A 139,596-nucleotide genomic window follows, 5' to 3' on the forward strand; every position below is an offset into this window, starting at 1 on the left:
GGAAAAGACCAACACACCACCTATCGTGTGACTTCTTCAAAATATTGCTGGAGAAAATAACGGTCACAAAAAAATCCACAGAATCACTCTTGCCAACAGATGCTTCTTCGAATGGATGAGAATACTTCAGCTTTAAAGGTATTCATAATGGGATGAAATTGGGTAGTAACCACAAACACAAAGTAGAAAAAAAAAATGAAACAAAAATTGTATGAAACCTGAGATCTTTTCTAGACCTTCTATAGCAGTGATCTACTCTAGGTGTTTACGGATGACTTCCTACAAAATAAATTTAAATCTTAATAAAACAAGCCGCTGGGATGATATAACAGTTTAATCGGTCATTTTTTGCCGCTATTTTGCGATTTTTTATGACCGTTTTAGATTAAAATTTTTTTTTAGACTAGTATCATGTAGTTGATAGTTTTTCTTAGAAATAAAATTAGCAAAAAAATTAATGGAATAGTAGTAGCAAACAAAAAACTGATTGGCATGCCAAATACTAAGTCAATAGGCAAAAGCGAAAATTTAAAACAAAAAATAGAAAAAACGCTAACTTCGGTTGCACCGAAGCTAGAATACCCATCATAAAATATTAATTTTGTTGGTCAAGTTTATATGAGGGGGTAGTTTGTGTATATACAGACAGACGGACGGACGGACTAACGAATATGTCTAAATCGATACAGCGCGTCATACTTTATACGGTGTTCGAAGTTTCCTTCTGAGTATTAAAAATTTAATATACCCTGCTCAAGGTATATAAATCATCGCTTTATAAACAGCACAAAGTAAATTATAATGTGTGTAAGGAAGAAGTGGTAAATCGCTTAGAGAGTCGTCAAGGTACCTGCGCTGTTACGTACATAAGCATGAACATCAGACAAATCATTACTTTATCCATTTTATTTGGCAAACTTATTTAGATGACTTTGAGAAGTGCTGGAAACTAATTAGACTTCCTTTATTGATATTTTTGATAAATTCGATATATGCACATACCGTTACTGAGAAAGTTTTTCTTGTCAATTTGGTGGCGTTCAAACACAATTTAAGAGGGAAATAAACATCGTTTATTTATGTATAGTTTCGCTAATTTTGGACAATGACGAATCTCATTCTGTCTGGATTCAATTCAACTTAGTTGTCATTTCTGGCCAAAAAGAGTTGTAAATCAAGGTTTTTTTCTCATCAATTTTCTGCTTATATTGTGTTGATTTTGTGTGATTTACTATCTATTCGTATTCAGTTATCACTCAAAAAACGTATTTTCATTGATTGAAATTTTTGGAAAATTTGTTTTTGAATCATAAAAACAATACAAAACAGCTGATTTGGCATTAAAGATACAATTACTTTTGACAATTGTAGGTTTTTGGGTTATCAATTGCTAAACATCAACAATGTGCAGTCTCCATTGGCAATATAGATTTTCAGCAATTTTAAGTTGCCTGTCGAGATGCCCCGTTAAGATACAAAGTTATAAGCAAAATATATACATATGTATAAGCCATAAGCTATAAACAAAACATAAACAGCTGATTTCACCAAAACGCTGAGTGCACGCGAGAGTTATAAAACTAAAAAGAGAGAATGATAGCCACGAATTCTCTTTATAACGATATATGGTGGTTAAAAAAAGAGATTATCAAGCAGAAATTCATAAACATAAACTGCAGGCTGTGGCATAAACAAATCTTTATGAGCATTCCAACAAAGAATACACATATGTATTTATATCAAAATATGAAAATACTAATTGATAAAATAATAGTTGTAAATAAGTTATCTACAACTAACCTTTTTTAGTTGTTGCAAAATAAATATGCCCATTGGTGTCTACTTACCTATTTTAGAAATAAACAAATCTTGCATTATAGAGAGAAATATGGTATATATGAGATACGTTCTGTTATGGCTTTATAAGTATATTGGCCGGTACGAGCGGCGCTCTTAACAGTTTAATATTTTAATGCAACCGTTTCTTTCTTTTTTGCGTTAATCTCTTTACTAATTAAGTGCTCGCTGCGTTTACAGCTGATTTTGTTTTGCCACTTTGTTTTTATTTGTTGTTATTGGCGCTGCAATGCAGAAAAAAATGGTGGCAAACGTAAGCGAATACACAAGTAAAAAGAAAATTGCAATACATCGCTTTTTCACCGCCGATTTTAAAATACTTCGAGTAGCCACCACCACAAGTCGCACAATGAGCAAGGCCATTTCGATGCATCTCGTTGTAAGTTATTGTCCTGTTCTTATTGAGCACTTTTTACATTAATGCAATTAACACTGTAATTAACGCACATTTTGTCATTCTGCTGCGGCCGTAGTGCGTCAACAAAACCTTGACAATGTCCAAACTGAAGCCCTACCGCTCATGTTACACATAAGATTTTCCGTTTCACATAAAATTCAACTTAAATGTTTTATCGTTAATTTTATTTATACTCTACTAAATGGCAATTAACTTCACAAAACTTGATAAATTCCCGACCGATCAACCGACTAACGACGTTTGCAATTTTTATGCAAACAATTCTTTCCAATTCGATTTCAGCCGGCGAACTATGGTTTGCAAACAATAGTTCTCTACTAGCTGGCAATGCTGTTGATAAGAGTAGAGAGTGGTGAGAATCTTGAAATGTGTGTACATGCTGCCGTATTTCATTTCTACATTGAAAGGTTGTTTGCTGACAGGATTAAAGCAATGACCAACCTCAAGTCGATCCTTGGTTAAACAAAATATATTCATAATATGTACTTTATGTACACATTTCGCTAAACACTCATACATACTTACACATTTCGCTAAAATATTTGCCATTTTGAGCAGCAAGTGAATTAAAATATTAATATTTATAAATACTCTTATAGAAAACTGTAATTGTATTGCACCACTAACAGTGTAATGAAATCACCACTTCCGTTCAATAATTTCTGCAACTAGTTGTAGATATTTAAATTTTAGAAATCATTATCATTTTATTTCTGCATTTAACAATGCGAATTCGTTTAATCGATATAAAACGATAAATATTAGCTTTTCCCTCTGTGATTACTTGAAACATATTACAGACAGTTTGTAAGATTGCATTCAGTGCAATGGAAAAATGATTTTAGTGAACTACATACATACATATATAGTGACCAAAAGTGAAATTGTTTAAGTATTTGATAAGTAGTTACCTAAACAAGAAAATAAAACATTAATAATGGTTAGATATTACTAAAAAAGCAATTGCTATTATTACTAACAAAGCAAAATACAGGGGCTCCTTTATACTGAAGTTATGGGGCCGCCGGTCAATTGATTTTAGTAAAGCTTACGCAGTTTATATAAATTAGGTCTTATAAGCAGTGTTGCGAAGTTTGTAATTAAAAAATCTTTAAAATTATAACTGTTTGGGAGTATTTAAATGTTTTTATATTATTATTTAAGTATTTAAAATGATGCATCTGTGCGCCCTGCAAGTGAAAACGCTTTTCCTTTGTAGTTTCGTGTATTTTCTTTATTTATGCATTTAAAACCTTCGGTTGTATTTTTTTGTTGCAGCGAGGCTTATGTGGCTTTTGAGTAATACTCGTACAATTCGCACCGAATCGGTTCCAGCTTATAGCCTGCTTCTTTGCAAAACCGCTCAGCTCGCTTTCATTTCCGTTTGTATGCTTATTTCAGTTTTCATTACTTTTAATAATATTAATTTTCATATTTTAAGATATTATATATATATATATATTTATTTTATTGTTGTATATAAAAAGCTTGTGTAAATAATTTATTTTTATTATAATTTGTTGTCCTCTTTTTTTTTTTTAATTTTATATTTTAATTTTTTTTTTCACGTTTCCCGTAAATCTTTTTGGTTGTTTTTCTTTTAATATTTGTGTGTGTATTTGTTTCTTTATAATTCATTAATTTGTCCTATCGTGAATTTGGATTATTACGAATACCAAGAGAAGGAAATCAACAGTTCTTTGTGTTTTATTGTTTGCTTAAATATTTTTTCTTTTAAGTTTTTGTATTTTCTTTAAGTGGGCGTGTTTGCTTGGTGTACGAACGTGTTTAATTTCAAATATTTAATTTATTTCTTCTATTTTTTATTTGTTTACGAATACGGATAACTTAATTAATGCCGTTGACGCTTATTGCAAATCTAATATTCATGTTATCATATAGTATATATGTATGTATGTATGTATATATTATTATCGCTAATACCTTTTTTTACATATGCTTATACATATTTACGAATACGCATGTACTTTGCTTTAATACTTAATACACATTTATGAAACGTAAGTTGGGCTAAGAAGAAACGTTTAATTACAGTACTGTCTTCAAGTTACACTTCGCTCTACGTGTCCTCTTGCTTTTCTTTCACAATTGGCCTGTCGTTGATGCACTGCTTTGCGACTTTTCTTTCAGTGTTGCAAGTTATATTGCTTGTTTTTATTTGTAATATTTAATTAATTTACTCGTCTTGTTTATTTGCTCTTTCATAATTCTTCTGTTTCTATGTATGTTTTTGTTAAAATGTTGCATATTTGTGTTTTTGTATATGTTTTGCGATTTGTTGAGTTTTTGTATGTCTTCATTTGTTTCTTACTTGATTGCAAACTATGTATTTCGTTTTTGGTTGCAAAATTTCTTACAATGTATACTCTTTTTTTATTAATTTTTTTGTGTTCGAAAATTGTTGCATATATTTTTTCTAATAAATTATTTTAATTGTCAGAAAAATTGTCCTTTGCACTTTTTGAGTTGTTTCCAAAACGGTAACGGAAATCGTTTTTATACTTTATTGGTCGAATGGATCGGAGAATAAAACTACTTAAGCACAAAACAATTAAACAAAAATGAAAGTAAATAAAATATAAAAAAAATATAAAAAATAAAAAATTAAGAAAAAATAAAAAAAAATGGAAATCAATAAAAGTTGAATAAAAAATAATGAAATAGTATATATACATATATACATATGTACATATATATAAATAAAATTAAAAATAAAATAAAAACAAAAGCTAAAAAAATAAAAAGTACAATAAACAAAATAATAACAAGTAAATTAAGTACTATAGACATATGTAAATGCTTAAGTGACAAATGAAAATAAAAAATAATAATAAAAACAAATAAATATAATAATAATAATAAAGTAAAAACTATATTTTAAAATAAATTAATTAATTACAAATCAAAACAAAAAATAAAACAACTAAATAAACTTAATTAAATAGACCCAAATAATTACAAATAATGTAAATTTTAAAATTTTTTTCAAGCTAGATATTATTGATTTCTTAACGATAAAACCAAAATAAATTTTAATTCATTTAAATCAGTTTCTAAAGAGTTACAATAAACTAAAAAATAAAATAAAATTAAAATTATATAAAAAAATTAATAAAAAAATAATAATTTTTTTGAGACATAAAAACATTTTTTTATAAATTAAAGTAATATTTAGTATTTATAACTTATATAAATTTAATGAATTGTATTTATTTTTTTGTTTAAATATAATTGTAACTTTTTTTTCTTAAAATTGTATAATATTATATAATAGTAAATTGGATACAACAATTAATAATTCATAAAATATTGTCGAGTTAAACTTAATAATATATAATATACATAACTAATAGTAATAAAAAATTATTTTAAAAATTCAAACCTAAAATAAGTTTTCACAGCGGTTAAAAAGAAATCAAAAATTTTTGAAAAAAGGCAAATAGAAAATTATTGCAAAACAAAAATAAATAAAAAATTAAAGTAAAAAAAAAATAAAAAATTAATGAAAAGACAAAGTAAAAATTATTTATAAAATAAGCTGACTAACATAAAAAAAACAAATATTTCAAAATAAAATAAAAAAGTACAACAATATTTAAAATATGTAAATACTAATAATTATTATAATAATATTAAAATAAAGTAAATTAAAATATGTATCTTCTTATACATACCAAAACCGATATGGCAAAACAAAAATAGAAAATAAAGTGTTAAGGGGTTAGGGGTAATATCTTAAAAATATTCTCTGAGAATAATAACTTAGAATTTTCTTCCAAAAACTTTAAGTGTAAAATAAAAAAATAAATAAAAATATTGAAATGAAAATAAAAATAAATAGAAAAATTAAAATCAAAAAAATAATATATACTATATATGCAGTGTAACCTAAAAGGTATAAATTTGCATACATACATAAATAAATATAGTAAATAAGCCGCAGACGCCACCAGCTAGTGCTTTACATAAATTAAAAGTGCAGTGATTATTTATATGTAATTGTTACTCCTAAATACAAAAAAAGTAATAAATATATAACAAAATATACAAAATAAAATAATATATACTAAATAAAAACCTATACACCTATGCTGCTTGTACTTATGTATTACCCTTCTCTTCATATTTATTTGTATCGTTAATAGCTATATATGTATGTATGTATATAGTGTATATATAAGTTTGTATGTATTATAGGAAAATAGATGAACATTCTTGTTTGCAAACTCTTTGAAGTATCTACTGGTATGTGCTTATATGTACATGTCCTCATGCACTAAACGCAAATCATTACTGCAACTATTAAGATTTGTGAAATACCATTTTGTTGTTACTAACAGCTTAACGACACTTAACATATCAACACTAATTTCTGCGCTACACATTTGCTTATGCCATTGTAAGTATTTATCTATGTATGTATATAATTTAAATGTATATATTTTTGTTCATTTTTGCGTTAAATTTTGCATTTGTTTTGGGTTTTCGTTTTTGATGATTTAAAAAGTCTTCAAGAAAATATGGTATCTGCTGTACTCTTAGCAAAAATTGTGAGAACGGGATTTGGTTATACATACATAAATAACTGTTTCACTTTGCTTATTTTAGTTATTAATTTTGTCTTACAATAATGTTGATTTCTTTTCTATTGCCACAATTAAAAATGTTTACTTTTTGGTTTTGTATTTTTCGGTTAAAAATTTTGTTTGCTGACATTTAGTCAACAACAACAGCTATGCTTTGATCAAATGCACGGTGTGTATTTGAAAATAAAATGTCTCTACGCACTTAGGTATTATAAACCGTTATTTGTTGTCAAAATTTCATTGTTTCATACATAACTTGCTTTTTTGTGACTTTCCTTTGTACCGTTTTATTACATTTCCATGCAATATACATACATGCAGTTTAAACTGTTCTTTCTTTATTTGTTATTGCATATTATTTCAATCGTGTTGTTTTTGCTTTGCAATTTTCGTTTCGTTTTTGGTTATGGTTTGAAAACTAAAGTTGTGTGCCTCTTTATATTGTTGCTTTTTGCGTATTTATCCCAAAAACCTTCAGAACAATTCCTACAAGCTGTCGTTAAGCATTTTTTTTTACCGTTATGCGTATAATATGCAGTATTTACAGCCAGTTCCCAGTGCTGCTTTAAATTTGGTCATTTTCTTTTAACTTTTCGCTTCTTAACTTTACATTACCGTACTTTTAGTAATATCGCGTTTATGCTTTCATGATAATTTTGAAATTGTTACATATTCTTATAATTGTTTTTACACTTACATATATAGCTTTTATTTTATAACATCACAGACTAAATACAAAAAAGTGGCTGCTTTGCTTAAATATTTATTAATTTCATTTCCCGTTGCTTCTGCCAAGTACGCAGGGCGTGCATATGCTAGTTACATACATATTTACAATTGTTTTGCATTGAAACACCAAAATGTGGAAACTCTAAATAAGGAGAGAAAATAAGAAGAAATTATTTTTGGTTTTATGAAAGTCAATTTTAAACGGAAAAGAAATTAAAATATTAATAAAAATAAGTATAAACAAATATTTTGAAAAATTTAAAAATAAAATAGATTGAAAATAATATTTCAAGGTTAAATTAAATTATATGAATATTGTATAAAAATTCTTATCAGGAAAATAAAATTCATGAATAAATATAAAAATATAATAAATTGAATTAGAGTTAAAAAACATTTAATATAAATAGAGAAATAAAAAAACAAATAATTCAAAATAAAGTAAATTAACATATGCACATGTTTGATACAAAAATCAGTGCAGCAAATCCAAAAGAAAATTCATAAAAAAGATAAAAATATAATAAATAAAATTAGAGTTTAAAATAAATAAAAATTCGAAAACTAAAGCATTATTAAATAAAAAATATTAATTATTAACACATAAAAAATAATCAACCGCAAATATAAAACAAATAAAATGAATGGAAATGCAATGAAAAGTTTACCAAACATTTTTGCATAAATTGAAACACAGTTAAGTAAAATAGGGGAAAATGATAAAAACAAAACAAGAAAAAACCGCACCGATGCCATAATACCTTTAATAGGTTCAAGTTTACTTATAACAACTTTATTTTGATCGGCCAGTTTGTATGTGCGGATCGTAATCCATGTCAAATTTTCCGAAAATATCTCGTCAAACAAAAACGTTTTCTATACAAAGACTGGATTTTAATCGCTCAGCTTGTTTGGCAGCTTTATGCTAGAGTATAAAAATATTAAATAGCAAACAATATTGAATAAAAGACAAAAAAAAAAATAGAAGAAAATTATATCATTATAGAACTGAAAGAAAAAATTTACTAACGAAATGAAATAAATTAAATAATGAAATGCATATAAATAACGAAAGTAGTGTATAAAATAATAAAAAAAATCAAAAGGAGAAATGGAAAATTATATATACTGACCTTTGGTTCCCTCTGCACTTTCTAACCTCCAAATAATGATTTTTTGTAAATTGCACTTTCTTTACTTATAACTGTCTTAAGAAAAACGCAATAAAAATACAGATATACATACATATGTTTATGGTAGTTTTCAAAACAGAGGGTTCAACGTCAGAGTTGCAAATAATGCATTAAAAAAAATAATTAAATTAAATTTTTTTCTATTTTGTAATCCCACTTACTGGGTTAAAAAGGAAATAATATTGCATACGGGATTAGATATTAAAAAAAATTAATCCTACAAACGGGATTAAAAACATTTAATCATAAAAACCAGATTAAAAAATTATAAACAGACAACAACTTAACCACAAAAGCCGAATTAAAATCTAAAAAACCAAAAACAAAAAACAAAAATTATCATAAAAACCGGTTTAAAAACTAAAAACTACCGGATTGAAAACAAAAATTAATCTGAAGCATATAATTAAGAACACTTTTTAATTTTTAATTAAAACTTTAACACTAAAATCAAAAAAAATATTTTTAATTTTCAATTTTTAATCCCAAAATTTTAATTTGATTTTATTCCCAAATATCGGGATTAAAAAATAAAAACCTGATTTTAGTGCACAACTTTTTAATTGAAAAGTTCGTAACGCTGATGTACACTAATATAAACAAAATTAAAATTTACGAAGTTCAACTATAAACACTTTAAAATGAAAATAATTCCGTTCGAAGCAAACAAAACTAAAAAATAGATAAATAAATTTTTATTAATCAGCCTTCTTCATATTTTTGAATTGTTTTCCTTTTTTTCACCTCCCCAAATGCAGTTAACACTTATAGCAATTACAAATTTGCAAATTCAATGTTTTCTTTTCATTTAAAATTTCTTTTATTTCCTTTTTAGTATTGTATTCTGCATTTTGTTTACTTCGTAACTATATTTTAAACGTATAGTATATATGTATGTATGTATGTATATATTTCATAGTTTTCATACGCACTGCAATTAATTCAATTAATATTAATTAATTATAAGTATAATTTTAATTTTAAATAGTATCGTTTAATATTAATAATTTTGTTTACATTCTTTATTAATATTTATTAATATTACATAGTATTAGTTTAAAAATTTAAAAGCATTTATCACACATCTACTTACTTAAACATTAAGATTAGTTTGTTTTTTATTTGCAATTCTTTTTCATTTCATTTCATTTTTACTTTGCAATTATTGTATATTGTTTTTGTTTTATTGTTTAGCGCTATTTACGTTTGTTTTACTTTTCGCTACTTTTTATTACATATTTTATATTGTAAGTGTCCTTCCCAATTGATTTTCGCTTCTATTGTATTGTATTTGTTGTATTTTATATGCTTCCCCTTTTTGTGAGGGCCCTAGGTTTGTTGAGTTTTTCGCTTGTTACTTTCATAACTTTGTTAATTTCTTTTTTATAATTTTCTTTATATATCCTTTGCTGTGTATTGCGGTGTTTATTTCGAAGAAATATATTTCACACTTTTCAGAAGGCTTTTGTTGTTGCAAATTATATTTGAAGTGTTTGCTCTGGTTTTGTTCTTTTTGTTTAGATATTTATACAAATATTGAAAAACAATTATTAAGAACGTATTCTTTACATAAATTTATCACATAATTTCTTTCTAATAATCACTTTTCGTTGCTCGCCTGCCAATTGGTAAAATATAAATCTAATACATATATATGTATGTATGTATGTATGTATGTATGTAAGTAAATCTACAAATATGACATTTGACAAGAATTGTTATGCCTATGTTTATATGTAGAGGTGAGCGTGTAGTGCATAGATTTGGAGCAAAAATTATTGTTTTAAAAAAATTTTGGGCTGGCTTTAGTATACCATCCCACGATTTCAGGGTTAAAAGTAGTATGATTGGATAGAGCTGATGCTCCAGATTAAGAATATATATAACTATAGCCGCCGCAAACTTATAGTTTTCGAGATAATTGCATTTAAAATTGAAAATTTTGCAAATTTTATTTTGCAATTTCTCGATTTCTAGTAATTCTTTCTTTCATATTATGCACTTTTTATACACTTACACTTCACTACATTGTTTCTACATATTTATTTTGTATTAATTATTTAGATATTTGCTTAAAATAAGCATTTTATTTTTTATACAAATTTCATTAAATGCACAATAACAAAACTGTTACGTGTTGACAGATAATAAGTGTTGCCATAATTACACATTTATCAAACGAATAAAAATGAATAAAAAATAGGATTGTACCCCAAATACATAAATGCAGAAAGAAGTCGGACGTGAATGGACTAATGTTTATCCTGGTGCCTAGGGTTTATTTTTAAGCCCGGCCGAAGGCTGCCAATGAACAAAGGAAATCTTAAAGTTATGTTAAATAGGGTATCACCCTCTTAAAACCACATTTCCTATAACGGATATTGTTACAATTAAACAATGTACCGTTTCTTTTTAAATAAAATTAAAAATATATATAAATACATGCAGGTTGTTTTGGTTTTTATTAATTTGTTATTGCACTTTTATATTTTCTGTTGTTGTAATATAAATAAAATTGAAGTCTACTAAGCACCAAACAAATAAAAACAAAATTGTTGTTGTTATCTTTATTATTACTCTTGTTATGCATTATTAAGTACAAAAATATCATCTATGTACTCTCTAATGCTCCCCACTGTAAGTATTAAAAAATTAAAGTGTATTTAAAAAAATTATTGCAAATTCATCAGGTAAGTTAATATAAGTTTTTACGTAATTAATATATCTTTTCTTATTTTAGGGCGGAGAGTCGAAGGCCACTGGGTTCTTGGGAAAGTTGAGGATGGGAGTTATGAACTTAGGCTGGAGCTATGTCCCGGCAATGTGAGGTGTACTGAGGTGCTCATACTTTAGATAGAGAAGCATGTGGCAAAAAGTAGTGTTATATGTACCGATAGTTAGAAGGCGTACGAATGTCTGTCCAGTCACGGGGATGAGCACCGACGGGTTAATCACATCGACCCGGATAATCCGTTCGTCGCAGAGGACGGAACCCACACTCAACGCAACGAGTCCCAGTGGCGCGTAATTAAACGTTTTTTAACAAAGACAATTACAATAATTGTGAAGATTTTTCTAATTTAATATATGAGTATATTTGGAGAAAAATATAGCGAATAATCATTATGATCCCTTTGTGAAATTATTAGATGCAATAAAAAATACTTATAAGCCCTAAAAGCTTTTTTTTTATTGCAATGGCTAATTTATTTCAGATGGTATTTGTTTCCTGCGTTTAAGTTTTTTTTATTTATTTTTATTGTTTTCAATCGTTTGGATATGGTTACACTTATTGCCTGTCAACACAGAACACTTTTGTTATTGTGCATGTAATGATATAAAATGCCTATTTTAAGCAAATATCTAAATAACCAATATAAAATAAATACCTATGTAGAAACATTGTAGTGAAGTGTAAGTGTATAAAAAGTGCATAATATGAAAGAAAAAGTAACTATAAAACGAGAAATTGTAAAATAAAATGTGCGAAGCTATCAACTTTAAATGCAAATATCTAAATATAAATTAATTATATATTTTCCTAATATGGAGCATCAGCCCTATCCAACTATACCACTTTTAACCCTGAAATCGATGGGATGGTATACTAAAGTTTCCCCAAATTTTTCCGAATTAAAAATATTACACAATCATGTATATTAAGTATAAGCTTTAAAAATCCAATTAACCGTACTTGGAAAGTGCTGACTTTACTCATAATGAGCATACGAGTTGCATGATCGTTTGAGTTTCAAAAACGAAATTATTTAATATTAAATTACTTACAGGGTAACAGTGATTGTTTCTAGTTCTGCAAGCGCAGTAGAAATTGTGAAAAAGTTTGGACAAACGGCTCTAACAATGAATATTGGAAGAAAAAATTGCCAGAAAAAATTTTGCACTTTAAACAAAGAAAAAAAAACAAAAAACAATTTTAGTTAAAAAAATGTGAGTAACAAAAAGGAATTTTAATGAAAAAATATGATTAAAAACATTGTGGTTAAGAAAGCTTAAACGTGCGTATTAAAGAGAAAAATTAAATCAAGGAACAGACCTGAAAAATTTAAATTATGATTTAAATATTGAAATTATATATGGTAATTATTTTTTCATTGTGGTATTAGCGGTAGTCAGCATTTTCAAAAATAGATTTTTGCATTTTCTGAAAGTATGATGCTAAGGAATATGCTCAGAAAACTTGAAGTGAATCCGTCGGACGCTCTGGACCGTTTCAAAAAAGTACCACTATTGATCGAAAACGGCTCAATAGATTTCAATGAAATTCCTCCGGTTTTTTTGAAAACATTAAAAATTAGTGCTTGATCGAAAGATTCTCGATTTTTTATAAACATTTAATAGTTGGTTTTTTCAGAAAAACTGAAAAAAATACCTGAACCTTTTCCGTTTTTGTTAATAAAAAAAAGGTGCGATCAGACACTAGATTATTTGGTAATAACATTATTTTTTTGTCCGATTGATTTTAAATTATTTTATTAAGTTAATAATGGTCACTGCAGATAACTTTGGTAATAAATGGACTAATAAAATTCCTTTAATTTCAAAATTAGTATTTTTTTTAATTTCTGTCAAGTCGAAACCTAATTTTTAATGTTGCTATATTTTTACTTTAAAAAAATAAGAATCATTTACTGGCAAAAAAAAAAAATATAAAATTGCAATTTTTCACTTCGCTGACTACATCTAAAATCTTATAATAAAATTTACACATAAATCAATAATTTAAATAAAACTTGGAGATGTAACTGCATTAATATATCCGTTGGAACTATTTTACTTTCACTAAATTATTTCTCAATATTATAAAATTGCATGAATATTTACAAACTGACTGATTTAAATAAAAGAGCTTAGAAATGTAAACAAACAATTTTAAATTACAAACAGCTGTTGTCATTACAGTAAACCATTCACGATAGGATGAGCATTTGGTTAAACACCATAGAATATTTAGAAATATTAATGTTTTGCTATAATTTAGAGAATTGATTAGATTATTATAAACCATAATACTTTTTTAACTAATAGGAATTTAATTTTTTTGCAACCGTCAGAGGCCGTTAGGTAATTTTTGGGAGCATTAAGATTTTTTTAACTATTGTGAGTTACTCTAAAAAAGTTTTTGGAGCACTGATTTTTTTAACTATTGTGTTGTGAGTCACTCTAAAAAATTTGCAAAAGCTTAGATAAATTTTTAATACACCAAAAGGAATTATTATTTTCCGCTCACTAAAAAAAATATCCACAGATTCCATAGAAAGTTAATAATTTAATCATTCTTCTAATAAAGGATATGTTTCACAATTTCTGTTGGTTTATTAAATAAAATCGACCCGCTTTCTTAGACTATTTTATTTAAACTAGTTGTTTGTTCGTTGCGTTGTTCACCAAGTTTATCAAATCGGCTGCAAGAAATATAAAAATTAACTAGTAAAAGTCTAAATTTATGAAAATGATTAGCAGCGCAAATTTCTTAAACATTTAGTTAAATATTTTCGAGTAAATATCGAAATTTATAAGAACTTAACTATCTAGTAGCTTTGAAGACGAAGTTATATGCGTGAAATCTAAAACAAAACATTTTCTTGTTACAAATATTTCACATCAATTAAAGTCAGCACTTTTGTGTTTCCAATTAATTTAAGTTGAAAAGTTAAAATAAATTAATTAAAATGAAAATTTAATATGCCTCAACATGATCAGCAATAATTTATGAAATTATAAATAATATTTTAAAGAAAAAAAATTATTAAAAAAAAATCAAATTTATAAAAAAAAAGTATAAGATTCATACAGACATAGTTTTTTCAGCGTTAAACTAAATTTCCTAGCAGCAAACAAGTTGTGTTCTTCTACATATCTATGCGTCTGTCTCAAAAATGAGCGATTTTCAAACTGCTTCTATCCTAAATGTATGCAACGTCATACAATTTCTTAATGCAGTACAAAGCAATACATATGCATGTATGTACAGTTGCGGTCAAAATAATAGTAGTGCTACTACTGCACATAGTTAAAAAATTCATAAAAAATATTTATTTGTGTCCAAGATTTACAAAAAGGTAAGTAATGCATTTTTTGATGTATTTTCATAAATTTTTGTGATAATCTGATAAAGATCGTTCAGCTATGGGACGAGGAAAGCACTGCACCGCTGAACAGCGCAACCTTATCAAAAAACTAATTTCAAACGGGAAAACTTACAAAGAAGTTGAAGAAAATATCGGCTGTTCACCGACAATGATTTCAAACGAGTTAAAATATAAATCCCAACCTGAAACACGTGGACGGCCACCCGCAATGACCGCTAAATTAGTCAATCGTGTGGTTAGATACTCGAAAAGTAATCCTTTGGCACCTGCAATTGATATCAAGAGTGACTTGCAGCTGGAAGCAAGTGTGGAAACTATCCGTAGACGTATGCGGGAACAGGACTTAGCAGCTCATGGCCCAAGAAAAGTGCCGTTACTGACTAAGAAGCATGTAGCGCAAAGGCTTAAGCTTGCGAACGATCACTTGGAATGGCCCCTTAAGAAATGGAGAAATATTTTGTGGACAGATGAATCCAAAATCGTGCTGCATGGTGCAAGAGGATCTCGCCAATATATCAGACGACCCGCTAGTTCCGAATACAACCCGAAATATACAACTAAAACTATTAAACATGGAGGGTCAAGTATTATGATTTGGGCATGTTTTCATTATGGTGTTGGACCGATATACTGGATAAAAGAAATCATGGATCGTACTGTGTATATTCGAATTATGGAGGAAATCATGCTCCCTTTTGCCTGCGAAGAAATGCCACTACTTTGGGTCTTCCAGCAGGAATGGCCTGCACAGTCTCCAGACCTCAATCCAATAGAGAATTTGTGGTGCGATGTGAAAAAGGCAGTTTCTGTTGCTAATCCAACAAATAATAATCAGCTTTGGGAAACAGTGGAGCGGGCATGGAAATCGATACCAAAGGAACGATGTGAACATCTCGTTAATTCAATGCATCGCCGATGTGTAGCTGTAATATCGAACAAAGGATACGCAACTAAATACTAATTATTTTATAATTAATTTTCTTATTATTTTCAATTTAAATCAGTTGAAAAGAAGAACTAATTGAAATATATTTTTGTTAAATAAAATCACACTACTATTTTTTTGACCGTCCACATGCATAAGGTCGTATGAAATAATTTTTTTATAACGTTGTAATGAATTTTTTCCTAAGTTTTGTTTTATGATTTTATTGTTAAGAGTGGTTGTTCCTTAAAATAAAAGCAACGAAAGTATTTAAATGAAAACATTCTACTTGGGCACTACTATTATTTTGACCGCAGCTGTAGATGATGCTGCACCCGCTTAACTGCAAAGTGGCAAGCGTTTTTGACTTGCAGCGCAATGGGCGCAACGCCGTACAGCCGTACACAGGCATATGTGTGTATGTTTGCATGTACAACTGCATGTACTATAAGTGATTTTTAATTTGTTATTTACATATTTATGCTCCAAGATGAGGAGCGCCGTTAAAATTTATATATGTTTTCATATATTACTATATTATTTCCATATGTTTGTATGTATGTATGTGCATTTTCGCAACTTTCGTATGTATAAAAAATAAAATATTATCGTATGCATAGTATGTATGTATGTATGTACATATAAATGTGTGTGTGTATATATAAAATCTCGCTTTCGACTAAAACATGTAACAGAAAAATTAAAATTTACATTGAGGAACAACAACAAAAGACAAATTATAATTCTCAGTATGCATGTGCATGTGTATAATTACAGGCAAAATCGCATAAAATCACAAAACAATTTCCCCACATCACCAAACTCCAGCCGTATCTTCTATAACTTCTCATTACTGATTTCGCACGCTCTATATGTACAACTACATATTGCTTCTGCTCTAATACTCGAATTTTCGTCTGCACAAAAACATTGAAAAAATTGCTGTATGTATGTGTGTAAAATGGTAATTGCCAAGCGTTATACGCAAAAAAGCCTTTTAATTAATTTCATTAATTTTTCCTGGTTTTCGCTTGTCAACTTAAGTGCTTCCTAGAATTTCAATCAATTAAATACATATGTACATGTGTTTATTAAGATTTTTTTGGTTCGCTTTAAACGTTTAGTCTTGATTTTGTTTAATTTCGCTTTGTGCATTTTTTATTTTGATTTTAGAATTTCGTTAAAAAATCTTTTGTCACTTCTAATTTATGTAAATATGTATATACATACATATATGTATGTGTAGTGTGTGTGTATGTCGTGCCTTATCACTTCTTAAAATCAAATAATGTATATATTTGCAAGCCTTGCTTCGTTTTTTTCTAGTACATACTGTTTACAATTTTGTTTTTATTTCACATATACATATACATATATTTTAGCATTCGTTCTTTTGCCTTTTTTGTCTGCACAAAATATTGAAATTTGTCTGAGCTTAAGAATTTCTCTCACATTAGTAGTTATGTATTTACATACAATTTTCGTGCAATTTTGCTCGTGTTTGTTGTTATAGTATTATAATTGTTGTTGTTGTTGCCGTTTTCATACATATATGTACATGTTGTCATTTTGTTGTTTTTGGTTATTTTTCAAAAAACATAGTAAATCATCGAGAAGAGATACATGAGTGTTAGCGATGTCATAATGATCGTCAAAACAATTAGAAATGTACTAGTAAATATATACAAACATCAGTCAGTAGGGCCCTTGCACAAGAATTTCCTGGCGAAGCCGATGGCCGAATCTCAGAGAATCTCACAACAGCGACAATACCGTGGGCGATGTCCAGTGGTAACTGGTGGCGGTGTAACTGGTGCGAAATAGGCGTGTACCTTAATATTTGGTAGATGATTCTGTAAAAAATTACAACAACAATAATAATTAAAATTAATTGAATTAAATTAGTTTGATCACTCAGTTTAAACTAGTATGCTTAGAAAATTTCGCCTATTTTAAAAGTAAGATATATCGACAAATTGATAAATATTTCTTTTATGTTGGTGTGAAATTTGATCTCATTATCTCATGTCAATTATTGTGTATTCACCAGCTGACCCGAATGATTTGTCTGTCGATTTTTGTATATTGTGTCAATGGACTCATGGCACGTTCCCCAAAGCGTATTTTTAAGCTAAAACAGAAAAAGTAGCAGGGACCCAAATCAGACGAATGTGGTGGCTGGGCGAGGACTGCCATTTCGTGTTTAGCCAAAAACTCAGGCACCATCACACTTCAATGTGACAGTGCAAGATGAGCAAGTTAGGGATTTAGTCCAACGAGACTCAGCTGAGTTTCTTAAATGTCTAGAAGAGCCAAAGGCATATAAATTTACTCTTCATAGGGTCTAATTGTTCTGGCTAGTTCGTCGGCTTGACTGTTAACAGAAATATCACTATGACCTGGAACCTATTGCAGGTTTATCGTAAAATATTATCTAAAATCCACTAAGAGATGAAGGCATTTTTGCTTATTTTTTATGCAACCCTAATAGCCATGACGAACGGCAGCGTTAATACCGATTAAGTGCGCTCTTAGTCAGATCTAAATTTATATGTTGGTAACAGACAGCAGTAATGCGAGTTAGTGAACTGCTGACTGACATTTTAATCAATTTCAATCAGTTCCATTTCCTCGTGAAGTATGCGTTTGAACTCCTTTTTGTTATTCCATCTCATGTTAAAACAATGATAATAATTTTGATTTAACATAAATACGCTAAGTAGTAAAGTTACTTAATTTTTTTTCAATTCGTCTTTTGCTATTTACAATTTCAATTATTTTTGCAAAACAAGTGTCAGTATTGGCTATTTTTCATTCACAATAGAATACAGCAGCACATTTTTAGCAATATTGCCAACGAAATGCCACTAACTTCTTAAAATTTTGAGAGCTATGTTGGAAGTTAGCCCATCTGTTAAGGCCAAAAGACACTTTAGTAATTTCAAATCCACTTAAATTAAATTGCTGTGAGCACGCTCTTTGTCAGAACAAGAAGCATTTCTTTAATTGTATATTTAGTATTTTAATAACTTTTGATCCTGAGCAGTCCTATACCTGAATTTTTCATTCAGAATGCCGGATATTAGAATATTTAGTTAGTCCTCATGAAATCACCATCCCCAACACTTCATTAAATGTCCAAATCGGATTTTGTACATACCTTTAATTTTCGTATTGCTGCTCTCGATATCATTTGGCAGTCGAATAGCTCGATTCTTTGTAAATTGTGACAAGATACTAAATGCTCTAATGTACGATCGGTGATTAATGGACAATTATCCAATTCGAGGACGGATAAACTCTCAGCTGCACAACTACCAGCCGCCAGCTGACGTATTCCATCGTCAGTGATAAGCTCACAATGCGACAAAGTCTGTACGAATCCCAAAAAAAAAAAAAAGAACAGCAATATAAGACAATACATAGAAAATCTAATCTTCAGAAATGGCGCCTCTTGCAGCGCATGCCTACCAGTTTCTCTAAACTGGGACAACCGGTTGCCAAATGCGCCAACGTTAAATCGGTTATCTGATTGCACTCCTCCAAGTCCATACGTTCCAAGTATTTGCAATTCTTGCCCAAGGCCTGGAAACCGATATCGGTGAAATTACGACAGCCAGATGCTTCAAGCGTATTCAGCAATGGATTATTCTGTGAGAGAGCCATTAGCGAGAGATCGGAGAGTTCGACGCATTTCGAAACGCAAAGCTTTTGTAATTTAGGACAGTTGGCGGCGATCTGTCGTATCGAGGCATCGGTGACTGTCTGTGGAAAGAAAATAGGAATTTGCTGTAATTTCTGGCATTGTTGTTGTATTATATATTGTTATATACCTCACAGCTGTGTAAATTGAGCACCATTAGGTCGTGACAGAATTTAGCCAGGCAGGTGATGGCATTGTCATTGACTTGTTTACAACCTTTGCTGCAGAATTTGCGCAGCTTTTTGCAGCCGCGCGCCAAGGCCTCAACGCCATTCTCTGAGATTAAATGACACCATGAAATGTTGATTTCAAGTAAGTTCTGTAAAAGCGAGAAAATGAAGAGAATATTTGTCAATAAAGTGAATAATTACGGAGATGATGAGTATTGAGAGAATATTTAGATAGGTTAGGTTCAAAAATATCGGAGTAACAGTCCTTTTCTAGGCGATATTCCAAGTTAGCTTTTAATATTAAAAATATGTTGAGTATAATCAATATATTTCGAAAAAAAAAATTATAGTCAACTGCAAGGTTGGATTTTCGAAAAAGTCCACTTTGACAGTTTGTGTGCGGCGGAATTTTTAACCTTACAGTCTATTGGACAATGTCTAGTAAGAACTCATACGATTCCGACAAGATGAGCTTTGCTAATGGCACTACGTTCTACTCTAGGTCAGAAGGATCTCGCAGTCTTGCAGAGGCTGGTCGTCATCCTGCGCCTACCCTACCATAGGTCCAGTTCTAGAACGGAATATGACAATGGGAATGCAAGTCCCATTGCGACGTGAGCGGGAAGCCCATCGGTTAAGCAGTTTTCAGGCATTCTAGCATCTACCCATCCGAGAAGAAGCTCACTAAGCTCACTACGCCTCTTCTCCATCGAATTCTCCTTGTCCACATTTGTATCGACAAGAAGATAGATATGAGCATCGTTTTACACATTTTAGGTTAAAATTTTAAAGTAAATACTCAAGGACATACATATTGATTCCCTACGTAAAGCGACTTGACTCGGATTTTCATCGGACAGAGGCTGCTATTTCGGCGACATAACCCTATTTTAATCGATAAAAAAATAATATAAATCAATTTATTGTATTGTATTTTTAATGCATATTTTTGTTAGTAAAGTAACTCCTCCAAGTGGATCATATTCCTATGATTCTAGCCTCGACCGAACACGTATCATAATAGGAAAACCTAAGCTAAGAGGACATTCCGGGTTTCCTTTCGAAACGATAAAGTCAACATCACAAATATTTCCGAAGAACAACACAAACTAAACTGCTCATTGAGACACTACCAACGAAGACTCGAAGGCTTCAAATGACAATAGAAACGGTATAACCAAAGCAGAGCCGAACATAAATACGTACAAGGAGGTCGTTACTAAGAGTACACTATTCACTACTAGCGATAATAGATAAGGCTTTTCCGCGATAGTTTCCCAGTTCCCGCGAAGGTCAGGTTTACGTAAGCGGTACAAATCTGCTTTTTTATCCGATCGAAGAATCGGTCGACACGGCAGCATTCCTTAAAATTATTGCAGAAATATTCTCAGCCGCTACGGCAACAACATCAACAATTTCCTTTCCGTTTTCAGTAGTATATTGTTTTTGTTGTAGCTGCAGTAAAGTGTCCTGAACTAATTTCGAGGATTGGTGCCGACTTGACAGTCCTTAGTCGTATAAAAATCTGGGTCCGTTCCGGTTACTTAAAACCGACTTCTGTTGTTCTTGTAATGGTTATCTAGTCCCCGTTAGGGTGGTAAGCTTCAGATAAGTTGTCATCGACGTCAGAAAGCGCGCTGCTTCGACGGTGTCAGACTATAGGGAGTGGAGTGTCAGATATGTAGGGTTAGCTGGGCATGCAAAGAAGTGGTTAGAGTCATGCGGACATATGCATGCTGGACATATGTATATTTGATATGTCGGCGTCGATTTTGGATAAGTGGGAATTTAACCCGCTACAATATCTAGAACGATTCTGTGCAAGGGTTACTTTCAATTTTCGCGGCAACTCAAGTTCGTCGTCTGTAAAGGGAAATTCCCACGACAGCCGGCACTACTTTACCGGAATTAACCAGGTTTTTATTCGGGCAAGTACTTGAAATCGATTAAAATGCGATTTTACATCGATTTGTATCGATTTTCCGTTATGTTATGTAATATTAGCTTTAGTACCGGTATAGTAGTACTTTCCCTTCCCTCATCATATTTCTTTTTTTTTCTAAAATATTACACCCAAAAGTATACAATGACTCGGCTAAATAGCTCGAGCAAGCAACGAAACAGCATAACGGAAATCAGCTGTTTTCACACAGTCACAGTTTGCAGCAAGATAAACCAGAAAATGAATGACAGGGAAAGAGAGCGTGACAATTAAATGCAATATGAGGAAATTGCCGACCAGCGGCAACACAATCGCATATAAGTAAATGCAGTAAAGTCCATTATTGATCCCAACAAATGCATGTCTATTTCACTGCAAAGCAGGGTGTATTACAAGACACGCGCGGATATCGAAAAACCAATTGAGCTGGTCGCCAATAACGCTGCCAGCTATACCCTACCCCTCTACACCACGCCAACCACATTTTTGTTGTCACCATGAGTGGGAGCATTGGAATGCATTTGTTTAGTTGGTTGTTGGCTCGGCGCGAAGAGTGGTCGCTTAGCCTGTTGGCCTTGAACACTCCGCAGCCAACGAAGGGAAAGTAGGTGAAAGCGCCAGTGGACGAAGCGCAGAGGAAGATTGCCATGCAGCGGGATGACTATATACGTATATGTATACGTATGTATGCATTATAATAATAACAACAATAACAATAACAAAATATCCAAGAATAGCAACAACTGTTGATATGCAAGGCATTTATTCACAATAGAAAGCATTTACAAAAGAAAAAGTAGGCGGAAAATGATATAAAAGGAAGCACACAAAAAAGGAGGAAGGAAATACGTACTATCCATTCGCATGCAAGACCATACATATGTACATGTACATAGAAATGAATGCACACATTAATATTTATAAACGTTTGTAGGTACATATGTATGTATGCTGCCATGAAAGTGAAAATCTTTTCATAACCAAGAAGCACACACCGAAACATACACATATACCACATAAAGAGGCACATACACAAAAGTATACATATTCCATGAATGACACTTATGTATATAACGGGAATGGCTATGGCAAATGTGGGGCAACTATATATAAACCAATGGAAGCAGCCATTCATACATACTTATAGAGATATATACATAAATACATATGGACATACATACTGACATACAAACATATATATATATATTTCTGTACATATATGTGCTTATCTACACATTATGTGCCCAAGCAGCCTGCGCGAAGGACATTGAGATGGCGCTGTTCCGAAATGTTGGCTCCTCTTTGTGTGCGCGCCTTGTCTTATGACACAGCCTACTGCAATGCCAAGAACTACAGCGTGTAACCCCAGTTGATTGCATTATAAAGTGCATATATTCATTGATGGGTAGAGTCATGAGCATGTATGTAAGTATGCGAAAAAAAGAAACATAAAAGAAATAACAGCAAATATTTGTATTGTTGAAGAAGTTCGAAATGGAAGCGAGAAAAATTTTCATTGCCTACATTTAGGCGTTTGGCATAGCTGAATTGGTTGGTTGTGAGTCTAATAGCATGCCATATTATTAAAAATATGGTATACATATGTATGTAATCTCTTCTGACATTTTTCAGTGAAATGTTGATCACCATTTATAGGAAATTGAATGGTTGGTCAGAATTTTATTATTATTACACGGAGATCGAAATGAGTGTATATTGAATAATTTGAAATTTGAAAAAAAAAAATTAATTCTAATATGTACTATACTTTATATTGTCTATTATATAGGATACTTTCTAAAACTCTTTTCATTTTATTTATCTGTAATATTATATTAAAATAGTCTGTACATAAATATTATATATGTATATATATATTACAAATGCATATTTTTATATACATCTATATATAACATATATATGCTAATATAGATCTAAGTAAATTTTACTTTCTGATTACTTATTGCTGAACTACATACAAACATATAACCAACATACATACATACTATGTACATATGTATGCATCTACGCACTGAGCGCAAAAGTGGGCCAATGCAATGAGAACAGCATTATATATCACTTCTATACATATGTATAGATGTATGCATGAATGCATGCTCCACGTAATACACTTGAACTACATACAAACCGCTCTGGCCGTATGGTTTGCATGTGCAAGGCCATTTTGTAGAGCTTCAACCAAATATTGAGGCATATACCATGTATATACGTAAATTGTATATGTATATACGATTTCGCCAGATTATATGTATATATATCAACAATGCACAAATTTATTTAAATTCGCGCAACCAAAAAAAAAATCTGAAAGATACAAAATAAAATTCATAAGAAAAAGCCAGAATAACATATAATACTTTATAACCATCCGATTTCATACGATTTAGATCACATACAAGTATGTACTAACGGGTGATCCAGGTAAAGTTACATTTTTCAATAGCCTTTTTTTACAGATCAAGCTCGAATCGTATCAAGCTGTCATGTTATTTTTGTTTAGTATTGTCTGGCATTTCATCCTGGAAAGACTTACGCCTGAACAACGTTTACAAATCGTTCAACTTTATTACGAAAATTTACGTTCTGTAAAGAATGTGTTTCGGGCTTCGTGCAACTCAGACTGACGTATGGGTCGACTTGGCACCTTTTACGTGGAGACCTTAAATTGAAAGAGAATAAAATATATGTAGCTTGTTCAAGAACTGAAGGCGCTCGACCTTCTCAAGCGACATCGCTTCGCTCTATGGGCTTTTGAGATCCGACGTTGGGGCGAAGAACGACATGAAGAGATTTAAGAGCTGCCTTTTGATTTAGAAAAAACAACGGTTTGGGGTGGTTTGTGGGCTGGTGGAATCATCGGGCCATATTTCTTCAAAAATGATGTCGGTGAGAACGTAAGCATCAAAAGCGACCGTTATAGCGCCATGATAACTGAATATTTGATGCCTGAAATTGAAGCTCGTAATCTCGGCGACGTTTGGTTTCACCAAAAGGAGCCAATTCCCACACATCGCATCAATATAAAAATTTGAAACGACGATTTTTGGAGATGTTTAAGCGTAATAAAACTCGAGTTTTTGCTTCTTTATGTGACAATGGATGAAATATGGCCACATCATTTCACTTTGAAGTCCAATCCGCAGTCACCCGAGTGACTGCACCCGATGAACTGGCTCCAAAGCGTAGAAAAACGCAAGAATCGGCTGGGCAATGTTATGGTGTCTGTATCTTGGAATGCGCACAGAATCAATTTTATTGAATACCTTACAAAAGAAGATATCCAACAACGACTAAAAATTATTAAAATTTACTACCGAAATTCGAAGTCAGTGGCCTCAACTTTAAGAGTAAATCAGTGTATCATGATTAAAATGAATCTAAGAGAGTCATGTGAAAAATTGGATACATCTGGCCGTTATGGTGCAATTTTCCCCAACCACTCTGAAAGTAAATAAGGTGGCATATTTCACAAAGACACTATTAGTGCAAGGTTTAACAAGGTGTGTTCCAAAAGCAAACAGGAACAGCAAGTGTCGACTGGTGCGTTAGAATCTGCTATCTTTATCGATTGTCCAGTGAGACATTTTCATGACATTTCATAGATTGGAAGTGAAGTTATTGCGTTTTAAGTGTCAATATGTTTGTGTTATTGGTGCGAAAATGAGCTTCGAACAAAGAGCCAACATTAAATTTTGTTTTAAAATTGGTAAAACTTTTACCGAAACGTTTCAGTTGATGAAACAAGTTTATGGCGATGGTTGCCTATCCCGTAGCAGAGTGCACGAGTGGTTTCAATGTTTTCAAAGTGGTCGTGAGGACATAAATGACGATCAACATGTGGGCCAAGCAAAATCCGTTATCACCGGAAACTCCATCGAAACTGTGCGTGAATTCATCAAAAATGAGCCGAAATCATAATTCAACATTCGAAGGACATCATTAAAGAGGTTTATTTGACCAAAAATCACATTGTAACCATTAACCACTCCCCGTATTTACCTGATATGGCACCGTGCGTCTTAGTTCTTTTCGGAAAAATGCATTTGCCCATGAAAGGAAAGCGTTATGCAGACGTAGAGGCCATTCAAAAGGCTTGCACCGGCATACTGGCGGCCATACCTGCCAACGAGATAATACAATCGTTCGACATGCTTTTGGACTATCAGGACCATTTAATCACAATAATCAAATCAAGCCTTTAATAAAAGAAAATAATTAAAAAAATACTTTTCTATATATAGAAGACGACCAATCCAGAACTCATTCTACATATATTTTCGCTCATGTCACACGCACACATACGCAGAAGCTGACATAATTTAAGCTAATGGCAATCAACTTACTTTACCGCCTTACTAGAGACGACAGTAAGCCAAAAAAAAGTCCAACATTTTGAGAACAATTTAAAAACCCCACAAGTTACAACCACGCCAACAGCCAGCAAAATTTTAAAACATGAAACACCCATACAAATGCAAATATGTAAATATTTACACGTGTACATATGCATATGCATATATTCAAACACATGCCGCAACATGGCATGAACATGAACTCACTGCGTGAAAGGCGTAGGCAGAGAAGTACAACCAAAATAGCAACACACAACAACAAAAAAAACAAAGCACACGCTATACATACATGTGTAGGCAAAAAAGTTATGCTGCAGCAGCTGAGTGTGGGGTTGAAAAAATAAAAATAGCCAAAGCGCCTTAAAGTAGGCCAAAAATTTTATATGTATGCCTACGGTGGTATGCCAAAAGTCTGAGAATGCGAAATGCAGAGCCTATGTAGCAACATAGCTGAATATCATATACGTGTGTGTGTGTAAATGCATGTGTGCGAATTCTTGTGCGCTTTTTGGAGAAATGCCTACGAAGCCAGTGGCACTGCTGACAGTGTGAAATAACCAAATAAGTAACTATGTATGTGTATATATTTACATATTTGTATATATATATACAATGTATATGTATGTATGCTAAGCACTAATGTGTGGAGGTTAAAAGTGTCGAAAAAACTTTAAATGAATGAGCATTTGCTTTTATGCAAATGTGTGTGTTCGCATATATGTACATATTCACGGGTGTATATGGCTTAGTGCACTCTTCTTGGCCTAAATTTATTTGTTTATTACGAAACAGAATGGGCAAGGACATGCAAGCAAATTTGTACATAAACAGAGAGAACTGTGTGGAGCGCAGGTTTTGGCGAGAGAGAGAGCATTAGGAAAGAAGAGCACAGAGCTCGTTTTTCTGAGAGTAAAATTGTGAAAGGCGCAATATTTGACACAATAAAGTGAGTTTTTCGGATTAGTGTAGGCCTAACAGTGCGCGCTCTTTAGATATCCTTGTCAACAAGGGTGTAGAATTTCGCAGCGCTTGCAGAAATGCAGCTTTTTGTTGTTGTTGTAATATAAGCGACTTCACAACCAACTTTAGCAGTGCTTAGCCTTAGTTGAGGGAATCGTGGTTTGGTGTGGGAGCGTTTAAAGTGCTCATTGAATGAAAATACTAAAATTAGCAGGTTCTTGAAACGGTAAATTAAGCATTGGTAAAGAGAGAGCGCAACAAAACGCAGGGAGCATGGCTTAACTCTCACTCTTGGACCGCGAAATTTAATTGTTTAATCAATGAATGTCAGCAAATAAGAGACAAGGCGAAAATAAAATGCAAATTTATGTACATATGTAGTATATATGTGCATATTTATGCAGCTTATGAATGAAAAGTCGAAGAAATAAAATTTGTCAGAAGACGCAAATATAAGCTCTTTAGTATAAGCTTTTTAGAATTGATGAAATAAAATTGAAGTACTTGTTAAATTTAATTTTTATCTACAAGAAATATTTGATGAAGCATAACAACGGATATTAATAACGGGTGATCCAAGTAGGGGTACTTTTTTCAATATTCATTTATTTTATTTCAATTTTTTTGACACATCACGCATGAAAGGCCTTCCTTTACAACTTAAGCTTTAATACGAAAATTCACCTTCTGTAACGAATGTGTTTAGCGCGCTTCGCTCAACTAATGTCAACATAATCGGCCTAATGAGCATTCTATTCGCGACACCATCACCCATTTTGAGACCCAGCATGCATTATTGAATAATATTCAACCGAATAAACGACGTCCAGCACGCAGTGAAGAAAATATAGCAGCCGTAGTTGAAGTGTACACGAAGACCATGGAGAGTCGATTTGGCGCCGTTCGCAGCAACTCGGACTGACGTATGGACCGACTTGGCGCATTTTACATCGAGATCTTAAATTGGAAGCGTACAAAATACAGTTTTTGCAAGAACTGAAGCCGCCCGACCTACCCAAGCGACATCGCTTCGCTCTATGCTTTCTTGAAAAAGTCCCAAGAAGATCCAACGTTTTCGAGCCAAATTTTGTTCAGCGATGACACACATTTTTGGCTCAATGGGTATGTAAACAAACGAAATTGCCATCCAGAAAAAAAAAGGTTTGTGGGCCGGTGGAATCATGTCCATATTTCTTCAAAAAGTTCGTGAAGACCATTACCGGACTATGGTAACCGACTATTTGATGCCTTTGAAGCTCGTGATCTCGGGGACATCCCACACATCGTATCAATCAATTGATTTATTGAGAGAACACTTCGGTGAGCAGATAATTTCACGTTTGAGTCACCAAAATCGTATGATATCACACTGTTAGACGTTTTCCTGTGAGGATATGTAAAGTCTAAAGTCTATGCGGACAATCCCACTTTGATTCAGGCCTTGGAGCAAAACATAACGCACATCATTCGCCATTCGCCGTCATTCGGCAAACTTTTGAAAGAAATAATTTTCATAATTAAATTTGAATTTTCTGTGTTTTCTTTAAAAAAAAATAGGGAACCTTAAAAGGGATCATCTTTTAAATGCATATATTACGCACTTAACAAAATGGAACTTAATTTAGTCAGATACTTACCGGACAACCATCCGATATATATTTTAAACTATCATCGGTTATATTAGAGCACGATTGCAAATTGATTGCTGCTAATCGTACACAGTTTTTGCTTATTGACTGTGTCGATATATCGGTGATCTTCTTGCATTCGGATAAGTCCAAGTTTTCTATGTTGGGGCAGTGAAATGCTAATGTTCTGTAAAAGTATAATAGAAATGTATTAGAAAAAGTTTGTGGAAAATAATACAAAAAATATTTCTTCAATACCTTATTGATTTATCAACAACTGATTGACAGCCGCGCAATGACAGGAATTTCAAAAAGCCACCACATCGTTGGGATATATTTTCAATAACTGGACCCTGTGATAAAGAATTGAAATTGATTTAACTTATAGGTTAGAATTGAAGTTTCTACACGATATTTACTCACCTCGATGTCACGTTGAAAATCAAACAAATTGATTTTCTGCCAACTTGATCCATCCAAGGCCAACACATTCCAATATTTGCAGACCTGTAAATAAAATAAAAATAATTTAGTAAATTTTAAATATATTTAGCAACGAAAATGCCTAAATAATTATTACATAAAAAAATGTTAACTATGAATTCAAATAAATACGAAAAAACCAGTACCAAATCTTTATAGTATATGGTACTATATACATACTTGTATACTTTATAAGATCTCTGACGTTTCATGTTGCCTGCTATAAGAAACGTGGTGGACTCAATATACCAAGGGTATAAAAATCACCAGTTGAGGGTTAAGAAAGCTTAGAATTAAAAATAGTTTTTGGCAGAATTGGCATCAGTTAAAAACTAAATGTATCCAAACGATTTGAGAAATTATTACTTTGATAAGATTAGAAAATTTGAGACTTCAGCCAATGCGATGAGCAAACCAATCTTATCATTATGATCTTATCCGCCAAAAAATATATGAAAAAAATACTCAATACGATTATTACAAATCACACACATGCTCATGAAGTACATATTCAACAAAAAAGAATAAAAATAGTACTTTGTCTTTTCTGATAATACAAAAATCTCAATTCAGAACAATTTAGAAATTAATCTTTAATCTATTAATGGACGCAATGTCCAATCTAACTAAATAGTGTGAAAATACCACTGTTATTATTTTTTTGCTGATAATTTTTTGTTTGCTTGTCACAATTCCAAGTTCATTGTCAAGGACCAAATCTAGAACGAATTTTTTCGCTGCAGCTGAAATTCACACGCGCAAGAACACACGCACGCGACTGGGCAAACAAAGAAATGAACAACATGTATAGATTTGTATGTGTGTAGGCATGTGTACGAGCTATTCAACTTGAACTTGGAAATTGTGCTAGACGTTATCTACCAATTTCTAATATACGAATATACCTCCGTTTTATACAATATATATGTATATTAAATATATGTTTGTATGTCAGATTAATCTAGCCAATTTCGACGTCAATTGAATGTAGGGCAAACTGAAAATGTAGTTATTAATTAAAATTATACATATATTCGCGATAAGAGTATGTAGTGTGCGCTGAGTAAAACTTTAGATATCTGGATAAAACTTGGTACGGGTTCTTTGGACCTAAAAGAGAGTTAGTGATGAAAACAGATCGGACTCGTTTTTTTTATACAATAGTTTTAAGATAACTGTTTCACGACTATTTCATAACTTTGCCAAAAAAGGAGGCAAGCAAAGTTGTTTATAGATACAGTACTGGGTAGTTATTGGATAACATTTTTTAGAAGCTTATTAATGGTTAAAATTATTTTTATTATGCAGAGAATAGTACATCCAAATGATCCAAATGAAGTCGTAGATCGCTCTAAGGCGAATTCCGTGACGGCCGTCTAGAATCAAAAAATTTGTTCACGTTGGATCCCACACAATTTGTTGATCGCTCAAAAAAGGCTCGTGTCGATTGGTCGATAGATACATATGTATGTTAAAAAAATACGATCACGATGCTTTGAAACATGTCTATGACAACTTGACAGATGACGAATGACCCAATTATGGTATAAGAATGAGCCCGAAAGTATGTAGCAGTCGGCAGTTTCTAACAAAAGTTGTTCGCGCACGAAGCACTTTCAAGCAAATGGTCGCTGTTGTTTTCTGGAACAACTGGACATATCACAACAATATCACTGAAACAACGCAGAACAGTATGGTAAATTCTGAGTGGTACATAACCATTTGTTTGCCAGTTGTCTTTCAAGAAATCAAGCCGAAGACGGATTACTCTTCACCATGACAATGCGAGCTCTGATACCGCGTGTGAAACAACTGCATTTTTGAGCACTTAAAACATCGATTTGGTGAGTTATCCACCGTGTGGTCCTGATTTGGCACCGAGTGGCTTATTTTTATTTCAGTACGTAAAAAATGTACTAAAAGGTCAACATTTTTCGACAACTGAAGAACGGGTTGATGCATGTTTTGGAGATACCTCAATCGGAGCGGCAAAATGAGAATTGGTTCAAACTTGTAGAGCCTCAGTGTATAGATCTTAATGTAGATTTCGAAAAACAATTGTCGATGGTTAATGAATTGTTTTTTTTTTCTCTAATCATGAAATATACATACATATGTATCGAATAAGTACTACGTTCGGAACTTATCCATACACGGTAAATGGGGCCAACTATAAAAGTATATAAATTTAAGTAAAAAGCAAAAGGAATGAAGTGATCAATATTTGGTTTTGTTATGGAATTTATGAACATGGATTTTACGAAAATCAAATGACAATAACTAGGTAGCAGCTTGATAGGTTCAGTTCTTGATATCATCAACAACAGTCTCCACGATTTTAAGCATTGCTTGGACTTATGGTACGTCTGTATATAAAGATTTTCCACAGCTTAGAGAAATTAAATGCTAAAAATACCGGTTGACAGCTGGTATGAGAACTTTCCTTTTCTAAATTCTAGCCATCTTAAAAAACTGTGTATATATATTCGTCAAGATTTGTTTCGTTGTTAGGAATAATGGTGTGTCTGTGGTTCAAAAAAGTCGACTTTTACCACATTATATTATATAGAATATTTGGTGGCACAAACATTGTCCGAATTTTCTAATGGGACATATGTAGGTACATACATCTGCAAGTCTAATATGTATACCAAACAACCAATTTCTAAAGAATTCTTGTAAAAAATATTCAAGCAATTCTAAAATAACGATATTCTCCGTACTAAACTTGCCGATAGCGGGAATATATTTCTGTGGCAATATGACATCTTAAACCCACTTCCGTTTGTGAGGGCAACGTGAGTTACCAAGGCCAATTTATTCGAGTTTTAATGGTAATAAAGAACCCTACTTTATTCCACATAAACCACTTACCTTTCTTAACTAAAGAAGACTTATGCTGCTATCTGATATTTCTAATTACTCTTATATGTATAATCTATTATATTAATAATTTGTTTAAAAATAAATATTAGGTGATTACTAAAACCAAATATTATGAAATTATTTGATCAAAATAAAAATGTTTGCCTTACGTGCAGGCATGACCTTAGATTCAAGTGTGCGTCAGAGATATGAGAATTTACGTATTAGCGAAAGCACGTTTTAAGAAAGTGATTTCATTTGATAATCATAGAAGTGCATAAATTAACTTTTTAATGCATTTTTTTCTTAAATATTGAGAAAATACTAAACTGAAAAGCCAAGTCATAAATGTTTTATGATTAGATTTCAAGGGCAAAGGGAAAGTCAAAGAGCCGGCAACTATTTACAAGGTCCGTTCCAAAGTAAACAGAACTTAAAAAAAAACAGAACAAATGGTTTTTTCGGCAAAAATCAATTTATTTTATTCAAAATAGTCTCCTTCTGCTTCAATACAGCTTTTTTCACGGTCCAAAAGCATGTCGAACGAGTGCTTTAGCTCGTTGGCCGGTATGGCTGCCCGTATGCCGGTGCAAGCCTTTTGAATGATCTCTACGTTTGCATAACGCTTTCCTTTCATGGGCAAATGTATTTTTCCGAAAAGGAAGAAGTCGTATGGTGCCATATCAGGTGAATGCGGGGAGTGGTTAATGGTTAAAATGTGGTTTTTGGTCATATAATCGGTCACAAGCGTCGATCGATGAGTGCAATTTTTGGTCGTCAGTCAATTCGTGCGGTACAAACCGTGCACACACCTTTCGTAAGCCCAAATGTTCGGTCAAAATCCGATAAATCGATGTTTTAGAGATGTTCAATTCATTTCCATGAATTTCAATGATGATTTCGGCTGATTTTTGATGAATCTACACACAGTTTCGATGGAGTTTCCGGTGATCACGGATTTTGATTGGGTCACATGTTGGTCGTCATTTATGTCCCCAGGACCACTTTGAAAACGTTGAAACCACTCGTGCACTTTGCTACGGGATAGGCAATCATCGCCATAAACTTGTTTCATTAATTGAAACGTTTCGGTAAAAGTTTTACCAATTTTAAAACAAAATTTAATGTTGGCTCTTTGTTCGAAGCTCATTTTCGCACCGATAACACAAACATATTGACACTTAAAACGCAATAACTTCACTTCCAATAGATGAAATGTCATGAAATTCTCACTAGACAATCGATAAAGATTGCAGATTCTAACGCACTAGTCGAAATATAGATTGCCAGGGGGCGCTAGATTTAAAAAGTCCTGTTTACTTTGGAACACACCTTATATATTTAAAATTTTTGAATACTTTTTGCAAATATTTTATAGCACGAAATTGTTGCTAAAAAATACGGTGCATGCCAAAGCTGAAGGAAAGGAAAAAACGAATTATAAATAAAATTGTTCTTAGAACAGATTAATCTATAAAATAGATACATAAGTTGCCAACGGAACATGTACACCTTGTTTCGCACTCGAATGAAAATTCAAGTACAGAGAGTGGCGAAACGAACAAACTACTGGTATAACTCAAATATACTGTGAGCGTCAAAAATAAGTAAACAGCAGTTTTATCAATATTAAAGTGTTTATAACAACGCAGTCTTTAATACAACAATAAAAAGTTGTATTACAGAATTCAAGGCTTATATTATAAGAGTTTAACTTCGTATATATAATAAACAAAAACTAAACACAGCCAAAAATAGTTCACATAAACTAAAAATACTCTCGTTTTTTCGCGTCAAAAAAAGTAAACAGAGTTCTGTAAAGTTAAAATCTATGTACGTAAACTAAATTAATATTCATTCTAGTATTTTGTTTACTTTTCTTTAGACTTCTAGACATCACTTACTCTTCTGGGCATGTATTCTGCATTTTTTTTTTCTAAATTCTGGGGAGATTTTGCTCCATTCTTCAATCAAAGCCTTATTTAGATCGTCCTTGCTTGAAATGTCCTTCTGCCTGATTTTTCGGTCAAGGTGCTCCTACAGAAGCTCGATATTATTAATGCCTGGGGTCTGAGGAGGGTTATCCAGAGTTTTGGTATTTGATATAACAGCCACTCACTAACAAATTTGTACAGTTTCCTAATAGGCCTAATTTTTCAATGCTTTGAGCAACATTTTTTTTTTTAAATGTTGAAATAATCCAATGTGTTAATCGTGGGCTCAATAAAAACCAAATACGCAACATCAGATGCTGCCATACAGCCCCAGACCATAAGCGATCCTCCACCGTGCTTTACGGTGTGGGTAACACACTTATCAGTAAAGGCTTTATTTTTGGATCTCCAAATTTTGGGAGACTTTTTCGATTCAAATATTTCGAATTTGCTGTATAAAAATGTCTGCATAAAAAATGTTTTCCCAGAAATTTTCAGCCTGATTTATATACTTTTTTTGAAAATTTCAAGTTCATCTGTTATTCGTCTTTGATGTATAGGCCATTCGGCGTGGTACTCGTCAATGCAAACCGCTTTTGTGCAAAGTTCTCCTGATTGTACTGGCATTTACTGGTTTACCCGATGTCTCCGCTATATCTTTTGATATTTGAGCAGCGTTTGAAGCTGGATTTGTTTTTACTTCCCGTACTATTTATCGCGCTTCAGTGTCAGTAAGGCGCTTTGGTCGGCTCGGCCGTGTCAAATTTTCAACAGTCTGATGTGTACCATGTTTATCAACAATTTTTTTTATTGTGCAATTGTGTCTTTCAACTATTTCTCCGATTTCGCGCAAAGATTTATCTTTTTTATGCAAGTCTATAATGAGTTTTCAACCGTTTCAGTGGTCGTTCGCTTACCCATTACAAATATTGATATTTTAGCGACTTAACCTAAAAAAAAAAGACATAATGATATCAAAAATATGTTTTACTGCACTTAATCTCTTGAATAATAACTGTTTCCAAAGGATATTTGGCGCTTCCCCGAAATAAGTATTAAAACAAGCAACGGTAATTTCTATTGTTTACTTTTTTTGACGCGAAAAAACGAGAGTATTTTTTCTTTAAGCGAATTATTTTTGGCTGTGTTTAATTTTTGTTTATTATCTATACTAAGTCAAACTCTTATAATATGTATAAGCCTTGAATTCTGTAATACAACTTTTTATTGTTGCATTAAAGACTGCGTTGTTATAAGCACTTTAATATTGATAGAGCTGCTGTTTACTTATTTTTGACGCTCACAGTAAATAAAACCGAACTTTAAAAAATATCAGGGGATACTCTTAAATTGATTTCAAATGGATAATCTGGATGTTTCCAGCGAAAGAGTACGACTTTACGCTCAAACATAACGGGAAAAAGAAGTGCAACAGGTTACCTACTGATAACTGCTATATAGACCAAACCACCTTTGGCCTACCAATGAAACAACATAGAATATTTAAATAAAAATATGGCTTATACTGTTCGAAATAGTCTCCATCAATCAATGATTTTTTTATTACTGACCTCAAAGTTTTCGTTACCGCTAGGAGACTTTTAAAACAATGGTTTGTTTCTAACTCGACTTCCTTATTTGAGTAAAATCTTGCTCAGAGCGAAACAGTCGCTGGCGATTAGTTTGACAGATGCGGCGTTTGGCTAGTCTATAGCGTAATTTCCTCCAATTTATTGATCATATTCCGCAAAAGAACTCACTTCATACTTAAATAATTTCATAATTTTTATTTTTTCCAACATCATAACAATTAAAATGTTGAAATAATTGAAATTACCTAAAAATAACTTGAAATATAATTTATTTTCGAAAAATCTTTGCTTTGCAATTTTTCGCATTTTTCGCATGTTCTAGGATCAAAGGTGCCAGACAATAAAAGCGAGCAATAATGAATAATTACGATTAACGCAGTCAGCAACAAAGTGCGCTCGCCTCAGCTGCGCTATCACGATGTGGCGCTTCGTATAACGGTAAACCTCTGACCCAGCATTTAAACAAAATAGAAACGCTACAAATTGAGGGCAATCAACTGAGTTAAATAAAAGTGAAAATAAAAATAAACTACGGAGTAATGATTATTTTTGGTGAAATACAAATGAAAATAAAATCGTAAAAAGTATGCAGCAACGGAATGGAATTGTGGCGACAACAGATGCCCCTGTCGGAGTGCAATTACTAGGGAGACCAACAGCGCACACGATCGCCAGTGGTTGAAAATATTAAATAACACTCACTGCTGTATAGATGGATGGAGGTTAAGGTGGGCCAAAAATAGTTTTTATTTTTTTTTTCTTAGTTACCATGAAAATCTCATCCGAGATGACAAAAAACAAGTTCTGGTAAGACCTTAGCTCTTAATATTAATATTAAGAGGTGCCTCATCGATATTTTCGACTTTCCATTTAAATAACACAGGAATTTTTTTTTTTATTTTGTTTGGATTTTTAATGTACACAAACAAATAATTGGTAAGCGAAAATCAACACTTATTCTTATAGGAAATTTACCGATCTACAAAAATGGTCTAGAACATTTTTTGGCTGAGTCAACTCATTCAAAGTTATTCGAAGTTAAAGTCCAACAGAAAATTATAAAAAATGATTTCCAAAATTTTTCATCTTATATTACAAATTAATGGCTAATAAACATAACAAATCATATTTTTTCGATTTATCTCATTTTTATTTAATTAATTCATAAAAGAAATTCATGCAATCTTGTCATGCTGAACTTAATTGTTAATTTTCATTACTATTTTTGTATTTTACCGCTTAAGTCATTGTAATTATCGATCTTAGCGACATCTATATGGCAATATAAGTAAATATTATTCAAGGTTGCGCCAATCTCTCCAACTTTGTTTATGTATTTAGTAACAGTAAAGTGAAATGTTTTAATATTGCAAGTTTTTGCTGTTATCTAAAAATGAGCTGCAAACCTGTCAATACAGGTCAGTTATCAATGAGATATAAGCTAATTATTTCAATAATATATATTGTATGTTTGTTTTAATTTTTGGGAATTCATCATGGGACTTGTGCTGAATTAGAAAAAGCTTTGAATCAAGAGTTGATCCATTTACCTAGTCGCCGACACATCTTTGAGCTTGTTTTGAAAGGTGTGTTTGAGGTGTGTTGGCCAACCACTTCAGGCCCAAATGTTTAGTTCTTTTCTAGGTTTAAGAATAATTGGGATAATCTCAACAAATCCAATTTCAAGGTTGGAATGGACGATAGTACTGTTAATGAAGTATTATCAAATAGCAAATCAAGGTTACTTAATTGAAGAAAATTTACGGGTACGAATTCATAAATGAGACTTTATAAAAATTATAAACGCAATGTGTTCTTGATGAACATATCAGAGTTTCCTCACTCAACAAGACAATTTAAATTGAAATTTGTATGTCTACTTTACATGTTTGTCAACCAAGAGATGACTATTAAGAACTTCTGGAGATATCGCTGATTTTTTTGGGGGAAAAGCCAAAACCGAACTTTACGTTTAAATATCCAGGTCCAGTTCATCATGCTCGTTGGATGGCGAAAGCCATTTATTCGTTAAAAATTGAGCCAGGAAATTCAGACCAATTCTTATCAGTAGATCTGATTGACTCTATTGAGAAAAAGTCAATGACTATATTTCAAACATTCGATTTACCTACTGACTTCATTGACAAAAATGTGGAATCTTGGTCACAGGATGAAAGCTATCAAGAGAATCAGGAATTTTTTAAGCCTCTGAGCGTGGTCAATGATGTAGCAGAAAGAGGTGTTGCTTTAATAGAGGAGTACAACAAATGTCTTACTAAAAATGAAGAAGGATTGCAATATTTATTGCAAGTTGTTAAAAATCACCGACAAAAATTTCCCGATTGTAACAAAAAGACTTTAGTTTAATTTTGAAATAATCAATCGAAAAATTACTGAAAAATGGCTCTTATTAATTTACATTTCCCGAGAGTAAGTAGCAAATAGGACACATTATTTTTTCAGGCAACGTTAATGTTTCTAAGTCATCACTCACACAGAGGAGAGTTCAAAGTTTTTGTTTAAATTAAGTGCTTAAAAAATTGACTTATTAAACGATTATCGATATTTTGTGAAAATTCTATGGTTACATCGCTAAACACACGATAAGTTTTACGAAAAATATGATTTGTTATGTTTATTAGCCATTAATTTGTAATATAAGATGAAAAATTGTGGAAATCATTCTTTATAATTTTCTGTTGGACTTTAACTTCGAATAACTTTGAATGAGTTGACTCAGCCAAAAAATGTTGTGGACATTTTTTGTAGATCGGTAAATTTCCTATAAGAATAAGTGTTGATTCTCGCTTACCTCTTAATATTAATATTAAGAGCTCAGGTCTTACCAGAACTTGTTTTTTATCATGTCGGATGAGATTTTCATGGTAACTAAGAAAACAAAAATAAAAACTACTTTTGGCCCATATGTATGTACATATATATTTATTTATACACCAGCGTATATGGCAACCTATGTTAATACAGGGTGACTGTACGCCACCTGACCAATTTTCAGACAAACTTTGAAAGGATTTTAGTTCGAATTATAACAATATACGCATACCGTTAAACGAGTTTTAAAGATTTTTGCAAGATGTTTTCCAAAGGAGTTGCCACATATTTACTAATTTATTTCATATAAAATGAAAAATAATATTTCTATTTTTTTAATATACATACATAAAAGAAATTAAACCAAAAAAAGTTGATTTAAGTTTCACTTATTCCGTTATTTGTAGCATTTTAAGAGTGTTACCATCTGTTTCAAAATTCAAAGTAACTAAATCACATGAAAAAACATTTAAACAATATGGTCATTCAGCTGCAGCGCATTTTTTTGCGGGTGGTTGCCATATGTTTAAAAACTTAATCAATTAAATTTATAAATATAGTCGAATTGCAACACAAATTTAACAAGTAAGGAAAAGCTAGGTTCGAGAACATTTTATATTCTTGCAACTTGTAAAAACCGTTAAGGCGTTATTTCTGTAAAGTTTTACCGGTATCCGGTTCTCGATTTGTGTACTGGAAAGAGAAAGAATCAGATGAAATTAAAGACAGTGGTTTTTGACTGATTTCTCCTATTTTCGCAAAGTGATTTAGGACTGTCAGGATAATAGTATCCTACGAGTTTGATTAAAATTGGTCGAGTAGGTCCAGAGATATAGGTTTTTACCCAAATGGACGATGCCACGCCCTTCGTCTAAATTTGACACCGGCTTCTATAAATGTCTTCCATACCATTTCGAGTGTAGAATATGCATTTTTAAAAGTTTTTAACAAAACAGTTATATGAAGAGTGGGTGGGGTTATAATCCGAATTTAACCATTTACACACTGTCAGAGCCACGTCCATTTTTCAAATTTTTTTAGGCCACCGGTGCCGAGGATATTTTTTAGAAGAGTCACCGACTTTAAAAATTTAATTGAAAAAATTTGACAGAAATAAGTTGATTTGAGCCGACGAGTTTTAAGAAAAAAAGTCGAAAATTTTTTTAATAAGGCGGTTGCCACTTTTTTAAAATTTTAAATCATTAAAATTGATAAAACAAAGAAATTACTACAATTTAAATAGAAGATACATTCCGCTATATTTCTCTTGACAATATTGAAAGGAGTTGCCATCTATTATGCAAATTAAATAAAATAAGAAAATTAAACCACTTTCAAACAAAATTGTCTGCAGAGTATCTTTAAATAATTTTGAAATATTACATCTCACTTTAAACTTCGGCCAGCCCTGTTGAAACCCCCTTTTATAAACTTATAAGACCATTTACATATGTACATATATTGAGTAACCACCACACTTAAGAGTTCCAGTTTCTAGGAGTCCATTCTAAAACACAGCCAAAACAAGCTGAAGCTAAACTGGCAACAGCGACACAACAGCTGCGCCAACAAAAACGCGTCTATGAGTCAGAAGCGAGCGCCAGACTCGACGGGCAGTCAATGCAAATTTTTGCGTGCTGCGAGAAGTCACCAACCGCGGCAACATACCATACTTACATACATACATACATATCTATATATGTATATAATACATGTGTGTCGTAATGTATGTACAAATAATTTACTTTGAATATGCTTATTGCGCCTTCCGCATTCAATTTGCGAATTACGCCGCTTGCCTGTTGCCTTTCAAATTGAAACTGCATTATTCAGAAATAAATAAACAAAATCGTAAAAAAATAAATAAGCATAAAAACAGAAACAAATTTGTCCTTCAATGGCACAGCAATTTATTCTAAAGTTCGATAGCCTGTCGGCGTGCTCCACACATAGCAATTTAAACATTTTTTGTGCTGCTCCAAAGACAGGGAATCAATCAAACAAATAAACCACAAAATGGAGTTTATTAAGCGATGTATAAACCACAAAGCATCCTGATTCGGTGCTAAAGTTAAACAAGTTGGCAAAAAAATTGGCACAGTCGAGTTTCAAAAGCTTATCATGAGGGTTCATATTCCCTTGCAAGTCAGAAAAAATGCACAGTCGAGTTTCAAAAAGCTTATCATGAGGGTTCATATTCCCTTGCAAGTCAGAAAAAATACGTTACTTAGTTAGTTAGGATCTCCTTGATCCCGTAGCTGATGGGCAATAAGCAAGATTTTTCTGTATAAAAATTTAATTAAAAAATAATAATAATATTATTATAGTGTGGATGAATGTTATTATAATTTATCGAAGGACTGATCAGAATATTGATATTTGACAAAATAGCGACTTCGTTTTGTGTGAGGATTACTTCAGAGTGGCTTAAAAAATCGAAATTATTATTAATAACAGTTTCCTTTCATCATTACCTGACAAATATATCCAAAGCCTATAAGGCCAGCTGTTTTCCTTACCGACTCGTTTCAACACAAAACATTATCGACATCGGAGCCTTAATAGACAACATATAAAAGTTCTATTCATGACCAACAATTTGTATACCTTTGCAAAAAAATGCCGAAGAGTTTATTAGTTTCGTTCACTAAAAACTAAAAGTAATCGAAATAGTTATAGGGTTACATCTTTACGAGAAAGCACGTAAGATTAAGTTCAAAAAACTTATTCCAATACGCTCATATCTCCGTAACTATTGACGAATAATTTTGTAGTGAAAATTCGGCTCAAGGGATTAGAAAATCAAAAAATCGAAAAAAAAACATCAGGAAATTGTTATTAAATTCCCCGGGTAAATTCTTCTTCTTCTTTACTGGCGTAGACACCGCTTACGCAATTATAACCGCGCCAGTCGTTTCTTCTTTTCGCAAGGTGGCGCCAAATGGAGATTCCAAGCGATGTATAAAAAAGGTCCTTCTCAGTTAAACAACCTGGGTCTTTCCAACTCTTGAGGGTATTTAAGAGAAATGTATTTTTTTAATTTGGTAGGACTATCCTTAATTACTATGCCAAATATGAGCGCGATCTGTAAATCAGTTTGTTTACAGCAGTTGCATAAGTCGGTACACCTCTGCGATCGTTGCGATTTTTCCAATGGATAAAAACATCGAACAAAGAATTTGTCTTCAGCCTTGTATTTCTAACCGAATTTTATCAAAAACATAAGATGGTCGATAGATCGTTGCACACATGTCTCATTCTGGAGGACCTTCGACATTTTCAACTGATGAAACTATTATAAACCTGAAGGATATGGTGGTTGAAAATCGTCAGGCAAGTGCTAGAGAGCTCGACAACAATCGCGAGACCGTTCGAACTCGACTCGTCCCGACAAACCTGAATTTGATTGCTTGATCGTCCTACTTCCGACCTCACATTCATGGAGAGCATTATACCCGCCGGTGACACATGAGTTTATGAGTTTGACGTCATCGAAATGGAGGGGAAAAAACCAAACCAGAACCAAAAAAAAACCACACTAAACCGCTCTAAAATCAAGTTGATGCTCATTGCTTCTTTCAATTTTCGTAGTTTGGTGCACCTTGGACGACCTTCACAGAATTCGATTGAATTCGTTGTACCAGTTTTTCACAGTGCTATAGGATGGTCCTTCATAGCCATACAAAGATTTTAGTTCATCGATGCACTCTTGTCGTGATAATCCACGTAGAAAGTTGTGAAAAATGATCGCACGAAAATGTTCACGAGTTATTTCCATTTTTTGGCCGAGATGAATTTTTTAATTCCCTGTAAATAAAACAATTCACGATTAAATGACAAAACGTTCTGAGTGATGTTATGCTAAGAAATGTCAAACTTTCCAATGGAAATGTCCGATTGTACCTGGCAACACTTAGTGTTGCCCTAGGCCAGAATATACCTCATACAAATAATTATATGTGCATCATGTATTTTCTTGATTAAAAAAGTACAAAAGCTGATATCGAAATTTTGGGTATGTGGTTTTATTTACAGATAAAGTTTACAAAATAAAACATAAAGGGGTAACAAATTACAAATATATGTAATAAGGAAGTTAAATCAAAAATAGTCTTAGCAGTAAATATTTATATATGCATATTTGATTTTTATTTTTTTATAATTTTTAGTGATTATGTATATATGATATTAATAGCCAATATTATTACCATTATTCAGTATTACGGAATTAAGTCGGGATGGCATCTAATCCACCAAGAATTTAAGGTGGGCTGGATCAATATTAGTGTATTGCCCTTTTAAGGTCCTTGCTGTCTCAAACTGTATACCGTTCTTAAACACTTTGTCAGAGACGATACCCCAGAGGATCTCAATTGGATTTAGGGCCGGACTTAAGGCGGACAGTACAGGCATTTTTCGCCCCGTAAAGATGGATTTGGTGACCTAAACTGTGTGTACTGAAGCATTGTCCTACTGAAAAGTCCTGTCTTCGACTTATAAATTGCCACCAAATTCTATTAATTCACTCTACAGGAAACCCACATACATTTGAATATTCATTAGGGTAGAGATGTAGCACTTATATGGCTTTCCCCTATGGCAGAACGCAGCCCATACCATCCCACTGCCAAACCCTCGCTTAAAACAGGATCGCCGATCCTGGCGCATATCTCTCCTATATCTTTTGCAACTATCAGGGTCATCTAGATTGAACTTCTTTTCATTACTAATAATTACGTTATGCCACTCTTAACATCAAAAACGGTACTTATTTGCAAACTCCATGTGAGCCTTCAAGTGTCGCTGTGAAGGCTTGGGTTTAGGCACCATGGGGGTATGTTTCAGTAATGGATTTTTATGGATTCTTTGCACTATTCGACTGTCATTTATTTGGAGACCCATATGACCTTAAATTTTTTCGCTACTCATTAAATCAACCACAGCAAGTCCTTGTATTTGCCGTTTGCAACGCAAATCGATGTTGCTTTTCCGCCCACTTCGTCGAATTGTACCATGTCAACTTAAATTTTTTAGGTAATTAGAGATGCAGTTCCGGTGTCGGTTTATTTTTTTTGCGATATTGGTGATATTCGCACCGCTATCATGTATTCCTTTAATGATACCTTGTTCAGGGTCTGTCAAACTGGTTTCATGAGGCATTTTAACTAATCAATGTCGAAATATTTAAATTAATTCCACTATTTTGAACAATTACATACTTATAATAAATATCTCAAACTAATTTTTTATTATCAGAAGTTACGATCATTTCGCACTGATGTGCACATATAATTATTTACTACGCACTACCGAAAGCTCACGCACATTTTGAAAGCAACGGTACAACGAATGAAAGGAGAAAGCAAAAATTTTGGTCATTTCACAACAACAACATATCACCAAAGAAATGCTCAATTTCAGAAACAGGATAGTTTTTCATATATAGCGAAAAAACAGGAAACCTAGTTATGCACATATAATTATTTGTATGAGGTATATAGCAGCCCTCGTAGGAGACGAAGTTTCGCCGGAAATTGAGATAAATTGGTTTTAACTCTTACAAATTCAACCTCGCCTCAATTCATCCTCATCGCGACCTCAGAAATCAGATACATTATTTTTCCCATCATTTTTGTCAATTTATCATTCGTTTTCAATGCGTTTCATCGTACTATGATTTTGTTTTTTTGCTTTCGAAAATTATCTATTCTAGTCTACTAGGTTCTCAAGCAGCTTCTTTTATTATAGGCAATCAGTTATTTATCAACATTATTATCGACCGCAACTCATGTATCTATGGGTTTGTTTTGTTACAAATAATTTTAACGATTAGTCTTTTGGCACTCGCTTACCAAGAGAGCGGAACTTTCTTAAGGCTACAAATTGAATTGAATTTTGCCAAAAATCCGTTCAACTCAAACCGTTCTTAAATTAACTGAACTCGGTTATTTTTGTAGTTGCCTAGTATGTCTCTGACTTTCCTACCTAAGTATCTCGTGTTCTTATGTGAGTCGGCAACAAAGTATTGATGTAAATAGTACCGAATTTCATATTGATTATTCATAAATAACGTAAAAGAATGCGAGAAAAGTAGCCTAAATTTATCGCTACAATCCACTTCACTTCCGAAAACCATTTATTTACATACAGACATATACTTATAACAAGATTGAGTAAACGCTTCCCTTGCAAATTCTTTATAAACAATCAATCTTTCCTGCACAAGTTTTAAAATTCTAAATTTGATTCCAGTTATAGTATTTATAAACACATATTCACATTTATGTAGAACAAAACTTCCGTTAATTTCACCGACGTTTTCGTAATGGTTTGTTTACATTTATTTTCCGTAAATAACGCAGGCGATCGAGGCAAATGATCGAAGCTAAAAAGGTTAAACAGAGAAAATTCATAATTCAAAATACGATATGTGAACACATAAATTCGGTGAATATTTTTATCAAGCGCCTAAATGCATGGCAGGAAGTCATTCAACACAATCAAAAATAAGAAAATTTATTGACCATGATCGAAATGGTACAGGAGAGCTGAAATGGCGCGCATGCATGGCACTGCATTGAAATTCGGAAAAGCTGTGAGGGTGAAGGTAGGTTAATTTGGGTATAAAAATATATGAATAGATATCACAACAAGTATTTAAATCGCAAGGGGTTGATATTGTGTTCATAGATTTATGATTCGAAGAAATGTGTTTAATTTAATTATCTTTAATTGATCCTACCGAATTTTTATATTCTTGTGCATAAATACTACTTGTAATATATTTTTATGTCTCATCCAATCAAATTCTTATTGAGTTTGGGATCTTCAATCGTTTATATGTGTTGTTCTAATTATTTTCTTAAAATTTTTGTACGTTAATTATTAATTTTTTTTCATTAATAAGAAAAAGTGGGCTTAATCGTTAGAATCGTCATCTCATCTCAATTTTTCGGTATACTTGGTTGAATCTTTAAAGTTTGGTTTGTAAAGAGTATAATTAGTAAGCTAGAAAGTAGTGCAGCGATGAAGAAAGTAAAACCGCACCAACAATTTATCGTGACGTCATTGTGACGATAAAGGAGTGAAAACAGTTCTCGGGCGGCTTAAGAACTAAAAAGCCATAGGGGCCGTTGAATTACCGTCTCTTGGATGCTCCCATTAAACATCTGCACAGTGATACCCACATGTTCCCTGTTAAGCAACTCCTCTTCAAGAAGTTTCTACTGGGATACTTTCGTAGAAATCATCTCTGCCGACACCTGCTTGTAGCGGAACCACCTACTAGGAGCATCAAGAGACCCTTCCTCAAATACGTCGACGACATAAGACAATACGCCGACCAACCTTCAAACATGCACTGACCGCCATTCACAGTGGAGTCATAAACATATTCATCGACTCTCTCTCAGTGAATGGCGTACTTGGAGTTAAACCACCACCCATTTCAAACGAAGAGCACGAGTTGCTACGAGAATCGAGAGTGACCCTTGCGCCGTTTCGTTCTGGTCCGAACCCTGCTGCTGGATAACCTCAATGATAGATAATCGTTAATACACCAAAATCAACAACAACATAGATTACCCCCTGAGCCACAGCCGGTGCTGGAGCTGGAAAGGTGGATGTTTCAAATGATACGCATGATTGGGGCGGAAGACTACGGTATAATGATTCATATATGTTAATGTACTCTGCTCTATGCACATGAATGGAGCAGCAGCCTGCGCTAATTATAGTGGGATTAGACTTCTTAACAATGCATATAACGTTCTTTCGACAGTATTGTGTGAAAGACTTACTACAAGGAGCATTCCAAAATAAACAGGACTTAAAAAAAAACAGAACAAATGGTTTTTTCGGCAAAATCAATTTATTTTATTCAAAATATTCTCCTTCTGCTTCAATAGAGCTTTTTGCATGGTCCAAAAGCATGTCGAACGAGTGTTTTAGCTCGTTGGCCGGTATGGCTGCCAATATGCCGGTGCAAGCCTTTTGAATGGCCTCTACGTCTGCATAACGTTTTCCTTTCATGGCAAATGCATTTTTCCGAAAAGGAAGAATGGAGGAAATGGCACAAGCGTCGATCGATGAGACGGGTTCTGAGCAATTTTTGGTCGTCAGTCAATTTGTGCGGAACAAACCGTGCACACACCTTTCGTAAGCCCAAATGTCAAAATGCGATAAATCGATGTTTCGGAGATCTTCAATTCCATTTCCATGAATTTCAATTATGATTTCGGCTGATTTTTGATGAATTCACGTACAATTTCAATGGAATTTCCGGTAATCACGGATTTTGATTGGCCCACATGTTGACCGTCTTTTATGTCCTCACGACCACTTTGAAAACGTTGAAACCACTCGTGCACTCCGCTACGAGATAAGCAATCGTCACTATAAAAAGTTTTACCAATTTTAAAACAAAATTTAATGTTGGCTCTTTGTTCGATCTTCCCAAGCGACATCGCTTCGCTCTATGGGCTATTGAAAACTTCCGAGAAGATCCGACGTTTTTGAACCAAATTTTGTTCAGCGAAGAGAGCATTTCGACTGGTTCAATGGGTATGTAAACAAACAAAATTTCCGCATTTGGGAAGATGAGAAACAAGGAGAGACAAAAAATATGCCGATGAGAGCGTAACCGACAATGGCGGCCGTTATCGCACCATGATAACCGACTATTTGACGCCTGAAATTGAAGCTCGTGATCCCGGGGACATTTGGTTTCAACAAGACAGTGCCACTTACCAATAAATCAATGGATTTATTGAGAAAACACTTCGGTGAGAAGATAATTCCAAGTTTTGGGAGGGCCAATTGGTCAAAAAGATCGAGTGATATCATACTGTTTCCTGTGGGGATATGTAAAGTCTTAAGTCTATGAGGACAATCCCGCTTTGATTCAGGACTTGGAGCAAAACATCACGCGTGTCATTTGTCAGTTACCAGTCGAAATGCTCGATCGAGTCATCGATAATTGGACTCAACAGATGGACCATCTGAACCGTAGCCGCGGCCAACATTTGAAAGCGATAATCTTCCAAAAATAAATGCCAAAGAATTTTCGAATTATAACCATTCTTCATTAAATTTGAAGTTTCCGTAGTTTTTTCATAAAAAAATTAGGGAACCTCGAAATGGATCACTCATTAGTCTGAAAAATAACCCTAAGCGCGCACTAGTACTAGCATTGAATGCATTTTCCTACAGGGTAGGCGCTGGAGCTACAAGTCGTATATGTAGTTCATTATAAAGTGAATTAGAAGTTTTAAAAATAGTAGGTCTGAGTGCTCCAACAGGCACAACAAGACAGCGTTGTTTGTCGTCTGTCAATTCGCCCATCAAAGCAGCATGCATATTTATGGTATGTACATATGTATGTACCGCTTGGTGACTGATAGAGCCAAATTGCATATGCGCTCACAAAAAAATAATAATATTCCGTGCACTTAGGGATGCAAAAATTACCAATGCTTTCGTTTATAAAAATAGCAACATTCAATGAACTCTGAACTCGCCGCCGCGAGGCTCGTGTGTACATATACACATACATGTATGTACATATGTTTCTAGTAGTAGCAGCAGCGGTTATATGCAAAATAATGGAACAGAACAGAGACAGCTGCAGCGGCATAATAATAGCAATAATGGAGCAAAGGCAGCAAACTCAATTGAGGACCAGGACCAGGAGCAAATAGGGGCACAGAAGGCCAGCGGAAAGCAAACGCAACAGCGATGGAGCAACGATCAAGGCAGCTGCTAAAATAGTTTATTTCCTAGCTATAATGTGTGTGTGTGTCGGTATGCTCACGCTGCGCTGCTTGGAGCGTAATGAACGACCTTAATTTGTAATTCAATACGCAGAGCCAGTTGGCGCTGACACACATACATATACACACGCAGCGGTGCATTTGCATGCAAGCACGTAGCAAAGTCGGCGAGTCAAACGCGTTTAAAGGCATTTTGAAAGCTACCGCTGCATTGTAGGCGGCAAGCGCGGCGTGAGGAAGAGTTTTTCGAAAAGCGACAATAAAGCGCATGGTGGCGTTGTTGTTGCTGTATTTCGGATAAACAAGATAAGATAAATAGCGAATTTACATGAATAAAAGTGAAAGATTTGCTAGTCTTATTGCAAGTAACGAGCTTGCTAAATTTACGCTGCTACAATTTTTAGTGCAACAATAACGCACATTACGTTATAATAGAAGATATGCCTGAAGCTCACTTAATTAAAAACAAGTAAGAGAGCGCTAAGTTCGGGTGCAAAAATTTCAAAGCCAGGGAAATACCTTGTAAAACGTCAACCATAAGATCGGAATCCAAGCAATTTTATACATATAACTATATACTATATGTATATAACCACTGATTGACGTAAGGTTTGTTAGAAAAACGAAAATCATTATACGTAGTATATGGGAGTTGGGGTAGTATCGAGGCGATTTTATCTTTTAACTATTATCATGCCACCTACTAAAAAAATGTTCCCAGTGTATCATTAAAGTACCTCACATACCTTCACCAGTCATATGGATTCAAGTTAGCCGAATGTTCGAAAATCGTGATAACAGTTATATTAGTGCTAGGTCAAGTTTTCTATTGAGATAACATACATATTGCCTGATATATTAGGTATAAAGTCAACCGGGAATTCGAAAACCTTTATATTAGGTATATGCGGGCTAAGGAAAGTATTGACCCGATTCAACCCAGTTTTGACACACAGCAGACATATTATTATCCAGAAAAGATTCTCTCTGCATTTCAATTATACGAGGGCTGCTATATATATTTCTGGCCTAATAATGAAAATAGGAATATTTATCAACGAAAAAGGTTTTATTGTTTTTCAAAATATTCTCCATCAAGATTTATACACTTTTGCATGCGCTCAAACCAATTTTCGAAGCACTTCTTCCACTCCGATTGAGACACCTCCAAAACATGGTTTTTGAATGCTTCAACAGCATCTTCTGGCGACGAAAATCGTTGACCACGCATTATTTTCTTGATGTGTGGGAATAAAAAGAAGTCATTGGGTGCCAAGTCAGGGCTGTACGGCGGATGACCCATCAATTCGACGTTTTGGCCGGTCAAAAAGGCGCTGGTTTGAGCCGATGTGTGAGAGCTCGCATTGTGCACAATGATTCGTCTTCTCTTGTTCGTTTTTCGAATTTCTCCGAAGACTTCAGGCAAACAAATGGTGGTGTACCACTCAGAATTGACCGTCCTACGTTGCTCAAGCGGAACAGTCGCCACATGACCAGCTTTGCCGAAGAAACAGCCGACCATTTGCTTCGAAGTGCTTCTTCCACGAACAAATTTCGTTGGATTTGGCTCGTCTTGGAAGACCCACACGGTCGATTGCTGTTTTGTTTCGGGCTCATACGCATAGATCCATGATTCGTCACCTGTGACAATCTTATAAACGTCTTTTGAAGCACCGCGATCGTATTTTTTCAGCATTTCTTTACACCAATCCACACGAGCCTTTTTTTGAGCGATTGTCAAATTGTGCGGGACCCAACGAGAACAAACCTTTTTTACGGCCAGGTGTTCATGCAATATCGAATGTATGCTGGTGGGAGAAATGCATAGGCATGCCTTTATCTGAAGGTATGTTACATGACGGTCTTGCATTATCAGCTCACGTACGGCATCGATGTTTTCTGGCACAACGGCTGTTTTTGGACGACCTTCACGGAATTCGTCTTTGAGCGAGCGTCGGCCACGATTAAATTCGTTGTACCAGTTTTTCACAGTGCTATAGGATGGTGCTTCATAGCCATACAAAGATTTTAGTTCATCGATGCACTCTTGTCGTGATAATCCACGTAGAAAGTTGTGAAAAATGATCGCACGAAAATGTTCACGAGTTAATTCCATTTTTTGGCCGAGATGAATTTTTTAATTCCCAGTAAATAAAACAATTCACGATTAAATGACAAAACGTTCTGAGTGATGTTATGCTAAGAAATGTCAAACTTTCCAATGGAAATGTCAGATTGCACCTGGCAACACTTAGTGTTGCCTAGGCCAGAAATATATATAGAAGCCTCCGTATATCTCACACCCTGACCTATATTTTATGTCACAAGTCAACTATAAGTACAGGGGACCTCACATTAAAACATTATTTGTGCAGTTCTATCTTGATCTATTGATTGCTTCTTGATTTGTACACTGGAAAGTGAATGAATCAAATGGAATTGAAAATTGTGTTATATGGAAAGTAGGCGTGGTTGCAGTCGGATTTCGCCCATTTTCGTAGCGTTACATAGGAATATGAAAAGAATGTCATGTACAGAGTGTGGTTGAAATTGGTCGGGAGGGTCCCGGGATATGCGATTTCACCTAAAAGTGGGCAGTGACATCGTCCAAATTTAACTCCATTAAAAGCTTCTTATATCATTTTGAGAGTAAATTTTATGAAACCTATTAGAGGGCGGGGCCACGCCCACTTTTTCAACATTTTTGCTCAGAAGCCCCATGCTACTGCAAGCACCTGTGCCAAATTACAGTCCTATATCTTAATTTAGTGCTTAGTTGTAGCACTTTATAACGCCATCAACGAACCCAGAGTTACTTTTTTGCCAAGAAGCATGTGTGTCAAGTTTCATCCAGATTTGTCAATTTTTACTCAAGTTACAACTTGCACGGACGGACAGAGAGACAGTCACTCTATAGTGGTCCATTCTGAACAATTTCTTCGGAGATCTCACAATAATCCGTGTTTTCTATACAAACGAGCATCTTCTTGGAGAGAAAAGAACGAGCGCAAAATTTCGAATTGATATCGCAAACACTGAGGTTATATACAGATAGACGGATTATTTCACTTTTCTGCTATTTGAAAACTGTGTTTGAAATCCTAAAAGGTACTTTAAGTACAAAAAATATCGATTTTTTATTAACATCTAATAAAATTAATCCTATGTTCTCTGGGTCATCTGGGTTGCGGTCGAAATTTCGGAGTTAAGGTATGCATTTTTCATAGACTGAGGACAGTTTTTCATACCGCGATCTTCAGAACGCTTGGTATCAAAGTCTAGCTTTAAAGAGAGGAAGCCACTTATTATTATTGATTAAGGTTTTAAAAATCTGCGTTGCTTAAAAAACCGCGTAAACCTTTTTACATTATTTTTTATTTAGTAAATAAAAAACAAATTGACAGGCGGAATTATTTTTAACACATACAAGGTGCGTTCCAAAGTAAAAAGAACTTAAAAAAGTGTTTTAGCTCGTTGGCCGGTATGACCGCCAATATGCCGGTGCAAACCTTTTGAATGTCCTCTACGTCTGCATAACGCTTTCCTTTCATGGGCAAATGCATTTTTCCGAAAAGGAAGAAGTCGCACGGTGCCATATCAGGTGTATACGGGGAGTGGTTAATGCTTAAAATGTGATTTTTGGTCAAATAATCGTCCTTCCAACGTTGGATTCAGAGCCGTGCACACACCTTTCGTAAGCCCAAATGTTCGGTCAAAATGCGATAAATCGATGTTTCGGAGATGTTCAATTCCATTTCCATGAATTTCAATTATGATTTCGGCTGATTTTTGATGAATTCACGCACAGTTTCGATGAAATTTCCGGTGATCACGGATTTTGATTGGCCCACTTGTTGATCGTCATTTATGTCCTCACGACCACTTTGAAAACGTTGAAACTGCTCGTGCACTCTGCTACGGGATAGGCAACCATCGCCATTTAATGTTGGCCTTCGTTCGAAGCTCATTTTCGCACCGATAACACAAACATATTGACACTTAAAGCGCAATAACTTCACTTCCAGTAGATGAAATGTCATGAAATTCTCACTGGACAATCGATAAAGATAGCAGATTCTAACGCACCAGACGACATGTAGATGGCGCCACCAGGGAATGCACCTTGTACATACATATCTGACTGTGCAACAGTTTTTCGGGGAGAAAATTAAAATATCTTTAAAAAATGAAATGAAATAAATTAACTAACAGCGACCGTTTTAAATATCGAAAACTGTATGACCCTACGACAACTTAATATGAAATAGATGAAAACAGGGTCCTCAAATTTAATTGGTGTAAATGCACCCAACATTTACTACGACTACAAATCTCTAAGACAAAGTAATTATTTTCCGTTTCGAACGCAAATATCTTCCGGTTTATTGGAAAAACTCACGCACGTCTTTAGAAATGTTCGGTTGCCGTCGAATGCAAGCTACCTTATTTTTTATTTTTGTTTTTGTTGTTCCTCTATTTTTAGCCATCCATATGCAAGCATAAATTTTGCGATTACTTTATGAAGCCACTGTGTGCACTTGAAAAGGCGCAAGCCACAATAATATACATATATACTGGGGGAGAGGGCGGGGGCGTATGAGTAACCAATGAAATAAATCATAATTTGATATTAATAGCAAAAGAAGCGTGGCTTCAAAAATACAAATGTAAGTACATAATGTAAACCAATTTGAATATAAAGAAGTTTTACTAGTTAACAACCACGCACACACTCACACACACTCATCTACATGTATACATATGCAAATGTGTTAATGTGGTTTTGCCACAAATTCGCTTGTCTGCGCCATTCGATTGGCATTCCATTCCGTCGTCGATAGTCGTCTGCAATCAAATTTCGCATGCGAATGCCATGAGGAGCGTTACAGCTCAGCTCAGTGAATGCGATTACAAGCGCAGTGTGTCTGCGGCTGGAGTGGAGTGCTGAACAAATCGACTTGAGTTGATTCCCGTCAATTTTCAGCTGAGCGTCGATTAAATTGCATGCGCCACTGCGATGTGCCGAGGAAAATGGTTCGTCAAGGCGACGAATTGCAGATAATAAAATTTGCTTGATTTTGTTATTTACTTGTACTACTAGGAGTATTACATTAGTATGCTTATTGAATAAAGTCGTCAATTTTTGCTATTCAAGAAAGGAGTTGGAGAGGAAAATATTCAACTTGAATGACAGATAAAAGAATTGAGAATTTTGAATTTTGAACATTTTGAGAAATCAGCAGCACAGAATTATGGGAACTATATAATCTAAGAGAGTATGGAAATTTTCTAAAATCACTTTTGAGGACTTCTAATCAACACTTTACAAGTTTCATTTTAAAAGTTCCATTACTGGATAAGATGCGGGTTAATTCCGATCACGTAGAACCGGCTGCCGTGAGAATTGAATATATGTAGCTTTTTCCACCGGTGTTTAGCAAGGTCTCTGAAACCACCAGCTGTAAAGACTTCGATTAGATTAAGTGAGGTTAGTTTATGAGGTCCATCCTTACACTGCTTAGAACGCCGGTTTATTGTGGTTCCTAAAACTGCTATATAATTCATCATAAAAGTCTTACATATCGACAAAGCGTTTTGAACCTATCATAAACGCTAAGACAGCTAATATCATTTCCGGCTATGCCTCCAGCTTCGCCGAAAGTAAAACTGCCGAGATGTTTCAACCACAATCTTGCAAAAGCTGAACAGTAAAGGAGAAAGGCGTGGATGTTTCCAGCTCACCCTCCTCCCACTAACTTTTAAAACTTGCCTCCTCCAAGATTTTTAGCCTTACCGCATGAATATCTATTGAACAATATCCATTAGTAAGAAGGTCTACGATTGCGACAAGATGAACTGTGCTAAGAGCAAGTAGTTCAGAAGGTCTCCTGTGTTCTACTCTAAGCTAAAAGGATTTTAGTCGTCGACTATCGCCTTCTAAGCACACCCGCACAAGTTCTGGGACGATGGAGATCCAACTCGATCCCTTTTTTTTCTGCAGTTGCCAGCGATTCCGCTATGACAAACGAGTTCGCCTACAGCCGCCTTAATAGCAGCCATAACTGCCACTTTAACCTTCCGTCCTAGCTTCGACCTATCATTGAAACAGCCCACTGCGCCTTTCCTCCAGCGACTGCTCTCCATTCACATATGTATCTCTCATCGGTATGTGAGTAGATAAAAAGCCACGAGTGATCCAAGTTTTCAGGAATGCAATTGAAAAGGGAAAGCATTTTGTGTGTCCTTGTTTGGAGCGCTTCATGTGCTCAGCTTCCCTGAGCCATACAGCGAAATTCATGCGAACTTTAGCAGAAATGTTTCGAGAGATTGGTTTGATAAAAGCCAGACAGTCTTCACGGAGTAGCTTAGTATTGAACGAAAGATTAAGGACGTCGGAACACGAAACATAACAAAACTACTCGAGTAGTAACGTATGAATTAAACTACAAATTCCAATTAATTCCGAAGTGGTCGTTATAGTCGCTTGAATAGTGAGCTTCTTTCAGTTCTAATATTTCTTAATAAGAAAAGTTTAAGGTCTGACATCGAAAGCGTCTCAAAGATATGAAAACTACTTAATGCCAAAAGATAACTAAATTGCAAATTGTAAGTGTTTTGGATTCTACTACCTAATCATGGAGGAGAGGGGCAATGAGCCCCTCAAAGCGTGGGGGAAGGTTGGTGGAGAGGTTTACTCTCTATCAACTCCAGCTTCAGACATCCTGACTATTGCAGGGTCTTATAAGCCGAGGTTGAAGCCATTAAGGTACCAGTATATTTACTACTCCGGAGTGCAGCCTTCTTCAGAGAAGTGACCATCCACTCAGATAGCAAAGCGGCGATACTGGCCTTGAACTCATTTACAGTGCGTTCAGGGTTGGTCGAGGAATGCCTAAGCTCGTTATCAATGGCATCGAGTCTCTTTGTGATAAGACTGGTATTGCCGGGCCGAAGCGGAATCGCAGGATATCGCAAAGCTGATGAGCTAGCAAGAAAATACACCCTAGAACTTCTATCGCTAGAATGGGAGCGGATCGGTGCTCACGTATCCTCTTATGTTATACCACTAGATAGCTGGGCTTCGCGGAAGCTAGGCCAACTCTGGGTCGCCAACGGTACATGCGCTGTCGCAAAACCTTTTGACCCAAGATCGATGACAAGAGATCTACTGATCTCTTTGTCCTCAGGACTCTCCCTAGTTTTAGGGATTTTAACAGGCTATTGCCCTATTGGCGTCAACGCAGTAAGGCAGGAAATCCTACCAGTCGCCATCTATAGGAGCTGTAAGAAGAATATAAGATGGAAACAACTCAACACTTTCTTCTTGACTTTTCCGCGTTTGGGAGTTCAAGCCTTAAACACTTTGGAGCGCATACTTTCAGACATTCCACCGAGATGGCGGGAATGGAAATTAAACGCCTTTGCAAATTTGCATTGGCTACTAATGGTTTGCTCATTTATAAGTTCGAACACAGGAGTTCTTCTTTTCTATGGCAACACAAAGGACTGATCGGTGAATACAACTATAGGTTAGCAATCCAATGAGGGTTGAGTCTATGTACGCAACATGAATAGACGCGGATTTGTATGCGGCCAAGAAATGTGACGTCGTCTATCGTTGCGAAAACAATTCTGTCAATATTACAAGAACAATCAAGAGCTTGGAATCATACCGCGAAATTAGGAGTAATAAAAGACTTAAGCCATCTTCTACTATCAGAACAACACTTCTCAAAAACTGCCTATGACTATGAAGAACTACCGCATCCAAAAAACTTTTTTTAATTTTAGACTTAGCTTTGAAGAGTAATTCGATGCCAGGACCCACTGAGAGCGTTTTAGATAAAAATTCTAAATTATTTCAATGTCAATAATAAACAAGTTTTAAAACTTATTGACTTGCGGGGAGGGACAGAGGAATTTCAAAAGCTAATTTTCAAAAGGTGTGTGGCACAATGGGATGTCAGTCGGGATGCCTTAAACAGCGTCTAACCTTGAAATGTCGTTCCTAATACAAATTTCTGTGCATGTCTCTAAAATGGATTGCATTACATCGATGCGAAATGAATTCTGGGCACACATCAATGAATACTAAATACGACGCAGACAACAATAATAACAAAAACAACAACTACGCAAGCACAAGAGTACACATGTTGACACGCTCGTCAATACATCACCTGCCTGCCTGTCTGTCTGCCCATTTCCTAGCGGAGCTGCCAGCCAGCGCATGCATTGCAATCATGGAGTGATATACACTTATATACATATATTTATATGTCTGCAAAGATTTGTAATTAAATGTGTGTGCATGCATATATTTACATATGTAACTGGTGTATATGGTGTGAAAATATGCAAGCAGACAAAGCAAGACGCATAAATTAATGACGGTTCGTCCACATGGCGGTTTATTCACGCCAATTCGTGTCTGAATTTTTTTAAAGTGTATGTGTGTAATTGCGAAAATACATACATACAAATGTACATGCATTTATATGTCTATATCTTGTTGCTTTCTTTGTAAAGATTTTACAACTGCGAAATTAAACGCAATCGAGCGACTGTCATTCATGCCACTTGGGGGATGTGGCAACTGATGCCTGCTTGCTAAAGTAGTCATAAATTCCCGAATTCATTTCACAGTGTTGCTGCTAAAGCACAAATAAACACATACGATCCCCCCACGAAGCCACCGAGTGGCAAAAAGGCTTGAGACATAAATGTGGCAACTGGTGATGGAAATGGTGGCGTAGACACTTCTCATTTGGGGTGCTCTTAATGAAAAGTGGATTCTAAACTAACAAAGCATTGCGCAGCAACAACAACAACAATTGTCGATACTATAAACAGTGCTTTTATTATGACAGCAGGAAAAGTGGCGACGATAGCGATTCCGAAGCATTTTGTTGAGAAGCTTTGCAAGTTGAGTAGGGAGGAAGAAGCAGCAGGATTAGTGGCAAGCAACAAAAGCAGGAGTTTGGTTTAATAGTTGCGCACTCATTGCTACATGCTACGCCAGCTAAGCATAGCGAGAAGTAAAAAGAGTTATAACGCTAAGCAGAAAGCTTTGAAACATGAGTCGTTGAAATATCTCTTTTTGCATTTGCTAGTTACTGAGTAGACTCAGCGACAGAGTTGAGGACGGATGGAGCGGACAAAATTGCAAAATTATCGCCGAGACAAAGTAGCTTGCGAAATAACACAGACGGCGTGGATCAAACTAATAAATGCTAACTCGAGGACAGATGCATACAAACATACATAGATGCATATGTATGTAAGAATTGAAAGCAAATGCAAGTAGTGCGGAAGTTAAAGATCAGTGAATTGCTGTCATATAAAGGTCTCAAAGGACACATCTTAAATATTGAAAAAGAAAAAAACGTTACTTCAGCAGCATCGAGGCTATAGTGCATTTCCTATATCACGAAAATTTATATACAGATCTTTATTTTGATTTCCATTGTACAGTTTGTATGGCAGCTATGTACTATAGTGGTCCGATCTGAACAGTATGTTCGGAGACTAAGGCGCTCACTTGGTCACACTGCTTCTTTATGTATATGTATGTACTTTACAGTGACTACGTCGTTTTCTTCTGGGTGTTACAAACTTCGCGATAAACTTAATATACAATGGTAAGGGTATACAAATATCAGCGTCCTAATACAAAAATATACCCATCATTTTTTCTGCAGAGAAAAAAGTCAAGTCCCAGTCCTTATCTCTCCAACGGAGTGGATGTCTCTCTCTACCTCTGCTTCCATCGGCGGGTACTGAATCTTCCATGCGGACAACATGACCTAGCCAGCGCAGCCGCTGTTTCTTGTTTCGCTGAACTATGTCAATGTCGCCAATGGAGATTGTTCAGGTTTAAAACCACACTGATAAGGTCCAAATCGCTTTGTTGACGGTGGGCTTCGGTCTTTCACACACTACGATCGATAATACTTTATATGCGATATTGTGGTCCCGTTTTGTGGATTGGACAGAGCGCACTTAGGTTCCAATCGTTGGGCATACTTTCATCTGATCATATTTTGCAGAGAAACTGATGCATGCACCTTGTCAGTTCTTCGCCGCCGTATTTGAATAGCTCGGCCGGTAATCCATCGATCCCTGCAGCTTTTTTGTTCTATTCCATCGTCATCGGTTGAGGAATCGCGTTTGCCAACTGCAGATATTACAGGGGGCCTATTCTGTAACTCGATTCGAAAATCAATTTATTCGAATTCGGATTTTTTATATTCTGTAACTCGATTTTCGGATTTTCAAGCCAATTTTCGAATAAAATATTCGATAGCTTTTGAGTTGTAGAAAGCAAAAACGAAAATTGTACGTATTTTTTCTGGCACAGGGTGGTACAACTATCGCATAATGATAAAGTAGATCCGAATTTTGAATAGAATACATTTTCGAATCGAGTTACAGAATAGGCCCCCAGTTTCACTGCCGTACAGCAGGCTGGAGAAGTGTTCCCCCATAACTTCGGTACGCTCTGACACTAACTACTCGATTACCATTTTGTGATCTACAATGTATTATTTTTCATTTCGATTGGAATATTCGCTAAGTATCTGGATATCTCCCCACATTAGTTATCAGTTCCTCGGGATGAAGGCGAATTCAATAAATCAGAATCGTTCCAATCATTTTTGAGTTATAAATGGAGTAACTAATCAGATTTTGGCTTATTTATACAGATTTATATGGAACGAACTACAAAATCTTTTTATTTATTAGGGAAAATGTTACACAAGTTTTTACCTTTTGATAAGGGAAGTGCTAAAAGTTAAAACAGCACTCAGAGCCCCAAGTTTATTATCTCCAAAACAGAGGAAGGTTGGTATCGACCCTCAATAACGAACCTTTTGCCACCAGTCAACTAATTAGAGTCCATACATCCAGTAAGCAAAACATAACCTCAATTGTCCATAAATTTAAATACCCGAAGCAGTTATTAACTCCAATTGTGCACTTTTTAACGTCCATAATAAAATTTTATTTCAGAATAAAAATGTGAATTTGCACTCAAGCGCCACCAAAGAGGAGTCTACCTTTATTTTCTTTTTTTTGTTTGCGGCCTTGTTGCATGTGGTACCGCGACAAATGTGAGCAACAGTTCCATTATATGAGCGTTTAATTATTTTAATTAAACTTGATTTGCGTGTGTGTCACCGTACTGGGTCCTCCGCCACCGCCAACACCTCGACAAGAAAGACAGCGACACGTTCACGATTTCTTGGTACCGAAGCAGCGAGGCGTATATCAGCAGCATATTTATTTCATTGCAGTTGTTGCTGGCTTTTCGTTGGAGAAAATGAAAATGCAAAGATGCGAAAATAAAATCCCATAATCTACGCAATCAGCATATTTTCATCTTGAGAGTGCATTCACCTCTGCGCTAGCTTCGGGAGCGGCGCACAATGCTTAAGCGTATGCATGCTTTTGCATATTTTTTTCGGGTTGCATGGGACAGCAGGAGCAACAGCAGCGCTGCCGTGGCAGGAGCAATCGGTTTCAGGTTGTTCACACGGCAATGATTCGGTCGTTGGGAAACGAAATATTTGTCCTTTAGCTACCCTTGACGGGGTCACAGACGCGCATTTCACAGCTTTTGCATGCATATAAGCTATATACATATGTATGTACATACATAAATGTATGTTTATGTTATGTTGGCTATGGCACGTCAGACGCATGTCAAAATGTTGTTAAATAAGAAACATAAATAATAGCAATGGATATTCTAGCGACGGTCAGACATTGCATAAACAAGAATCGCTTATTTATTATTTTTCGAAATATTGAAATTGATTACGACTAAAGTAATAACATAATAAAGAGATTAATTAATAATGGGCTGAAAGTGATGCATATTTATGTTTGCCTAGCAGAACTCGCTTGCTTTGCTCAATAAAAATAAAATTTCTTTGCACAATTTGAATAAAATTTAATAATTAATTGCTACTTAAGTAAAAAAATGAGCAGAGTGTTTTCTTTTTTCAGATGTGGATACTTTCTTCTTTGTGCCCTCGGAATGCTGAAATAATACTGAAATATCCCAAAAGATACCAAAAAACTCCTCAAATTCCAAAAAAAAAATTTCCAAACCAAATTATTTGTTTTCATTATTTATTAATTTTTTTAATTCCCCCGATGTTTAAATAGTGGTCGAATTTCTTGAATATTTTCCATTTTTTATATTTTTGCTAATTCTTCGTGATATCTTTCGAATGGAATGTCCGGATCGAATAATTCAATAAGTTACTCGTACATATGTATATAAAGATATTGAATCAGTCAGGGATGTAGAAGCAGCTCACGACTTCCGGTCTTAGACCAAGATCCGTTTTAAGGCGAGTTAAACTGAGAAGGTGAAACATCCCTCCCCAAGGTTGTGCGCTGGATTTGGGACCCGCCACGTAGAAAACACCTCCAATGAAAAGAAGAAAACAGCCTCGGATGAGAGACTCACCCTTTTGATGACGACCACAGCAAACGCATTAAGGATTACGATTTAAAGGCATGCACCTAGAATGTTCGGTCCTGGTTATCTGTAGTGCTAGATTCCAGAATAGAAAATTCCTCAAGCTATTTGGCTTCATCAAGCTATTTGGCTGCATCCGAATCGAAAAGCCACTAACCAGATCGATCATGTTGTGATAGACGGAAAACACGTCTCCAATGTTTTAGACATGCCCACGCTCCGAAGTCCTAACATTGACTCGGAGCACTATCTTGTTCTAGGCGGGATAACAATCCTCCTTCCATTCCGGGTTTTTATATCCTTTTCATACAACACTATACATAAGATACCAAATTATAGCAAAAACAGATAAGTCCTTCAAGTCATCAGCTTGTTCGAACAGCTAAATAAAACAGTGCTTTTTATTAGCAAGCTTAAGGCACATCAGTCATCTGCTATCATTGACTCTGTGAAACTCGAAGGAAACGCTAAGAGATACTCGTCAAATTAATAGAAGTTTTGGAACTGCAACCAATCCATGCTTTTATGACTTTTTTCACATCTTTGCATCCTTCCTCCAAACATCCCATGTGCTACTTCTATTTTTTCCTTGTCTTAAAAATATGATACCAAGTTTTTATCGTTAATATCTGCATAAACATAACGAAAAAGAATCAACGTGCGTAAAATTGAGAGAAGTTTTAAGTATGCCTGCAACGGAAATTTTTGGTGCGACCGTCCAAATCTCACACACACCATTCCAACCACCGCTTATGAGGTATACACTTGTATACAAGAGTACCGATTTGCCACAGCTGTTAAGTCAAGCGCCCGCATCCAGCCAATGTGCGTATTTTAAGCGAGTTAGTGCGCACCTTTGACATTTCCGCGAGGAAATTTCGTTGACCTACCACAACCACAACGCAATTACGAACGACAATCAAAAGCGCGTCAAACAATAAAAACGTCGAATGGAGCTCGGAGAACGAAAACGAGAACAAAGAGCGCCGCATGGACGCACGGATGGATGGTTGGGTGGCTAGATGTGGATGATTGAGCGTGTAGCTGAGTGCGAGGGTGAGCATTCATCCGCATGGTCATGTCAAACAAAGTCAATGTGTTGTTAAAGTTCCACGACCTCCAACGCAGCAGCAGTAGCAACAGCTAAAACATATAGGCTGAGCAGTGTACAGCGGGGATGATGATTAGTCAACGACCGAAGCCGAAACCGAATAGTGTTGAATGTGATGGCTGAGCACAGATTCATGGTGTGTATGTGTGTGTGCATATTTATAAGAAACCATAAAACATGGGACGCGTCTTCAAGTGTCGCAAACAAACTTCACATAACTGGATAAATGCTTGGTTACAAGGATAAACTCAGGTTGGGCTGTTCAATAGCCCGCTTCAGGCAAGTGCATAAGCCATTCATACACACATGCACACATGTTTGTGAGACTAACTAAATCACGCTTGGCTGAAGTTAACGAGTTTCAAGTAGTTTTCAACAGCCAAATCAACTTGGAACCACTGGCGCAAGCGAATTTAGAGCTGTAGGGAGCCAATTGGAGATTGCAACGGAGTGGAGGTCTTCCTCTTTCTCTGGTATTGCATCGAATACTCTCAGAGATGGAGTGTTTTCATCCATTCGGACGCTGTCTTTTTAGTTCGCTGAACTATGTCAATATCGTCGTATAACTCGTACAGCTCATCATTCCATTGATTGCGGTATTCGCCGTTGCCAATGCGCAAAAGGCCATAAATCTTCCGCAAATCTTTTCTCTCGAACACTTCTAAGGCCGACTCATCAGATGTTGTCATCGTTCATGCCTCTGCACCGTTCAGCAGGACTGGAATGGTAAGGGACTTGTAGTTTGGTCTTTGTTCGTCGATAGGGGACTTTACTTCTCAATTGTCTACTCACTTCGAAATAACACCTGCTGACAAGTTATTCTGCGTTGAATTTCGAGGCTGCCATTGTTGTTAGTATTAATACTGGTTCCTAGTTAGACGAAATTATCTACGACTTCGCAGTTATGACTATAAACAGTGACGCCCCTGATAGGCTCAGAAGCGATCCCCGTTCTTATCGGGGCATCAGTCTCCTTCCAGTACTTGGAAAAGTGCTGGAAAGAGTCATGGTGGAACGGCTTCAGGAGCTATCGCGAGGCATGTGGTCGGATAGGAAGTATAGGTTCAGGAAAGGACGCAGTATAGAGGATGCATGGTTTTACGTTTGGAATGTCGTTAGGGAGAATGTCAACAAAAGGGGGCGTTTGATTACCTAAGCTGGAATCGAGTGGTGCAACGGCTGGAGGAGCTTGGCTGTCCGAAAATTACTCTTGGCCGGAGTTATTTTTCGGACAGAAAGGCTGTGGTCTGTATATATTTGAAACCTTATGATAGACACTCTACTTTGGCAGCTCGAGCCACTCTGTAAGTGTTGTGCGTATGCGGACGACCTTCTTCTTATGGGCGAAGGTCCCTTGCGGTCTGAGCTAGATCGGACGGGAGGAGATCTCCTAGAGATCGTGAATACTTGGGGTATAAGTGCAGGGGTTGACATATCGAGGGAGAAAATGGTGCCAATGCTGCTTAAGGGCAGATTGTTCGTCCACCGATTGTCCGTGTGAATGGGGCCAGCATCAGACATGTGACGCAAGTCAAATATCTGGCAAGAGGCTTCTAGATGATAGGGTTAAATGTAGATGGCAAGAACGTTGAGACAATAGTAATCTACGAGTACTTTCGGGACGCTGGAATCGTTGAGGATAACCCAGACTTCAGATTTTGTCTGAGTGCAGATTGCCCGATGTACTCGGACATTAGGGATTTGAGTGGTATGGGGATTAGCTGGACTAATGTACGATTAGATGTCAGTGGTGTGATCTCCACTAGTTGGAATACCGAAAAGAAGGGTCGTTTGCGCGTGAGTTGTTTAAGCACGCAGTGCCGAGAAGGCGGTTACCTGGGAATTAGGTATAGATTTTGTATGAGTAGTGGCCGTATAGAAGCTCAACTGGTAGTAGCTTCGGCTACGAGGTCTGACCGGAGACTTAATTCTGGTACCACGGGGAGAAGGAGCCCTTGGAGTTTATTTCAACCTGCTCATGCGGACTGGCCCCTCGGGGAGTATCGTGGTGGTTGTGATTAAAACCCAAATGCGGGAAGAACTGACTTTGTCAGTTGAATGTGAAGTTGCATTGCAACCTGGTGCCGGACCCACACCACGGCAGAGGTTTTAGATGGGATTCGAACCCGACCAAGGTGGTTAGTGTGTCCATTCCACTGCTAATTGGTACTGAATCAACGCATTGATTTGATCCGCTGTGTTTTTGAGCGCCTGTCGTCAGCAGGTACCCACGTTAAACACACCGGACGTTGTAAACGCTGACGATGGAGCCATGTCGGGAGCGTGAAGACAGTTTGTTTGTTGGCAGGAGATATTTCGTCTTGCCCTCGTTTTTTACCTGACCAATTTACTTTGCTTCTTTGTCCAACCTGGAGAAAGTAGAACTAACAGCGTGGTTGTTAGAATAATTTTCTCCAGTAGCAGATTGAAGAAGTCGCAAGAAAGGGAGTCAGTCGCCTTGTCTAAAACGGACGGCTCGAAGAGGTCCTTCCCAAACCTGACGGAGCTTTTGTTATTGCTCAACGTCAGTTTACACAGCCGTATTAGTTTTACGATGGTATCAAATTCAGACATAGCGGCATAAAGGCAACTCCTTTTCGTGCTGTCGAAAGCAGCTTTGAAATCGACGAAGAGGTGGTTTGTGGCGATCCTTTTTTCATGGGCCTTTTCCAAGATTTGATGATGGTGGTATTCTGTCAGTTGCTATTTGACCACACTGTTAAGGTCCAATCAGTTTATTGACGGTGCGCTTTAATCTTACACAGCGCGCTCGATAGAAACTTATATGCGATGTTGAGGAGGCTTTTCCCACGGTAGAGCAAAATATAGTTTATTGAAAAAATCACAGAGGATATGTTAACTAAGACACCTGATCTGATCTGAAATGGGGTAACCTTTAGATTGGAAACCCCAAATAGAGAAAAACTTGGACTTTAATGTTATTTCGAATTTGGCCCTCATTAAAGTCCGTCGAAGTCGAACGAACGATTATAGCTCCAATGAGGCAAAAGTTATTGTTAGTTCAAGCAGCTCGAAAAACAATATGATTAATATAAAAAGTGGGGACGGGCAGGAAACTAAACTTGTTTCATGGGCTAAGACCTCCTTTAATAGACCCGCTCAGTTAGATCTAAGCTTGAAATGATACTTGTAGCCTAAATTGAGGCAGTAGCGGGTTTCTTTAAGCTTCTTTGTTAGCAGTAAATCAAGATTTTACTAGAACTTTTAAAGTTCCATGTGGAAGTTTGCATGCAACACGTGCTTTAAATCTTAATTAAAGAGAAATTTAATCACATTAAATTATTACCAAGGAAACCACCCACTAACGCGGCAAACGATTATATCGCACTTTGGTTTCGCAGCAGTCGATATTCAAGCTTACTTAATGCAACTCTGTAGGCAATGAAGGGAATTTTTATATTTTTTCTGTTTAATGCAACACAGTAAGTAATGAATACACTTCTCTGCTTCTTCCTTTCATTAATTTTACGCAGTCTCCTTTGAAAGGTTCTGGTCGAAAATTTGTTATTTTCATTTTTTATTCTTTCTTCTTTTTATTTTTTGTATTCCTTCTTCTTTTTATTTTTTTATTCCTTTTTATATATGTATGTATATTTTTTATTTGGTTTTTGTCTTCTTTCTCGTTGCTTTTGGCGGACTTTATGAGTTTCGCTTTTAAATGCAGTCTGACTGGCGGCAGAAAAACAATAAAGAACGGTTTTACAGCACAGTTCCTCTTCCGACTCGTACTCTCTTTTTCTCTCAGCACGGCCAACCACCATCGAGTCTACGCTGATGAGTACATTTAATTTTACGATTTGTTCAAATAGGCAACCCTACACCCAAACAAGTCGACACTTTCCAATAAAGGGATGCATGCAATGTGTGTCGAGAGGGAGCGAAAAAGAGAGAGTGGGGATACGGAAAGCTGTGCTGCTGGCTGTCTGAGGCAACTTGTTTGTTGTTTCAATTTGTTGTTGCTACTTCAAATCAATAAACATTAAAGCTGCTGCCAGACAATATATTCGACCACTTCTAGCCACAGATGACTCAGAGCTTCGTGTGCCGTATGGCTGTGTGCACTCCATCTTCACTGCTTGCTTGCTTTCCGTGGCGCTTCTTTTACTGCATTTCCTTTGTCCGCTGAACGACAGTGAAATTCTTGGCAATTCATTGCAGACAGCAAAAGAAGACGCCACACAATGGAACCAAAACCAAAACCGAAACCGAGACCAGTAGAAATGAAAATTAAACGGTAAAACAAATAAGGAGTTTCAAAAAATAAAAACACTCCTCTGCTTCCTCAAACATTGCTGCCAAGGATTAGCACAAAAGAGTGCTCTAAAGTTGTACTTGTATAAGTGTGTGTGTGTAAATGAAGACTGTAAAATGATTCATGCTTGGCGTGGCAAGCCAAAGCTCAGCACAAAGTCGGCGTCGCCATTGAAGAGAGTGCTTTGTTGTTGCAGTGGAGTAGACCAACCGCGGTCGCCGGCTTTCATTTCTTTGTGTCTGGCTCTTTTCACAATTTCACCACCATCTTCTTACGAAAGCTTTAAAATTTAATGGTTCTCAAACATTTGTAATCGCAGACCGACGGAAAGCATTTTAGTCTAATGGAACCAGAATGTTTGTTTGCGTGGCAATTTCTTCAACGCAAAATGTTGAATGATCACGCAAATTGCAAATTTGGTTGAAATTTCAGAGAAATTGCACTTTTAAAGCGATTGTGGCAGTTCAATGCACTTTGTGAGGTTAGGTTGGATGGATAGAAGACTCGCAGATGTCATGTTGAATTTATGACTATTACCACGAAGGTCGTGAGATCGAAGAAATAACTAAATTAATTTAGAACGAAAAACTCTGTACTCGTAGACAGTACCGAGCCCTTTGGCATGTTATGAAAAAGTTTCTGAAGTTCAAAAGTATAGCGTAGAATCCACCACTTGTTGAAAATTAGGTAAAAGCTCACACACAAAGGAAGAAGATCGGTAAAAATTTAGTAATAATTTTGGTATTCCGCAATTTCAAAATGGCTCTAGTTGAGCTATATAAGATCCGCAAAAAGTTATGATCCAAGATTTTTACTAAATGGCTTTTAGATTAGTCTTGTACGCTAATAGCCACGCATAGACTTGTTTTGGTGCTTAGCGATAGGCCAAATGGAGTTAAAACTTTTCCAAGAATATTAAATTCAAGTGTCGTTATTAATGGCAAAAAAGCAAGTATTCGCTAGAAATCGATGATTAGACATAAATCTTCAACGCATTGGAAATATTGTCATACTCAGCGATAGTCAAGGGACACTTAAAGCGATCTCAGCTTACGACCCGAATAGCCAATCAGTACGTAATCGCACCTCGGTTCAGAGGACGCTGTGCATAACGGGAGCTTTAATAACATCTCCAACGTCGGCTCGTGTACTGGTACTAAACCTGCCCAACTACAGACCTCTTCGCTGAAATCGGCGAAACGACTAGGAGAATTTACATATAGAACCTTTGGTAGGCTGTTTGGCAAGCATTGACTACATGATCCCGCTTTTCAACTGGGAAAGAAGGTTCAAAGTAAACATAAAAAATGATGGTTGACGTCAAGGTATGTTAGCTGCGCGCAACACTCCAAACATTTATACAGATAGCTCGAAAATGGAGGAGAGAGTTGGTGCGAGGATATATTATATGTATCTAGAGTAAGGCATAAGACAGCCTGCCTTTTAAGTTCCTGGACCACTGCAGTATATTTCAAGTATAAGTCTTTTTTATTGCGAAAGCCGCGGACCGAAGGCAATGAAATAGTGGACGAGATTGCCAAGAATGGTGAACGGCTAACACCCGAAAACGTAATCAACATTGGGAAACCCATGCAGTGTCTATACGACGATCTGGACAGAAGCATGGTAAAGAAAATCAAAACCCGATGGAACGAGCTCTCTGGGTGCAAAACTGCAAAAGTCATATGCAAAGCGGTAGGTCAGAAGTTCCTATTGGCACTCGATAGAAGAGACTATAGGAACATAATCGGAATACAAACTGATCACTGTCTGGTGGCGAAACCCGCACAAGGGGGCTGACAGAGAGAGAAGACTGCAGGAAATGTCTAGAGCAAGGCACCAGAAAAACAATGGAGCATCTCTTGTGCACTTATACCGCAATGTCGAGACCTCGCTGTTAGCATCTGGGGTCATACAGTGATTATGAACTGAAAGAGGTATCGATAGTGTGGCCTGATTCTGTTGAAATTCGCGCCAAGCGCAGGCATCCAAAAGGATGAATACTTCTCATGGACCTAGTAGCTGAATTCCATTTGGTATCTCAAAGGACCAAAACTGATCTATGCGTGGCTCATTGGCCTACCAGACTAACCTAACCTCACCTAATGTGGTCTGGTACTAGAAATTGACAAAATTACTACAATATGTATCGAAGTATACTTTCATTTATTCTAATTGACTTTACGCCGAATATATCGGTCACTTTAGGAAATATGGAAATATCATGGTCATAAATTAGTTTAAGACTTCAGGTTTTTTATTCGGTATTTTTACAAATTTAGTCCATTCCCATTCTAGTTACTTCCATTCCGTATACAGTTAAAGTTCGGTTCCGTGCGTATTTAAATTTTTCTTACTTGATCTCTTTCGCATACTAATGTAATCTTCTCATTATGCCGCTAATCACTCTTAATTTATAATTCACATGGCTTAAATGTGAAAAAATAATTACATTTTTTCGCCAAACAATGACATGTTACTAAAGCTCTTCGATCAAATTAGCTTGATAGCAAAAAAATGCAACATGTATTCTTATATGTATGTATATATGTAATAAACGTGTTATGCAATAAATATCACGGCTGAGTATTTAATTACAAGCGACGCAATGAATTATGCAGACATTGCATTTTCACTTAATAAAAAATGCTGCCGCTCGCTATTAATAAGTATTTATGAATTATGCATGGATCTATATTACGGTGGGTAATAATCTATCTTATTTCCTGCGTACTCTGAATTGAGATTTGAATTTATCTTTCTGATAATAAGAAAAAAAATAAAAACCCGTTATTTGGCGGACATTCCCGTTACAATTAAGAGCTCTTACTTGCAGAGGCTTTCTTAAAGGTGTCTATCAACCAATTTTTCAGAGTACGAAGCGAAATAGTTCATTCGTGTTTTGGCTCACCCTAATGTGTTTTTTATGAATGTGTATATATGTGGATGTAGATATGTGTGGGAGCGTGTGTGAAGGTGTGAGCTTTCAATCCAAAACTAAATCGCATAATTAGCATGTAATATGGGCCTACTCGTTGCGGCTAATAAATGCAATATGTACATATGTACATATGTACAGCGGTATGTATATACATATGTATGTGTATAACAACAAGCGTATAGAATGCAAACGAAGTGAAAAACTTTAACAGAAACTGACCTTGCAAGCGAACATGTGAATGCGAGCAAGACAACATTAAAAAAAGAATAATAATAAAGGAAATCTGTAAAATTGCGCACGCAAATGCATTACTAGACATGTATGTATGTAAAGAAGGATATAGACGTATAGGGAAGGCATGCCTTCATTTATAATCGAGAGGTATGTCATGAGAACAAGCGTGTTGAAATATTTCATAGCAATACAGAAGGCTGTAGGCCAATAGACTTGCGGATATTTAGTATAGGTACAGAAATATATGAGTACGTATATAGATATATATATATGTATATTAGGGTGTTACATATATATTAGGGTGTTATCACATACCATCTATGAAAATTCAATAAAGCCTTACTTAAAAGGCCGAATATCTCGAGAAATATTATTGATACCGATTTTGACCTCGGACCTTTTTTGTAGCAAATAACATTTCCTACAAGTTTGTCTTGTACATTTTTTTTATAGCTCTTGTCATTTACGAGATACATACAAAAAAGTGCGAATTTCGTAAAAAAATCTAAAGTCAAAGCGATGCCATAAAATGCCTCTGAGCTATAGAAATTTGAAGATAAAAAATCACGATTGTCGTGTATTTTCAATGGAAAATTTTTACATGCACAAATTTTTACAGGCTCAAATTTTCAGGCAATTTTTTTAGGGTATTTCCAAGGATATTTCATTATGGGACTGGGATGGAATTAATAGTTCAAAAAAACACCCTATACACATATATACATATATATGTGTGTGCTGTAGTGCAACTAGTAGCTGTCAGTCACTTGCGTAAACCTGCGCCGCATGTAATTATTATTTAATCAACGGTAAGTGAGCAACCACCTACATACACACATACATACATACATATATGCAAACATACAGATTTACACATAAGTACCTACAATATATACACCACCATAGCAACAAAAAATCATGCCGCTCATTAATATGCATTTGCGTCGTCTAGGTGCAGTAATGGGAAGAAGCAGAACGAACGCAATAGTGCATTGTATTTGTAATGCTTGACGACAGCAAAACGGCGCAATGATGACAGCAAGCGATAAAATGTGACGTTATAGATTATGGCTAAAATAGTTGTTAATATATTTTTCGAATTGCCGTTGTAATTTTAATAAGTAACAGGGTACAAAGTTCCTTTGCTTGAGAAACTGGTTCAAAATCACCTAACAGAGGGCGAGTAACGGCAAACACAGTGCAAGCAACAGGGTAGAAACATGGCATATGCTGTTGTATTACCTATTCATCACATCTAAAGTAAGGTAGATATTCCGTCCGTCCGTCAGTTACAACGTGATCGCGCTACAAACCGACTGGAATTAAGTAGAATGATCAATTTTATGTAGATGCTTGCTAGACTATGACGCCAATAGATTGTAGGTGTGTAACACAGTATTACGATACGAAGACACAGCATTTTGTACTAATGGAATGAGGCAACTAAATAGTAAAATAAATATCTCACTTAGGTGCGATTTATGTCATAACATTTTTCCAGAGCGGTGAACAATAGCAAATATAATACAGGCAAACTCACTCCCAGCTTTCCGAACGTTTATAAATCTGTCAGCCGAATGGTATTTCAGCATACGTTGCTTCCTCCATTTCTTAAGTAGCTGTGACATCAACCTTAGCCTTAGCGCAGACATGCACCTTCGACAAATATGATTCTCAATAGAATATCGGATGTTTAAACAATATGCTACCAAATATTATTTTTGTTGTCGTTTTTTAAATAATTTTTATAAAAGTAGACTATATATGTATTTATGTTTTGGAAGATCCAAAAAAATATACTTCGATCGAATTGGGAAAAAAGAAATGCAAATACTTTTGACTATGTTCTAGTAATCCAAAGAGAGAAATTTAGAAGTTTTATCACCAAAATTCATTAGAATTACAACCTATATGTCGTATTTCTGTTCATAAGTGATGTTGTTAGTATCGGCAGTGTATGGACTTAAAAAAGGTGTCGTTGCGGCTTTTATCATAAATTGATGGACTCGAACGAGACTTAATGAGGTATGACTTTACAACATTACATTAACTCCTTCGGCCAAAGGTCATTATGTTATAACTCATTAAACAGATAACAGCTTGGTTTAGTGAGCGCTTTTGTTTATAAACAAAAGACGCCCTATATATAGAATAGAAATTATTTGAGGTTTACACCGTGACCTAAGTTCTATTGTGCTCTCTCCTCCAAGGCCCAGCACTCTGATGAATTCTAGGAACTTGCTGGGCACAATTGAGGTGATGTCATCCCTATCCACATCAAATTAACCAGAAAATTTACCAATATAGTATTAGAAATTTCTGTCAGAAATTCAGCTAGACAGATTCCATAAAGGGTTATTTTATTAGACTAGTATTTTTACTTAATAGTCTAAGCTGGAATCTAAATGTGGTTATCTCGTAGATTATCACTATGTAAAAAATACCATTTTCTTGTATGAAAAAGCCAGTTCATACTTGTAATAAACTAGTTTATAACTAGTAGATCTGACTGCTGGGTTTACGATGTAATACAAGTCCAAATATAATCATATAAATACTTGCTAAATGTACACCTTCACTTAATATGCAAACACGCACATTAATGACGTTAATGAAATAACCGAAATTACTATAATAGATTTTTGATTAAATATATAGCATGCTTGAAGTACTATTATGTATTACTTCATATTTAAAAAAAATATATTTTTCTGAACTCAAATAAATATATAAGGTCTAATAAAAAAAATACAATATTTGTGCACTAAGTTGGATATTTTATTTAGCATCTGATTTAGGGGAAATATAAATATTCACCGTTTTGTTCCATAACTTGTTGGCATTATATAACGCCATTCTCAAAGAAACCCTCATCCCTATTGGCAAAAAACTAGACAGTCGATTTTTACAAGCCGAATAATCACTTAGTATCAGTTCCAAACTATAAAGTGGATGTATAAACAACATTCAAACCAAGCTCCTGGAGCTCTTGGTTGATCACTACCGATGTCTGTGGCCTGGTGTTGTCCTTATGGGACTCAATTCTTCTTCTATTGGCCAAAGCTTGTTGTTTTTGAGCGATTGCTTTCTTCAGATAATCCAATTATTGACAGTACAAATCCTAATTAAGAGTTAAATTTACCTACTCCCACCTATTCCGACTTGACAACGGTTTGCCTCGGCTCATCGCTATTCGACCACGAGCATTTTTCCTTGATGTCCAACTTTTCATCACCACTAACCGTCCCACGCAGAAATGGTTCGAATTAGTTGCGATTCAGCGGATATTCGCTAAACTAAAAGCATTCCATGAGATTTTTTACGTTAAGCGGATTCGCTGAACCATGCCAATGTCGTCGTACGATTAAAAGAGATTATAACTTTAAAAAAGTTAAAAAATACCATCCTCCTATTCTATTTTGAATAAACATTAAATTAAGTTGATTGAGATTGTCGGGATAACAAAATTATCAAAGGTACATGTTGGACATACCATTCGTGAATATTTGAGTACGATAACTCTACTCAAAGTTTATTTTGCCGGAACTCGAGTTCACAATCAAGACAATGTAATGTCTGATTGTCTGCAAAATTGTAAAAGTTGGACTTCGAATTACTTAGGCATCCATCGCATTCTCTAGATCTGGACGGTAGGTACTTTTTCTGGTCTACGACCCGAAAAAGATAGCTCATTGAAAAGAACTTAAGTGACAAGGAAGAGTGAGTTTTCTCCATTCCCACGATAGTCTGATCTACATAAATAACCAGAATGGACACTGTCGAAATTACTTCAGGAATGTTTACAGCAGCTGCTTAACCCATTTACAGCTATTGGTCGATTTTTCGACCAGCAACTTTGAAAAATCACCAAGTCGAAAATGAACGAGATATGTCGTGAAATCAATGATTGTATGCGATTTTGAATCTTTCTGAATCCGTGGCTAAACGGCTCAATGTAACAATCTCAAAAAATTTTAAGCATCGAGTTTTTTTTTATTATAAGCAAAATATAAAGTTGAAATGAAATCAAGGGAGTGGATCTAGGTACGATAGGAAATGGGTTAAGTCGGTACACATCCGAAGTGCGTTGCGATTTTTACAATGAATAAAAATATCGAACAAAGAATTTCTCTAAAATTTTGTATTTCTAACCAATTTCCGTGCGAGAAATCGTTGCGAATTTTGGAAAAGTCATTCATTTTATCAAAAACAAAGTCTTCAAAGATAGACGAGAGATATTTTAAGACATAGACCTTTTCCACTGATAAAAATAATAAAAAAGTGAACAAAAAAGGACTCCGTGTGTTAAGGAAATACTATTTCTAAAGCAAAATTGTGCTTGAAAATCGTCAGGCAAGTGCTAGAGAGATGGCAAGAGAGCTCGACATCCCTCGCGAGTCCGTTCGAATGATTTTGGTGGATATTTTGGGTATGAAAGGCGTTCTTGCTCGACTCTTCCTGATAAAGGTGATTTTTTTTTTTCAAAAAGAGTACCGTAAACAGGGACATGCTTGATCGTGCGAATTCCGATCACACATTCATTGAGAGCGTTATGATTGCCAATGACACATGGGTTTATGACTTTGACATGCAAACAAGTCGACAATCAATTTCAAATATTATAACGACCGAAACATGGAATAAATGTGTGAAGCAGGTTAAACGAAGAAAACCATTTCTAAAGCGGGATGCGAAATAAAGAATGTCATAGAACTTCAGTAATAGTTTCGGATCTTAGAAATACAAATAACTTATTTAAAATTAAAACAACACTTTTTGATATTGTCCTCGTTGTATAAACATAAGCTAATAATATTGATAATAGCCAAACAGAAAATAAAAGAAACCTGAAGTGTAAAATGTTCACAATTTCAGATGAGACGGCAACTTCGAAATACGAAAAAACGTGAGAACAAACAATAATTGTTAAATTTGATAAAAAATGTTAAGAAAAAATACATATAAGTATTGTATTAATTTACAATCCCCACAGCTGATAACCGATAGAGTATTCGTTAAATGAATTTGCAAAAACAAAAGTGTTGAAAGCACTTAACAAATAATTCAAAAATCGCACAAACGTGACTCGCCTGATAAATTTGCAGCGAAAAGCACGCGAAATCTCAATGTGAAGTATTGATTTCCTCATCGCCCATTCCACGCAGGTACGTAAAATAACATAAGCCTATAATAAGAGCATAACGAGTCCGCACTTGTGTTATTCAATTTGTTTTATTTGTTTGCCATTTTCCTAGTTCTTTTCCTTGCACAAAATACCGGAAATAAAGTGTTTTTGTAAAAGAGCGACAATTTATTGGACGAGAAGGCAAGTTGAGGCGAGTTGGAACTTAATGAATTGCGTCAATAAGCGAAGGGAAGAGAAACTGCGAAGCTTAAATTAAATAAGAAGTGTCAGAAGTGACTGACAAATAGAGTGTGACGAGTGTGTAAAATATGTTGCATGAATTAATAGTAAGAAGTCATTGTTGTAAAAAGGATTTAAAATGGTGTGAGTTTAATGAAAGGTTCTTACGGTTTTGCAAAACATTTTTTGTAATAGTAAATAAATTAAAGTTTGCTTCAATTTTAAGAATTTACTTATCAAAAAAATATATTCAAGGTACTATAGAATCCAACATTATCTTTTTCATAACGACCTTAGATGGCTTATAATGTTTATAACAGGAAATGTATAATTGTAAAAATTATTCTGGGTTGCACGGGCTTAAAAAACAAAAACGATTTTTATGGTCATATTAAATTATACAACATCTTTAGAATATTGTCCTAAATTTTAAAGTTGATCCGAGTAATAGTTTCGGAGATACAGCCTTGAGAACTTGTGCGCTCGAGGCTAGCAAGGCTAAGTGCGCCGTCTTCAAACGCGTTTTCTCAAAAATGTGTTTTTTAAGTCGGTTGGCAAGATTTCTCGCGATCTACTCAACCGATCTTCATCAAATTTTACACTGGTCTTGGAGATACAATTCTTAAAGACTTGGATGAATGATTTCTTTTCGATTATAACTATTTGAAAAAAAATATCGCGAAATTTTCATTGAAATTTTTGTAAAAATGTCTGCCAAAAATCCAATATTCAGTTTTTTTTTCTTTCGTACAAGTTCTAAGTCAAGGTTTTAATTAAAACTCGTATTTTTTCACTTTAGATGACGCTGTAAGGAGTTATCTTGCCAACGTGGGCGGATCTTTTTGCACCGGTTACCGGAAATGGCGTCGCAATACCCGAGTTTAAAGTATTATTTTTTCCCAAAAATTTCAGAATTTGTTTGTTAATAGTGTTTGTAACAATAAAAGATTGTAACTAAATATTTTATTTTTTATATAAAAAAAAAATTTTGAAAAAGGCTGTTTTTTACCCGAGAAAACTCATGCAACCCCTAAACTAAACAGTTTTGAAGTTAGTCTTTTTGACCTGCTTTATACTCAGTTTGGTTTGTCATTTCATAATGAATGGACTAACTCTGGAGCACAGAACATTTACTCTAATGGATAATGGGCACCTACAGTGACACCGTACAGTGCGCACCGAAAACACTTTTGCTGCTATGGAGCAGAGTATTGAAGTAGACCCGGAAAAATTCGTCCGCCATCGCGCCCACGAATTGAAGCTGTTCTTATCCACTTTATCGAGGATTTTGCAGAAGGTTCTTGGTCCAATCCAAAGCGCGTCGTACGTTCGGTGATTGGCCCCAAACCGAGTTGACCATCGATACCAATTTTCAGATAAAAATGGTGTTCGGCGACGAAGCTCACTTTTGGTTGAATGGGTATGTTAAGAAACAAAACTATTGAATTTGAAGGAACGATAATATACAAGCTATTATTGAGATGCTGTTACATTCTCAAAAAGTCACTGTTTGGTATGCTTTATGGACAGAGGGAATCATTAGTCCATATTTCTTCAAATATGAAGTAGGTCACAATGTTATAGGCAATGGGGAACGCTATAGAGCCAGGATTTATACTTTTTTGTGCCTGGATACGAGGATGTTGGTGTGCACGACCTTTGGTTCCAAAAAGACGGCGCTAATTATCATACAGCCAACGAAACAATCAATTTATTTAAAAAAAATAGTGAGCGCATCACCTCGCTTTATGAGCCTATACCGTGATTTAACACCGTGTAGTACAAGGATGGGGTCATGTGTAGAAGTTCACGCAAGTGAGGAAAGTTCTCTGATCGCCATTCACTTGGGAGTGGCCAGAAACGATTCTTTTACATATGACTCAAGCAGCTCACGACTTCCGGTCTTTGACCAAGTATCCTCTGGGTAGCCTAAGAACATCCGTTCGAAGGTGAGCTAAAGTGAGAAGGCGAAACACCCCTGCATAGGGTTGTGCGCTGGGTTTGGGACCCGCCACGTAAAAAGCTCACCCCAATGAAAAACCAACAGCAGCCTCGGATGAGAGACCCCCCTTTTGATGACGACCATGGCAAACGAAAGAAGGACTACGAATTAAGGGCATGCACCTGGAATGTCCGGTCCCTTAATTGGGAAGGTGCCGCTGCCCAGCTGGTTGATGTCCTCGTAAAAACAAAGGCTGACATCACCGCCGTCCAAGAAATGCGATGGACGGGACAAGGACAGAGACGAGTAGGTCCTTGTGACATTTACTACAGTGGCCATATAAAGGAGCGCAAGTTTGGTGTGGGATTCGTGGTGGGAGAGAGACTCCGTCGCCGAGTACTATCATTCACTCCGGTGAATGAACGTCTAGCCACAATCCGCATCAAAGCGAGGTTCTTCAACATATCGCTGATCTGCGCCCACGCTCCGACGGATGAGAAGGACGATGTGACCAAAGATGCCTTTTATGAGTGCTTGGAACGCACTTATGAGAGATGCCCCCGCCACGATGTCAAAATCGTGCTTGGCGACTTCAACGCCAGGGTGGGCAAAGAAGGTATCTTTGGCACTACGGTCGGTAAATTCAGCCCCCACGAGGAAACATCCCCAAATGGGTTGAGGCTGATCGACTTCGCCGGGGCCCGAAATATGGTTATCTGTAGTACTAGATTCCAGCACAAAAAAATTCATCAAGCTACCTGGCTGTCTCCGGATCGAAAAACTACCAACCAGATCGATCATGTTGTGATAGACGGAAGACACGTCTCCAGTGTTTTAGATGTGCGTGCGCTCCGAGGCCCTAACATCGACTCGGACCACTATCTTGTTGCAGCCAAGATTCGCACCCGCCTCTGTGCAGCAAAAAACGCACGCCAACAAACACAAGGAAGGTTCGACGTCGAAAAGCTGCAATCACAACAGACTGCCGAACGATTTTCTACTCGGCTTGCACTCCTGCTCTCTGAGAGCACTCATCAACAACTCGGTATAAGGGAACTGTGGGACGGCATTTCAAACTCCTTACGTACAGCTGCATCCGAAACCCTTGGTTTTCGGAAAGTGCAAAAGAACAACTGGTACGACGAGGAGTGCCGCGCCGCAGCGGAGAGAAAACGGGCTGCCTACCTCGCAACGTTACCATCGACCACAACACGTGCGGGATGGGATAGATACCGAGAATTGAAGAAGGAAGCGAGACGCATCTGCAGACAGAAAAAGAAAGAGGCCAAATGCGTGAGTATGAAGAGCTTGATAAGCTGGCCTACAGGGGTAATGCTCGAAAATTCTACGAAAAAATGCGGCGGCTTACAGAAGGTTTCAAGACCGGAGCATCTCTTGTAGAACCCCCAAAGGTGATCTAGTCACTGATGCCCAGAGCATAGTTAAATTATGGAGGGAACACTTCTCCAGCCTGCTGAATGGCAGTGAACGCACAACACCAGGAGAAGGAGAACCCGATTCCCCAATCGATGACGATGGAGCAGACGTTCCATTACCCGACCATGAAGAAGTTCGAATAGCAATTGCCCGCCTCAAGAACAACAAAGCGGCAGGGGCCGACGGACTACCGGCCGAGCTATTCAAACACGGCGGCGAAGAACTAATAGGGAGCATGCATCAGCTTCTTTGTAAAATATGGTCGGACGAGAGCATGCCCAACGATTGGAATTTAAGTGTGCTATGCCCAATCCATAAAAAAGGAGACCCCACAATCTGCGCCAACTACCGTGGGATTAGCCTCCTCAACATCGCATACAAGGTTCTATCGAGCGTATTGTGTGAAAGATTAAAGCCCACCGTCAACAAACTGATTGGACCTTATCAGTGTGGCTTCAGACCTGGAAAATCAACAACCGACCAGATATTCACCATGCGCCAAATCTTGGAAAAGACCCGTGAAAGGAGAATCGACACACACCACCTCTTCGTCGATTTCAAAGCTGCTTTCGACAGCACGAAAAGGAGCTGCCTTTATGCCGCGATGTCTGAATTTGGTATCCCCGCAAAACTAATACGGCTGTGTAAACTGACGTTGAACAACACGAAAAGCTCCGTCAGGATCGGGAAGGACCTCTCCGAGCCGTTCGATACCAAACGAGGTTTCAGACAAGGCGACTCCCTATCGTGCGACTTCTTCAACCTGCTCCTGGAGAAAATAGTTCGAGCTGCAGAACTAAACAGAGAAGGTACCATCTTCTATAAGAGTGTACAGCTGTTGGCGTATGCCGACGATATTGATATCATCGGCCTCAACACCCGCGCCGTTAGTTCTGCTTTCTCCAGGCTGGACAAGGAAGCACAGAAAATGGGTCTGGCAGTGAACGAGGGCAAGACGAAATATCTCCTGTCATCAAACAAACAGTCGTCGCACTCGCGACTTGGCTCTTACGTCACTGTTGACAGTCATAACTTTGAAGTCGTAGATAATTTCGTCTATCTTGGAACCAGCGTAAACACCACCAACAATGTCAGCCTAGAAATCCAACGCAGGATAACTCTTGCCAACAGGTGCTACTTCGGACTGAGTAGGCAATTGAAAAGTAAAGTCCTCTCTCGACGAACAAAAGCCAAACTCTATAAGTCGCTCATAATTCCCGTCCTGCTATATGGTGCAGAGGCTTGGACGTTGTCAACAACTGATGAGTCGACGTTGGGAGTTTTCGAGAGAAAAGTTCTGCGAAAGATTTATGGTCCTTTGCGCGTTGGCCACGGCGAATATTGCATTCGATGGAACGATGAGCTGTACGAGATATACGACGACATTGACATAGTTCAGCGAATTAAAAGACAGCGGCTACGCTGGCTAGGTCATGTTGTCCGAATGGACGAAAACACTCCAGCTCTGAAAGTATTCGACGCTGTACCCGCCGGGGGAAGCAGAGGAAGAGGAAGACCTCCACTCCGTTGGAAGGACCAAGTGGAGAAGGACCTGGCTACGCTTGGAATATCCAATTGGCGCCACGTAGCGAAAAGGAGAAACGACTGGCGCGCTGTTGTTAACTCGGCTATAATCGCGTAAGCGGTGTCTACGCCAATTAAGAAGAAGAAGTACAAGTATTTTTTATGGCGTAGTGTGAAGTCGCTTTTCTACGCAGATAAGCACGAGACGATTGAAACCTTAGGATAGAATAACTGGCGATCTATTGCCGACATACGACCCTAATTGCTGGAAAATTGGTCGAAAATTGGATCTCTAGGTTTTATTCGAAAAAATTTTGTATCTTTATAATAAAGCAAATTTCTTCTTGAAAATCTAAAAGAACACTCTTTATTTGGTTCAAAATCTAATACATAAAATAAGACCGTTTACATTGCCTATAAATTCGTTTTTATAATATATCGTTTTTATCAAATAAAACTTGTTTGAGCTAATTTTTTTGAAATGGTCTGTAGCAAGATTTAACCGTTGCCTTGTTACCTATCACTAGTAAATATGTAAGTATACAAAATCTGGCGCACTAGACACTGACGTAATTGCGGGAAACATTTTATTTCCATATTTATTTGCTTTAAAATAACTAAATTTCATTTGGCTCGCTTTTCATGAGCCAAAAAATAATTATAACAAAATTTCTCTGCCACTTACTTGTGCACATCTGCATAAAGACACCACATCCAAATAGGAGAAAATACGTAAAAGAATTTCCTTTGGCAGTTGTTTTATTGGTTCGTCATCCGCATCCGAAGAGCTGAGGAATGTCTGCTGCAAGAAAAAACAAAAAACAATTAATGAATATATAGCAAAATTGCTAAAAACATATTACAGATCATTAAAATGTGCAAAATTTGTATATAAATGTGTGTGTGTGTGTGAAATTTCATTGATGCAAAAAGCTCTGTTATTCAAAAATACCTAATTGCATGTGATGAAGGGCATGAGTCTGTTGGGAATAATTCATTTCGCCGATTTTCAAAATTCATATTATTTAACGCTGTTTATAATTAAACACAGACAGACAGAACTATTTTAATAGACTAATAAATTTACAAGAATATTAATTTTTGACAAAATTGTGCGGAAATTATGTAGTTTTTGTCAAAATTTTTAGGTGTTTTTTTGGTAGTTCACCATCACCGTCTTAAAACCTATCATCCATAATTGGTTAATATTCGACCGAATATACCACGTCCAGCACGCAGTGAAGAAAATCAAGCAGTCGCAGCTGTGAGTGTACACGAAAACCGTGGAGAATCGATTCGACGTCGTTTGCAGCAACTCGCACTGAAATATGGTTTGGCACTTTTTACGTTGAGACCTTAAATTGAAAGCGTAAAAATACGGTTTGTACAAGAACTGAAGCTACTCGACCTTCCCAAGCGACATCGTTTCGAGGTGTAAGCTCTTGAAAAGTACCAAGAAGATCCGACGTTTTCGAGCCAAATTTTGTTCAGCGATGAGACTCAGTTTTGGCTCAATGGGTATGTAAAGATGCCAAATTGACGCTTTTGGGATGAAGAGTAACGTGAAGAGATTCAAGAGCTGCCATTTCATTCAGAAAAACAACAGCTGAGTGTGGATGGTGCGATTGAATCATCGGTCAACATTTCTTCAGAAATGATGCCGGTGAGAACGTAACAGTCAATGTTATCGGGCCATTATAAATGACTATTTGATGCCTCAAATTGATATCCTTGGCTTGATGACAAGTTTCCGGATACCGATTCAGCAAAATCAACCATCAAGAATTGGTGTGCTAAGTTTAGACGTGGTAAAATGAGCACCGAAGACGACGAACTCAGTGGACGCCCAAAAGATGTTGTTACCGACGAAAACATAAAAAAGTCCACAAAATAATTTTTTATAATTTTGGATGACCGTAAAGTGAAGTTGTTCGAGAGAACAGGCACTCTAAAATCATCAACTGAACGTGTACGAGAAAGCTCTGTGCAAAGAGGGTCCCGTGCGAGCTCATAACGACGAATTGATGATTCGGAGCAGTGTTTGGTGATGTATAAGCGTAATAATCCCGAGTTATACGTCGATATGTGACAATGGATGAAACATCCCTCCATCATTTCACTCAAAAGTCCAATCGACAGTCATCCGAGTGGACTGCACTCGATGAATCCGCTCCAAAGAATGGGAAAACGGAACAGTTGGCTGGCATGGTTATGGTGCCTGTATTTTAGGATGCGCATAGAATAATTGTTATTGGATACCTTGAAAAAGGCAGAACCATCAACAGCGACTATTACATAACGCGAACGCATTTGAAGAAAAAGAAAGTGCTGTTTCACCAAGACAATGCACCGTGTCACAAGTAAGCGACAACGATGGGAAAAATCCATGAATCGTATTCTCCAGATCTATACATCAGCGACTCAAAAGAAGAAGCGACTCGCTGGGAAGAAATTTTCGTCGAATGAAGAAGTGGTCGCAGAAAATGAGGCCTATTTTGAAGCGAAGGACAAATCGTACTACAAAAATGGTATCGAATAGTTGGAGGGTCGCTATAATCAGTGTATCAGCCTTGAAAGAAACTTTGTTGTATAAAAAAAAATTGCCAAAAAAATTTGTTGTATTATGGTAGGCCGGCGACTTTTCAATTGAACTGTTACCACACTTCATTTGCACATTCCTTACTCGGAAAGCTTAAATATAATAAAATATTCACTTGAAATACTTCTTCCAAAACACTCAAAACAAGGGAAAACCCTTTCAAATTAATTACATTGTAGTTAAGTAATTAAACAAAAACAAAGTTGCTGTTAATTTGTGCCATTTTCTTCGCCATAACACGCTTAAGAAAGCCATAAAATCACATGTTGAATATTACATTATCGAACATCTGTTAGATAAGAACACGTTTGAATGGAACAATAGAATAAAATAAATAAATACAAAAGAGAATACTGTTGACATAGATTTGTTCAAGCGTACGAAAAGTACAAGACTAACCAAAACAAACGAGTCGGCTAGAATTAATAAATAAAATACTGCCCTAGGGCACTGAAAAGACACTCAACATTGGACTAAGTAGAACGAAAGAAATACAAAAAGAAACACAAAAACAAAAAATCAACAAAAAAGCTTAAGTACAGGGCTGAAGGTCATTGGGGAAGAAACAAACAAAAATTTTTATTATATGCTACTGTAGATATACATATATATTTATATATATGTTTATGCTCTTGTATATAATAGGTATATAAGGCAAAAAAAATGGAGAAACCGAATGACATGCCTAACAACAAACACTTCTTTAGCAATGACCTTGAACCGAGTGTGTTACCATTACACACACTAACAACAGGCAATCATGGGGGGGAAACAACAACAGTAATAAAATAAAATTACTCGTTACAGATAGGCGGCCAAGTGTGTGAGAATCGATTAATTCTAATTTGTCATTGCATTGGGGATTTGCTGGCACTCACCACAAGGCAATTCACCAAATTACTTACACACACACACACACACACACACACACACACACACAAGTAAAGAAGCCGATGAATTTACAGTAAAGCATATGTACATATGTATGTAAAGCATATTAAGCTGTCATAATACTACCCAGCACCACGATAAGCTACAATAACAAGGATAATTAAATTTGAAAAACTAAAAAGCAAAACCAAAATGAAAAAAGCTAGATAGGAGAATTAAACAAGACAAACTCTGAATGAAAACTCAAAAAAAAAATTAAAACAACAAATAAGAAAGCATATGTTCGGGTGCAATGGAAATTTAAGCCATATAATTTAAGCTATATAATTTTCATTGAGATAATTAACATATTAGCAGGTACATATACGCGGTCCAGGTGACTTGGAAGTTTGAAAATCTTTATATTAGGTATATGGGGGCTGAGAGAAGTATTGATCCGATTCAACCCATTTTTGATACACAGAGTTACTATTGTCAGCAAAAGATTCTGTCTGAATATCAATTGTTTATCGCATACATGAATCGATATTTTCGGTCAATAATCAACTACAGATACTCGAGTCCACATATTTGGTACCTAGGGGCTTGAACAGTTTTTATTGGATTTGGGCAATTTGAGCATAAAGTGGTGTACTTTAAATAAGTGTAAAATTTTATGCCGCTTTATTAATTACTTCTTGATTTGTGTTCTGGAAAGTGAAAGAACCAAATTTAATTTGAAATTGAATTATGGCGTGGTTATGGTCCGATTTCGCAGATTTTCACACTGTGACATAGGAATATGTGAAGAATGTCACATACCCATTTTCACACTGTGGGTAGAAGTTCTTATAGGATTTGTACACAGCAAATTTTGTTGTTGTACCTTCAGTAGTTTAAGAGATATGAATATTAAATTTGTTAAAGGGCGGGGCTACACCACCTTTTCAACCCTTTCCCCTTCGATCCTCTGTACTTTCTATATTTTTTAGTGCTTATTTATGACACTTTATATTTTTTCGGTTAATGGCGATTTGTGGGCATGGCAGTGACCTGATTACGCCCATCTAGAACTCGAAATTTTTTTATACTAAGGAACGCACATACCTAGTTTCATCGAGATATCTCAATTTTGATTCAAGTTAGAGCTTGCACGGATGGACGGACGGAAGGGACAGACAGACAGCCAATCGGATTTCAATTTTTCTCATCATCCTGAACATTTTTATATATATTACTAGAGGACCAGAGGTCCACGCTTCACTGTGGCTGATACATAGTTAATACTACTACCATCTATATGCTTTCTATAAGTTGGATTATAACTATTAGTTACTGAGATATAATATTTTGTGAAGCAACTTGTGTTAGTTTACAAAAAAATGGATCATAAAGCATTTCGTGTGTTTATAAAGCATTTGGCTTTTTGGGGAAAATACTGTTGAATTTGGGCTCAGTGAAATCCACCGTTGAAAAGATATTTGCTAAGCTGGAAACAGACGAAATGAGCAAAGTAGGTGTCTCGCAAGTTCATAATCCAACAAAAACAACGAATAACTGATTCTGTGAAGTGTTTAAGTGCTCTCTAATCGGAATAAAGCCGAAATTTTTCGTCAGTGATAGAAACATAGCTCCATCATTTCCCAGTGGAGTCCAATCGACAGTCATTGTAGTGGACTGCACATGATGAACCTGATGATGTTCTCAGGCGTGGAAAACCGAAAAAGGCGGCTGGAAAGGTTATGACTTCAATCTTTTGGGATGCACGTGATATAATACATACTCAACGACTGATTACTCAGCCAGTTATAATCTATATCACTGCGACTTTGGTTGCAGTTCTTTTCTTCTATTCAAAATATTTAGCAATTGTATTATTTTTGAGAAGACTCTGTTTAAAATTGTACGCATATATTCAAATGATTCCTACAAACATGAATTCTGAACAAATGCTTATGATTTGAAATACATATAATTTTTATATTTATGAGTTGTATTAAAATTTGACATAAAGAGGTAAAAGGTATCCTATGTCCTTACCCTGGTTCTAAGCTACCTCTCCACCAATTTTCAGCCAAATCGGTCAAGCCGTTTTCATGTTACGTCGTGACAACGTTTATATGGGAAAATGGAATTGTCGTCTTACTCTATCTTACTCGCAATTGTTCCTTATTTGCTCACCGTTTAGACCTACCCTGGACTACGACAAACATTTTAAAACCAAAATCAGCTCAATCGGCCCAGCCGTTCTCGAGTTTTAATCAGACTAACGTACAACAATTCATTTTTATTTGTATAATAATAAATAATATAATAATATAATAGATAATAGATATAACCCTATATCTATCTCGCTTAGTTTTAGGTGATACGTAAGTACGATCGTTAGGTAAACAAACCTATTATGCTCTGTAGCCACATGTTGCAGGAGTATAAAAATATTCCATTAAATTTTCTTCTATGAGTGTGAAACTGTTTGTTTGTCGAAAAAAAAGTATAACAACAACAGCAATAATATTTACCAATGACGCCCAAAGTGAAAGGTAAATAAAAATTAATTTACTGCTGAGCTTATCAGCCACGAATATAGATTCACACCTACCCTTACACGACCTTAGGTCGGGGTGCAATCCTCATTTATTTATCTATCGATTGTACCTCACATTTGGATCTCTTATTGGAAAACCCTGTATCCTGTTAAATGAAAAAGATCGTCATACAAGGACATGTATTTGATCGTTCAGTTTGTATGACATTCATATCATGTCGTGGCCCGATCTGAAAATATACTTCAAATGTTGTAGTGTTGCCTTAGACAATAATACATGTCAAATTATACCTCGTCAAATGAAAAAAAAAATTATACAAAAAAGAAAAAAAAAATCGATATCTCAAAAACTTAAGGACTAGTTCGCGTATTTAGACTAAAATAGCTGAGTCGACTCTGTTTTCACGCTCATCATTTATACAATATATACATACATATTTTTACCCCAGCGGGCAGGGGGTAGAATTTACCCGCGCTAAGGTATACCTGCCGCAAAAAGCGACTAAAATCCATATGCCGTATACGTGTATTTTTGGCTTGCCTCGAAATTTCAGCATAGTCTTTGTCAGAAATAGTGCTATAATACTCGGCTTGAACCGATGAGATTCCTTCCAATGAAAAGGCATTTGAAGTCACCAATCATTGAGTTGTTGGGTGCTCCACTGGTAGTAGCAAAACTTACAAGGTCTGACCGGAGACGGCAATCTGGTACTACGGGAAGTAGTTAGCCCTTGGAGTTCGCTCCAATCTGTTCTCAATCCAAGTGGAAAATGTGTCTCTTCCACGCGACAATTGTAACCAAAAAGGACGTGCAAAAAGCATTTATTATTTGGAGCGCTTGTTGTATAAGGTTTCCGACATTACAAAGTTCGTGGGTTACTTAATAACTCTATTCAAAGTACAATTACATAATTCGAAAATAATAAAATGCTGTTAGAATTCAGCTGGAGCTACCATACGCAACCTCTAGCAGCCTTTTTACAATTTGGTCAACCAGGCAATATCAATATGTGAGTGGGCCGTTGATGTAATTAAGTGGATAAGCACGAAAATTTTGACAAGTTAGAGGCAGGAGGCGGCATGTATTATAAACATATACGTGGACAGGAAAATATTATAATTTCCCTACCCGGTCCGAGTTTATAGATAAAATTATCATTTGGTATTACTATTTAAGTAAAACTAAATATTTGTCAACACTCCGAACCTATAATTCAGCTATCTTATACAGCAGTTCATTGCCATTAAGATAGACTGTTGGCAAAAATACGATTGCCAAAGTAGAAAAGTAAACAATACAGAGCAGCTGCAAGTGCAAAACTGACCCTTGATATAAAGAGAATAAGTAGAAGAAGAGGAATAATAAAAATAAAAGTACCACACTTGCAAATTGATTTCGAATTCGTTCCTATCTTTGGTATATGCACGTGATAGCGCGGTGAGAATGATTTGATTTTGCGCTTACTACGCAGTGCTGATATGGCACTTTAGTCATAATTTTTCTACTTATTTCCCTTGTTTTTGCAACATGATTATTGCGGTCAAGGAAGTTTAACAGCAAATCTGTATGCAAGCATTTACCTACAAGCACACATACAGGTGCTGCTGACGAAAGATCGTATTTAGTGGCATGCGTTTTTCTTTGTTTGCAACGATTTCATTTCGCAAATATTTGCAATTTCACTTTACTTTGGCTCTGGGCTGTGCAAAACAAAGCAAACAGCGCAAGGGATGAAGTGCAAGGTAGCAACAGCGCTGAGAGAAAAAAGGTGTGTGTATTTGCCTTGTCTGCTAAGGTTTACCGTGTTTGGTATGGCGTCGTGTTTTCAAGTACTTAGTGCTTTGGTAAATAAATACGAGCAATTTCTTGCCATTCATGTTTTCTTTGTGCTCACGTCAGCCTGCAGATTAATTAAACCATTCTACACGCCCAACATTGGAAGCACTTTTTCGCATATTACAACCTGAACAGGGTATATGAAGTTAGCCACGATGTTTGTAACATCCAAAAGCAAATCTTATAAAGTATATATGTACATATATAGATGATTAGCGTGACGAGCTGAGTTGGCTTAGCCGTGTCCATTTGACTGTATATATGCAAACCAGTCGCTCAGTTTTTGAGATTTCGCTTTGAAATTTTGCACACGTCTCCCTAAGTAGATGTGCATTTTTCGGAACTACCGATATCGGACCACTATAGCATATATGTAGCTGCCATACAAGCTGAACGATCAAACACGTGTCCTTGTATGAAAAAATTTTGGATTTGACAAAATATCTTCTCAAGATTCGGTAGAGATTATTGTCTAAGGCCATAATCTCAGAAGAAATTGTTCAGACCGAACTGACCGATCAAAATCAAGTGGAGGGTGGGTGTTTTTAAGGGTTTACAAAAAGCGAATATTTTATTGTCTTATTTAATTCTACAATGCCTCTAGAATATTGTCCTAAATTTCAAGTTGACCCAAGTAATAGTTTCGAAGATATAGCCTTGAGAACTTGTGCGTTCTAGGTCAGCTATATAGTCACTTAATTTAATTTTTAAACGCGTTTTTCTCAAAAATTTCTTTTTGAAGTCAGTTGGCAAGATTTCTCAAGAACTACTCAACCGATCTTCATAAAATTTTAAACAGGTCTTTGCGATACAATTCTTAAAGACTTTTTCGCGATTACACTATTTAAAAAAAATGTCTCGAAATTTTCACTAAAATTTCCTTTTTTTTGTAAAATGTCTGCCAAAAATCCAATTTTCAGTTTTTTTCTTCGTTCAAGTTCTAAGTAAGGTTTTAACTAAAAACCTATATATGAGAAAAATTGTTAAAAAAAAACCATATATAACATCTTAAAATAAAGATATTTTTCTTCTATAGATATAATAATACAGTAGTAAAGTCAGCCAGATGTTTGAAAATCATGATATTAGTTACATATATGGGGGCTAGGTCAAGTTTTTGTCCATTTCATCCATTTTTGGCACAAAGATACACTACAGGTATTATCAGGAGCGTGCATTCTTCATTTTCATTAAGATAACTCACATACGGATATTGGCTGATATATGAGGTATAAAGGTTCCCGGAAGTTCGAAATATTTATATTAGATATATGGTTGCTAACATTGATTCACAGAGTTACTATGGTCAGGAAAGGATTGTCTTTTAATTTCAATTGTATATCCCATAAATTTACCGATATTTTCGATCAATACTGCAATTTTTGGTCAATATGTGGTATACTTTAAAAGAATTATTAGTGCAAAATTGAATCCCGTTATTTTAATTACTTCTTGATTTGTGTACTGGAAAGTGAAAGAATCAAATGGAATTTGAAATTGTGTTATATAGGAACTAGGCGTGGTTAAAGTCTGATTTCGCAGATTTTAACACTGTGACATAGGAATATGTGACGAATGCCACGTACTAAATTTGGTCGAAATCGGTTGGTGCGGTCCCGAGATACCAAAAAGTGGGCAGCGCCACGCCCATCGTTCAAATTTCCCTCCAGCTTCCATAAAGTGCTCTCATATTATCTCGAAGGTAAAATGTAATGTCTCTGGCGTACTTAGGTATTGATTTATAGCGCTTTTAGTACTTTTTGACCGTACCGTTATATGAGGAATGATCGGGATTATATTCCGAATTCCTCCATTTTCCCACTGGCGGTAGTAGTTTTTATAATATTTATGCGGGACAGATTTGGCTGTTGTAGCTTTGGTGGTTTAGGAGATATGTGCAGTAAACCTATTAGAGGGCAGGACCACGGCTACTTTTTCATAATTTTTTTGCTCACTGGTGCCCTTGCTACTGCGACCCCAATTAGAGTTTTAAATCTTAATTTAGTGCTTACTTTTGGCACTTTATAGATTTTCGGTTAATGGCGTTTTGTGGGCGTGGCAGTGGTCCGATTAACCCCATCCACGAACTCTTACTTTTTTTTACTAAGGAACGTGCATACCAAGTTTTATCATGTATCTTAATTTTCACGTCGGACAGACGGACAAGTAGACGGTCAGTCGGATTTCAACTCGTCTCATCATCCTGATCATTTATATATAGAAGGCACTATATCCATTTCGTTTAGTTGTAGGTGATACGTACAACTGTTAGGTGAACAAAACTATTAGACACTTTAGCCACATGTTGCAAGAGTATAAAAACTCAGAGGTAATGCTCACAGTTATCTGCATGCAACTACTTGGAAATCAAAGCGAAATAACACAAATATAATGGCAAACCAATTAACCGCCACTGATGTCTGTTTGTCTGCAGGAAATTGCCATGGTGCCACAATGACTAAAAAACACTGCCCATAAAGTTACTGCTGCCACAAATGGGCGCTACGCCCACAGAGTTTGTGAAACAGGCGCTCACTTCCATTTCCTACCACTTGTTAGTCCAACACTCATACACACACACTTAAATAAAGCAGTTAGAATCTAATGTTTGACTTTGTTGTGTCTACAGGCCACAATGTGGCTGCTTCCTGCGCCTGACCGCTGCCGCCAGCAAAGTTGTCACTGATGCCTTGCCCTCTACCTACTATCGCAGCGGCAACTCTTATTTGTAGAGCTGTTAGTTGCAGTTGTAGAATACCTAGGTGCTGGTGGGCCCTGGCGTATGAGTGAAATGTGCTGGCGGTTTCAAGGGTTAAGGCTCTGTTTGACAGCAGCAAACACTATTTTTTATTTGTCATAATTTTGGTTTTCCCCACACTTTGTGGAAATTTCAGCGCTTGTTTTGCTGCAAGCAAGTGAAAAAGTCTTTCTAATTCTCTGTTTGTTCACCCACATATTGATTTACAATTAAAGTCATTAACTTTTTGTAGTCGCGTGCTTTGTGTTATTCGCTTCATTTTTATCGCTTTTAATTGGCCTGCTGCTTTTTACACATGCAAATTGTTGTTGTTGCAGCGGCACACATACTAAGCGCACATATATATAGTACAAATATATGTATGTATGTATGTGTATTTATCGGTTATTTATGCAAAATAACCGCAATTTACGAGCGCTTATTGATTTATAGCACATTCACCGTTATTGCTGGCGAACCGCACTGCGCTGCAAGGCAACAACAGGTTTTCCACACGCCCCCTCGTATTCAACGCTCGTGGGAATGGCTTGAGCGCTCGCTAGGGGCAGTTAAAGTACGGCACAGCTGCTGTCGCGCCCGTTGACTCGTTCCACCTTAGTCATATGCAAGGCAATTCGTTTTATTATAATTTTATGCACAATCGGGTTGTTACTAACACTTTAAGGAAGTCATTTACGGGATTTTAGTTAAACCTACAGCTGCTAAGCAAGTGTAAAAACGAAAAATGGACATTAATTGTTTGACTTATTGACACTTAAGTAAACGTAGTGTGACACTTTTTATGGATTAATTATAGATAAATGTTACTTTACTGATAATTTATCGATAGCAAAATGGCCTATGAAAGTTGCTGACTAATGTCAAGTGGAAGATACAAAATCATTAGAAGCTCTAATTTTCCTGATGTTACTGTTATAACGGTTATCTAGTCCCCGTTAGAGTGATAAGGTTCAGATAAGTTGTCATCGAAGTCATTCAACGGTAGACTCAGGAAACGTGCTGTTTAGATGAGGTCGGAACAAAGAGAGTGGGGTCTCAAATGTGTAGGGTTAGCTGGGCATGCAAAGAGGTGGTTAAAGTGATGCGAGGATTCGCTGCATGCTGGATATATGTTTGATATATCGGGGTCGATTCTGGATAGTAGGAGCTTAACTTGCTACAGCATCTAGAACGAAACCGCGCAAAACATATATCCTCGTATAGAGCCATAGCAAATAAACAGAAATGGTTTCACGCAAATAAGTACTACGTAGGTTGCTTTTATACTTCGGGATTAGAACACAAAAACAAATTTTAATCTTTGCATTAAGATCTATATACACTCAGACTGAGTTATCTCCAAAACACACGTTCTGAACGCAGCAACCGCTTCTTCAAATGACGAAAAACTTTGACCGTCTACTTTATTTTTTACGTAGTACTAGAATAAAAAGTCAGTCGGGGCCAGGTCAGGTCTAGAAGGTGGATAATACTCCTCAAATCGATGTCTTAAGTGCTCAAACTGCAGTTGTTTCAGTTGAGGTCGGAAAGCTCGCATTGCCGTGCTGAATATCCATCTTCAGCCGTTGGTTTTTGCAAAAGGCAAAGCGAGTAGAGATCGCATAAGGTATGTTTGAAAAGTAGCTGAAACCCTAAATTAGTCAAATGCATTACTACTGGTGAACGAGACTTGGATTTATGCAAATGACGTCGATCTAGTCGAATCCAGCGAAAGGCGTTCCAAAAATGAAAAAAAAGTTAAATTCACTGACGGCACTGGAGGCACTGTAGGCCATCCCAGCCAGCCAAGTGTATGGAAAATTTAATTAAACGTTGGCAAGGTTATATAAAATATTTTTGTATCAAGATACGTGGAAAATTGTGCGGCCTATTTTTAATATAGTAACGTTAAAGGTAAGTTGAGAGCTCGAAATTTGATACAACGGAACCATAAAATGTCTGAATTTCCAAACAACAACAATGCGTTTTATAATAGCCGACCCATAAAATATATGTAAAGCCGAACACACAATCCACAGACACTGTAAACAAGGAAGAAAAGTAAACACATACAATATATATGGTATATACGTAGATATGGAGCACGCTGTTTGCAATGTAAATATGTATATCCCAAATGTGTTTATGGCATATGTAAAATGTGCCTATGTGAAGTGAATGTTATCAACAGTGCATATAATAATAATGTTAATATTTACGGGCACTTCCTCATCCATGGAGTCCTCCTCGTCCATTTTGATGATGGCGCTGCTCTCGCCAGCAACTGCACTCACGCTGTTACCCGTTGTTGCTGTTTTGTTGTTAACCGTGTGAAATAAAAAAGTTTTTTTATGGCCGCGCAGAAAGTGCCGGCTATTGGCGGCGCCGCTATAGACGATCGCTGCTGCTGTTGCTGCCGCTGCCACTGCCGCCGGTGCGCTGCCGCTGCGAAAGTAATTATTTGCGCTTCCGTCAGCGATGGTCAATGCCACAGCGCTGCTGCTGGCTGTGGAATTGGCGTACGAGGCGGTCGGCGATGAAGCCGATGTCGAGTTCGAGGAGGCAGACGCGGACGCCGAGCCAGACGCCGTAACGTTAGCGATTGTTTGTGTGGCGTGCGTATTTGCCGCAGGCGCAGCTGCTGCAGTAGTGGCCGCCGCTGCTGATGACGAGGAGGATGATGTAGTCGAAGTGGCTGAGCGCCAAATGCTGCCACCTAGACCGCCGATTAAGCGTCGACCACTGCCGACTATGCCACCAACACTGTGACCAACTAACAAGCCAAGGCCACCGCCAACGCTGCCGCTGCCGCCGCCGCTGCCGTTGTGATTGTGGCTGCTGTTGGTGTTATTGTTGTTGTTGTTATTGCTGCCGCTGCTGCTGTTGCTGCCGCTGCTGTTGCTCGAACTGTGATTGTGTAGTAAGCTCAAATTGAGGCCGCGTTTGCCGCTGACGCTATTGTTGTTGTCAGTCTGTGTGGCACAGCGTCGCGTCGGATTTAAGGGCGCTGCGCTGCCTGTGCTAACGCTACTGCTGCTGCCGCTGTGACTGCAAGCGCTGCTAGCCTGACCGCTGGCGCTTGAACTACTACTGCTGCTGCTACTGCTTGGGTAGAGCAACTCTGCGCTTCCACCGCCGCCGCCGCCTCCGCCACCGATGCCGATACTGTTGCTGCTTCCGCCGACGCTGCTGCTACTCGCTATGCTGATGCTACCTGCCACGCTGCTGGCGCCAACACTCTCACCACCACCACCAACACCGCCGCCAACACCTACGATGCTGTCGATACCAAGTCGATCACTACCACTACCGTTACCGCTACTGCTACCGTTGCCAACGCCAACACCGCTGCTGCTATTCAAAAGCGTATTATTTTTGATGAACATTTAAGGCCGAGAACGGTTGCCGCACTTGGATGAGGCGTTTTAGTTGTGTGAGTGTGTGAATATCGTTTAATTGTTATTGTTGTTGTTTTTTATTTAAAAATTTTTAGTTTATTTTTTTTTAATTTTCCTGTTTGCTTCGCCCAAATTTGAACGCGTAAACAAAGGCGACAACAAAAATCGCTTAATAACTGTAAACGATTGCACGCTTTTATTTGCACTTTTTAAGCTACCGCTCAGCACTCTCAACCACTTTTTATTAGGCTACAAGCTTTCAGAGCTTTTCTTTACAGTCTGAGTTGTTTTTGTTTTTCCTTTTTACGCTGCGTAATTGCTACTAAAGAACTAAAGATTAATTTACTTTTGCAATTATAACTGTTTTCATGATTTTTTAATATATATTTCTTATTGCTACTGCGGCCGCTGTCGCCAACGCGCTTGCGAAATGCGCGACACATCCGGCACTTTTGACACAATTATCTGCCGCTAGAATGCCACATTCGAATGTTTGCACGTGATCAGGTTTAAATTTGCATTGCGACAAATATTCTCGAAAAAAAATTATTGAAATAAAAACAAAAAATATAGCAATAACAAAACACAAAGAAAAAAAACAAGTTCGCCCTTCTCTCCGTCGGTTTGTTGATCTACTCTCTGCTTTTAGGCCAGCCTGTTATGTAAATGTGCACATACATACATATGTATATGTGTGTGTTTATATTCCTGTCTGGCGGCAAACGCCTGCGAGTTGACCGCCGTCGCACGCGCACTTATATTATAAATTACAGTTAGCGTATGCAATCACAAAAGCATTAAGCAGGCAAAAGCAAAAAAAAATTTAAATATAACAGAAGCTGATTGAAAATGAAATGCAATAAACCCATTCCGGCTACCTTTCGATTTGAGATTATGCGATTTTATTTATAGCATTTTGAGTTATTTGTTATTTTATTTATTTCTTATAATTTCTGGTAATAACTTGATATTACATTTTTTGTTTTATTTTGTTTATTTGATTTTTTGTTCTAATTAATTTTTTTATATTATTTTACTTCGTTTCATATCAGTTAATTTAATTTAATATATTTTTTATTATATATTTTATTTTGCTTTGTTTTTATTTTAATTTTAATTTTAATTTAATTTTATTTTATTTAATTTTAATTTTTATTTTGCACCGTCCGTTTTAAATTTTTTCCTCTTCAAATGGCTTTTATCCTTATTCAAAACTCAAACATAAGACTTGTTGACAGTTTGGTCGAATCGGAAGGAATTCGGAGTGCCCCCCTCGATATTCAAAGAAAACTGTCAACATAACCCTGATTTTTCACCTGCTTTGGTGTGGTATTATCGGGATCGGCTCATCTTTGCCAAGATATTCGGCCGATTAATTGTCCGGGTCGTAGGCATAGATCCAAGACTCTTCGCCAGTAATAATACGTTTCGTGAGATCCTAGTAGTCGGAAAGCATTGTTTTACAGACGTTAACGCGACGCTTTTTTCCGAAAAATCTAAATGATTTTGGAAATAATCGAACCAAATAGAGTAATAAATGTTCAGAAAAAAGAGAAAGTCTATTGTTATCACTCTTTCCCAAAGACGTCATTACCAAGAAAATTTACAAAAAAAATGGATGGAGAATCCCATCCTTGGGGAGTGACTTCGCATAAGTACAATGCAATAATACTGAGACGGATCGAAAACGGCAGATGGAAGTGGGGTTGTGTATAATGGGACCACGTACCGAACTCTGAGAAAACCCATGGGCAGGTTTCCAAGCAGTTTTCTAGCTGAGATCAGAGATGTGCAGAGTTTATTCTAGAGAAAAACAAACATGGGAAACGAATCATCATTCTCGGTAATAGCCAAGCGGCATTTCAGGAAATCTCATCCGTTGAGATCAAATTCAAATAAGTTAGCCGATCTACTGACGAAAGAAGCTGCGGCAAATAGTGCGATAGGACCGGAACCGTTTTTCGGTTCCATCCCTCTTTACGAGAAGACCTACGATAGGAGGAAAGAGCCAGTATAAAACGCCACTGACAAGAAGTACCTGGGCTTCGATAGCTGAAGCTATCTCGTTCTCGATATCATGGGAGTACGACATCAGTCATACGCTCTTGGATTATACTTTCTCTATTCAGATCTGCAGCTCGAATTATTTTCGCCAGGAGTAGTTTGAAGAAGTCGTACGGCAGGGATTCGTTTGGTATCGAACGGCTCGGAGAAGTTCTTCCCGATTTTCAAATTAGATAAATAAATTTCCGATTTTTAAATTCGATTTTATGATTAAAACTTGAAAACTTAGTTTTTAATTCAAAAATTTACCACTCTGACGCATAGTATGCAATTTAATTTTAATTATTATTATTTTTTTTAAATTATTATTGCTTACAAATGTCATCCTAATTACATAAGGTCTTTTTTCAAGGTATTCATGTTGTTTCAGGATTTTTCAAGTTAATTTGTAATAATTTATTGAAATTCATTTGATTTATGGTAATTACATGTATTTAGTTCCGTAAATTTTAATTATTTAAATATTGCGCATTTTATTAACTATCATTAGCTGCAAATCAATTTAATTATTATTATTATTATTGTTTTTAATTAATATAGTAAGTTAAATAATAATTACATAATTAATTTTTCAATTTGAATTTGAGTTACTTATTCAATTAATCAGTTGTGATTTATGGACTTTTTTTAATAATTACTATAAATTTTATTGTATCTTAATTATGAATTACTTATTATAATTGTGTCTAATAGCACCCATTAATTATGTAATTTAAATCTATAAAATTAATTTAATTAATTAATTAGCTTTAATTTAATTAATTAATTAATATTAATTTTATACTAATAATTAACATTAATTATTTTTAATTATTAATATTAACTTTATATAATTATGTAATTAAATAACATATTAAATAATTTATTAATTTTATATAATTATATAATCAAATAACATATTTATTGAAATAAAATTAATTAATTAATAGTAATTATTTTTAAAACTAATTTTGTATAATTAATTTAAGGTAATTAAATAAAATTGTAGCAAACAGGTTTATTGTCTTCTATGTGTATGAATATACATTTTATATTTATGGACTGATAATCAATTTAAATAACAATAATATTCTCTGTTATAGTTGCTATTCTTTTATCTAAATGATTATTATTTTTAAATTATTTATTGTTCTTAATCAATTTAATTTCAATACAATAAATATTTGTATTTATTTTGTCGTTAATATTATAAAAATTATATTACTTATTTTATGTAACTTGAATCAGCATATCAGTAGTATATTATTTTTATTAGCATGTCTAGCATTTGCGGCCAGACACTGCATACAACACTAACAAACATTATTTAATATTTCGCAAAACACTTAAATATCATTTTATTTAATTTTTAATAGCGACTATGAACTTGTCTTAACGCTGGCGGCACTAACGGTTTGAGGCGTTTTAACCTATGCTCCAACACGATTTTTATTTCAGTTTTAATTCAGCTTTTAATTATGTGTTTATTTATATTAACGCTCGCGCAACGCACTTTGGTTTTGTCGTTCGTTACTCAACGCGCTGCATGGGCTCTGCTGCTGCGATGACGCGCAACTGACATACACGACGTATACGTAACAAAGTAGTTAGAAGTTGCCGTCGACCGTGCAGTCGCCGTCGTCGTGACTGCTGTTGCGTCGGTAAGTCACTGAAAAACACCAACAGTTCCCAACACATCGCAGTATGGGTGAGCACAAATGGAACAAAATGGGAAGAGAGAGAGAGAAAGAGAAAAGTACAAATACAATTTAGATATAAATGTTTGCTTGTACGTATGCACATTTTCAGTTAACAACAAATGTGTACAAATATACTACAACAAAAAGTGTATCATTATCAAGAAATTTGCATTTTTATTCACAAATTCGTATAATTTTTTGGCAAATTCGCATGAAAGTAGAATAATATGATGATAATGATCAACTGAAGAGCGAAGATGTGGTGACTGATGTACATTGACCTCCACAGTTATTGTTGTTATTTATATTTGAACAATACATATAAGGTACAAGTATGTATATATGTATGTACACACATACGTACAGCCATACAGCATATTGTGGGTGAGTGTTTGAGTGCACAGATCGATGCAATGAAAAAGGGGTGTGACTGTTGATTGACGACTTTGTTAAGTGAGTGTGATTTTCAAGAAACGAGCAGAATGAGCTCTAGGAAAAACAAAACAAACAACAAAGTAATACGCAATATTCTCTATACGTGATCATCTGATGAACTATTTGAAGTACGGCTAATGTTTTCCTTGAAATAATGTGATAAAATGCGGGAAAATGCTTTAAATTTTATATACAAATGTAAAATTTTCTTGATAATTATTTTAAGACTTCAAATAAAAAATAGGTTTACCATTTTTTTGCAACATATAATTAAAATTGGTATACGTATATTTATAATTTAGCGTTCATTTAATTGCCGTTGTGCGCGTCAATTCCATTAGCTTCGCAAATTTGAAAATCATTTATCAAGTTGATGAAGACGAATGAAGTAGGCTTTTGGTCCATCGACTGCGATGAACGTGATGAATATGACATAAAAACAGAAGTGCGATATTTGGAATAAGGAAATATAATATGAAAGCAGGTCAGGTCATGGCAGTCGCGGAAAGAAAAATATAAGAATTTATAACAATAAATTTTAAAACTAAAACAAAAAAAATTGTTTTTAAGTTATAATGCTTAATATATAATTAAATTTAATAAAGAGAACATAATTTTTTTTAATATGAATAAAATAAATATAAAAAAATATATAAAAATATAAAAACAAAATTCAAAAATTTCCCCTGTAAATTTTCAACACCTTAGATCTTTTTTTATTTCAATAAAATAATATTGTAGTATATTATGTTATAACACCTTTGCCGATTTATGTAGTCTTCTCGCGCTTCAAGTCCTTATATTTGAGCAAAACTCAGAACGGTTCCCCAAGGATCGCCTTTTTGTAGTCAATTAGCAAATGGTATGCAATTATGTATAGAAGGTCCACTCATTTAGTCCCTTATTCAAATAGATCCCATGAATAATAATATAATATAACTCATCATAGGGTAGTCAAGTTTACCCTATTTAGCCCAAATACCAATCTGCCCCGATTTGTGACAACGGATGAAATATTGATACAACTAAGTCCATTCGACAGACTCATTAAACGTCGTCCAAAGCACGCAAAAACACAACAGTCAAATAGCAAGGTTTTAGCCAGTACTTTTGGGGTTTTATATGGAATTATTATCATTGAGCTTGAGCATGATAAAATAATCAATAATTTATATTGCGTTGTTGGATCAATTGAAAAATGTTAGTTTCGGTGAAACCCAATACTCTTCACAAATGAAGAAGTTGATTTTGATCAATCTATTTGTATGGTAACTATATGCTAAAGTGGCCGATTTGAATGATTTTTTTCGGAAATTATACCTTTACTTTGGAAAATAATCCGTGCCAAATTTAGTGTAAGATATCCTGACCAATAAAAGAGTTTTCCATACAAGTACTTGACTTTGATCGATCAGTTTTTATGGCAGCTATGTGCTATATTGTTTCGATCTTAACAATTTATTCATAGATTGTACTGTTGGGAAAGGCATTAATCTATGCTAAATTTCGTGTAGATACCTTGACAAATAAAAGAGTTTTCCACACAAGAGCTTGACTTTGATCGATCAGTTTGTATGGCAGCGCTATGTTATATTGGTCCGATATGAACAATTTCTTCGAAGATTGGGTTATTGCTTTTGATATTAAATCACGCCCAATTTCGTGAAGATCTCTTAGCAAATCAAAAGTTTTCTATACAATTGCTTGATTCAGATCGTTTAGTTTATATGACAGCGCTATGTTATATTGGTCTGATCTGAAAGATTTATTCGGAGGTTGTACCGTTGCCCCGGAAAATAATCCATGCCGAATTTCGCGAAAATATAAAATAAAAGAGTTTTCCTCCATACAAGATCTTCATCCAGATTGGTCAGTTTGTATGGCAGCTGTAAGCCATAGTGGTCCGGTATCGACGGTTCTGACAAATGATCAGCTTTTTTAGACGGAAAAGACGTGTGCAAAAATTCAGATCAATATCTCAAAAAGTGAGTTGCAAGTTCGCGACATGGCTAAATAGACATGTGACCATGCAAAAGATATTTTTTTTTTGATATTTTTCAACTAAATTCAGCGTGGTACAAACATTCGATTTAAACTAACAAAACGACATTTATTCTAAGTAAATTCCAACAACGACAAATTGACGATTGCTACTATTTCTGAACAAGTTCAAAATTTTTCCCTAGAGTGTAGAAAATTTAGAACTAGAACTTCTCTATGGTGAGAAAAATTTTGAGCTTGTTCAGAAATAGTCGCAAACCAGCAAGATTTATAGGGTCTACATAAATATATACTAAAACTATAATCAAAAATTCTTTCTTTTTGTCTTCTAAATCCCCCATGCAGATCACCTGCTTTGACGTAAACTTTCACTATTATTCTCCAACGATATTTTCTATAAAACATCTTATGACGTTATAAACAACAAAAATGGGGGTCACAAATGACACTTGGACGCAGTCAAGTAATAAATTAAATGCGACACGAATTGATAGCGTGTATTGTGGCAACGACGGTAGGGGATCTAAAAACACATGCACTAGGGTGAGCAGCAGAGTTTTCCAACCGGAATGCCAAATAATAAAATATGTACATATGTATGTTATATTAAATTCGATAAAGGTAGTAAATATATTTATGAAATAACAAAAATAATGAGACAAAAGCAAGCAAAAAAATAAGTAACTAAGAACACAAAAATTGTATTCAGTTGAGTCAGAACGAACGGTATAATTAAATTTGAAAAAATCATAAAAAAATTTTAACTTAATAATTTGGGTGTAAATTAACGGAAAAACTATATTTAAAAGCATTAAAACCTATTGTTCCTAAATTATATACTCTTCACATTTGGAAAAAATAAAAAAATGCGAACCGGTTCCGAAGTATGGTTCTTTAAGCGACCAACCTAATACTTCTTTATGCTGGCATGAGAACATAATGCCTCCTCTAGCATGTGGAGTCTATAATTAGAACCACACGAAAGAAAGAAATGCGTAAGAATAGATTAATAAGTTGAAGAGTAAACAAACAGTTTGATACGCTGATCAAACGATTGCGGTGAGTTTCAAAATTCAAAAAACGAAAAAAAAACATTCACAAACTTACACGTGTTTCAAGCATAAAGCCAATACGAGTAAAATATAAATATTTTAGCACTAGCATTATCACTTTTGCGTTGATAAAAACCTTCTCAAATATTAGTACTTGTGAAGGAAAGAAAATAATACAAAGCAAACACAAAATAAATACAATATCTTGCTGCTGCGGCTTCAGACTATATGTCAAGGCCGCGGTGGCGTAGACTTTCGCAAGCGAACCCGCAAAATAACAAAAACAGCACAAAGAAACCGAAAATTGCGTAAAAATGTAAACAATAGAATTCACAAAAAAGTGCAAAATGGTGTAGAGAGAAACGAGAAAATACGTAGCGTGCGATATTATATTGGCGCTTAGAAGGCAAAGATTATTGCAGCTCTCACAAAAAGTGGAAAGTGAAATATTAAGGCTTCTGGGCGGTCTTAGATTGTCCTTTACTTTATTAGAATCTCTAAACTGCGTCTATTACCATGGGATAAGCCTCCTTAATATCACATAGAAGGTATTATCGAGTGTTCGTGTGAAAGATAAAGCCCACGAAAAAAAACTGATTGGATCTGAACTTGGTATCCCCGCAAAGCTCATACGGCTGTGTACCAAAAACCAAACTCTAGAAGTCCCTCATCATTTCCGTCCTGCTATAGTCGGCCTTAGGAGTACTCGAGAGAAAAGAAAAATCTGGCCAGGTCATGTGGTCCGAATGGACGAAAACACTCCAGCTCTGAAAGTATTCGACGCAGTACCCGCCGGGGGAAGCAGAGGAAGAGGAAAACCTCCACTCCGTTGGAATGACCAGTTGGAGAAGGACCTGGCTTCGCTTGGAATCTCGAATTAGCACAACCTTGCGAAAAGAAGAAACGATTGTTGTTAATTCGACAATAACCGTGTAAACGCTGTCTACGAGAGTAAATAATAAGAAGAACAAATTAGTCGAAATTCGAGACAACTTTTTGTTTGCCGGTTTCCTTCGAGTTATTTGTATGGATTGTATTGTCAAACGATCAACGAGGAATATTAATTGACCGGTTTGCGGACTTTACGTGATGATAATTCGTTTCAAGAGAAGTTTTGAACACATAACCGTTACGGAGAACATGCCTTAATTCGATTGGGGTTATTAAATTAAACTGGCTGAAGAGTCTATTAGACATACTTTTTTTAGGCATTAGAGCAACCAACCTTCTTCTTAATTGGCGTAGACACCGCTTACGCGATTATAGCCGAGTTAACAACAACCAACCGGTCTGGGAAATAAAGCGATGTTATCACTCCCTCTTTATATTATATATCGAGTTCCAAAAGCTTTTTTGTAATAACCGCCTACAGATACATACAAACAGATGTCTTTATTCTCATATATATATACATATACATATGTATGTACATACATGGTATGTATCTCAAATAATAGCCTTATGACAATTGACGATAATGCGGAAATTACTTTGTGTATCAAAGTACTCAAAAAATTTCATGCAACACACACAATAAATATGGCTTGTCACTTTCATTGACATATTTATTAAGATTACGAGTGTTAATATATTTTAATTCAACAATATATGAATATAATAACTTATTTGTTGTTGAAATTCTTGAATTCTTTCAAGTTATGACGGCATGACGGCACGCCGAGGAATTAATTACTTTGTACACTTTAATTGATTCACTTAAAATGTTTGGTATGACAAAACAAAACGGTGGATTTCACTTAGCTGTGGTTGACAATTAAAAACATGTATGATGCCACATGTAGACAATAATTCACAAAGATTTTTTATGAACTCGATGGCTTTTGTAATGACAGCAAAGTATTATTCTCAATTGATTTCACTTCTATGATGGCTATTCAAGGTCGTTGTGCCGCGGCAAAGTGATGTGAGGCGGCGCATTAAAGAGTAAACAATCAAACGATTAATAAATAAAGAAAAAAATCAGGCATTTAAAAAAAAAATTTATACCCACATTTTATGAAAATAAATGAGAGAAAGATAGAAGAAATATAATACTCATTGGCATAAATATCGAAATGCAACCAAATCATATACGCTAGGTGGCGCTGTGGTCGAATTAGGTTTAAAGACGTTTTAACGGCTCATAAGACGATATTTGATATCTACATGTATACATAACGGCTGATCCAAGAGGGACTTTTTTCAAAAGCCTTTTTTGACAGATCACGCGTGAATCGTACCAGGTTGTCGTGTATTTTTCTTCAGTACTGTTTGGCATTTTATCATGGAAAGACCTACGCCTGAACAACGTTTACAAATAGCTCAACTTTATTACGAAAATTCAAGTTCTGAAAAAATTTGTTTCGCGCGCTTCGTTCAACTTACGGTCAACATGATCAGCCTACTGAGCGTACTATTCGCAACACCATCGGGTGACCGACGTTTTTGAGTCAAATTTTGTTCAGCGATGAGGCCCATTTTTTTCCGAATTTGGGACGAAGAGCAACCTGAAGAGATTCAAGAGCTGCCCTTTTATCCAGAAAAAACAAACGGTTTGTGGGTCGGTGGAATCATCGGTTCATATTTCTTTAGAAATGATGTAGGTGAGATCCTCACCGTCAATGGCGACCGTTGTTACGTCACGATAATTGACTATTTGATCCCTAAGACTGAAGCTCGAGAACTCGACGACATTTGGTTTCAACAAGACGGCGCCACTTTCAACACAACATTGGGAAACCCGAATCTGGAGCGCCCAACAAATTGCACTTACGGATAACAAATTTTCTAGTATGTATGCTTGAGTAAGCTTTTCATTGCTCTTCTTTCGATTAGGCTATGTTTGAATAAGTATTAAGCTCGAAACTGCAGAATACAGAACTGTTGAGAAACACTGGGGTGCCTTGTGATGGTCTAGCGATTATGCGTAACGTTCGTTTAAAGTAACTCACGAAGAATTATCAACCCAATAAGGACCATGGGAACAAATCAAATAATTTAAATTATGTTTCATAAGTTCGAGGCTAAGTGACAAACGTCTGATGATGTGGAATCCAACCAAAATGAAACTGCATTCGGAGTTCCAAAGCTTCTTGATGAAATAGTTTTCCTACAAATTTGCAAAAACTTCGAAGCCCTACTGAGTCAATACCCTTTGGTATCAATCCAACAATTGGATTGGATCATCAACCTATGTGGGTACTAGGATTAACATTGACTTCGACTTCAAAACAGTCGAATCTTTGTAATCATAATAATCAATGGTCAACGTCAAAAATATTTGGAGAATAGTTTTCATAACAAGTACAACAACACTATGACCAATAATCTCGTACACAAGTATAATCCAAATCAGTTTCGCAAAACCCTACTCTTTGTGGTTGATCACTGGTTGGATGTGTGTAATTTAAACTTGTGGGCAATAAGTTAAAGGTCAAGTTTGCCAAACTGCGAGCAATTTGGTGTCAACAACACCAAATTCGCCGAAATGACACTTGATATGCACCGCACAACACGTGTCACAAGAACTTTTGCGAACAATTGGACCAACCACACAATTGTTGTGCCCATCAATCAAGCGTGTGGGAGGCAACTAATTAAAGTTAATAATAAGGCGGCGCAGCTACAATGCAGCACAAAAGACCCCAGACCCCAGAAAAAAGGCGAAAAAGACAGACAAAAATAATTACAATAATCGCCTGACAAATTTAAATGTCCAGTCATACGAGCCGGCACTCAAGTGACGTACGTACGTACAACGGTATAGTCAACCAAGCATCCAACGGCCATCCATCAGCTGGCGACCACAATGTCACAGCGGTCAGTGGACTCTAATGCAGTGCAATCTTTTAGGCGTGACACACACACACTGTCACATATATACATATGTATATAGCTAATGCAATAATTTCCAATACCGTAAGTTTGAAGGGCCAGTGTCTATAATATATAGTACGTCTAGATAAGTATGCATGTACAAAAGGAAAATGCTTTTACTGCCAGATAAGCAACCACATATGAATGCTACATGTTTATTTATATCTCTATATATAACATAAGTATATTGTATGTAAGTGTGGCAGTACTTAAATGAATAAGTGGCAAATCGCAGCGCCACAAAGTGTTATTACCCTCAATTGCGGGAGATTGAACTTGAAAGTGGATACGAGCGCAGACGATGTACATAAAAGCGAAGAATAATATGGTTGAACGGTACAGCGCAAAAACCTAGCACAGCTACACAAGCGGATTTTGAGGTTATGAGGGAGACAACTAAGTAGAAAATTGACAAGCATAAATGCCAAGTAGAGAGCAAATAAAACATTGTTGTTGCAGTTGTGAAAAATTATAGCATACACCTGTTAATTTTGTGTCTCAAATTGTGTAAATGTATGAAATAGCGAGAGAGAGAGAGAGCTCACTAGAGTAATAACTATAGTATCTGGTCTTTACTATTGCATGATTTTTTAAAGGCTTGCTAAAGTTTTATGTGAATTAAGCATTTTTTTCAAAAACTTATTGAAACAGAAAGCTCAATAAAATGGAAGTTTGAAGATAAATATTTAAAGAAATTATTTCCACCAAAAATTATTGTAGGTGTTAACTAAAAAAAAGTAATTTCCAGATAATTTATGAAACATGTCAAAAATCAAACTTGGAAGGTTATTAGAGGGTTTAACAGTTATTAAAAAAAATTCTTCAGGAAATTCCAGTAGGTATCTCCTTAGGCAATAAATACAAATTTACAAATATGGTCTGGATTTTTGGTGATTTGCTATGATAACCAAATCTAGAAAGGCTAGTATCTGTAGGAAAAACAAACTTTCAACCAAAATATCACTCTACACATTAATTCAGTCAAAAAGATAGGGTTACGGACATCACTTTAAAGTAACCTAGGACTGAAAAATCAGTCTGATCTCTACTTTAAAAATCAAAACTTTTGACTCCGTATTTACAAGGATACATGGTAAGAAACAAACCAATAAGTTTGCGGTTCTAATCTTGTTGAAGCTGTCAACGTAATTTATGAATAGGGCCACAAAAGCACCATTACATCTTAGATATTTCCCGAACAGTCAAATTATTTCTGAAAAGACTAAACGGTCACTCTTCAATCAGTGCAAGTAACTACTAGCAACCTTTATTAAAGCTCATATTATAAATCCGGTTGTCCCACAACTGTAACATCATAAAAAGTGGAACCGTTTATGAATCTTATGAAGGAAGACTAAAAGTAATTGCTTAGATTTAATTTTTCGATCAGAAAATTAGTTGGTTGGTTCAAAAGGGAGGCGCAGGAGCGTCAAACCGCTCACGGTGGCATTTAGGCCATCATTAGGCCCATCCTGCTCTCGGCTGGTAACCAAATTAAGCCTTGTCAAGCAATTCTGTGGATTTTATAACAAAACCTGAATTTCTTGGGCAGCTGGAGCCCAATATCTCTTAAGTTGGATCATTGAAGGCCCTGGAAGACATGCCGTTTCAATTTTGATTCCAATTTTCTGAAGGTGCGATCTTTAGGGTAGACGCTCTATGATGACCCCTAAAATATTACTTAGCTTTATTTTGCCTAGAAGTAAAAACTTTTTCGCCTGTCCACCATCAAAGCCACCTTAAAGTAATTTTATGGTACGCCCTGTGTTCCAAGACCTCAGGTGTTCCTCTAATCAAAATAGTTTTTACAGGTTTCTGAAAGATCTTAATTAGAATTTTTGGTATGGTGTGCATACAATACAAAACTGCCAAAGTCGCTTTAACATCTTCAGAACACAACCGACAACTGGCTATATCTAGATGAAACGAAGTTGAAGTACAGTTCACTTGAGCATTCACTTGGCGGTGATTTTTAAATGGATCTAAATGCAGCTAATTGAGAACTAGGATACAAATATTTGACACACTTTAGTTTATTAATACTACTGGGTATGGGAATAGGAACTCTTGCCATTATATGAGGTGACTATTTCCATCTTATACGACATATGAAGGACTCATAAGGTTAAAGTCAACGGTAAACGGCGAATAAATTTTATAAAAATATATAAATATGTTTATAAAAGTGAAATAAAAAAATATCGCCAAGTAATGTCGTCGTTTCAAAGTTACCACTTTCTCTCGCTGGCTCGCTTTTCATTTAGGATATCAAAATAATATGTCCTCAAAAAAACTCCTGCCACCTAACCTAACCAAGAATCATAATTTATTTTATACGAGTATAATGTATAACCGTCAAACATTTTATCAGCATTATCACTCAACAACGCTACTTAGAGTGACACTCCGACTGTAGAGTGAAGCAAAACTAATTGCCATCTCAACAGCAAAGCAAATTTTATCAAACACCGAGCAAACAATTAAATGTGTGACCTCAAACAATCCTTGTGTTGATTCCTCTATTTGGCCTGGCACAATTAACGACTGCCAGTGGCCTGCATAAATCAATAAAATTGGCAATTGCCAAAGGCATTGTGAAGATATTTATGTGTACCGAGAAGATGTTACGCTCAAATATTAGAATTTATTTTTGTTAACGAATTAAGTGTTGTTAAATGGCGATGGAAGTGTTGAAAACGCATAAAATATTTTTTATGGACACTTGCTTGGGAATAGTTAAATTAAAATTTTGTGATAAAAACAAATTTACACAAATTATTATCAATTTATTATTTTCCACTAGTTGCTCACAATTCCGCTTTAATTGTTTGCAAATTATGAACATTTTTTTATTGAGTACATACGCGCACACATACATAGAAATTCAAATTTTCTTATTCCTTTTGTAAATAAAACGGTTAAACAATGCAGTCGTAAATAAATTTAATAATAAGCAAAATTAAAAATGAATAGAGCGAATAATCGTTCATAAAACGTGAATCACGAAAATAGTAAAAAAAATATATTGAAAGTGACACTACAAATTAACACGCTCAGCATACAAAAAATTATCGATGAAAGTTTAACGACAGCATAAAAATAAATAAAAGTAAGGAGGATATTATACGTTAACTTTCAGATGATCTAAGAACTCTTGGATTTGCATAAAGTGTAGCAAATAGTGGGATTGACCACACCTGTGTACTGTGTTACGCATAACCGGAACGGATCCGAATGTTTATCCGATCAAGGGTTATCTATTTATTATACTAACTGGTCACTGGTGGCAACACACGCCCGCAAGATGGGGCTGACCGATCGAGAAAACTGCAGAAAATATCTAGAGCAGGGCACAAGGGAAACAATGGAGCTATCTCTTGTGCAGTTGTCCCGCATTGGCAAGACTACGCTGTAAGCATCTGGCGTTCTCACAATATGAGAAATTGGAGGAGATATCCACAGTCAGGCTGCAGAGTCTGCTAAAATTCGGGTCAAGCGCAGGCGTCCTAAACGATGACTCCTCTGGGATTTAGCAAATGAACTCCATCCGTTATTGCAAACGACCAAACTGGTCTATACGTGACTTATTGACCTACCAGATTAACCTAAGTACATAAGGATTATCTACAAAATTCTTCAAACCTATTTCTCAACAACCAAGAAAATAGCCAGAAATCTGCTTGTAATACTAGTAAATTTAGACAAAATCATATAAGGAAGAGCTAAGTTCGGGTGTAACCGAAAATACTCTCGGAACTTGCAAGGATTAAGGGGGAAATACCTTCAGGTGTTTCCACATTTTTATATTAAGAACTGTTGCGAAACTGTTAGTACATATATGGAAGCGGGGGAAATTCATGTTTATTTTTGGCATTAAACTTTATCCAATATTTTTAATTTTGCTAAGATATCTTACATATTGACCGAAATGCTCGGTATAAATTCAACCAGAAGTTTGAAATTCGTATACATATAATTCGAATTCATTTTCTTATATAAGGTATATAGACCATATTTGTATCCCATTTTATCCATCCGGAGCGAGACATCTGCCTCGTTCGAGTTTTTTTCAGAATGGTTTTTTTTAAAACGGTTTCTACTCTCAAAGGGAGAGTTTTGAAGAAATCTAATTCCAATTTGGAGAGAATATTTTAAACGTCATTCTTTTTCGCGCCATAGAAGCTTTTTCTTGAAATCTTCCTATTTGTTTCTACGAAAAACTGTCGAAAAAAAGAGCAAAATTCGATACTTTTTGTTCAAACCGCCGACATTTTGTCAAATTTCAAAAAAAAAAAATTTTTAATCTCCATAGCGCCATACTCTTTTCGAAATTTTTGTTTTAGATCAAAATTGCGGCCGCAATCGTGGACATCGTACAGGACCTTTGTTTCAAAATCCGCATATTACGTACTTATATGGCAGCTAAGAAAAGTATTGAGCCGATTTGTGCTATGATCACAAAAATATTCTGTGTTCGGTAAAAAATCAGACATAGTATGCATTGGCGTTCTCATATTTTTGTCTGAATCCTTGAAAAGTTATGGCCCGATTTCGATTTTTGGGCGTAAGGTAAATTTTGATGGTACTGTTTTTGCAAAGTTTTTATTTTGTCAGTAGTTTTTGTGATATACCAATAAGGCAAAGAACCGCTCGAAGAAATGAAAATATCGCTGCTGCAGTAATTTGTCGATTCCACGACGCTCTCAAGAATTGGGATTGTCTCAAACCACAGTTTGCGGATTTTGAGAAAGAATTTGGACTTGCATCCATATAAAATTGTTCTTACTCAAGAACTGAACCCATTGGACCATGATAAAGGTCGTGAATTTACTGTTTTGCCTTACAACAACTTAAATACGATAACGACATTTTTAAGTAAATCCTCTTCTCCGATGATGCTCACTTTCATCTGAGTAGTGCGGTAAATAAACAAAACTGTCGATTCTGGAGCGAAGAAAATCTTTTTTTATAAAATCTTAAATCTATTTAAAAACTAGACAGGCTCAGTCAAGTGATTGGTGATACGTCTCTCTTTAATTTAAAGCATTAGTCAAAGGGTTTGGGTGATCTCGGAGTTTAGATATGTATGTATGTATATATACAATTCTGCTATCTTCTACTTCTTTCTTTACCATAGGAATACCAAGGTCTTTATTAATATTTTCGTTACGCATGTACCATGGTGAACACGTGATTGTTCTAAGCATTTTTGATTGGAACCTTTGTATTATATCAATATTAGTTGCACAGGTCGTACCCACAGTTAAATGCCATACATCCAAATCGGCTTTATGACCGCATTATATAAAAGCACTTTGTTGTCTAAGCCAAGTTTGGAGTTCTTATTTAAAAGCCAATTTAAATTTGCAGCTCTAATCTTCATACATGTTATTTTACTAGAGATGTGTTTTCTCCACGTGAGCCTTCTATCTAGGTGAATACCAAGATATGTTACTTCGTTCGCTTGGGGTACTAAAATATTGTTTATTTTTACTGCCGGGCACATCTTTGGTCTTAGCGAAAATGTAATATGCTTACACTTCTGTTCATTCACATTTATACGCCAGTTCGCTAGCCATTCTTCGACAGATCTTAAATGCTCCGCTAATATTCTTGATGCTAAAATGTGGTATTTGTTACGGCTCACTATAGCTGTGTCGTCCGCAAAAGTTAAAGTTAATACATTATTAGCTGTTGGAAGATCTGCTGTATATATGATGTATAGTGTTGGGCCTAAAACACTGCCCTGGGGTACACCAGCCCTTATCTGTCGTTCATCAGATATGAAATCTCTCACTTTTACCATCAATTTTCTATTTTTTAAATAAAACTCTAATGTTTTATACAATTCTAAAGGTAGAACTTTATTAATCTTATATAAAAGACCTTCGTGCTACACCTTATCAAACGCCTGTGCTACATCTAGAAATATTGCTGAACAGTACTACCTGTGCTCAAATGCTTTCCTTATCTCGTTAGTAATTCTATTTACTTGCTCTATTGTGCCATGTTTCGCACGAAATCCGAATTGATGCATTGGTATTGTATTATTCGTGGAGGAAAGGACACATCTTTGATAGTAATACTTTTTCAAATACTTTTGAAATACAGGGTAGAAGACTGATTGATCTGTATGAAGACGGCTGCGTGACGTCTTTCCCAGGTTTATCTATCAAGATAATCTGCGACTTTTTCCATGAAATTGGATAGTATCCGAAACTAAGAATTGCATTGAAGAGCAAAGAGAGCACCTCTACAGCAATAATTGGTAACTCAATTAGCATTTTTGGGGAAATTTTTTCATGTCCAGGCGACTTTTTTGGATTAAGTTCTTTGATAATACCAATAATTTCAGAAGACGAAGTCTTAAGAGACTCGAGCGACTCTTTAGTTGTGTTGGGTAAGATTGACAGCTTAAAGTTGTTCTTTGGCAAATTGGGTTGAAATACCTTTTCTAGGTGATTTGCAAAGCAATTAGCCTTTTCCTCGTCACTTCGAGCCTAATTTCCACCCAAGTCTCGTATAGGCATGTTGGAGTCAGTTGGGGCTTCATGGACTTTTGGGCTTTCCAAAGGGAATTTTGCTTGTTTGAATTTGGACACAGCTTATTTATACTCGTATACATTTCGGTGTTCAATCAAATTCAAAATCGACAAATAGTTCATTAACAACCATTATATTCACCTAAAATGACAGTTTGGTGTGGTTTTTGGACGAGTGGAATCATCGGGCCGTTTTTTTTTTTCGAAATGAATAAGACGGATCTAAGTGCCACACAGCGCGTGCAACAACCGAATTATTGTGAGAAAAGTTTCGAGATTCGATGGTTGCCAGAAATTTTGACATTGTAGGGCCTCCAAGAAGTTGTGATTTAACACCATTCGACTACTTGTTGTGGAATTGTTTGAAGTCATTGGTCTATAGCAATAAACTAGACTCTCTTCAAGCTTTAGAAATCAATATTGGACGAACAATTGATGACATACGACTTGATTGAGTGAAAAGAGTACTCGAAAATTTGGTTAATAGAATTCGTTGCGATAAAGGAAGTCGTGAAGGCCATTTGAATGATGTTATAATCAGAACTTAACTATATAGATTGTAATTCACATTTGAGTTTCGTTCACTCTTATTAGGAAACCCTGTAAATTTGTTTTCCCTATTTCATCCATAATTATAAAAGCTCGATTTTTATCTATGAAGAACTAGTATGAGACTAGTATCTTTCTGTCCACAAATCACCAATGGTGTCGATGAATAAGACTGCAAACTGTGTACGTATGGACGTGTAATATACTATGTATTTATATATGTGTTCGAGTATGTGGAAAATTCGCACATGATGAGCAGACATTAGCCATCAGACAGTTGTTGGATGGATTTACGAGTATTCGAGTATTGAGTTCAATGCCATGCTTAACCGTTTTTTGTTTTCGCCAAAGCATCACATTACTTTATTTTATTACAACATTATATGTATATAACACGTATATATTTTAACAACAGCTTCTTACTGTGTTTCTCATTTCATTTGCCATACTTTTCTGCACACACGCACACTGAAGACCTGTGAAGACACGTTGGGCAGCACAAGTGAAGCACATAAATACAAACATTTGTGTGTGTTCTTTGGCTTTTGCCTGCATTTGTGCTACAGGTTCTTTGTTAGCGTTCGCAATGTTTTCTTAACTTTAACGCCTTGGCAATTCCACTCACATATTTGTAGACAATTCAACACTCGACTCTTTGCCATGCAGTGGCGACGACGACGACGACGATGACGAGAAGAAGCTCACCATTTCTGTTTGTCTTGAGTTTTTATTGCTATTATTGTTGTTTGTCGCTCATATATGGATTCTTGGTTATTAACATGAAATTATGGACTTGACATGTTTCATTCTATATTGAATGAGTGACAGAGTGAGTGAGTGACGTTCGGTTGATGGAAGGTGGTGCTGCCAGCCAAGCTAAAGGTGGCCGGCCACCAGAACTGGTGCCAACGGTGACAATCAACTTTTGTTGTAGACACCGAGAGAGTTACAAGCACTTTTAAATGTATTTATATGTATATACTATGTATGCATGCGTATGTGGACCGTGTAGGGAGGCTAGAAGAATGTCAAGTATGAGAAATCTAATATATTAAAGTGGTGTTACAGCTACGCGGTGACTGGTACGACTACAAGTTATCTATGGGACATAATGTATACGGAAGTAAAAATCTTCACTAGTTTTATTGAGAAAAAGGCGAGTAATTCGCAAAATTGAACCTTGGTCTTCGGAAAGAACGGAATGCAACTACGGTCCACTATTTCCAGAACCGCGCCCTCCCACAGGCGTTGAAGCTTCATAACCACTTCCTTTATAGCAGTGAGCACTCGTTGCTAAATTTTGGGATTTTGACCCCATTAAGTCAGCCTGCGGCCTTGAAAGTTGGCATAGGCGTGCCCGGATCTCCATCCGATGTTGCGAAGATCGCATACAGTAGTTTCAGCTCTACCGCTTTCCGTTTATGTGGACGTTGACGGTTTCTCCCGATCGAGCCTGACGTATGGCTTTACAGCGTCATCCTTTTTTCCGTGGTGGCGGCCTCTGTTTCGTTTCTAGTGGACCGCTGCTTTCTTGACTGCATTTCTATCTTCGAACCGTGTTGCGAAACTCGGATCCGTGGATGTGAAAAGCACAAGCCAACCTTCCGTCTACTTTCCTCGTCCGATTGGACTTACAGCTAAGCTTCAGTAGACTTTCACCACCTCTGTATAAGTAGCTTTTGCTCAACTCTCCTTACTGGATTTTTCCCTCGGATTAATGTTTATCGCCGACATAGCACCTTTGGCATGAAAACTTTAGACTCCTTGTCCCTTTCCATGTTCCAATCCAAGATATCAACCTTCCGGGTTACTTTTATTAAAGATATAAATAACTGTTATCACAGCCAAGCGAAGGGCGGAATATTTTATATTATACTAAAATGGGTAAGGATGATGATGACTAAAATGAACGCATGTTCGCCACATGTGCTTCCAAAAAGAGATGGAATCGAAAGTGTCACCTTTAACAGCGTCAAACCTGCAAACGTTGGACCAATATGAGTCCGAATGATAGATGCGGCAAACCTCTGGTTTTGGAATTTTTAACTCTAGTTGATAAAGAGTGAGTTTCAGAGTTACGAATTACGAATTACTTAAGTGTCCAAAAAAAAACTAGCTTCCGTTACGAATAGTTTATCAATATTGAATAGTCCTTCTAGAACCTTTCTTTTACCTCCATCCATCTTCAGTTTAATACGTTTAGACCAAGATTACATATAAACGACATATGACAGTAACTTCTCCATGCTTCAAAGACTGAAGGAAGTCTCTTAATAGCAAAATCGTGGTACGTAGGTTTAGCTTCTAGAACTCAAGTTTTGGAAACAAATTTACACAATTTTTGTATGTTTTTCGGTTGTCAGACTTCTCATGGTAATTTATGGAAGTATACTGAAGATAAATGTCAACAGGTGTGAATAATTTAACATCTGGCTTGGCAACTATCCCTCTAGGAAATTATATGCCAAAGACACAAAGATTGTCTTCTATAACGATGACATAATAGATTCTCCCGTAAATCTCAAGTGATCTGTCGAAAAAATTTCACCGCGAAATTGATTTAATTATGGTTATTATGGTTCAGATTAATTTACTTAAACATTTCATTTTCAAAAAAAGAATTTCAAATTAAAAATCTCGCACACCACGAAAACAATTTTTCATATCATATCATATATGAAATTTATTGAAAGCGCATGTGTTAATAACAGCTGCACTTTGCACATCATAAAATGTAACTGATAATAGTCTTCAAATGATATGGTCATGAACCGAAGAGACGAACCGCAAAAACACAAAAACAAAATCAAAAAATGTAAGTGAAAACAAAACCATAGACAACCGAGAGAAAAACTGTCATATTAGACATGCTGGTGTCTATTATAAACAACAATGTACACCGGTATGTGTGTATGTATGTAAGGTAAAAATATACGATTGCACCCATTTCCGAACCGCACACCGCAACATCTTTTAGATAAATGACAATTCAATGCACTTGTCAATGCAAATAACGGAAAAAAGAAAAGAAATTGCGAAAAAACAATAGATTGCCATGGAACAGACAGTCAGATATAAATTCAATACTGAGCAATTGAGAGGTATGAAATCAACAAAAAAATAGTACAAGGAAAAAAATAAATTCACATGCTCGTATATTATTTGTCGTAAAATGCCTCAACCTTCCCAAGCAGCTATTTCTAACTCAATGGTATGTACACAAGCAAAATGGACGCATTTGGGACGAAGAGCAACATGCAGAGATGCAAGAGCTATCATTTTATCCAGAAAAAACACGGTTTGGTGTGGTTTGTGGGCCGGTGGAATCATCCTTCCATATTTCTTCAAAAATGATGCCAGTGAAATTGAAGGTCGTGATCTCGGCGGCATTTGGTTTCAACAAGACGGCGCCACTTGTCACACATCGCATCAATCAGATAATTTCACATTTTGAGCCGGTTGCGGTCATCACGCGAGTAATATCTTCCAAAAAATTTCAAAGAATTTCTTTAAAATGATAATTGAGATTCCCCATCAAACTTGAAGTTTCTGTTTTTTTTCTTAAAAAAAAATAGGGAACCTCGAAATGGATCACCTTATATAATAAGAGCCAGTGTTAAGTTAGGAAATGTTAAGTTTCGAAACCAAAGCTGGACAGACGAGGAGAAAATATCGAGATGTTTCTACCTCGCCTTCTTCTAGGAATTCAATTCCAACGACAAAATCACGGGGATGCCAATTTGGAAAAATTAACCATTGTGGCGAGCGAATTTGGCAAGTCGACCGAAGGTATGACATCGAAGAAGTTTTTAAATTCAATTTAACGATGATACGAGGAGAAAGTGTCGAGAAGTGTCCATCTCGGCTTCTTCTAGACATCTTTGACGATTAGGGTCCTTAACAAACTTTGGTCTCATCGAACTGACGTGTATTGAAGATAGATCATAATGGAATTACTAGAAACAATAAAGAAGATGGATTTGCAAGAAACGAAACTCTAGTCCCAAACTTATCACATTGGGAACAAGTTGAAGCAGAAAAAACTCAGTTCTTTTATAATTCGTGCGAAGAAAACCATTTTATTGTGAATGAATTATTAACAAATCTTGGGGAATTTTCATCAAACATTCAAATGACCGCTGCCAAAGGATCATACCAAGAGGTCTTCCATGATTAAGTTTACACCGTTTTCTTTCCTACTGAAGGACAAAGTACCCAAGAACAGAGCGAACATTCTCATTTTGAAAGTTGAGATTTTGCCAGTATTGTAAAATATATACCTCACCGCGGTGAACTTTCCAACGGAAATCAGGTATTCCTCTTCCTCTGTAGTACTGCGTCGAATACTCTCAGAACTCGAGTGAAAGAAAGAAAAAGGAAAAACGACTGGAGCGCTGTTGTCTCTTCTAATAAAAGTTAAGACTAAGAGTGTTCTTTTGGCGCTCTTTTACAAAAGAAAAAAGATGTTGTAAAAAACTTTTGACACCTGCGACAAAAAAGCTTCTCCAAAAATTTGTAGTATAAACCTTAGAGTAAGAATATTTAAAAGTTAGTAACAAAGGTTTATTTTCAAGTAATAAGCTGGTCTCCAGTTCAAAAAAATAGTTTTCCGAAAAATGGATTCGAAGTTTTACACGAACGTTCCAAAGCTTCCAAGAACCCTTTGCTAATAATCTATTCAAATTTTCAAGAATTCTGGAATTCTTGTTCCAGAATAACTCAACTAAGAAATTTATACATATATCATTGAAAAACTCTACAAGAACTTCCAATATCTGAATATATCTACAGATATCGACTATCATATCTTTCCAGCAAATAAAATAATTATATACAGAAGTACATGAGAAGAAAAAAAAACCGCTTCAAAATATTTATCGCTTTTATTCCCACTCACTTCCACGCCCTCCACTTATCAATCGCACAACTTAAATGAGTCTAGTCGATTTGTCGCCACTGTCTGGAACGGCTCGAATGACTTTCGCTCATTGCCCTCATTGACTGGGCGGCTCAGGAAATCGAGAATAGAAAGCAGGTAAGCTAAAGTCATGTGGTCTATAAGTTGCATTCGACAAAAGTAAGTAGTAAACACTTGCAGTTGCGTGAATCAGTGCCGTTGACTGCGAATACCGATCATAAACATGTGGTTTGTGTGGAAATTAACAAATGCATGTAATGTAAAGCCAATCAAATACACACACACACACCCCTACATAGATACTGATATATACATATTATGCAATGTGAGTCAAAAGCCGGCGCGACGTTCGCATATCAAAGCAAAGTCTGGTTGCCGCGTGTTCTGCCTATCCCAAACGGCGAAGACGCGAACGTAAAGAAAGAGAAGCATGCGAAAGTCGCTAAGCGCTGAGACGTCCAGAAAGGTAAATGAACTTTAGCTCAAATCTTGCAAAACTACTAACTTACACATCTGTATGTATGTATATGAGCTTTGAAAGGTGAACGCGCACACACACCGACGCTCATGCCATAGGTATATGTATAATATGTATGTGTGTAAGTTCTTTTTTTCATGTGACTAATAAATACAAAGTAAAAGCGTTAAGCAGCAGGCGATCTTCGGCAGCCTACGGAGATATACTATACTTTTATATATGGGAGTAATGACACGCTAAATATAGCAATGGTTAGCTTTAAATTTCCCTCAATTCATGCAATTAGTCTTTTAATAACGGCGGCATTCACAAATTTGGGCCACTTACAAGCCGAGTAAACTAGTTCAACTTTTACACAGCTGATTATTATTTGTATGGGATGCTACTACTACTGTGTTGGAGATACTTCACTTCACTTAACAATACATTTCGTCAGAGTCGATGTGATCGCCATGTCAATATTTCGAGTTTTACTTTTCAAATTAGCTAGTCCATGATACATAGTAAAATATAACTGCTTTAAAATATGGACCATATATGCATGTTTCTCTTTTAGAACCCGCAGTCGTTGCTCACTTTGATTACATCTCGAAGTAGATTCAGATACTCTATGCTAAAAATAGAGATTACGACAGTATCGACCTTCATCCTATTCAGAATGCATTTGACAAAAAATTACTACAGTTTATGACGTCATGAACGAATGAAGTGATATGTTCTGCCTACAGTTTTAAAGTTTATGACGTCGTGTGTCGCAATCTCGTCTCTATTCTATTGTTAACTTGTGAACTTTCGTTGTCCACCCACGCTTTCGAATGCTAAACGTACTTCCTCGGAGCATCGCTAATAATTCACTCGACACATCCAAAGTATCCATTTCTTCAAAGAGAACTTTATTTCTCTCCTTTCCTATACAAAACGGTCGAGAATGACCTCACAGGTCTTGCATTGAATAATTACTTAGTGATCTTGATAAAACCTTCTCATCATATATACCAGGATGTTTAATAAATTTTGTCGTTCGATAAGAGAGGGCACTGCTATTGGCCCAACATTTTTTTTGTTTTGTTGGTACACTCTTCATATGAACATATGTGAAGTTTCATTTCAATCTAACAATTCATTCTTTAGGGCCATTTAGTGTCACAGTATTTTTTTACGATAAAAAAATTTAATATCGGTCAGTGATAAAATTCTTATTTTTGAAAGGTGTAGCACCAAAATAAATTCGCAAACGAATGCTAAAAGTGTATAATGATTGTTCACCTACAATTAGAACAGTGGCAAGATGGGTTGCTGAATTGAAAAAGTTGAAAAACACATTCGAATGCGACTTTCTCAGCAACATTTGGAGCGTTTTAAAAAGGATAAAGTGAATTTTGTGCGTCGATACATCACTATGGATGAGACTTGGGTCTATCACCATGATCCTGAACCAAAACAAGAGGCTAAAGAGTGGTGTGAACCTGGTTGTTCGGCTTCGAACGAGTCCGGAAATCGGCCAAGAAGGTTATGGCATCACTTTTGGACCAGTTGAAGGAAAAAAATCGTGAAAAAAGACCCGGTTTGCAGAAGAAAAAAATCCTTTTCATCAGGACAATGCACCGTGTCACAAGAGCATTTTGACAATGGCTCAAATCCATGAATTAAAATTCGAATTGTTGGAACATCCACCGTATTCAACAAATTTGGCCCCCAGCGACTTCCATTTGTTTCCAGAACTCAAAAAATTTATACAAGCGTTTTTTATCAAATGAAGAGGTCATAACGGCTGTTGAAGCGTATTTTGCAGACCTTCCGGATTCTCACTACACGGATCGGATCCACAGATTGGGGAATCGTTGAAGCAAGTCTATTAATGTTCAGGAAGATTATAGAGATTTTGAATCATAAAATTGTGTTTTTCTACCGAAAGTAGTTAATATTTCCTTAGCTTCCCATTCAAATCTTAAAAAATACCTGTTGACAATGGAAGGACCATCTGAGACTTAGCCTTAGCGAACATTTGAAAGAGATAATAGTCAAAAAATAAATGGCAAAGAATGTTCTTTCAAATAATAATAAAAGTTCTTCATTAAGTTTGAAATTTCTGTGTTTTTTCTTAATTGAGAAAATTTTCTTTCAAGCGGTACCGATCGACTTGGAATTTGGAAACCACCTTCATAGATATATTTGTTAGGGAGTAATCAAAGAATTTAGATCTTTTTGTTCCAATGTTCCTAAATAAAAAAAAATAACTTAACTTTTAACTCATACTAGGTACTATGAAAATGTGTATTTAATTCAAAATGAGAACATATAGTTTCTGAGTTTCAAATTACTTAAGAGATAACTGAGTACTGTGAGTTAATACTAGAGTCTATCTGGAATTATAAGTGCATTGAAATGTGAAACTGGCCAGTTTTAAATAATACTTCAGACTATGAGTTAATATGTAACACTTTGAATAGCTTTCAGTTGCTTTTAACGATAATTAGTATGAAAAGATAGTAAACCAATTTCCCATGTATTTCTATAGTATATGTACATATATGCCCATACTTTTTGTCAATTTTATCTAACACCAGAAAATAATATCGCTCAGATAAAAAACACATTAGCGAAAGCCAGAGAATTGTTGACAGATGTCAAAACCTTGCAAGGGAAACAGAATCAAACATATTTTATGATTGCCACACCAAATGAAAGTCTCATCTGTATCAGATGTATATACAAATAACATTTAGATAACGATGATATATATATAAGGCTGACAGATGTACATATATAGTTAGACTGTCATATACTAATGATCGTCATCATTAATTTAAGACCAAATAATCACTTTCACTCCCGATTTGGTTGCTTACAAACAGAGCACGACAAATTCTAATTTGGTGCCAGAAAAATCATGAGAAGGCAAAAGTATAAAGTTCTTGGGTTGAATAATATTTCTTATAAAAACCAGTCGACAATAAAAAATAAAATGTTATTTCCACTCCACTCCATGAATAAGCTTTTTTAAGTTTAAGGCTAGTAAAAAAATTAAATTAGTGAGCAAAACACTTTTTACAGCGACACAACTATTAGACTGGCAGACTGTGTTCGCCTTAAGAAAGAAGGAAAAAGTCGAAAGAAATAAAAATATGCAAATTTATTCACAAATTACAATAATTACCGGTACAGCAACAAGAAAAACGGCAACAGAGGCCAAAGTAAACTTCATTTGAGTCATATTTATAAAGTACAAAGTATGTGGATAAGGGGCTTTTGTGTATGTATGGGGTCGACTGTTAGAGTGCATGGTTAAAAGTCCTTTCTCAAACAGTGATCTCACTATATTTTTTAAGTTTTTCTTGGCTAAGTTTTTCTTCTTTTTGGATTTCTGAAGCATGTTTTTGAAAAATATTCTTATTTGTAAAGTTAATAGTTGCGTTAATAAATTTTATTGAGATATCGTTGAAACATAACCTGTTGGTAAAGTAAGAAACCGTGGGCTTATCCTTGATGGAAAACTTTCATGGCAGCCAAATATTGAGGAGAAATACTCTCGGTAGCGGTTTTATTACGTTGCTGTAGAGCGGCAAGTGTATTCCAGCGAAGTAGCAGCGAAGTAGTCCGAATTGCAATCCTAACTTCAATCACTACGTCACAGAGGCCACACGGGAGGCTTTTTCTATGCTCACATACCGATGAGGGCGACGTGGATGGGGGAAAAGTCGCTGGAAAAGAGAGAGAGTGAGCCTTTTCACGTGTGGATCGAAGCTAAAGGTTAAGTTTGGAGGAGCAGTTTTCTGTAATAAGCTCTCCGTCAATATTAGCTTTAGGCTACCGGATTACTGTAATGCCTTTCAGGCAGAAGTGGCTGTTATTAATGTGACTGTAGACATACTGCTATGCAAATCCTTGCTGATGAGCTAGCCACAGGGCCACCCTTGCCGCGCTTATATCGGAATAGGACCGAGATGCATCTTTATTGGCATCCTGCGTTCTACAAAGTGCTTTCCAAAGTAAACAGGACTTTTTGAATCTAGCGCTCCCCGGCGGCGCCATATATGTGTCGACTGGTGCGTTAGAATCTGCTATCTTTATCGATTGTACAGTGAGAATTTCATGATGAATTTCATCGATTGGAAGTGAAGTTATTGCGTTTTAAGTGTCAGTATGTTTGTGTTATCGGTGCGAAAGTGAAAAGAGCCAACATTAAATTTTGTTTTAAAATTGGTAAAACTTTTACCGAAACGTTTCAATTGATGAAACAAGTTAAAGGCGATGATTGCCTATCCCGTAGCAAAGTGCACGAGTGGTTTCAACGTTTTCAAAGTGGTCCTGGGGACATAAATGACGACCAACATGTGACCCAATCAAAATCCGTGATCACCGGAAACTCCATCGAAACTGTGTGTAGATTCATCAAAAATCAGCCGAAATCATCATTGAAATTCATGGAAATGAATTGAACATCTCTAAAACATCGATTTATCGGATTTTGACCGAACATTTGGGCTTAAGAAAGGTGTGTGCACGGTTTCTTCCGCACAAATTGACTGACGACCAAAAATTGCACTCATCGATCGACGCTTGTGACCGATTATATGACCAAAAACCACATTTTAACCATTAACCACTCCCCGCATTCACCTGATATGGCACCATACGACTTCTTCCTTTTCGGAAAAATGCATTTGCCCATGAAAGGAAAGCGTTATGCAGACGTAGAGGCCATTCAAAAGGCTTGATTTTACCGATAAAACCATTTGTTCTCTTTTTTCCTCAAAGTCCTGTTTACTTTGGAACGCACCTGTAGTACTGGATCAATAGATCTTGCGTGCGCTTAACAGGCGCTAGACGACTACACGGTCCTGTGTGGCTACAAGAGGCTTTTGGCCTAGAGTAGATCGCAGAAGACCTTCTGAGCTACTTGCTTTTAGCAAAGTTCATCTTGTCGCAATGATTAGTATGAGTTCTTACTATACATTCTCCAATAGGCATTCATGCGGTAAGGCTGAAAATCTTGAGGGACTCAAGCTGTCAAAGTTGTATGGGGGAGAGAAGTGGAAATATTCTTTCTCCCCCATTGTCCAGCTTTTGAGCTTTTGTAAGGTTGAGGATGAAACATTGCGGAAGTGTTACTTCGGCTCAAAAAATTTGTAATTCACTCAAAACGCTTTGTCGATTTGTAAGGGACTTATGATCAAATATATAGAAGTAATATATTAATATACTAAAGTTTCTTCTATTTCATTATACATTTATCGATAATTTCATGCCACCACTAACATATGTATGTATATAAGGAAAACAAAGCACTGTGCAACATGTTACACTCGGCTATATACCGCCACAAAGTGGAATATGGGAATAATGGAGAGTGGAATAGTGGAGCACATTGTTGTTGCTGCTGTACTAACAAAAGGGTACTGAAGCAACAAAAATCTGGCGTATTAAATTTTTCCTAGTTATGGAGTAGTGTGTCTCGGTCGACTACTTCGCCATAACGTAAATTTGCATGCGACGCACGTAAAGTGGGCAAAGAAATATTGCCAACAGCAAATTTAAGCTGAAAATAAATACAAGAATATAAATAAAATGCATTAGAGCAGCCCCTCGAGTCGATGTAGAGCGGACAGCAAGTGCATGCAACAATGATTGCCGGTGTGGTTGTTGTTTTTCTAGTGGCAATGTTGCATGTCAATTGGCGGCGCTGATAGCACAAGCCCAATAGCAAAGTACAGCAACACATTTAATGACTTGTAGAAGAAAGGAAAAATTACTATGGAAATATGGAGTTGGATTGCGGAGAAACTACGCCGGCAAGGCAGCAGAAGTGGAGCAGCAACAATGACTAATTAAATTTATAAAGATAAGCATGCATTTTTATGATGTGCATGAATGCGTATAAATGCTTTACGGCAGTAAATGCTATATACATATGTATGTGTGCATATCGATGTCTGAGTGAGGTAATGCAGGCAGTATAACATTTGGCAAAAAATAATACCCGATTTCGTTTGTTAAGTACTTTTTTATTGCGCATTCGGTCCAGTAGATAGATAGATAGAAAATAATTGAGGTTGCGATCTATGGTCTATTGTGCCCTCTCCTACATCCATATGGTCATAAAGGTCCAGCACTCTGCATAATGCGTAGATGGATCCTAGGGCATTGAGTCTGTTTCTACAAATTGGCCAATCTAGAATCAGGAGTTGTGGAGTTTCCTGGTCCATGTCACAAAACCGGCAGTTTGCGCAAGAGACTATGCCCATGTTGGACACGAGCTTCCTGAGCCTACAGTGCACAGCGCAAAAAGGAGGCGGGATTTGTCTTGGTGTAGGTTGATCATATCTTTAAAGCTTACTATATTGTGCCCTCCTAGAAGTAGCTTGGCATGACGCACTTCTGCTGCCTGCTGCCAGTGTCATTCTTTCCTTCACTCTCTCCTCCTTGGGGAGCAACTCATTTATGGTGTAAGGCTCCACCGCAATGCATGGTTCTGGCCCCATCATTCTGGAAGCTGCCACAGATTGGACTAGTTCATCGGCCAGCTCTTTGCCGGCTATTCCTTTATGCCCCGGTACCCAGTTCAGGTATACACCGTTGCAAACTGATAGGCGATTCAACGTTCCTATTCACTCCTCCACTAATATCGACTTGACCTCATAAGCTGAGACTGCTGTTAGTGCCGTTTGACTATCGCTGAGTATAACGATACGCTAGTTGCGATGGAGATTGATTTCTGCACACTGACTTATAGCAAAGACTTCTGTTTGAAAGATGGCATACCTATTGGTATGTATAGTTTGGTATCTCACAATGTCTGCTCTAATGCCTTCCGGTGTTTTCGAGCCGTCAGTGTACCACTGGATAGTGCTGCCCCTCAGTAATAGTTCGAGCGTGGAATCATTTCACTCCGCCTTACTGCAGAGAGTAAATTTTAAACTTCTTTGTAAAGTTTACTCTTTTCGTAATGCCGTCCCTTGGAAGAAGGGCCAGTGGTGTGTTTTTCCCTAAGGCCTTCCTTTATTGAGACGACGTTATCATCGGGCACAACTTCAAATGCTGCGGTTGGGACACTGCGCATTGCCCCTGAAGCGCAAACGAAAGCGAGTATTTCCAGCTTGGATAGTTGAAGGCCTACCGAAGACTGCGTTGCCTTCGATGCCCAAGCAACCGCTCTATAAGTGACAACAGGTCTTACGGTCATGATATTCAGCCATCTGATAATACCTGGCTTGCAGCCCCAGAATCTGCCGGGTAGGAGTCTGCAAATATGAGTGACTCTGAACTGTATTAATTCCACGTGCCTATTCCTCCATAAGGTTGAGTCTAATATGAGGCCTAGTAAGTAAGTAAATTTTCAATTTTACTGACCTAATAAGAATTTCCATTCCTCTAAATTACTTCAGAAATGTCTTCTGACGCTACAAGAGTAACAACAGTAATCAGAACATGTCAACATTAGCATTATGCAGGAGTCTGCTTATATTTGAATCAAAATATTTATTTAAATAGAAGCATCTAATATCATCATAAAGAGATAAAATCAAAAGTAAATAAATACAAACAAACTAATTGAGGACATTAAACAACAGTTAAAACAACAATAAGCAGCAGATTAAGCGACTAAGACTACGTTTAGATGAGGACTCTTTCTTTCGCTCTTTACCGGAAAATTCTCTTTTGGTGTCGTTCACGAGCGACACCACTGCGACAACTAGAGTCGGACAATTTTCTGCATTTCTTTCACATCACATTCGTAAATTCTTGTACGCTTCATGTAACGCCTTGCAGTAGAATATATTGGATTAAGAAATTTGTATTCTAATTCACCCTTTTCTAAAACATTTCGATTATAGTATGTATTAAGCATATTGGCATACCTATTTACATATTTACATATAAAAATAAAAAAAAATAAAGAATAACATTCAAATTTCCGCAAAGCGAACTGCACGAACAAAATTACAAATCTATTTCCACGACAATCGGGTCTACGTAACCGGAACTATCAACTCGGCAGAATTCTGCCGCTACAACAACAACAACAAGAACACAAAGAACAATCACAAAAACCCACAAAAATCGATTTGGGCAACAAAAAATTCCTTGTCTGAACATCGTCTAAGATGTATGGCGCTATTGCTCATGCAAAGAGTTAGGGCTGGTATCACTTACTTAACTTAACTTAAGTTACTCGTTTTGTTTTTTATTTATTCAAATATTAAAAGTACTATTGACCTAGAATACTTCACAAAACAAAAAAAAACAAATTTGATAAGTTGTGGAATTATGGAATTAAAGTCGTATCACCGATTAAACTGAAACAAATTATCTAAACATTTTTTTGCAAACTTAAATAAAAAAAATTGTTTTGTTTTTCCGAAAAGTTTCTATGCTTTTGTGTTATTTTTATTACTTTTATCTTGTTTTATTTTTTTTTTTCATTAATTTCATATTATTAAATGTGCATTATTTTTTTTAGCAAGAGATTTGAATTTTCTCAAGTTATTCATTTATTGATATTTTTAACAAAAAAAATTAAATAAAAAAGTTTTTTTTAACTAATACGTATTGCAATTAATATTTTGTTTTAATTTTTCATTTCATTTTCTAAATTTAAATTAGTTAAGAGCTTTATACATAATTTTACTTAACTTTTCAAACGAGTTTTATGAAAATTAATATTAATTTAGTTTTCGACATTTTTCACAATACAAATATGAATAAACATGTTTTTTATTTCTTATTTTTATTTTTTTTTTTGTTTTACGACATTTTCAAAAGTCATTCATTCTTATATAAGTTAATTTCATTTATTGTTTTCATCAATCTTTATATATCTTGAAAATCAATTGAAATGAAAACGGTAATTAAACCTGTTAAAACAAAAAAAAAAAAAAAATAAAAAAAAAAAAAAAAAATAATAATAAAAATAATAAAAATAAAAATTAATTTAAAAATTTACAATAAATTTTAATTTTATATTTAATTATAAATAACAATATAATATTTGTGTTCATTTTGAGCTATTCTTAGCATTATTTCCAAATTTATTTCGTTTTTATTATGGGAAATCCCGATATGCAAGACATTGGAATGTTTTTGCCATTTTTAAATACGATAATAAATATAAAATATTTTATTCTTCTAGGGATTTGTTTTCAGAATGTTTAAGAATGTATTTTTAATATTTCCATTATTATATTCATTTTATTATTTCCAATTTTATATATAATATAATTTTACTTTCTTTCATTAATAAAAAAAACAGTATTTGAAGCATCAAAATACAATTAATTTTCATAAAAAATTTATATTGTGGATACCAAGTATAAATAATACAATACGTACATACATACATAGATGGTAAGTCCGCACCCGTATTTATAATACACAGAAACAAACAGAAATTATATTAGACAAAATTGTCAATTACACCGTTGAATTGACAGCACACAGCAATTTATATTATTTAAGCAACTTTATTATACATATATTTATTTTTATTTTTTATTTTTTTTTTATCAAAGCTGATAACGTTAATTTTTCCACTTTATGAGCTCCCAGGAACAGATCGTTGCAATTTATTTTCATCTACAAATATATTTTAATGTCACGCATACGCCGTGAAATAATTGATTGACAGACGATTTAGGTGCTTAACAACTGTAGTTGAATAAAATACATTGAAAAATAATGGGAAAAATAGAATATACATATGTATATATGTACATATAGCGGCATTTAAAAACAGCACGCGCGGCAACTTCCACCATAAATCTTAAAACAAAAAAGGCCTAGTGTCTTTAGTGACGCTAGTTTGGTGAAATACTTTGAAAATAATAAAATACATAAATGATATACAAATCTACAAAACATATTGAAAAACTCAGCCACACACGCCGTACAAAGTACCATGCCACGCCTTCTTATTTTTTACCGCGTCAATCTTTGTTCGTTGCCTTATTTATTGTTGTCACATTTCCTGCTGTTGGCAGCATTGCCTTATTTCTTTCAATTTATTTTTGTCATCTCATTCAATTAAATAAATAAATTCATTTCATTTCATGCACACGCCAATTTGAAGTGGTCTCACAAGCAAATGAAAAAAATTAAAAAAAAGAACAAGAACAATATACAGACAAGCAGCACGCAAGTATGCATATTTTGTACATATGTATGTATGTATGTATGTATATTTGTATGTGAATCAGGCATACATGCACTCTTGTACTCACATTGGTATAACCATACATATTTTTTATAAATTTCAGCAATTCTATTTTTATTACGCAAACATACCCACGATTACATTCTATTTACATGTCATTTACACTACAGCTTCATTTGTTGTTGCTATTCCAATTTAAATGCATCGATTATTGTGGACACAACCCACACTACCACCACACCACCATCCCACCCCGCTACACAGCGAATAAAATTCACGCAAAACAATAACACAAACCATATGACCAAATGCAGGAAATAACAGCGAAATGCAGTTAACAGCAACATCACGGCAGCAACAACAGAGAGTACGAACTGTTGTTCATGCAAGTTTGTATATGCATTGGGTGCGTTTAGTGGGATCGTTCAGCATGTAGTTATGCAGCCAATCGCGCGGCTTGTTTGATACAGAGGTCGCTATGTGGGTAGATGGGTGTGAAAAGCTGTTGGAAACAGCTGATATTGGCAAGCGCATGGAAGAGAATGCAAGAAAATAAACATAATATATAAAATAACTTAAAGTTATAAAAGAGTAAAAGAAAAACACGAAAAGCAAAGTGGCAGATAATGAGAAGCTATATGAAATAGCTAAAAAGGCAAAACAAAAGGGAAGAAAATAACTCAGAAAATCAGCAAGTAACTAGCAGAGGAAAGGTAATGTGCATAAAATGTCTGCAAGCAACAACAAAGTGCAGAACTAATAACAAAAGTTGTAATTGTAACAGAGAAAAAAGAGTGGGCAACAGCTGATGGTTTCCGATGCAAAAAGAACAATAAAGAATTTATTGAATAAGCAGAAAGCATACAATAAGCCGTTTAAACGTTGGTAATTTATGGGCATTTATTTGTGTATGTAGTATATGTGGCGTGTTATAGAGCAGAAAATACAGAATACTTGTAGTAATGAATTTCTTAAGCCGACATTATAATTGCAATAACAAAACAGTGGTATAACATACCAAGTTAGCTGAAATTAAAAATATTTAAATATAAATTTTAATAAATATTTGGGTAATTATTAAGCTCTCAACATTTTAGGATAATACAACAATACGATGTATTTCATGATTTTCGAATCTAGACATATTTATACCCCGACTTAATATAAGTTCGTAACACAACTCCCAACTTCCCAAGAAGCTGCTCATTTATCGGAACCGTCGATATCGCACATCTACAAGTATATGATAAAGCGAATGAACAGAATAATGTACTCGGTTATCTTTATTATTTACAAAATGCAGTGGTTTTCGGTATTGATACCATTTGATTACTATTAATAACAGAATTTACTTTGAGACCAAAAGTTAGAAGCTCTGCGCAAAACAACTTTCTATAAGATGTACATAATCGTGGGTAAAGAAACGGACGCTAAAATAAAAAAAAAGAACACAGATTAGGGCGGGGATAAAACAGAATACGAAAATATATACATTTAGTTGCCGCTGAAAATAAAAAAAGAGTTGAAAAAACAACTTTTACATTGATAATTTGTGTAAAACCGTCCAAATAATGGCAACCCTTTTCTTATTGTGCAAATGCAAGAATTTATTTTCAAATAAATTTACAACAAATATTAAAAAAATGAATATACCGAAATGTTATAGTGAAGTGTTAGTAAGTGATTGAAAAGTGCACAATATAAGTGAAAAAGTTACTCACAAAAATACACACAAATTATTTAAAAGTTGACAACTCTAAATGCAAATATCTTTAAAACTATAAGTCAGCGGCAACTAAATGTATATATTTTGAGATCCGGAGAACGCCACTTTCTGTTCCAGCTCAAAAAATGTTAACAAATTACGTCCAAATAATAAACAATTCCCAATTTATTTTCAAATAAATTTTCAATCTACCGCAGGTAACAATACACAACAAGCACATGAGCCATTTAATTGACAACTGAGACTGAAATGTCTTACAAAAAGCCAATGTCTTAAAAATATTTATATAATTATTCAAATTTCTTTTTTCTTTAAGATTGTTGAGATTTAAGAAAATTCAATAATATGAGCAGGCGCACATACAACAAAAACAAACTTAATAATAATCTCAATATTAATCGTTAAAATGTATAAACTTTAACTATTTGCAGCAACACTACAAATTAACAACTCTAAAAAGCAAATAGTAATAATAATCACTGTTGATATTTTTGCACGCATCAGCAGCAGTTGCAATACGCAAAAGTATATTATAAACAAATATTTTTTCACTCAAATATGTTGTTGTTGTTTTTACAACACACGCGTGTGCTTACGTGAATATTCGTGTGAACACAAAATGGGGCAAGTTTACTTTGAAAAATCGAACTTTTCAAGCGCTTTGCAAAACTACACTCCTATATGTACTTACATACATACATATATGTATAAGTACATGCAATTTCGATTACTTTGCACTTTTACTTCACACTTTTTCATTAAAAGTGACACAAGCTGACAGGACCGTCTTTTTCTACCTTTACTTTAATTTAATTTAATTTTAATTTATTTTACTTTTTTTTTATTTTTTATTCACATACTCTCAGGCACTGCAGTTTTTTGCGAACTTTTGCATTTCTTCATTTTCTCGCACGAATTTAATTTCATGCAACTGCCTTCTTGCAATGCAAATGACGTTCATGCGAAATTTTTCACAACAAGAGCAAGAAAAATAAATAGCAGCAACAACAAACACTGCAAACTGTAAACACTGTGTGAGCAGCAAACCTTTTCTAATTGCTGCTGCGCTTGCTGACGTGAGATACACACTAAAAATCGCATTAAACGTTTCGAGTGCGAGATTTTCCCTACTCACTAATTGTCACAGATGCAAATGCAAATGCAAAAAACAGACAGAAATATTTCTAATATGTAGAAAGAAAAGCGCACACGGCTGTCTACACGTACTATGTACTTCACGAGTCCACATATACGCGTGTGTAATAAACGTTTTAATACACAATGTACACGACGACGGTGGGGCAGGACGACGTTGCTGCGTTGATTTAATGCAAAAAACTAAGCCACCAAAACGACTACAGCGACCACGACAACACGACGGATGGTACGACAATGAGGCGAGTATGCCCATAATGTGGCTGCCATGCTGGCTACGGTGGTGCTACTGGGTCTCTGTGCGAGTCGCGCACTCTTTGCTTGCCAACGGAGAGCCGCAACGACGAAGTGCAGCAACAACGCTGTCACACCAGCGAGCTGGGAGTAAAAAGGTTTAATTTTATATACAAATGTATGTACAAGTATGTACGTATGTGATTCGTAGGCGCCAACTGAAACTATGCGCTTCACAGCCCAGCTATTCCTGTTGACGAAATGGCAGTGACTGTGGAGGTGTATGACAAACCATGGCTTGGAACTGCATGTGTCCAAAAAAAAAAATACGAATGATAAAGTGAAGCCACAGAAATTGTTGGAAAATACTTGCAGCATTGTTGCATTTTTCCCCAAAGCACAAAAATTTTCTCACCTAAAATGCTTGCAGCCACAAATAAGCTGCAGAAATTTCCTAAAGAGTGTCAAACTAACAGCAACTAACGAGTGGTGAGAGTGTGGGAGCAAAGCTGTTAGATTTTTGTTATTTTAGCGCAAAAAGGTTGTACACAAATATGCATGAGGATGCAACAGTGCAGCTCTATAACTTTGCACACGCGCACACACATACGAACATGTGTTTTTGTACACCTCCCAATCTGACCACTTTTTAGCACAGTCTTTCATGTTTTGTTTAAATTTACATTTAGAAAGCTGACTTCTGCAGGTATATGCTTTTGCATGTAAACAATAACAATGTGAAAACTGCAAACAACATTACAGGGTGGCACATAATATAAAATAACTGTGGAAGAAAAATATAGAAGGAATAATTGAAGATATGGAGAAAGTATAAATGAAAAAAAACTTAAACTTGTGTGTGAACGATAAAATTGAAAAATTGAATAAGTTCAAAAATTTAAAAAATTCAAAAATTAAAAAAAAAAATTTAAAATTGTAAGAAAATCTAATTAAAAAAACCGTCATTTTTCGGATTTATTTTTGAGTACTGAAAAATATATTTTTTTTTGCTGAATGACTTATTTATTGAAAAAAAAAAGAATTTTTGTAATTTATCAGTTTAATATATCTTTATTTTTAATAAGACTCAAATCGATTTATTGTGGGGTTCTCAATCATTCGAATGAAAAATAGTTACAGTATTAAAAAGTGTTTGAGACGTTGGAGACCTTTTTTGCTGAGGAGAGGGTTAGATGCCGAAGGGATAGTTCTTAGCCGGATAAAATCTGTATCGATTACTTTAATTCTTGATTTCGAGTTTTTACGAAACTAATTCCGAACATAGCCAATTGTTTACCGATACTCTCTCAAAATTTTTCAAAAAGCTCTATCTAATTGCCGAATCGATTTATGTTTGACTAGTATCTAACTCAAGAAGTCAAATTTTCAGCATACTGTTCACAACTTTAAAAATTATTTCATTAAATTTTTACCTTTCTTAACCAAATTCAACATTTTGACTGTAAAATCACTCCGTAAAGCTTGAAAACTTGTATAGTATATGTACAGTGTAAAATGTAGATAAATGTGGGGTATGTAGAATATGGGTTGCCATTACCGGTGAGCGAAGCAAACCTGCACGCGCACAGCTGAGTTTTGTTTTGACGCAAACAAATGTGTGTATTATGTACATAAATACATATTACAAAGGTTTGAGTGTGTGTGTAGATAAATATAAAATATAGTAGCTAAGAGCAATTGCATTTACAAAGAGATTTGCAAATAAAAGCAAAAGAGTAAAGACAATCGACCAGTGATGCTCAAAGTATAAAATATTCAAAATGTGTTGCCAAACTTTACAAACTATTTTTCGTGGAAACTAATGGCGAGTGTGAGAGTTAAATTCGTCAACTAAAGTACTTAAATGTAAAACAAAACCTTAATGGCAATTTTAACAGTCAAAGAGCAATAAATGTAACAAATATGTAGCTGTTGACCGTCTCTGTAAATAGTGAACACTGGTAACATTTACATAAATAAATTTAATTTCAACAAATGCAAATACAATTCAAATGTTAGCAACATTTTTTTGGAAAAAAAATATATGTACAATGTAAAACAAAATGTAATGTCTTCGCAAAAAAATATATTAAAACGAAAAATCAAATATTCAAAATCGAATTTTACAAAATCTAAGTAGAGATGAATTATTATGTCCCAATATGTCGAATGATTTGACTGCTAGAATTGGGCTTATTCCTTGCTCACAATCTTTAATAGCAAAACCCAGTTAAATGATAAATTTTAAAAGAAATCTTTTGTATTAATACATATTACCAATACAGATATTTGTGCTACAAGGCGTATGAGTAATATATTTATATTAAATGAAAATAATAAATTTAAATACTATACTGGCAAATCTTATATACATAGATTAAGGAGCACATCTAGCGTGACAGCCTAAATAATGCGGATTCTGGGAATTTTAGACAAAAATACTTTTTTTATACATATTTTACCAATACACAGTAAAATTTTTGATATTTGATATTACGATATTAATATTTTCGCATTATTTAGATTGCTTTTGATAGATACCAATTCAAAAGTACTTGGAAAACTGTCTGTTGAAAGTCTTTCATAATTTGAGAAATCATTTAGTCTTTTCTAATAAATTTCATACGGACTTTAGTGAATATTTGCAAAACTAGTTTAGTCGAGCCACTCTATATTATATAATCTTCGTCAGAGTAAACGAAATTTTGATGTGTTTGGCTCTTCGCACCTTTAATTATACCCTTCTTTACAGTCACTGTTATTATTAAAACGTTGGAGGAAGCCAGCATTATCAGTAAGAGAAGGCAATTCCATTGTCAAATACTCAAGGCAGTTTCCATTTTCAGCTGCTACAGAGTTAAAAGACGGATGAATGGAAGATTGTTATGTATGGCCAAAAGCGATAGCGTCAATCTTTAAGACATTCACCCAATACTGAATACCAGCCAAAATACATATTAAAAACGGTAAAACATGGAGTTATAAGTATCATGGTTGTGGACGTTCCTTTCTTGGCAAAGTATTGTATTTATCGGATTAAGCAAAACATTTCTGGTGACTCCTATGTCGAAATACTTCAGAACAACATGTAGCCATATGCTAGTGAAGAATGCCGGTTGTTTGGACGATAGTGGCTCTTCGCTGTCATGTGGAATTTTGTGGAATTTTTCCAAATGCACTGTCGTTATGGCTATACGACAACTCTATGGCAACTCCAATAACATCAAAACGGCTAACTAGCATAAATATGTTAAGTTCATTGTATTGTTTGACATTTCACCATTGACAGACTTACGCTTGAACAACGTTATGAAACTTGTAATTTCGGCGACATTTGGTTTCATCAAGACGGCGCCACTTCTCACAAATCGCATCAATCAATGGTTTTATTAACCCTCATTTGTACTGATGGGTCCAGCCAGAACTTTTTTGAACTTTAAATCACTATTTCATATACTAGTACACACGTTTATGTTTCAATACTTCATGATATCCTAGATGATATATTTTAGTATGATTTTGTTCATATATATTTTTATAAAAATTGATAAATAGTTTTTAAATTATAGTTTTCAACCGAAAAGTCATATTGAGTACTAATGGGTCTGGCCAGACCCATGCGCTCATTACGCAACGGGAACATACTTTTGTATGAATTGGAATGCTCTCTTGTTATTCTATTCATGATTTGTTTTGCTCATTTGAATTTAAAGTTCCGTTATCAAAAACATTGTTGGTTTTCACATGTTAGATGTTGTCATTTGAAGTTAGAAATGAAAAGTGATGTTCACATTCAAGTAAAGAATAATCGGTGGTATTCTGTGAAAGTGTGTATTTATTGAATAAAAAGTAAAATAGATTTCATATATGATAATGTGCCGCGTAGTGATCCAAATTTTTATGACTTGGTTGCAAATGCTTTGGCAGAAGAGATTGAAAACAACAGTGAAAATGATGATAATGATCTTGATTTCGGCGCCTCAGAAATAGAAAATGAGTTGGAATTTGAAGCTTCAGATGTTGAAGCTGAACATGAAATTGAAGTCGCTGAAGAATATAGTAGCACAGATAGCGAAGATGATTTGAATACTGATGAAGGTAACAACTTTATTGGCAAAGATGGGACCGTTTGGAGTAAGACAGCACCTCAAAGTAGTCGTGTTCGCTCCCATAATGTACTGCGTTCATCCGGTGGATCGTCAATCACATCATGTTCGCCTGTTGAAGTTTTCGATGCGTTTTTTACACCAAACATATCATACAGCATTGTAAAAGAAACCAATAATTACGGTACGGAAAAAACCAATGAATGGAACTTTAAAAATCCCAACAAATTGAAAGAATGGCAAAACTTTACAGAAACGGAGCTCAGAGGTTTTCTAGGCATTCTTATAGCAGCAGGAGTCAGCAATAACAATAGTCAGGCTGTGTCAGTTTTATGGAAAACAAACCGATTGCCAATTTTCAGAGCAACGATGTCTTACCGTCGGGTTTTGACCATATCCCGTTATATACGATTTGATCACGGTCGCACTAGACCTTTCCGCTTAGAAACAGATAAAGCGGCATATATTTCGTCCATATAGCGATATAACTGTTGACGAACAACTTTTTCTGCATCGAGGAAGAAGGAAATTTACTCAGTACATATCTTCAAAACCGGCAAAGTACGGTATAAAAATATGGTGAGCTTGTGACGCAAAAACTCATTATCCTTTGAGTGGAAATATCTATACCGGAAAAGAACCCAACGAAGGGAGAGCAAAGAACCAGGGGGAAAATGAGCTTATACGTTTGGTTTCAAAATATTCAAATTCTGGGCGCACAATAGTAGCTGACAACTTTTTTTCCACTTTAAATTTATGTAAGCGGCTAATAAGCTTGGGGCTGCCCTTCGAAGCAATAAAGCATGTATCCCACCTGAAATGAAGAAAAACAAGAATAGGGCAGTTCTTTCATCTGAGTTTGGATTTCATCAAGACAACGTAGCCATTTGTTCATATGTTCCTAAGAAAAAAAAGCGGTAATATTACTGTCCACGGTACATTACGATAAGGAAGTTGAAGGCGTCAAGCGAAAACCAGCAGCAATAATGCATTACAACAAAAATAAAGTTGGTGTTGATGCCATAGACCAAATGCTAACGCATTACACTACTAAAAGAAAAACTAAGAGATGGACTCTTGCATTTTTTTATAATATTGTTGATGTAATGGCATTAGGCAGTTTTATTATATGCAAAGAAAATAACAATTACACTAAATCAGACGCTCGTAGAAAGTTTTTATATGATTTGTCCGAAATGTTAGCTCATCCGCAAATCGAGTCGAGACGTAACAATATACATGTAATAAAGCATTCCGTTTGCCGTTCCGCAATTGAAGATATTTTGGGAAAATTTAAGGTATGTATGTATTCAGTAATGTTATATATATAGGGCAAACACATTTACAAGTTACAAAATTTATTTTACAGAAACAACCAAATACGCTAACAGACACCAAAAGTGAGACTTTAGAAAAGAAAAGGAACTGCAGCTTATGCCATGCTCAAGGCAAACATCGTCGTAAAACAAGGTTCTTTTGCCAAGAATGCGCAGATGCTGTATGTCAACAACATTCAAAATGTTATTACAAATGCTTTAAGTGCATAAAGGAAAATTAATTCTATTTTCAATCTTTTACTTGCTTTTCGTGAACACTTTATTTGAGTTTTTAAAATGTTATTTGAAATAAAAAAATTAAAGTTTCTCCAAAATGATGTTAGGTTTGCTTATGGGTCCATTGGTACTCCATATGACAATCCAAGTATCCGTCAAAATGAGGGTTAAGAGAATACATCAGTGAGCAGATGATATCATGTTTTTGGCCGGTCGATTGGCGTGTAATATCACACCTTTAGACTTTTTCTTTTGGGGATATGTAAAGTCTAAAGCCTATGCGGACAATCCCGCTTTGATTCAGGTCTTGGAGCAAAACTTCACGCGTGTCATACAACAGCAGTCGAAATGCTCGAACGAGTCATCGAAAATTGGACTCAACGGATGGACAATCTGAGACGTAGCCGCGGCCAACATTTAGGAGAGATAATGACAATAAACATTCTCCATTAGATTTGAAGTGTCCGTGTTTGTTTTTCTTTAAAAAAGTAAGGAACCACGAAATGGATCATGCTTTATTTTCTCCAAAAAATGCCAAAAACTTGTAGACTCAAAGCCAATAATTACCAACTTCGTAAAAATAATATATCCAATTAAAAAAAAAACATTTTACTAACTTTTTGTTGAAATTTCGCGTTTTATTTGTTATTCTACTAATGTTTTGACCGTTGAAAGGTGTTAAACAATTAGTATTTTTTTGTAATTTGTTTGATATACTGTTAGAGTTTTTATGGTATAAGATATTTTTTTTTTTTTATAAAAGTGATATTGCATATTTTTTAACAGTGCCTGTTGTTGTTGTAGCGGCAAAAGAACCTTTCTAAAGTAATTTCGAGGAATGTTGCCGAGTTGACAATCCTTAGCCGGATAAAAATCCGGATCCGTTCCGATCATTTAAACCCGACTGTCGTGTTCTAGCTCTAACAGTTCCTCTTTTACGTTTGCGCAGTATATACAAAGATAAAAATTAGGTTAACTAATAAATATTTATGCTCCGTTGACTGCCTATGCAAAAGTATGTAGAATACACACAATTCCTTGCAGTCCATGCGATTAATTAGCGTCAATAACACCTTAAATAAGTTGTTTATTATGTTACAATTAAGAGTAGGTGGTTGTTAGTTGTTAATTTATTTACTAGATACAATTACACACATATGTCTGTGTGGATGTACAGCATCTCACATTTATTGGCGTACAATGGCAGCAAAATACGCCAAGCACACTCGTGTTTACGCCATTACACCAGTATAGACCAACCAAAACCGGAGCATCAAAGGCAAAAGAATATCCACTACTTACTGGCAAATTGAAAGATATACGCTTACTACATATACATACATACATACATGGCGATATGAAAAGATCGCGCTTCGTATGGGCGCAATGAAGTGCTTCACGCAATTTCTATACTCGCGTGTTTCCTCTAGCGTACATACTTATATACTATGTACATACATACATACATACTTAAGTACAAATTTATGTATTTGCATGTTGCTCCAGTTGCTCACTTCAGTAAGAAGTGCAACGTGCTGCTGTGAATATGCCCAGATTAATTTAAAATTTGTATGCAAAGCATGGAAAAAACATAAATAAATGCAATTAAAAGCATTGTTCGTTAGGAAATGGACCACAAAATGTTTGCAGATTTCACACAATGCAATTTAAAGGGGGCCAAATGGGCACAGAACGGCTTGCCAGTAGGAAGCAATGCAATTGCGAATGAATAAATAGCGTATCGATCCCGAACATATGTAACTTATGGATATACTTACTTATGTTTGTCAGCATATATGTATGTACATATGTATTACTATGATCAAAAACTAGTAAGACTTTGTTCATAATTTTAAAATTCTTAATTTATTCTTCAAAATGTATGTTGTCCCCCTCAAAGTATTCCCCCTTGGACACAATACACTTGTGCCACGATTTTTTCCAACAATCGAAATAGTTGTCAATTTTCGGAATAGCCTTCAATGCGCATAGCGATTCACGTTTAATGGCTTCAATTGCCTTAAAACGGTTTTCCCGGAGCGGTCGTTTGAGTTTGATAAATAGTCAGAACTCACACGGAGCTAAATCAGGCGAACAAGGTGGTTGCGGCACGATATTGGTTGAAAATTTGGGGAAAAACTCACGAAGAATCAATGCAGTATGCGACAGTGCATCATCTTGGAGGAAAAACCAAAAGTTGTTGGCCCATAATACCGGCCTCTTTTTACGAATAGCTGCGCACAAAAGATGCATAACACTTACATAAATAGTATTCCTAGTTGACAGTTTGGCCGGTTGGAATCTATAATCGAAGAAAACTGTCAACATAAACATTATTTTTGACAGGGTATGACGTGTTTTTTTCGACTTCGGCTCACCTTTGCCACGATATTCATTGCTTCACAGAGGTTAACGCGACGTTGTTTTTTCGAAAAACTTAAGTGCTTTCACTTTTCTTACATAGACCCAAATGATCTTTCAAATCGGGTTTCACTGATCCTTCCTGACTGTTAATCGTCAATTCTCAAGCACCTTCTCTTATTTTATTGACGTGTCGATCACCAGTTAATGCGGTCAACGCGTTCTCGATCCTCTTTGAAGAATTGTACAAATCAAATCAAAAATACTTGCTCGCGACAAACAATTATCACCGAATGACTTTTCCAACATTCTGAACATTTCGACCACAGAAATTTGATTCCGCACAAAAAACCTCTTTGTTGTCTTTGTAAACATCGATGAATGCACTTTATGTACTTCAGAAAGACAAGTGTATGCAAACACTAATGATTGTTTTGATGTAACATTCGGCACAGATGTCACGAACAATCATATCAAAAGTCTTATTTTTTGCTCATAGTAGTGCATATAGAAGTATTATTGACTCGACCTGTGTGTTCCGACGTAATGGTCCAAGTTGTATCTGCATTCTTTCCCATACGGATTGAAACAGTAATATCAGGGACGAAATATGTTATGTGCTCCTACGACTGACAAGTATTTGTATCCGACAAATCGGACGGCCAGTATCAAGCTTATTTGAGATATTTGCGAATTTTAAGCTCTGCTGACACCAGCTGGAGCGTCAAAAGAGTGAGTTTGGATAGTTAGTGTGATGTGGGGACCAATAACAAACGGTTTAGATGTGTATGTTAGGGAAAATAAAATTGCCTCTTCGACATTGTTCACGGAAAAAACAACAATTTTTATAGTCTTATTTAATTCTATAACATCTCTAGCATATTTTGCCAAATTCTCTAGTTTACCTATGTAAATAATAGTTTTGGAGATACAGCCTTAAAAATTTGGGCGCTCGAGATGAGCTCGTTTTCAAACTCGAGCCTCAGTTTTGAGTAATCGATCTGAAATTGTGGACATGTTCTTTTCTCCCCAAGAAGCTAAAACACGTATTTTTTTATGATCCTGTAAGAAATCAGCACAGAGTCAGCTTTTTTCGAGAGACTGCCGGAAATGACTTCGTAATGATCGAGTTTTGAATATTTTCCAAAATCTTTGTAAAATATGTTGCTTTGGAATAATAAAAAGTTTGAATAAAATATTTAATTTTTGTCAAAAAAAAAAAGTAAAAAAAAATAGGCCGTATTTACCTTTTTCAGAATGGAGCTAAAGAATATTGTATTACGTGTGAAAAAATCACATATGAAATTTAAGATTATG

General features: G+C 35.5%; 2 protein-coding genes across 3 annotated transcripts; one reads left to right on the forward strand and one right to left on the reverse strand.

Annotated features, from left to right (window-relative positions):
* Positions 1-14,143: 14,143 nt before the first annotated feature.
* Positions 14,144-93,722, reverse strand: LOC126757087 (F-box/LRR-repeat protein 20). 2 transcript variants are annotated; one of them, XR_007666689.1, is made up of 10 exons: positions 92,222-93,474; positions 80,097-80,213; positions 29,039-29,122; positions 28,874-28,968; positions 28,625-28,802; positions 19,673-19,861; positions 19,311-19,604; positions 19,000-19,212; positions 17,530-17,692; positions 14,144-14,227 (listed from the first exon to the last, which is right to left on the reverse strand). XR_007666689.1 is itself a non-coding variant. In XM_050470693.1 (9 exons), the coding sequence occupies exons 1-9, from the start codon at positions 93,386-93,388 to the stop codon at positions 17,585-17,587; spliced, it is 2,445 nt and encodes an 814-aa protein (XP_050326650.1). In that variant the 5' UTR covers positions 93,389-93,722; the 3' UTR covers positions 15,742-17,584. The 2 variants fall into 2 exon arrangements, 1 of the variants encoding a protein (XP_050326650.1); XM_050470693.1 differs by lacking the exon at positions 14,144-14,227 and having other exon boundaries at positions 15,742-17,692; positions 92,222-93,722.
* LOC126757098 (craniofacial development protein 2-like) lies at positions 76,143-101,430 on the forward strand. The gene is made up of 2 exons (XM_050470714.1): positions 76,143-79,317; positions 101,364-101,430. Exon 1 carries the CDS (start codon positions 76,541-76,543, stop codon positions 77,849-77,851), a length of 1,311 nt encoding a protein of 436 aa, XP_050326671.1. The 5' UTR covers positions 76,143-76,540; the 3' UTR covers positions 77,852-79,317; positions 101,364-101,430.
* Positions 101,431-139,596: the final 38,166 nt, after the last annotated feature.

The sequence above is a fragment of the Bactrocera neohumeralis genome, chromosome 4, assembly GCF_024586455.1.
Source record: "Bactrocera neohumeralis isolate Rockhampton chromosome 4, APGP_CSIRO_Bneo_wtdbg2-racon-allhic-juicebox.fasta_v2, whole genome shotgun sequence".
Lineage (NCBI taxonomy): Eukaryota > Metazoa > Arthropoda > Insecta > Diptera > Tephritidae > Bactrocera > Bactrocera neohumeralis.

What these genes read in the sequence shown, in the direction of transcription:
- LOC126757098 (XM_050470714.1), top strand. Translation starts at nt 76,541, where the DNA reads ATGAAAAACCAACAGCAGCCTCGGATGAGAGACCCCCCTTTTGATGAC.
- LOC126757087 (XM_050470693.1), bottom strand. Translation starts at nt 93,388, where the DNA reads ATGTTCATCAAAAATAATACGCTTTTGAATAGCAGCAGCGGTGTTGGC. An exon ending in CTTTATGCAGATGTGCACAA is followed by an intron (nt 29,123 to 80,096) that starts GTAAGTGGCAGA and finishes TTTTATTTACAG; the next exon opens with GTCTGCAAATATTGGAATGT. An exon ending in ATATATCGGATGGTTGTCCG is followed by an intron (nt 19,862 to 28,624) that starts GTAAGTATCTGA and finishes TCGCTTTTACAG; the next exon opens with AACTTACTTGAAATCAACAT.